The sequence below is a fragment of the Heteronotia binoei genome, chromosome 5 (genome assembly GCF_032191835.1).
Source record: "Heteronotia binoei isolate CCM8104 ecotype False Entrance Well chromosome 5, APGP_CSIRO_Hbin_v1, whole genome shotgun sequence".
NCBI lineage: Eukaryota > Metazoa > Chordata > Lepidosauria > Squamata > Gekkonidae > Heteronotia > Heteronotia binoei.
The window spans coordinates 130,174,756-130,318,934 of record NC_083227.1 but is presented as its reverse complement, the minus strand read 5'-3'; the positions used below and the strand labels follow the sequence as shown (position 1 = coordinate 130,318,934).

Sequence of the window (144,179 nt, the reverse complement as noted above, 5' to 3'; positions counted from 1 at the left end):
ACACATGGGGCATTCGTGCTTGAACTGGCAAGCCTTCCTGTTACACACTCCCAAGGAGCCAAATTCCCAGCAGAGCAAGCGGGGTTGAACCGCCTGACCCACTGAACCGCAGGGAGAGCTGGATGAAGCCGATGCCACTGACCTACATACCAGGTGACCGCTATCAGATACAAGACAGCCCTCATCCGATACAAGACAGCCCTCATCCGAAACTCCTGATCATATTGCAACCAGGAAGGGCCACTAAATGCCGTGTATCCCTTATAAATTATATCTAAATATTGAAAAAGGGCAGCTGCCCGCCACGGCTGCGCCCAGGCAATAACCCCAGCATAAATACAAAACCCCTGCAGCCAATTCGCCCAGGTCCTGTCTACTTTCCATTTCTTCAATTTCTCCTTCTCCTTCTCATCCAGCTCCTCCTTATCTTTTTTCTCCAACTCTCGAAAGAGCAAAGAAAAAAATATCCACATACTCCCCTTTCAGAATTTTCTCCCTGGTTGCGGGAAGCAAGTGGTCCCCTAATAGCGAGGCAACAACCCCAAAGGGCAAAGCTGTAAAGGGCACCATCCCATAAGGAAAAGGTCCACCCATAAAAGAACCTGCCATGCCAATATGCCCTGTCCCCGGATAAGCGCAAGGACCACCTTGCCCGTATGGCCAAGCCCAATTCGGAACTGAACCAACTCCCGGGGAAGCAGGCACCCCTGGACTCGCAGCAGAAGTACCTTGCCCAGCTACCAAGGCAGGCCCCCATGTTCCCCATGGCCAAGCCTGCCCAGCCCCAACCTGCCAATTGTCTCCAGACCTACCTACAAATCCAGCAGGAACCAATGGCAAACCGACTCTCGATGTTCCAGCCGCTACCACCACACCTACATCAGGACCGCTGAGGCCAACATCCCTGCCAGGCACAACTCCACCAGACCTACCCTCAAGAATAGACAATCTTGTAAGACTATTAGCCTGCATGCCCTTCTTGGAGGCCCTAACTCCCTCCTGCCCTCCTGGAGAAGGGATACTTGATGCCTGCTCCAAAGCCTGCAACCTACTAATGATATTAGCGTCCACCACTACATCACCCTCCTCATCAGATGAGGATGGCGGGGGTAGTGGCCTCTTAGCAGGCACCTTGGGTGGCCTGGGTGCCGGCTTCTTACCTTTGGGCTTACCTGACCCTTTACCTCCTGCCATTTTTGCAGAAGGAACACAACCACAAAATGGCCTCCCACAAATACCCTCTAAAATGGATGCCTCCCTTTCAAAAAGAAAGGGACTTAAAATGGCCACTCTAGTGCCTTTCCCCCCCCCACACTACTTTCCCTCACAAGGAAAGGGCCCAAAATGGCCATCCACCAAAGCAAAAACTGTGAGATATTTCACACTAAACCCAGCTTTGAAGGAACACTGGTGGCGACTCTGGAATTCCTTATAGATCTCCAACCCCAATCTCACCTAGTGTAAACCCTGCTTAGCTTTCAAGATCAGACCAGCCTGGGTTATGGTGGGCTATGTCCCTCGAGGCCTCCACAATGGCAGCCACCCCTCTCAATAAAGGGGCCCAAAAAGGCAGACTCCACTCCCCCCTTTCACCTAGGGAAGCAACCCACTCCCTTTGAACCAGGGCTCAAGCCAGACCTGGGACCCAAGCAAGGAAGAAGCAAGGAAGCAGGCCAACCACCCCGGGCTCCAACGATCCAGGCCCCAAGCACAGCACCCCAGCCCCAGGCAAACTCAGCCAAAAAAGCTTCAACATCCTCTGAAAACCGCTGATGATGCCGCCGCCACCGCGGAACCTCCCGACACAGCCTCAGGCACGCTGAAAGGGAACCTCCCAATGCCCAGCCTCACGGCGCAACCCAGGGAGCCTGCCGATCTTCCCAGGACTGACAGGAGGGCGTGGGGAGCTAGCCGTTAAGTCGGCCAAACTCCGCCCCCAACATTGCGCGCCCAAATGGCCGAGCTCTGACTCTTCCCTCCCAGAGAGGCAAACCAGGCTAAAGCAGCCTAACAGCTACGCTGCAGGCTGCAAGCCCCAAATTCTTACACAATGTAGAGGATGCTTCCTATTTGGTCTCTGCATCCACTTCAAGCCCCCACAGTTGCTGCTGCAAACATAGTAAAATTATGCTACAAGAGACTAAAAGATGAAATAAACCCCTTAATGCTGTATGACTCATATTACAAACTCACTAAGATGAAGCAGATTTATTGTATGTGGCCAGTGGCTGTCACAGTGCGACGTTAAGCACAGTATCATAAACAGTGGTCAAACAGAAATAAAGAATGGTCTAAACTTATTCTTAACTTTAAGCACTACTTTGAAAATGGCTGCTGCCATACAGTGCATGACCTGTGTACATTCTCTAAAAACCCACTCACATGTTTCTGAGTTTTATTGTACTTGTTATGAAGGAAGTAAATACTGGACAAACTCCAGAATAATGTTGATTTAACATACAGATACGTAAGGAAGGGGATGCAATAGTTTATACTAATGGGTTGCACTAATATGTGTTGTGATTTCTCTCCGTGTGTTCTGAAAAGTAACTTTAAAAATCTATTATTAAAAGTTTTTAGTTATATATTTATGCCCTGACATGGATAGCCCAGACTAGCTCAATTTCATCAGATTTTAGGAATGCCAGCCACCAAGTGGGGGCCTGGAGAATCACCCAGAATTATAGCTCAGACTACAGAGATCAGTTCCTCTGGAGAAAATGGATGCTTTTAGAGAGCGGACTCTATGACATTATACCTCTCTGAGGTTGTGCTGGGCTTCAACTGCAATCATAAAGATTGATTGATTGATTGATTGATTCGCCTCTGCGGTTCCTGTCCTCCCAAGGTTCTATCCTCAAATCTCCAAGAGTTTCCAAACCTGGATCTGGCAACCGTATCAGATCTCAGAAATTAAGGAGAATTGGCCCTGATTGATATTTGGATTGGAGATCACCAAGGAAGTCCAGGGTCATTATGCGGAGGCAGGTAATGGCAAACTACTTCTGAACATCTCTTGCCTTGAAACACCAATGAGGTCTCCATAAGTCAGCTGTGAATTGGTGGCAAAAAAAAAAAGTTATGTAAAGCAATTACCAGTGGCTTTCAGTTCATCTAAAAATCCAGATATACTGCACTCAGTTGTATACTGCTTGATTTTAAAAATATTCTAAAATAATTTTTCATTTACTTAAGCTTAAATAAAGCAGGATACATGGATGGTTTATCATTAGTTCTGGCTATAGTTCTGTTCAGATTTGATTTTTTTAAAATACTGACTTAAACAGCTACAAATTATATTGAAATTTCAAATTGTCCTTCACATATCTCTCAGTGTCAACCACAAAAAATGTCTCCGAGCAGAAGCAGAATTTCAGTTGTATTACTGTTCCGTTCCAAGTTTTTGGACTGCTTTTCCATGCTGAAATCCACCAAGCTCCCTCAAAACTCATATAATTTTATTTCCAAATCATGCCATCATCCAAAATTATGCAATATCTTGCCAATTTTCATCAGCATCTCCTAAAATTACTTCCCCCCCCCCGCCCTATTTCCACATGTGTCACCTCCAATTTGCAAATTAAATTGTTCTGCCAGGACAAATGTCAGAATTTAATAGAAGTAATTCCTTTTGCTGCGGATTATTACAAACAGGAGATGTATAAATACCTCACAACTCACAAAATGGAAGGACAGACTCAAAAGGAGCAAACAGCTTGTTCCCTCAAAAGCTGCATTAGTGGCACGCAGCAGGATAGATAGTTATTTAAAAGATTAATATTCACATCTGCAGACTATGAAGCTGTCATTATCAGACCGTTTTTCCCCCCTGTGGTATCTCCATTTCTCTGTTGACTCTAAGCAGTTCTCCATTTCTCAACTGCTAGGCATGTTTTCATTGTTCTGCAGAAACGTACACACACATCTCTAGTAATCACCACTTCATATAAATTGAGGCCATTAAGCTAATCTCCTGCTCATCATGAAGCCCTTTCCAGTTTGATGGCCTTTATTGTTGTTATATGGTATCATCAAGCATATTATGTATTTTTAATCAGATTCGTTATTTTTGTTAAACTTCCTGCACTAAAATGGAGGATCAGACAAAGGGTGGGGAAAAGCTATGATGAACGCTGGATAATGTCCTTCCTGACATTCCAGATGTCTTAGGGCCAAATTAGATGTGACAGTGAACAGATCACCTGCTATTTTTAAACTTTAAATTGCAGCCATGTGATCATTCAGATCAGGGTTCTGGCAAAGGGAGAATGTTACCTCTGTGCTGTTTTTGCAGGCTGAATCTCCCTCTGCTTTAGGGCTCCTGTTATTATGGATGTCTGTATTTTTTTCTCCCGTGCTGCCACGAAAGCAAAATGATGGAAGGAAAAGGATTAAGCCCATTCTCCTTCCCTTCCACCATGGCAAGGCCTTAAACCAAATTGGGGCCCCACATGGCTGCAATTAAAGGTTGAAAACAAAAGCCATTCACAGATCTCCAGCCATCATGTCTAGTTTGGCCCTCACTACATAATCCTTTTGTTTTTACAATTATTACATTCCGTTTGAATGGGAAATATTTGTGTCACAAGCAGAAATCCAACAAATGACATTGGGGGAAGCTTCACCCGTTGAACCTCTTCCTACCATACAACTGTTAAAGGTAAACAAGCCTTGCCAAGAAAAGTTAACATTAATGTCACCAGCCACAAACTGCAAAGACATTGCCTGTCTTCATAAAGTTCCAATATTCCAAAATGAGTGGGTTTTCTGCTTAACAGGGCAGATGGTCCAGATTTCAGTTTCTCCCATTGCAGTGAAGGAAACCTGTACTGCGGTATATTGCCCTGCTTCCCAAGCTTTTAAAGGGCCAGCAGTTCTATTTCATATATTATAATTTGATTGCCTTTTCTCTTGGGTTTGTGCTAAGCCAGTCACCCCTGAGAAGGAGATAACTGATTTTGTCACTGCTAGTTCCAAATACCATGAGAATTTCTGGTTTCTTACATAGCCTGAGAGGCTTTAAATTCACTGTACTAATCACTTTAAAGAAAATCTCTCACAAGACCAGAACCATCAAGAAAGTCATTTTGCACTCATAATCTACATTATAGGATGTTCAGCGTTCAATGCTAGCCAACTAATATTATGCACTATAGAGTACTTTGGATATAGAATGGCACTGCAGAGACATAATGTTGCTCCCAGTGACAGAAGCATTTCCAGGAAATCGGGATTGCAAAGCAATGTTATCAAATGATTATAGCTGTTCCTCTCCTCATGAATGAGCAGTGGGTTGAAGCTGATACCTGAGGGTCCCAATTTCCAGCATCCTGAAGGGAATGAACAAAAACATAGGAAATCTACTTTGACTGCCCTTGTGCCACAGAATTCAAAAGGAAGATGCTATGGAGATCTTATCTTGGCTGATCTGCAATCATTAGTTCATTCTTTGAGGGCTAGGCTGCAGTTGCTTTCTAGGTCACATCAGCTATTAAATCTGAGTGTAGGGGGAAATTGTGCAGCATATCCAAAAACCATTTGAAGTTTCCTCACAGGATTTAAAGTAGTCCCTAAGAAGAGGATGGAAATATTTGAAATAAATCTTATGACACGGGACAGAAATCAACTTTATTTTACAGTCTCATCAGGGGAATTGGTGTAATGAAGTTTTAGGTTCCTTTATCTTAGCAGAAACAATTCTAACTTTCTTTGTAGTTTGAGGACATCATATCACTGGAAAAGGAGGTTAGGAATGGAGTTGTTGTTGCAATGGAATGAAATAAGCAATGGGGTCTTCCAGAAATCTGTTTTAGGACTAATATTAATTTCATTAACTTACAAATGATATGGAAATGGGGGTTAGCAGCCAAGTGGATGGGGTGTGGAATGGTATACTATAGCCTGACCTCACTATATCTCAGAAGCTAAGCAGGGTTGGTACTTGGATGGGAGACCACCAAGGAAGACTTTTATAATATAGTGGGTCCAATGCAAGGAGGAAGTGAGGTGGTAGTGATCATTGCTCTTTTATTATGCAGAGCATAGTATAGAACTGCACTAAAAGACTTAGGAACTGGGCCAATGGGGCCAACTTATATATACTTCAAGGTTCCCGCACTGACATGCCATTGGACAATTCAAACCAGGAAGGGGCCAGCGATTGGAGCAGGGCAGCAGGTATTTGGATCTTGCTGCCCATTGTTCCTGAGTCCCCAAGCTCAGTCCTTATGGCTCCAATGAGCCAGGAAGGAACATCCATAATAGTCTTCACACTGGTCCTCATGCATAACTTTGAAGAAAATGGCAAACCACGTCTGCTTAATCACTCGTCTTGAAAGGCTTTTGCTGTGGTGGCCATAAGTCAACTGTGACTTGCTGGCACTTTACATACACACACATTAAATTTGCAATAGCATCGAATTATTCATGATGGTAAAACAAAAGCAGATTATGAAGAATTCCAAGAGGATCTGTGCAGAATTGATCAGTGGGCAAAATAGTGGCAAATACAGTGGCTGTTGTGATGGGCATTGGGGTTAAAAAGTCCTAACTTTATACATACTATAATGGGATCTGCCTTGGCAGATCATACCTGGCAGATCTTGGGATCATGGTAGACAGTTTAATTAGAGCACTGGCTCAGTATGTGGCAACTGTGAAAAGGGCAATTTTATGTTTAGGATTATAGGGAAAGATATCGAAAATAAAATAGCCAGTATCATAATGCCTTTTTGTACATTTTAGTTTAGAATACTGTGCACCACTCTGGTCACCCTATTAAAATGGTATTGGAGAACTGGAAAGGCACAGAAGAAGACAGTCAGTGCAACAGTCAGATGTGCATTTATATCCAACATTTCCATGGATGCCTGTCGGATTGAAAGTGCACATCCAGACAACAACATCTGGGAATGGTCTGTGAGTCATGGGCAACTTGTTCTGCCCTGAGAGTTCTTTTACTTGACAACACATAAAGTCCGGTCCTAAATGCTTGATGACAGGCCACAGGCCAGATTTTCCCTGTCTGATCACTCCAGCATCATCAAGTCACAACTTCTGTCCCCTGGTTTGGCACAATTTTAAAAAATCTTAGCAATACGTATATAACTACATAATCTGCAAAAGGCGGCAGGAGCACCAGAGACACATTCTGAGCAACCACAAATATTTTTTCAAGGTTTTTTTTTTAGGTTGAGATTTGTGAGTAACACAATCAATGTTTCATCCACATTCCTAGAAAATAGTCCCTAAATGGGTGAGCCAACCAGTGGCATTGTTTATGTGCATGCATGAAGGCCAGACCATCTGATTGGTCAATGACAGGACAGGCACTTGGTAAAGTGGATTAGGGTCAGGATGTCTGATCGGGCAACTGCATTTCAAGTAAGGGTGGACAAAAACAGGAGTGCCTCACTGCCGGGTTAAATAGTGCGTCTGACTGCAGCCCAAGTTTATTAAATTTAAATTAAATTAAATTAAAAGGCAGACGCTTGTTTCTTCGCTCCTAAAAACGCTCCTAAAACGCTAAGTTGTTTTCAATCTTCTAACTTTTATCTTGCCTTGTTATAATTGTTTTTAAATAGTCTCATCTTATCACCTCACTTTTAATTTTGGTGCAGCTGTTTCGTCTCTCCCAAGCTCTGGCTGTTTAATCAGTTAATAAGCTTCTCCTTTTGTTTTCTGACACAGAAGCTGCTGCAGCTAACGAATGACAGCTGATGTTTTATAAAGTTTTACGAAGTTTTACATTGTCCCTTAAAGACAGGGTTTTTCTTTCCCTTTTTTTTAGAGTCTTTTAACTTGAACTGTGAATTTAACTGAAGGTTGAAATTAAGTCAACTCCTGTAAAGCAACATGGCGGAGTGCAGTCGACTACAGCGTTGGTTCTGACAAATTTGGCTTTTAAAGACATTTCACGATATTCTTAGCAGATGTTGTGGCTTTTATCTGTAATTTTTAAGATATCAACTGTTTGGTATTTGTTTTATTTATTTATTATCAGAACAGTGCCAATTACCATCCAACAGAACCCCCTTAATGGCATCGGGCAAGCGGCCAAGAGAAATGGAGGAGGAATCTGCTTCTTTGCCAGTTTGCAAACAGCTTAGGATAGAGGACTTTTTTACCTTAGACAACAAGTCCAAATCTGCTCTGCCGTCATTTGCTGTTGAAACATCAAATCGCTTTTCCCCTCTAGAGGACATGTTGGAGCCAGCAGAAAAGGAGGAACTGACTAGTGAACTGACTAATGGAGGAGAAGATGGAAGAGAAGCTTGTCCTGTGGGCCAGCCCTTTTGCAACACTAATGAAGCTCTGAACGATAACATACCTTGCCAACTAAGTGACAAACAATCAAATAGGCATGCGGAGGGGCTGGAGTTGCTAGCACAGCAAACAACCCTGGTGGCAGAAGCCTTACAGACAATTTTTACTTACTTACGAGAAATAGTATCCTTGATAAAGGAGAGGGGTGGAGATTATGCAAAAGAAAATAAAGAACAGGCACAGGAGGGGAATAAAGCAAACGTTGTCAAGAAAAGAGGTCCAATAGGTACTGGGATTAAAGCTACTTCGACAGCAAAGAAACCAAAGGTTGTTAAAGAAAATTTATTTTCATTGGTATACAATCCAAAAAGTATTGTTGTAAATATTTTCCCATTGCAAGGGAGATTTATCGATTGGAGCGCCAAATGGAAAGCAAAAGGACATTTAGCCAACTTACTTGGGATAGCTCCCCCTTTGGTTGACCTCATACAGATGGAAAGGCTGCCAGGTCCTATAAGATTTGAACGCTTTTTGCTTCATTTTAATACAGACAAAATTCCCTCGTACTTGTTTGCTTATGCCAACAGATATGCGGCGCTAGGGATTAGATTACAAAGACATTTTAAAAATGCTATAATTTCGAAAATAGTTGCAAAAACAAAAGATGTTGGTTCTAAGAAGGACTATAAAAAACAGTCGCTGGTGGCAGAACTGGAATCTACCAACACTGTATTGATCTTAGATCAACCAACTCCTTCTAATTTACCCCCTCCTTTGCTGGAATCAGCTCTGAAGCCCTCTATTACCTCCATTAACTTAGACAAAGAGGCACCCCTAACAGGAGATATTGGGATCGGACAGAAAAATCTGGATTCCAGTTGGCCAGAGGAGGAACTCGAGAAACAACTGCTTGCAAAATTTACATTGTTACAAGACTGTGAGCAAGAGTCCTTGATAGACCGTTTTGAACAATTGACATCTACCCTGAAGGGTCTCAGAGGTTCTACTGATTGTAGGGAGATGGAAATAGAGGGAAGTACTAATGCCTGTGAGCTGAGGAAGAGTGAAGGTGAAGGGACCCATTCTGCAGAGGAGGCCCATCATTTCCCATTAGAACCAACTATAATAATTAACAAAGGAAAGCATAATTCCAACCTGATTGTGGCAGCTGATGACCCTGAAATATGCGAAATAAGGGATGTCCCCCACGCACCTGATGGAGGAAAATGCAAATGACTGTCCTCAACGCAAGACATGGGGATCACCAACAAACCTGTTGAAATTTTGTCATGGAACGTGGTGGGATGGCTAAGATGTCTTCATTCGTACATAGAGGTTCCTTTTTTCCAGAGAGACTTTGATATTATTTTATTGCAGGAAACGTGGATGGCAGAAACTCTTTTGCTGGACGGTTATTCCTCCTATAGTTTACCAGCAGTTCCAGGAAAAGGTCCAGGGAGGTTAAGAGGAGGCTTGGGCATTTTTATTTCCAATGCTCTTAAGGTTCAATGTGTGTTGAAACCCTCGCTGTCCCATTTAGCTATGGCTATATTGGTGAGATGGGATAGGGGAATCCTGATTATTATAAATGTATACCTCCCACCTCTAACAAAACAGACATCTATAGAAGAAAACTGGGCATCACTAGACCAATTTATAATAAATCTTTCCCTGGAACACCCGGAAGCTCAAATCTTACTGGCAGGGGATTTCAATGCCCGTATGGGAATGAATGATGCCTTCTTAACAAATAAATTTAATTCCCTACTAAATGAGCAGAAACAAGGCCAGTATGGACTTCCCTTCACAAGAGATTTTAAAGATTGTAAGGCAAACTTTGCCGGCCTATGTTTAGCTAAATTAGCAGGAAGAAGAGAGTTCCATATCCTAAATGGGGCATTCTATGGCGATCATCCGGGCGAATATACTTTTATGTCTGGGAATAGAATGAGCACTATTGATTATATGTTGGTATGCAATTCTCTATTACCTCTGATTAAAAATTTCCAAGTACTCCCATACTTGGAGGGTGACCATCTACCTCTATGTCTGCAGATAGCTCTCCCATTAAATCCTAACCAAAATGAGGTATGTTATACAACAAGGATAGGAATTATGGGGAAAAGAGTAAGGTGGGGTGGGGAATTGGATAAAAAAGTGAAAGAAATCTTAACTCCAGAAAATTTGCAGAAGCATGTGTTAGTGTTCACAGCTTTAGATGAAAACCAAGACCCGTTAATAGTTTACCAAGATATGATCCAGGAGATTTACTCTATTATGACTGTGCCAGCAGGGAATAGATTACATCAGCATTATAGGAAAACAAAACGTTGGTTTGATTCTGAATGTGCCCAAGCAAAAAAAGAACTAAATCGTTTGTATCATCTTGCTATGAGAAGTAGCATAGAAAAAAGGGTAGAGACACAAAGTGCCCTAGTGAGCCATAAAAAAACCTATAAAGGCATTATTCAAAGGAAGAAGAAAGAGTATACTCGGAAACTATGGGAGGAACTTATACAGGCTGTAAAACTAAAAAATTCTGCGCTTTTTTGGAAATTAACAAAGATTGGGGGGTTTAAGATAGCCTCTCCCCTGGACATGTTTATTCCGGCGGAAACATGGACTGTTTTCTTTCAGAATTTATATGATGACAATGTCCAACCCTCTTTTCCAGGTAACATAGAGAACTTCCCTCAGTGGCCACCAGTTAGTACGCAAGAAATAAAAGCCCATATAATGCAACTGGAAAATAGGAAGGCTCCAGGTATAGATGGCATACCAGCTGAGATGCTTAAAGAGAATGTAAATTGGTGGGCACAATTTCTGGCATCTTTTTTCACTTATGTTGATCAAACAGGCCGAATCCCAAAGCAGTGGGGGACAGCTATAGTTGTCCCTATTTTTAAAAAAGGCAATCGAAATAATCCCGCCAATTATAGGCCCATAAGTCTTTTAAATATAATAAGTAAGATCTATACAAGACATCTTTTAGAAAAACTAGAAATATGGATGGAACAAGAAGAAATTATTCCCCTGGAACAGGCTGGATTTAGGAAAGAAAGGTCGACAATCGAGCACTGCCTGATATTGCAACAGCTAATTGGGAAGTACTCTGCCAGAGGTACAACTGCTCTATATGCTGCTTTTATTGATTTAAAGGCAGCATTTGATTCCATTTCAAGGCAACGATTGTGGCAAAAACTAGCGGCTTCTAATATTGATAAAAGGCTGCTATTTCTTATTCGTGGACTCCATGAAGAATCATTTCTTAGAGTGAGATGTAATATGCAGGGATTACTTACAGAACCAATAAAAACTCAGAAGGGTGTAAGACAGGGTTGCCTTTTGGCCCCCATCCTATTTAACTACTATATCAGTGATATGGTGGAACATATGACTGATACTAAATTTCACCCCCCAAAGCTGGCTCTTCGCCATCTTCCAGTACTGCTATATGCAGACGATGTGGTACTGTTATCTAGAACACCTATTGGGTTGCGGAGAGCCTTAGACAGCTTTGTTAAGTACTGTGAAAATGAACGGTTGGTAATAAACTTTGAAAAAACAAAAGTGATGGCATTTGGCAAAAAAGCCAAGAAGAGGTATTGGACTATGAAAGGGAAGAAAATAGAACAAGTAACAAAATTTACTTATTTGGGAATGGTAATTCAGAATACAGGTGCCTATACTGAACATTGTAATATGAGGGTGGAGAAAGCTGAGAAAACAATGTACGCTATCCTGAGATTTTTTCGCTCTAAGGGGGCCTTCTATGTTCCGGCAGCACTGAAACTGTTCCAATACAAAGTGTTAACACAATTGCTCTATGGTATTAACCTGGGCATTTCGGCTAAAAAACTGAAGGCTCTCGAGAAAGTGCAATCTAAATTTCTTCGTAACGTTTTGCAGCTTCCGCCAGGTGTGTCAAATGCCCTTTTGCGTTTAGAAACTGGGCAAATGAGAATTGAGGCCAGAATTATGTTATCTTCGGCATGTCAATGGCTAAGGATCCATAAAAACAAAAAAGGCCTCTTCCCTTTAATAACTCAAGACCCCTATAGGCCAAGGTGGCTGCAATTGGTCAGAAGCAACTTAGAAAGTATAGGATTCTCACTTGAAAACCTCTTGGCGCAGAGCTATGCCAAAGCAAAAAGTATTATCAAACAAAGAATCTGCGATATAGAGAGACAAAGGGATCTAGAACAGGCCCCCTCTTTTTTAGCAGCTACTGAGACCAAATATGTTATGAGGACGGCCAAGTACTTTTTTTATTTGGAGGTACCAGCCCACAGAAGAGCCTTTACGTTGGCTCGATGCGCAGCCATGCCCTCAAAGGTGCTAGAAGGGAAATATAGAAAAGTCCCGTATGAAGACCGACGCTGTCCTTGTGCTATGGGAGAGGTGGAGTCGATGACTCATATGTTTTTTCGATGCCCTTTCCACCAGGTACAGAGGGATAGGTTTGTTTCCCCGTTTGTAGTTAAACCAATGGCAGACGCGGACGAGGCATGTTTGGAGAAACTTTTGGTAGATGCAAGTCCAACTATCTCTAGACAGATAGCCAAATTTTGCCATTATCTTGTGAAGTTCCATACTAAGAAACAAGAAACTGCATGTCTTGTATGATCTCTTGGAATTTTAGTTTATAAATGTTTTTTATACTCTGATTTAAAGGATTTATATAAATTGGAACTGACTTGAATTTTAAAATTGGTTCAATTATATTTTAGTTATCTTGGATTGTATAGGTGGGGAAATGTTTATGTATTTTATTGTATTTTATGTTTTTTTTTAGGAGGGTATTTTATACTATCTTAGGTATTTTAGGAGGGTTTTATATGATGTGTTATAGTTTTTATATTGGTCTATGACTGTAATAAAGTTCATTCATTCATTCATGTTATTTGTAGTCTGCTTTCTCACTGAGACTCAAGGCAAGCTACAGTGTAAGTCAAGATGGGTAGCCACGTTAGTTTGTCTGTAGCAGTAGAAAACAACAAGAGTCAAGTAACACCTTAAAAGATTAACAAAATCTGTGGCAGGGTATGAGCTTTCATGAGAAGAAGAAGAAGATGATGAAGTAGAAGATGATGATGATGATATTGGATTTGTATCTTGCCCTTTACTTCGAATCTCAGTCTCAGAGCAGCTCACCATCTCCTTTCCCTTCCTCGCCCACAACAGACACCCTGTGAGGTGGGTGGGGCTGAGGGAGATCTCCCAGAAGCTGTCCTTTCAAGGACAGCTCTGTGATAGCTATGGCTGACCCAAGGCCATTCCAGCAGCTACAAGTGGAGGAGTGGGGAATCAAACCCGGTTCTCCCAGATAAGAGTCCGCTCACTTAATCACTATACCAAGCAGTATCTGAAGATGTGAGCAGTGACTCACAAAGGTCATATTCTGCCACAATTTATTGTCTTTTAAGACACTACTGGACTCTTGCTCTTTTCTACTGCAATGTAAGACATACAGTTAACAGGCTAGGACAACCAATAAGTAGTGCAATTGCATTTGGATTGCAGAAGTGTGAAAACAAGCAGAAATCTGATACTGAGTTGAAACAAAACATAAGTATTTAAACATGACATGTTAAACAGTGCAGAAATGACCTATCAGAAATGTACCTACAGCAACAGACAGTACACAGTAGTATAGTCTGCAGTCCCTTATCTATTTTCCAAAGCATCTTTCTGAGCCATTTCATTACAGTATAGCCCTATTACTTGCGTAAAAAAAGGCCCTCCAGAATAATTTGGTTTTGGCTAATTTGCAGAAAACAAGGAGAGTGGGAACCTTCCTAACCTCACCAGGCAGGCCATTCCATAAAGTGTGGCCCACAAATGGGAATGCAGGTGTATGGGCAGTTTTATATTTTGCCTTTTGCAGGGTGGCACCTGCAGAAGGAAAAAAAGAAAGGTCCCCTGTGCAAGCACCAGTCATTTCTGACCCTTGGGTGACGTTGCTTTCACGTTTTCACGGCAGACCTTTTACGTGGTGGTTTGCCATTGCCTTCCCAGTCATCTACACTTTCCCCCCAGCAAGTTGGGTACTCTATTTACCGAGCTCAGAAGGCTGAGTCAACCTCGAGCTGGCTACCTGAAAACCCAGCTTCCACCGGGGATCCAACTCAGGTCATGAGCAAAGCTTAGGACTGCAATGCTGCAGCTTTAACACTCTGCGCCACAGGGCACCTGTAGAAAGTTCTGCTCAAATGAATGAAGTTGCCATGGTGGAGCATAGGGAGAAAGGAATCCAGCACAGATGTTAGTGTACTGCACACACCAAACACAATGTGGTTGCTGGGTACAAAAACTGCTCTATGATGGACATAGTCAGATGCATGATAATTGACTCAGGTCTTCCCTACAGATCCTAGGGAGAAGCTGAAATGACCACAGTTTACTTGCAAAACAGACTGCCAACTGAAACAAAGGCAAAGCTGACCCCTGTCATTACAGTAGACCAGTTTCTCATTTGCAGGGTCGTGACCCTACACCGGGCCACGCATGTCTCAATGCCAGGTCGTAGGGCCTCCCGTCAGTGTCCTATTGGCCACTGGAGGTCAGGGGGCCCAGCCGTGCTTGCGTGGGAGCCACCCGACATCCTGCTGGTCGGCAGAGGTCTGGGGGCCCAGCCGCACTTGCACAGGGCCTCCTGTTGATGTCCCACTGGCCGGCAGAGGTCAGGGGGCCCAACCACACTTGTACGGGGCCTCCCGACATCCTGCCGGCTGGCAGAGGTCAGCGGGCCCAGCTGCACTTGTGCAGGGGCCTCTCAACTTTCCGTTGACTGCCATTTCATGTTTTTCCAGGCTGAGAGCATTTTATATTTTTAGTTTACTGCTGTGTGATCCTTCTGCTTTTTCTTGATGTTTTATTTTTAAAATTGCATTGCAAAATCCCACTATTCTCCTACCTTTCCTAAACAAAATATTGCAAGAGTATTAAGCATGTTTGTACTTTAAGTTAAGAAATAATATCTTTGTGTTTGCCTGTGTCCTTTATAAAGTCTATGTCTCCTCTATCTGGCATTACATTTTAGGACATACATGGCTCAGCCCCACAAAGTCCCATTTATGACAGATCTGGCCCTCCTAACAAATGAGTTTGACACCCCTGAATGATGTATCATTTGTATGCTGATGAGACCGAGATATGTTTCTCCTTTGCATCTAAATTAGCATGAGGCTATGGATATTCCAAATAAGTATCTGATTCTGTAACTGGTTAGATAAGGGCCAATAAGGTGAAACTCAGTCCAAATAAGATGGAGGTTATGTTAGTAGGTGAAAAGACTTATGTGGAAGTTAGCCTAATATGAATTTTGATTCCAGTGGCACGTTTTAGACCAGCCGTGGCCAAACAGTGGCTTGGGAGCTGTATGTGGCTATTTCACATATATTATGTGGAGATGAGAGAAAATGTGTTTCCTGCATAATTGTGGCATAATCGTGCAGCGAACGGCCTGGATCCAAGTTCACATCATTAGCAACATTTACATCCAGGGGCCGCGGACCAATGGCAACATGAGGCGTGCGTTTTTTCTGGAGCTGAACTTATCCACAACTTCAAAGGTAGAACTGTGGCTGGTGGCTGACTGACAGGGCCACTTGACTGCAGCTTATTTTGAGGAAATATGTTGTGTTTGGCTCCATGTGGGACTGGGAGATATCCTGGAATTCTAACTGGTCTCCAAACTTACAGAGATCAGTTCCCCAGGAGGAAATGGCAGCTTCAGATAACAGACTCTGTGGCATCGCACCCAGCTGGATGCCTTCCTCTCCCCTAAGTCTGCCCTACCCAGGTACCATCCCCAAATCTCCAGTACTTTCCAAAGCTGGAGTTGGCAACCCTAACACAGTGCAGTGTTACTCCAATCAAAGTCAACTGGTTTTGATGAGCTTAGAATAGGAGAAACCCTGCATAGGATTTCACTGTCAGTTTTAAGCAATTCTCTGTGCATTTTAAGAACTATCCCTGTACCGACTAACAACACTTACTAAGCTCAAAATTTCCAGTGAATGCATATACAATTTGTGGAACAGTATACTCCTGCTTTCCTCTATATGTGTGTTAAGTAATCTGCATTATGTTCAACACACAGCTGAATGTGTGATTGAAACCACAAATTTATCCAGGTACTAGTTTCATTTGTGAAGTGAACACATGGTGGCTCTTTTTTACAAAAAGATGTTCACAAAAGATGTTTGAGTGTTCACTGTAACATGAACAGGCAGATTTGGGGGAGTGCCCTGGAAGTGACATCACAGGAAGAGGTGGAGTTTTGGTTCAGTGTGCCCCGGAAGTGACATCACTTGGCCCTTTACCTGGAAGTGACACCACAGGAAATGACCTCATTTCCTGTCTCCCGGCTCCACCGCCAAAGTCTCCTGACTCCACCCCCAAATTTTAGTGGGCCACGAAGGAGAAGTGTAAAAATAACCAGGCCACAGGGAAAAGGTTTGGGAAACCCTACAGTAGACACAAAGATGAACAATGGACATTTATTCTGACCTATGTTGATGACCTGCTATGAAAATAAAAATGAATGTGCTGAGATAATATGGCAACTAAAAAAGGAAGTAGACGTCAAATACCTAGGCAATGCTAACTTTTAACTGGAAATTCAGATTGAACAGGAGCCAGATGGAAATCATCTTCTTAGTCAAAAGCAGAAGATGCTGGAACTGCTGCTAAGCCTGAGTCTGGAAGGTGTTACTCCAATGCCCACACCAATGGAATCAGGCTTCTATAAAGAAAAGATACCTGATGAATCACTGCCAGACAACAATAACTACAGAGCTGCCATAGGCAAGCTTCTATACTTAATGATGACAAGACCTGAAATTGCAACAACTATAAGTATATTATCCAGAAGGGTTAGCACACCCACCACAGAGGATTGGACTGGCTTTAAAAAGATGATGAGGTACTTAAAGGATGCTGCACACTTTTAACTGAGACTGCCAGCAACTAACAATCTCACTCTGTTGGGATGAGCTGCTGCAGACTAGGCTGGAGAAAGATCAGTCCTAAGTTCCACTAGCAGTTATGTATTTTTCTATGGAGTTGATGCTATAGGTTGGGCAAATCATAAAAAACACTGTTGCCCACTTATCTACTGAAGCACAATTTGTATCCACTTCTGAAGCATGCAGAGAATTAGAGTGGTTTATAAAGTTATTGGAGGATTCTGGTATTAAAGAACCTTTGCCAGTTCAAATACTGCTAGAGGACAACCAGAGGTGTATTGCCTTCTCCTCTTTCAGAAAAGAACAGTGTGCTGACAAACAGGGCCAGCTCACCCACTAGGAAAACCAGGTGGTTGCCTAGGGTGCTGGCAGGGTGAGAGAGTCGAATTTGGCCTCCCCCCGTAGGCAAATGCCTAGTTTGCCTGCTCCCCAGCCTCCTCCTCTCTCCCTCCCCCACCAGGTCTATTTCAACGCCTGGAACCAGCGGTCAAGCGCCGTGCTCTGTGCTATCTAAAGGTGTGCCCCCTCTGCTGATCAGCTGATCTGTGGGTTAAACCATGTGGCACGCTCACTGTCAGTGCCTTGGCAGGCCAGCAGCAGTGGGAAGGACCACGAAGCCTGAAAGGGCAGCTGCAGCACTGCCTCCCCCGCCCCACTTCCTTCCCATCCAGGAAGTGGGGAGGAGGCAGCGGTGGCGTGGGTGGGGGGGGGTGGCAGGCCGCAAATCTGTCTAGGGTACTATGTGCCCAAGGGCCAGTGCTGCTGACAAAGCACATTGGAATTAGGAACAAGTATGTAAGGGTCCTGCAGGGACAAGGAGTTGTCAAGCAATATTACATTCCCACTGCGAAAATGACAATGGACATATTTACCAAACTGCCACCAAGAAACAAATATCAGGACCTGTGGGACAACCTAAACATTGTGAACCTCAATGGCATACAGAGTCGAGAGGAAGTGCTGCACTGAGTGACCCAGCATGTAAGGACATTGGGGGATAGTATATCAATCTGTGCGTATAGATGTTATCTCTTTGGATGAGAAGCCTCTCTTTGTCTTAAACTGGGAGCTGCTCTCTCTTCCTCTCCACAGCCTTCCATGGAGACACATGTCTCTGCATATCTCTCCTGTAGAAGATGATGATGATGATGGTGATGATGATGATGATGATGATATTGGATTTATATCCCACCCTCCACTCTGAATCTCAGAGCGGCACACAATCTCCTTTACCTTCCTCCCTCAGAACAGACACCGTGTTAGGTGAGTGGGGCTGAGAGGACTCTCACAGCAGCTGCTCTTTCAAGGACAACCTCTGCCAGAGCTATGGCTGAACCAAGGCCATTCCAACAGGTGCAAGTAGAGGAGTGGGGAATCAAACCCGGTTCTTCCAGATAAGAGTCCGCACACTTAACCACTACACCAAACTGGCTCCCTTAGATACAGTGATGCATTGTATCTCTCTTAGACACTGTAGGTACAGTGCCCTCATACTCCCACACACATGCTGCCAGACAAGCTGGCCATTTGTGATAGGAAAAGTACTCTTTGGATTAGTCTTCTTTCTCTTCTGCAACCTGAATGTGAACTGGATCTACTTGAGTAAATGTAAGTTTAGCTTTCTTGCAATATACTTCTTGGGAGATTTATTTACTGCACTCAGTATCATGTTTCTGTGACTGGGCAAAACTCTGCTATAGTAGCCAAATATCTCAACGCTATTTTCTTCAGGGGAACTGATCTCTGTGTTGTAATTCCTGGAAGTCGCCAGATCCCACTGGAGGCTAGCAACGCCAATCTTGCAGAGAGCCTCTTTTTCAAACACTGAGCATCCACAAGCAATTATGCACAAGAGGCAATGACAATTCATCCGAATTATGGGGGCTGAGTTTAGTCTCTGCAGCTATTTCATACAAAATGTCTTCATTCAGCTCAAAGATCCAACTTTTCACAGTGTGATTCAAAAGTGAGTTCATGTTTCTGGCTTGTTGCTCCCCAAGGACAAGCCTCACAGCTTCTATTAGGCATGACTTGACAAGATCCTCTTCTGACTGTATGGAGCTTTCTTACACTCAGTCATACAGAAAGCAGCACAGTTGGAGGCTGGAAGAACAGGTTCTTTTGCCTGAGAGAAGTGTCCAGTTGAATCCACCTGGGAAAATTACAGAATATGCTCCCGCTTTTGAAAGAATTCAGTATCTTCTGTGAATGCTATATGACTTAGTTTGCAGTCGCCCTTTGATTTGTTGGGTTTCAGACTGTCTCCACAAAGGGCTTTGTTGCAAAGAATGTGTTGAGGCTTTTCAAAGGACTTGTCAACAATATTTGTGAAGTCCCATTGTAAAAATATTTCTTTGTACAACTGTTTCTTTCCTGAAGCCATAAATGTTATGTCTGGTGCCTGTAGTTACATACTCCTCTCCACCTCTGACCCCCTTCCTTGGTTTCAGGTTGTGTTCCTAGTGCCAGCTGTGGGTTGGAAAATACCTGGAAACTTTGGGGGATGAGGCCTGGGGAGGGTGGTATTTGGAGAGGGAAGGGGCCTCCACAGGATATAATGTTGTAGCCCAACGGCCAAAGCAGTCATATTCTCCAGGGGAACTGATTTTGATCCTCCGAAGATCAATTATGATACCAAGAGATCTCTATAGACTTGCCAGTCCCCAGGTCCCAGCAGGGGATCCCCCCAGTTTTGCAGGCTCCAGCAGGACCCAAAGCTGCATTGAGAGGGGTGAGCAGCAAAGTCATGTGACTCTTCCCAGTGAGTGTGTGAGAGATTAAGACAGCACAGCCCCTGCATGCATAAAGAGTGAACTGGAACCTGATTATGGGATGGAGGAAAACTAGAGTAGACTTCTCTCTCCTATACTCTCATTGTCCTGTTAGTCTGAAGAAGCTGGTGGAATTACAGTAGTCTGTAACATTCAGCAGCTCCTGTGAGTAAATTGCCCCAGTGAGATCACAAAGGTGTTGGCTTGCAAACTCTATTTTGGCTGCTCTGTGTGCGTGCGTGTGTGTGTTCACTTTCATTTAGTGGAAGTGCGGCTGCTGGGGAATGAGGAAATGAAGACTATTCAGGGGAACTGCAATGTTGTATTTTTATTTATTTTAGGGAATGGGGAAGTCTCCAGGCTCCACCCCCAAAGTCCCAAGGTATTTTATGAATTGGACCTGACAACCCCAGCAATGTTCCCTCTAAGCTGCAGAGTCTTGTGAGCAAAAAATCTACTTTGTGAGCTACTGGTATTAAAGTTTGTGAGTGACTGGTATTAAAGTTTGTGAGCGACTAGCATTAAAGTTGTGAGCTACTGCATAATTTATTGTGCTCTGGGGTCATCCTTCCTGAGCTAAGACAAAAATGTGTGAGCTGGAAGCTAAAAATCAGTGAGTTAGCTCACATTAACTCAGCTTAGAGGGAACACTGAAACCTAGATCTTCAGATGCTGCGATGCCCATGATAACTTTCTCCAGGGTTTAAAACAAATCCATGAGTAAGGCCTGTGAGTGCTTTAGGCTCTGTTTGTCTTCTTAGCACAGTGCAAAAAAGAAGGAATCTATTGCCTTATATATACATACTGGGTCCTAAAATGTCCTTGCAACAAGATAGTAAATGGCCATATCATAGAAACAACAGTCCCAGCAACACTACCAGGTAGCAGCCCATTGGGGAAAGAGCTTGGTTGCCCAACAGGCCTATTCACAGTAGGGGTGGGGGGGGGGACCCTAACAAAACAATGTTTCCTGATGATGAAAAGCTGCAATGAAAAAATGTTTATTGAAGATCATAATAATGGCAAACACAATTAGTAGCTTACAAATAACAATGTATGAGAACTGTAAGTAAATTTGTTACCCTTCAAAAAAAACACAGCCTAATTACCTCCAAGTTAAGAATTCTGGATGTTGGCTCAGCTCAAGTTAGATTGCATGCATACGGGCAAAATGCACTGGAGAGATAATATTTAGTAGCTTCAGTACCAAGAATGCTTAGTCTTGTTCTCCTGACAAAAGATGAAAAAGTTAACAGCAGGATTTTTCCTCCTGTTTAGCCAATTGAAAAGTTGAAATGCATGCAGTGGTATTGACACCTCTGTGTAATGCTTTCAGGAGGGGCTATGGCTTAGTGGACAAGCCTCTGCTTTGCATGCAGAAGGTCCCAGGTTCAACTCCCAGCATCTCCAGTTAAAAGGACCTAGTTGTTGGTGATGTGAAAACCTCCTGAGGCCCTGGAAAGCTGCTGCCAGCTTGAGAAGACAGTAATGACCTTGATGGACCAATGATCTGAATCAGCATAAGGCAGCTTCATATGTATGTGTTCTTGTATAATACAGCATCTGAAACACAATTCATGCTGAAAGTTAACTCAGTATCTGGCATTAGAACCAGTTGGGAAAAACATACCCTCCAAACCTGTGTAAAAATGGTAATTCTAGTGAACATTATTACACTAATCCCCAGTTAGAAACTAGCTTTCAAATTTATGCAAATATTAAAAGGCATTTTGAAGGAAAAGGCTTTAAGTCACAGCAGCTGCTCTTCATGGTTTTGTTCCATTAGTATATAGTGACCTCCAGTGTCTGATTTTAGATGGCAATTTCAAGGCTAAATTTTCTTACCCTTGTCTTAGTGTCAATCATTCTTTTGCTACCACTTACAAACAAGAGAATGAAGAGGATTAGATCGATTACCTTCTAATTGAGTTATATGCATCATTCATTTATCTGCTGTTAATTCTAATTGCTATATGCCCCCAAAACTGTATAGGCATGACAGAGCAAAACATTAAAATTGACACCTGAGGAAAATGAAGGGGAAATACTTGAGGAATTGCCCTCCTTGGAAGACATGCCTCCTTGGATGTCATGCACAAAAATTAAATCCCAAACATGAAAACTATGTGGCTGTCAAATTAAAAAAAAAATTAATTGAAGCAACAGGTACTGCTTTGGCTTGATCTAAGAAATCAGGCTAACATATTAAATTGGAAGCTAATACCATCACCACTATTGACAACTTCGGATAAATATAAATGTAAGATTATGCTCCTGTACACCTCATTTGCTTTAGTGGTTAAAATCAAACTGTATGGCTCTTTAGGTGACTTCACTTTAGGTGAATGGGAGCTACAAAATATGTTTCAGTCACAATATTTGGTGGTTCATAATAAATACATAATTCACAAAGTGGAGTATCCAGGACCAGGAGTGATATTACCCCAATGTGTTCTAAACCTCATGTACCATCAGTGAAATATCTCTGATTGAATATGAGGTTCAAAGTACAGTCTTATTGGGACATCATTCCGTGTCTTGTCTCATTGGGCATTGCCATGGTTTCAGTCCCGAAGGTGCTCCATTTTCTTGTTAATGTTGGAAATATGTATCTGTTTTGTATGTCCTTTGAAATGTTCTAAAGTTGCAGTCATTTTAGGGTTAACATTGTGTCTGATTCCCTATTGTCTGCATGAATTAGGAAGAAGATATTGACTGCTGTCAATCAAGGTCTAGAAGTGGGAAAACCTGTTTTGTTTGTTTGGTCAGTTAGGTGACTTCCTTTGTTCAGGCAGAGAGTTGAAGAAGAAGGAAGTTGTCTCCATTAAGCATATGATCTTCTAGTGTAAGCATGTAGTTCTATAGTGTTTGTTATTTTCACCTCCCAGTACCCTTTTCCTGTAGAAATAAATATGTTTTTGCTTTTTCATGTTAAATGCCTCTCAATGATTATTTGATCCAGTGATCCATCGCACTGTTTGAGATAAATAGATTTTTTTTTCATGTTTCCGGTTCTGGCAGAGCAAGGTGGCAGTGTCCCAAGCAGTTAGGAAGCAGTGTTGGCAGAAGGTTCTTGGGAAGGGTGCTGGGGTTTTTTGGAACTCCCGGTTCCCTCCCTGCTTACCTTTGCTCCAGCCAACCTCGGGCTCCATTAGGCGAAAAAGCTCTAGCCTCTGGTACCAGAGGGGAAGGTGGAAGGCTATTGGGGAAAAAAAACAGTAAGAAAACCCAACTGATAAAAATAAATAAAAACTGATAAAGAAGGATTTTATTTCCCAGAAGAACGGTGGAATGCAGCAAGTTGGTTGAAATTTTTGAAGGCGATGGAATAGCTTTATATCGGAGCTGAGGAGAATGGAGAAGTACTGAGAAACACAGATGTAAGGAGGAAGGGAAGGGGGAGCGGCTGTGTGAATGGCAGAGTGCATGACGCAGCAAAGTCCAATATTTTTTTTTCCCCCTCCCTTTGGTTACTGCTTTCTCTTGCCTATTTGGAGACACTGTGAGAGACTTTGAGAGATATCAAGTAGCTGAGGTCTAAACAAGAAGACCAATATATAGCGCTGTGTGTTTGTTTTTGTTTTCCTTTTTTGATTTTTTTTTGGTTGACGGCTGTTCCGGGTGGACAACAAAGAAATGCATGGCGAGAAGGGTGTTTAAAGATAAGAAATGGTGATGACGACACTGGACAGGGAGGCAGCAGTGGTAGTAGCAGCAGCAGTACCAGTGGCAGCACAGGCAGCTCAAAAGTCTGTTGGGGGGGGGGGTTGGTTCCCACATTAAGATACACTGTGTTTGCCCAATAAGGAGTCAGGACTTTAAAAAAAAAAAGGCAACTTAAGAACAGGGAGAAAAAAGACAGAGACTGAGATTATAACAAGTTTGAAGGCTGCAAAGAAGAACATCCAGGACTTAGAGATTGTTAAGGACATTAAGAAGTTGGTAAGGAAAGAAGAAGGTAAGAAGGAAAGAAGGAAAGAAGAAGACCAGAAGAAGCCAGAAGAACAGAAGTGGGGGAGAGAAAAAGTTTTGTTTTTTAGTTAAAAGGACTCTTTGTTGCGGGGGTGGGGTGGAAGAGTGTGTGTCTAGACAGAACAAAATAGAGTGAAAGTAGGGTAGAAGAACAGTAAGAGGGAAACTGGTTAAGGTGAAGTAAATAGATTTAACGTATAAGTGGAGCACTGAACTGATGAGAAAGTGAGGGAAAGCAGGTTGTATGAGTGTGTGTGTGGGAGTGGTTAATGTGTAGTAATAAGAGGGAAAAAAATAATAAATAAAGGGGCTTGATTGATTTAAAGAAAATAGGATAATCAATGTAAGGTATTAGTCTGGTAGGAGTGAATAAGCAATTAAATAATAGTACAAGTTCAGAGGAAATTTCATTTATAAAATATATAAAATTAATTATAAAATTAGTACCAAGAGGTTTCATATTTTTTTTGTTGGATTCATTGTGATATTAATCAACTGAATATATAACTGATTGACAAGTGGTTTTGGAGGGAAGAGGTGGAAGTTATCTAAGAAATATAATAGGTTTTGTGACTGCTGTAAAGAAAATAGAGTGTGGTTGTATACTAAGATTATTGTGGTTGAATAATAGAGAAAACATTAAGGATGACTCAACAGATAAGGGCAAAATTCTCCCCAGGACAACCCAAAACAGTAGGGATGGCATTGTCTCAAGATTCTTTTAAGGAATTTCAAGCAAGCTTTATGGGAGCATTAAATCAAATGCAAAAGAGTTTAAGCGAGCAGATAGGAGAATTAGCAACTAAATTAGAAGGTGTAGATAGCCGATTGAAAGACACAAAAAAGACACTACTAATCTGATTAAAAACACAAAGTCAATTGAAGACAAACTAATGCTAACAGACCAACGTATTGAAAGAATAGAGTCTCAACAATAGGAACTTGAGATCAGGGCCACTAGGGTAGAAATGGATAAGGCGGATTACATTCTAAGATTTCTAAATATCCCTGAAGGGAAAAATGAAGATTTAGTGGACTTATTGGGGGAGGCTTTGGCACCAATACTAAACATGGAAAAGAAAGAGATGGAGAAGGAAATTGATTTTGTATATAGGATAAATTTGCTATATGCAAAAAAGAATGCCCTTCCCCGTGAAGTTCACCTTAAATTTATGTGGAAAAAGGATTAAAGAGATTGTATGGAGAGAGACTAGAGACCAACCCATTAAAATTAAAGGGCAAAATATCAAAATAATGAGAGAAATCCCATGGGTAATAAGGCAAAAAAGAACTGACTATAAGACTATCTAGCATTGCTGCTGCAGGAGAAGGCAATTGCGTATAAATGGCTTATTCCCAGAAGGATTGCTCTTCACATTCCAGAATACAAGGTATAAAATCGATTCAGTCATGAAACTAGAAGATTTTTTTTAAAACCAAGCAAAAAACTGGGTTATGTTGAAGGAATATAAGAACTCAAAAGAACCTCCAGGACAGGAAGATAAAGGATATCTGAAGAAACCTTCTGATATTTCATTTGAATCAGAGGAGGAACTCAGAGGAGAAGCGAACCAAGTAGAAACCAGACTACAAAGGAAAAAGAAAAACCAGCAGTCAGAGTCTAGAGGAGCACAGTACTAAAGAATGGTTAATCAAATGAAAATTGTATCAATAAACATTAATGGCTTAAATTGCCCACAGAAGAGGAGAGTGCTGATGCAATTGAGAAGGTTAAAATCAGATATTATCTGTCTTCAAGAGACACATATGAAAAGAAAAGACCAGCACCTTTTAGAAGACAAAAAACTAGGAAAAGCCTTTATTACATATGAGTCTGAAAAAAAAGAAAAGGGGTCTGATAACATATGTCAGAGGAAACATCCAAGCCAAACGTCTTCTTTTTTTTCAGAAGAGGCCAGATTCCAAGGTATCGAAATAGTCAGAGAGAACCAAAAGTTTTTATTAGTAAATACATATGCTCCAAACGAAAAACAAGAGGTCTTTTTCAAAGATTTGCATCAAGTTTTATTAGGGTATGAATATGACAATATCTGCATCATAGGGGAAATTAATAGTCAAAAGACTATCCTTTTTTTCACATAGGCATGGCTCATGGTCATGTATTGACATGTGTTGGATGTCAGCTGGATTAATGAGAGACTTCGAAGAAATTGAGATATTAACCAACAAGTTCGTGGATCATAATCCAATGATGTTAGGATCGAAAGGAGGAAGAAAGGAATATAGATGGAAGATGAACCCTGTGATAACAGCGAACAAGCAGTTTGTGGAATATGCAGAGCGAGAAATGAAATAGTTTTTTGAAATTAATAGTCAAAATGGAATGTCCCCAAAAATAGTTTGGGAAACAAGTAAAGCTTTTTATAGGGGCTTGGTTATAAAACACAATGCCATCCAAAACCGGGAGAAAAGCAAGAAAATGAAAGAACTGACAAACATGTTGGATCATAAAGAAAAACAATTAAAGGAGAAAAGACAGGTTGCTTACCTGTAACTGTAGATCTTCGAGTGGTCATCTGTGCATTCACACTCATGGGATAGTGCGCCTGCGCCGATCCCCGAATCGGTACCTGAAAAAGCCCTGGATTTTTCCGCGCTCGGCGCCAATGGGCATGCGCAGGCGTCCCAGTGCGCATGCCCACCGGCGCCAGCGCGGGGATCCCGCCAGTTCCTTCCTGACCGCTGGAAGCTCCTACTGGAGGGAGACCGTCAGCAGTGGGGAAGGAGGGCGGGTAGTGTGAATGCACAGATGACCACTCGAAGATCTACAGTTACAGGTAAGCAACCTGTCTCTCTTCTTCGTGGTCTCTGTGCTTCACACTCATGGGAGATTAGCAAGCAAAGCATACCTGGAGGCGGGAGGACGGTCAACCAGAAGAAACAGCTTGCAGCACCGCAGCTCCCAACCGAGTCCTCTGCTGAGCATGCACATCCAGCACGTAATGCTTCATGAAGGCATGCGGAGAAGACCAGGTAGCCACCTTACAGACATTGGAAAGGGACACACCCTTCAGGAATGCCACCGACGTGGCCATCGCCCTTGTGGAGTGTCCACGAACAGGTCCAGGCAAAGGCTTCTTCGCCAACAAATAACACAGTTTAATTGTCTCAGCCAGCCACTTCGAAAGTCTCTGAGACGAAATTTTGGACCCTAACTTGGGGGCAGAGTAGGAGACAAAAAGCTGGTTGTCTTTACGAAAACCCCGTGAATGATTCAAATAAAACAGGAGGGCACGCTTAACGTCTAACGCATGCAACCTGCGTTCCTCATCCAAGGAAGGGCTAGGGTAAAACGTGGGTAACCAAACTTCTAAATTAAGGTGGAACTGGGAAACCACCTTAGGAAGAAAAGCGATGTCTGGAGCTAAAGAAACCCCAGCTTCCCTAAAGGCAAGGTAGGGGTAGTCACAACGCATCGCCGTGAGCTCCCCCGCACGGCGTGCTGAAGTGATGGCAACTAAAAATGCAGTCTTCCAAGACAAAAGTTGTAAGGAACATGTTGCCATGGGTTCAAAGGGACGACGAGTCAACTTGTCCAGAACCAAAGTCAAGTCCCACAATTGTGGAGGGGATCTAGAAGGGGGGTGAAGGCGGAACAGCCCCTTCATGAACCTTTTGGAATGAGGGTGAGCGAAAACAGAGTAACCCTCCACTGAACCATGAAAGGCAGAAATAGCTGCCAAATAAACCTTGATGGAGGAGAATACCAGCCCCTCATCCACCAAAGCTAAAAGAAACTCAAAAATTGCTGAAAGCCCAACAGAGTCAGGCGACAGGGGGGAGTCAGCCACAAAGTTATTAAACTTCTTCCACTTCCTTTCGTAGGAGGCACGGGTGGAAGGCTTCCTGCTGCTTAGGAGGACTTGCTGGACCCTGGTGGAAAAACCTAGTGGTCGATGAACCACGCTGTCAGTTTCAGGGGTGGCACGTTGTGGTGGAGTACGTGCCCGCCCTGGGCCGACAACAGGTCCGGTTCTGCCGGGAACTGGTAAAAGACCCCCCTCGATTGCTGGAGCAGGATCGAGAACCAGCTCTGACGGGGCCACCAAGGAGTCACTAGGATGCAACGTGGCTTCTCCTGCACTAGCTTGTGGACTACCCTCGTCAGCAGAGGTAGGGGTGGGAACATGTAAAGGAACCAGCCCCCCCCCCACGGAAGTAGGAGTCCGTCTCCCAGCGAGGCTGGATCCGCACCTCCCCTGGCACAGAACAAGGGGCACTTCTTGTTCTCCACTGTGGCGAAAACATCTAGTTGTGGGTACCCCCAGAACTGGAACGCCGGCTCTAGGAACCGCCATTGCAGTTCCCATTCATGTGGAGAAACTCCACCCCTGCTGAGAGAGTCCGCCTGCGTGTTGAGGACCCCCGGCAGATGTGTCGCCTTCACAAAAATGTCCCACTGGAGGCACTCCGTCCAGAGATCCATCGCCAGCGAGCATAGCCTGCGAGACACTGTTCCTCCCTGTCTGTTTATATAGCACAGGGCAGTGGTATTGTCCGTAAGCAGTGCCACAGTCCTCCCCACTAGCAGTGGACGGAAAGAGCGAAGGGCAAAGTGAACCGCCAGCAGTTCTAGGTAATTTATATGGCACCGACTCAGTTTTGGTGGCCATTGACCTCCCACACATAGATCTTCTAGGTGAGCTCCCCACCCCCACAGGGAAGCATCGGTAGCGACAGTCACGGTAGGGGTTGGAAGATGGAAGGGAGCCCCTTGGCAGATGTTGCTCTCTGATCCCCACCACAGCAGAGACTGGAGAGTCCCAGGTGGGATGGTGAACCTCTTTCGAGGTGAGTCTATGAGAGGGCGAAAGTGGCGTAAGAACCACAGTTGAAGACCTCTCATGCGCAGTCTTGCGAAACGTAGCACGCTTGTCGTCGCAGCCATCAACCCCAGCATCCGCTGGAGCTGCTGGGCCGTGCCCCACTGCCGCCTCTGAAGAAGCTGTACCAGATCGATGATATCCTTTGCTCTCTGCAAAGGAAGGAATGCTCAGTGTTGATCTGTGTCCAACAGAGCCCCTATGAATTGAACTGTCTTTGACGGAGTAAGATGGGATTTCTCCACGTTGACCTGCAACCCCAGGGTGTCAAGAAGACGCAGAGTGATGGCAATGTGTGTTGTCAATTTCTCTCTCGACTTCGCCACAAGAAGCCAGTCGTCAATGTATGGGAAGACAACGACTCCCTGAAGACAAAGGTGGGCAGCCACCACACTCATCAGCTTCGTGAACACCCGAGGAGCGGTAGACAGTCCAAACGGCAGGGCCCTGAACTGGAAGTGCCGAGCACCCACTGCAAACCTTAGGAAACGCCTAAACACAGGATGAATGCTGACATGGAAGTAAGCATCCTTGAGGTCCAAGGTCGCCATCCAGTCTCCCTGATTGATGAGGGGCAGGATTGTTTGCAGCGTGGCCATTCTGAACTTCTGGTACAGAATAAATTTGTTCAGACTCCGAAGATCCATGATAGGCCTCAAGCCCCTGTCCCGTTTGGGGACCAGGAAGTAGCGAGAGTAGAAGCCTCCTGTCCTGGCCTCCAAAGGAACTACCTCTATGGCTTGTTTCTGTAGGAGGTTGGTCACCTCCGCCAGCAGAGGTGGGGAAGGGGGAGTGGTAATAACCACGGACTGGTTCGGGGTCTGAACAAACTCTATTTTGTAGCCCTCTTTCACGATGGACAGAGCCCACCTGTCTGTCGAGATCAACTCCCAGGCAGGCAGGAAAGGGCGTAGGCGGATGGATGAGATGCCAGTGGGGATAACGATGCGTGCTTGCAGGAAGTCAAACCCCCTGCTTCTGGGGGCGAGCACCCTTGGACTTGCTAGTCAGCTGGGTTCCGTAACGACTCCTGTTGTTGCCAGGGTAGGAGGGTCGTTCAGTCTGCGAAGGACGTGGACGCCATTGTTCAGGTGAGAACTTTTGATAGGGTTTCCTCGACCAGGGCTTAGGCCATTGCTTGGACCTGGTAGCCTTGGGGGGAGCCTGGACACCCAGATTGCGAGAGGTTTTGACACTCTTGTCGAACTCCTGCAGCGCCGTGTCAGTCGTGGTGCTGAAGAGCCCATCACCCTCAAAGGGCAAGTCCTCAATGAAAGACCTAGTGTCCTGATGTAAAGCCGTCGACCGCAACCAGGAGTGGCGACGGATGCAGACTGCGGAGGTGATGGCCCTAGCTGACGCCTCCACCATATGTTTTGCTGCAGTCAGTTGCTGTCTGGCTACAGCAAGACCCTCTTTTTGCAGATTTTTTGCAGCGGCTTTCTTGTCCTCACTCAGTGAGGAAAGGAAGGGGGAGAGTTGTTCCCACATGGCATACTGGTATCTAGCCATGCAGGCTGCATAGTTAGATACCTTGATGCCCAGTGCTCCCGCTGAATAAACCTTGCGGCCCATCCCGTCGATCTTCTTCCCCTCCTTATCGGGTGGGGAGGAATGAACCTTCCGCGCCTTAGAAGAGGAGGAGACGACCACTGAGTTCGGCTTTGGATGGGTAAAAAGGAACTCAGCTCCTGCCTCTTGGACCTTATACATGTGGTCCAGCCGCTTGTATGAAACCGGTGTTGAAGATGGTCTCTTCCAAGGCTCCTTAACTGCCTGGAGAATCACCTTGGTGACTGGTAAGGCGACAGCTGTGGACGTGTTCCTCTGCATGATATCGAACACGTTGTCGTCCACGATGGGTTCTGGTTGCGTCACAGGCAAATTAAGGGTGGCTGCAATCCTTCTTACAAGGTCCCCATATGACTTTAGATCTTCCGACGGCGAAATCGGAAGATCCTCGGCCGTCTGGGAGACCGGCGAAGGCTCCACATCTTGGTCCTCGCTGTCCGATGCCGACGATGAAGACTCTCGGTGGGCAGAGTGCTCCGACAGCATCGGTGTTAGCTCTCTCGGCGGAGATTGGGCCGGTGGCGATGGTCGTCGATGGACATCGAGTGGAACCATGCGTCGTTCCGGGGGAATCGACACCGATGGCTTTCGGGATCGATGCGATACCCTTGACATCGAGAAGAACTCCAATTCCTGCTCCCATTCTGGGTACTCTTCTGGGTACCAGTGGTAAGATTGGTACCGGGAGTAAGGAGGTTGCCACCTGCGCTGTTCCCACGGTGGTATCGGGAACCGGCGAGGTGCTTGGTAGGGCTCCACCTCCCTTCTTTCTCGAGACCTCATCCGGATCGGCTCGATGATCGGTGCCGAAGCGTCCAATTCTGATGTCGATCCGCTCGGGGTACGCCGACGGGAGCCCGATGACGAGGACCGCTGGGTTAGGTCGATCTCATGGGCCTGCTCCAATGTCGACTGGCGTGGTTGGGTCGAAGGGCTGTGGCGCGGAGAAGCCAGGATCTTTTTTGGCGGTGCGAGAGTCACCGGTGTCGATGCATCGGCCGACGGGGAAGGAGTGCGGGGTCGCTTCCGCTTTTCCTTCGCCTTCGCCTTCTTAGGAGCTCGGGTCCCCGAGTCCTCTCGGCGTTTTTTAGCAGGCGTGTCCACCGAACCCTCATGGGGACGTTTTGTGGGGCCGCGCTCTTCCGGCAGCTCCGTCAGAGTCAGTGGAGCAGCATCAGCTGATGCATGCTCTTGTGCCGGGGTGTCCGTCGGCTTCGGTGTCGAAACGGTCGCCATCGATTTTTGCGGGCGAAGCGCCGATTCGGTCAGAGCCGCCGATAGCCAAGCCGCACGGTTCTTCCTCATCTGCTTAGAAAAGCGAAGGCAGTGCGGGCAAGCTTCTACGCGGTGTGCCTCTCCCAAGCACAGCAGACACAAAAAATGACCGTCTGGAGGGGCAATCTTCTTCCCGCAAGCACGACAGCGCTTGAAAAACCCCCAGCGACTGTCCATAGACAATTAGTTGCAAAAAACCGCTCAGAGTCGTCTGAGGGGAAAAACTGGGGGAAAAGGAAGGACGGAGCACCCCGAAGGGTAAACCGACCAACAATAGGGAAAAACCTCTCTCTCTTTTTTTTTTAACAACTAACTAACTAACTACTATCTAACTATCTACACTAAGAAAATAAGAAACGGGCTAAGAAAACGAGAAGAAAGGCAAAGCCAAAACTCTCACCGACCGGGGAACAGGAAAGGTAAACCTCTCAGCGCAGCGGTCAGAAAGGAACTGGCGGGATCCCCGCGCTGGCACCGGTGGGCATGCGCACTGGGACGCCTGCGCATGCCCATTGGCGCCGAGCGCGGAAAAATCCTGGGCTTTTTCAGGTACCGATTCGGGGATCGGCGCAGGCGCACTATCCCATGAGTGTGAAGCACAGAGACCACGAAGAAGATCCTAACATGGTAGAGATCAAAAATCAAATAAGAATGTTACAACATAAAATACATGTGATATATTTGGACGAAATGGAGAAGAAAATGAGATTTGCATGGCAACATTTTTTTTTTGAAAAGGCAAATAAACCTGGAAGGTGGTTAGTGTATAAAATCAGGAAAGAGCAGGAAAAAAGATTGATAAATGTTTTGAAAGATAAGGAAGGGAAACAGAAATATCTTTCACATGAAATTAAGCAAATTGTCAAGGATTATTATACACAGTTATATAGTAGAACTGAGATTGATGAGTCTAAACAAAAAAGAATATCTGTCAACTAGGGGTCTACCACCATTAAAAGAAGAATAGAAAAAATTGCTAAATAGTCCAAGAACAATGCATGAAATTGAGGAAGCATGGAGTAAACAAAAAAAGAATAAATCAGGCCCTGATGGCCTTCCTGCAGAATACTACATTGCTTTTAAATAATGTCTTTCACTCCCATTCAAACATCTGATGGAATATATATGGGCAAAAGCAGATCTACCAGAGACATGGCAACATGCAAACATAGTTCTTATTTCTAAAGAGAATACTGACTTGGAAGAAATTAAGAATTACAGGCCCATATCCCTCTTTAATGTAGATTATAAAATCTATGCAGCCATTTTAGCAACAAGATTAAAAAAGATCTTGATAGATATAATACACCAAGACCAATTGGGATTCCTCCCTAAAAGACAAATGAGGAACAATATGAGAATCATTTTAAATGCCTTAGAATACTATGAGACCAATCCAGACAAGCAGGTGGTGCTGGTTTTACTTGATGCGGAAAAAGCTTTCAACAACTTAAATTGGAATTTTATGATAGAGCAGCTAAAAATAATGGATTGTGGAGAGGAGTTTATAAGAATGATTCAGACCATATATAGTAAACAAAAAACCAAAATTATACAGAACGGTGAATGCACTGAGATAAATCTATTAAAAGGTACAAGACAAGGATGCCCTCTATCCCCTTTGTTATTTATATTGTCATTAGAGCCCTTAACTTAATGATTAGGAAGAATAATGGTATCAAAGGATTTAAAGTGAAAGGGGAGGAATACAAAATACAAGCTTATGCAGATGATGTTATATTGATTTTGCTAAACCCATTGGAATCTATTGACAAAGTCTTAATTGATTTAAAAGAGTATGGCCAACTGGCAGGCCTGAAAGTAAATAAGCAAAAATCTAAAATGTTAACTAAAAATATGACAGACTCAATGATGAAACAGTTAACAGAAAAGGCTGGTTCCAATGTGAAAAGAAGATTAAATATTTGGGAATTCATTTAACCAATAAATGTAGCACTATTTATGAAAACATTTGAGGCTTTTAAAGGAGATAGAAATAACTCTGAAAAAGCGGGGAATTTACAGCTGTCTTTTATGGGACGTATCGCAGTAGTCAAAATGGTTATTCTCCCCAAAAACATGTTTTTATTTCAGACTATAAATATAGTGTTAAGAAAAGATTTTTTTGCAAGATTAAACAAAATAATTATGTTTTTTTATATGGCAAGACATGAAACCTAGGATAAAACGTAAAATTTTGTGGGATAAAAAGGAAAATGGTGGACTGGCCCTGCCAGACTGGAAAACATATTATATGGCCAATGCAATGGTTTGGTTAAGTGAATGGATGAGATTGGAGAACAAAAGAATTTTAGCAATAGAGGGACATGATCTTAAAGTAGGATGGCATGCTCATATGTGGTACATTAGTAAAGGGCATAAGTATTTTAGTAATCATTTGATACGTAAGTCACTGCTGGTTTGTTGGGGAAAAGTAAAAAAGAAAATATATAGTAAGGTCCAAGATGGCTTTCTCCCAACAAAGCTTCTATACAACCACAATTGTTTACAATGTCAAATATTGTAAGATATCAAGAGTTATTAAATGAAGATGATACGTTAAAAACGGTTGAAAAGTTAGGGAACCAAGGCATAAAAACAGATTGGTGGTTAACAATGCAGATTAAAGCAAAATTTAACAAAGACAAATTAATTGGTTTTAATAAAGGGAATTTTGATTTCAACAAATTGTTAATGAGTAAGGAGGATAAACTAATAAAAAAATTATAATTATCTGATGCAACTGAAATTGGAGGACGACAACTGTGAAAGAAGTAATGATAAAATGGTCACAAAACATGGGGGGAATATAGATTTAGAGCAATGGGCACAATTATGGCCGATCAACTGTAAGATTACTAAAGCGGTAAATTTTAGAGAAAATGTATTTAAGATGTTTCACAGGTGGTATATTACACCAGTTCAGCTAGCTAAGATATATCCAGGATTATCACCAAAGTGTTGGAAATGTGATGAAAAAATAGGCACATTCTACCATCTATGGTGGACATGCAGAAGGGCAAAAAAATATTGGATCAAAGTTTATGAACTCCTTCAAGGAATGTTGAAAACGAAAATCCAGTTTAAACCCAAACTTGTTTTATTAAGTCTGGTTAAGAAAGACGTTGTTAAGGAAGATGTTCACCTGGTAATACAAATTCTCATCGCCGCGAGAATGTTATATGCACAATATTGGAGACTAGAGAAAACGCCAAATAAGGGAGAATTAATAGATAAGGTTTTACAAGCTGCAGAAGCAGAAATACTTATGGCAATGGGAAATAAAAAAAATGGCTAATCAAAGATGGGGGAAACTGTATGAGTGCATACAAAATAGAGTTAAAGATGAGAAATGCAAGTAAAGGGTTAAAATGTGTAAGAAATATTTAATAGAGGAGAAATATATGGAAAAGGAAGGGCTGGATTGCAAGAACAGCAAGTATCGTAGGAAGTTATGAAACAATCCACCTTTGCTCTCTGTTTTAATAATTTTGTGGTTCACTGTACTTTGTTGTGTTTGTTTATTTTTACCTGAATTTGATTTAGGATACAATAACAAGATGTATGGTATAAAGATGTAATGTAATTGAAGAATTTACAATCAATAAATTGTTTTTTGTTGGGAAAAAAAAGAAAGAAAAGAAATAGATTTTCAAACAGAATTCCCTAACAAAATTGGTAGCAGGGGATGGTTTTTGCCATCAAGCTGGTAGTTTATAGCATGGACTGTTTTTTGAACTCTAAATGATTTTTTAATCTGGATCACCTTTGAGAGCATTTAGAAAGCAAGCTGCAATGCTGTGCAGTCAAGTCTTATTTTTAAAACGACGTCCTTTTTTTCTCTGGCCATTACTGAGAGCATTCTGACTTAAATGAGCTTCGAATTCAGATTGTCTCGATCTGGAAACGCTGCTACTTTTGTCTAAAAGCCTTAAATGTGCTAGAAAGGAAATTTTTGGAGCGTTTTAACCCTTTTTCTGTGAATTATGTCAGAGACCTTGGAAGAGCCTTGCTGCAACCACGCCCACACATTCAGCCGCCTTTTCTCTCAGTGAGGAAGGAAGAATTTTTAACCCTGTCCTGCCTGATTGCTGTGAAAAATGTCGAACCCAGAGAGAGGAACCACTGGACCTTCTGTTTCCACATCTGCAGGAGCAGCAGGAGCCACTGGATCTTCTGTTTCCACGTCTTCAGGAACAGTCACTGCAAATCTTGGTTTTGGTACCGTGAGTAACCTACGAGTAATAGGATTTAGTACCCTGAAGTTAACTAAGAATAATTTCTCATTCTGGCTCTTGCTCTTAACGCAAAGACTTGAGATTTATGGAGCTGAAAGAGTTTTGTCTGAAAATCCCCCTGAGAAGCAAGAAAAATCAAATTTTAAACGGCTAGATGGTTTTGCAAAAACTCTCATTTTAGAGTCTATTGAGGCATATGAAATTTCTGAATTGCACACTCTTAAAACTGCAAAAGAAATGTGACTTAATATATCTCCTTCACATATACTGCTATGCCTCCGCCCTTTCTCATTTGCCTGTCCCTTTTAAATGTTGTATCTCTGAATCCTAGTATTACAGTTGTGAGAGTCATCACACCAAGTTTCAGTAAGGCCTATTATGTCATAGTCTCCTTCTTGTATTAGGACTTCCAGTTCCTCCTGTTTGTTTCCCATACTCTGTGTGTTAGTGTAGAGACATCTGAGTCCATATTTTATGCATCCTGAGGGTTTAGTTTCTGTACATACCTGCAAGTTAACATTACCTAGTGTATGCACCACTCTCTGCAAAGCTTCAGTGTTCTTATCCCCAATTTCTGGCATCATACGAGGCTTTGAATTATTGTCTTGCTTCCCCCCTACAATTTAGTTTAAAGCCCTCCTTATAAGGTTAGCAAAGCTGTTACTAAACACACTTTTTCCTTCCATCGTAAGGTGCAAACCATCTCCTGATAGAAGACCACCATCTTGAAAGCGTAAGCCATGGTACAGAAATCCAAATCTTTCCTGATAACACCATCAACATAGCCAGTTGTTTATTTGAAGTATTCTTCTTTCTTATCCTAAGCTACGGCCTTCAACTAGAAGAACTGACGAGAACACAACCTGTGCTCCCAGCTCTTTCACCTCCTGACCCAGAGCCACATAGTCTTTTCTAATACATTCAGGGCTGTGACTTGGTCTCCAGACCCCTCACCATCTTTGTTGCCCTCCTCTGGACATGTTCTATCTTGTCTATATTCTTCTTAAATTGTGGTGCCCAAAACTGAACACAATACTCTAGGTGAAGTCTAACCAGAGCACAGTGTAATGAAACCATCACTTCATGTGATCTAGACACTATACTTCAGCAGCAGTAGCAGCAGCAGCAGCAAAAAAAAAAAATGCTTTCTATCATCTTCATTTAGCTCAAAAGTTGGCTCCCTTCCTTGACATGGCTGATTGGGCCACATGGACCCATGCCACAGTTATCTTAAGGTTAACCTTTTGTAATGCATTCTACATAGGTCTACTGTCAAAGGCAACCCAGAAACTCCAGCTGGGCAGAACTCAGCAGTTCAGTTATTGAGAACTATGCATATTACACCAGTTCTGCAGTTGTTCTGTTGGTTACCATTAGTTTTGTAGATTTAATTCAAAGTACTATCACAAAGTTTTTCCTGACCTAGGACCCACATGTCTTAAGGACAGCCTCACCCAGTACACCTCATTGCAGCAGTGGCACTCACCTGAGAAGTCTGCTGACAGTCCCACCCTGCAAAAGGGTTAGATCAGCAGCTGTCTGTACTTAAAGTATTCTCTGTTATGGTTCCACTTTGAGGAATGGCCTGCCTGAAGTGGTCAGAAAGGCTCCCACATATTCTGCAGAATGATAAAATGGAATTGTTAAAGAGGGCATTTTTAATAAAGAATAATAGAATCATAGAGTTGGGTAATCTAATCCAACCCCGAAGGAACTGCCTATGCTCTGCTTCCTTCTCCTTTACATTTCCCCCCAGCAAGCTGGGTACTCATTTTACCGACCTTGGAAGGATGGAAGGCTGTGTCAACCTTGGGCTGGCTACCTGAATCCAGCTTCCAGCGGAATCAACCTCAGGTCGTGAGCAGAGAGTTCAGACCACAGTACTGCAGTACTGCTGGTTTACCACTCTGCGCCATGGGGCGTAGAGGACAAGTTAAATACACACTTAACTCTCTTCCTCTGAAATCTCTGGGCTTTGAAAGTACATACTTTGGCTGGTTAGTATGTATATTGTTTTGTTACCTGAAATAGAGGATGTATTAGATATTAAACTGATAAGAACAGGCTGACTTCATGGAGAATATTTGCACAGCCAAAATACAGAGAATCGTTCACACTTATTCCGAATTGAAATGTACACAAATGATACTGGTCATTAACGTGTATTGTAATATTGCTTCCCCTTTAAGATCTGTATCAAAGGCCTGTCTTTTGACTTTTAAAGATCTGGTAATTTTGGCTGTAAGTATTTATATTGTCACGATGCTTGTAACAAAATGGTGGCGGGTAAGGAGATATATATGAGATGTGAAGACATTCACTCCCCCCCCCCCCGCCTCAAGGGGAGCTGATCTCTGCCATCTGTAAAGCAGTTGTAATTCTGAGTTATCTCCAGCCCTTACCTGGAGATTGGCAAGTGGTTCCCCAGGAGGAAATGACTAGTTTGGAGGGTGGAGTCTATGGCATTGTACCTGAGAGCCATTGTAACAGACAGACAGCTTTATGTAGTGGTTAAGTGTACGGACTCTAATCTGGGAGGACCGAGTGATTCCCCACTCCTGCACATGCACCTGGTGATGTGACCTTGGGTCAGCCACAAGTTCTCTCAGGGCTGTTCTGCTCAAGAGCAGTTTTGGGAGAGCTCTCTTAGCCCCACCTACCCTACAGGATGTCTGTTGTGGGGAGAAGGCAAAGGAGATTTGTAAGCCACTCTGAGACTCCTTTGGCTGGTGAAGGGCAGGGTATAAATCCAATCTTTTCTCTTCTTCTGTCTGAGATCTCACCCCTCCTGAAAACCTACCCTTTCCAGTCTCCACCCCTCAAATCGCAAGTAATTTCTCAGCCTGGAGTTGCCAACTGCTATGTCACGCTGGCTGTCATAAGTGGGGCTGCTGTTGAACAGGAGCAAGCAGCCAGGCCTAGTTAAGTCATGCCAGTCAAAAGAATAATTATGAGGGGTGCATGAAGAAATTATGATGGTCACACAGATGATGAAACTCAGCATTCCTTTTCTTTGCAGTGCATTGTTGCTGCCTTTTCCTATCATGTTCAGCCTTGTGACATTTAGCATCAGTGTGAGCTTGTGGTTTAATCTGTTTTTGCCTGGCCTGGTTGTGTTATGGTTTACCATAGAGCAGGGGTGTCAAACATGCAGTTTGGGGGCCAAATCAGGCCCCTGAGCAACTGGCTGTCATCTGCTTCCTTCTCCCTATATCTTGCTTCCTTCTACATAACAGCTTGCTTTGCAAGGCTTGCTCAATTGCACAGGAGCTACAGAACATAACCTCTGTTTTCTCCATTGACTGAAGCTCCTCCCTTGGGGAAGGCAGGAAAGAGCCAGAGCTTCCTTTGCCCAGTTCCCTGGATCCCATGAGAGAAATACAAATAAAGCACCTTTAAGCCCAATGAGTGCTAACATTTTAAGCATGTTTTAAGTTTTTAAATATATATGTTTGTTTGTGTTCTTTATAAAGTTTATATCTCTGCTACCTACTCTTAAATAGATACACACATGGCCCGGCCTGACATGGCTCGGCCCAACCAGACGTGGCCTGGCCCAACATGATCTCTTTTATGTCAAATCCGGCCCTTGTAACAAATCAGTTCGACACCCCCCCTGCCATAGAGTATGCACCTCAAGATGGCCATTTTCTGTAAGAAAACTGATCTGACTTCAGCTTTTCATCTTCTCCCATGACATTTTATGATACACATGGCCCAGTCCAACAAGGTCTCATTTATGTCAGATCCAGCCCTCATGACAAACAAGTTTGACACTCCTGCCATGAGTCAGCTGCAACTTGATGGCAACCTCCCTCCCCCCCAAAAAACCTATGGATTCTATGGGTACTATGACTGCCAAAATTTAACTAATATTGCAATCTTGTGTGTGCAAAGTGCCATTAAGTTGCAGGCAACTTATAGCAGCCCCTAAGGGATTTCAAGGCAAGAGAGAAACAGGTGGTTTGCCATTGCCTGCCTCAGAATAGCAACCCTAGACTTCCTTGGTGGTCTCTTCTAACCAAGTATTAACCAGGGCCAACCTGTCTCAGCTTCCAAGATCTGACAAAAATGGAATTTATTTCTGAGTAACCATGTACAGAATCGGACTGTACATTTCTTGAACCTTGGTACGCTAATTTAATTAGTATACCATAGGCGTAAAGTATGAGGGGGCTAGGGGGCTGCAGCCCCCCCCTGGGATTTTCCCACCCAGGGCTAAGCCCCCGCTGGGCAATCATCACAGGACTTGGGGCTTCAAAGGCATGAATGGGGTGATAAAGGCTGTGTGTGATTTTCCCTCTGAGTTTCAAAGTCAGTGAATGACTTTATGAATGACTTAATGACTTAAAACCCAAGTTCAGCTCCTTAGAAATGCTAATTGAGCTTCCAGCAATTGTCAAGATAATAGTGACACTCCTTTGCCCTCCACTTTTAATGCACCAACAGTCAGACTGCATGCTCTCTTTGGTGAAGTGTTCCCTCTAAGCTGAGTTAGCGTGAGCTAGCTCACAGATTTTTAGCCTCCAGCTCACACATTTTTGTCTTAGCTCAGTAAAAATGGCCCTAGAGCACAATAATTTATGCAGTAGCTCACAACTTTAATGCCAGTAGCTCACAAAGTAGAGTTTTTGCTCACAAGACTCTGCAGCTTACAGGGAACATTGTTGGTGGATTCAAAATACTTGCTTGGTTCCAATTTACATTTTGGGGGAAAGTGAGATTGAGTGTGGCCATGAAGATCAGAGACCTTTAAGAACAAAATTTGAGGCCAGTGGAACCTTTAAAAACCAACCAAGTTTTATTCTGGGCATCAGCATTTGTGTGCATGTACACTGCTTCATTTAGATTCACACCAATTTATTTTATCTGACATGAGCCTTTTTTTTGCTATTAATCATTGATCTTATTTATTGTTTTGCTGCTGTTGGTTTTATCATGTGAGTCATCCTGAGCCCATTCTGTGGGTAGGGCAGGATATGTTGAATACATGAAATGAAATGAAAGTTTGATTTCTGAGTATAAGTGAAAAATGAATGATTTAGGGGAGGGACGGTGGCTCAGTGGTAGAGCATCTGCTTGGTAAGCAGAAGGTCCCAGGTTCAATCCCCGGCATCTCCAACTAAAAAGGGTCCAGGCAAGTAGGCATGAAAAACCTCAGCTTGAGACCCTGGAGAGCCGCTGCCAATCTGAGTAGACAATACCGACTATGATGGACTGAGAGTCTGATTCAGTATAAGGCAGCTTCGAATGTATGTTCAATGTTCAATTTAGGTGTCAGGTCTCGGTATCAGCAGCAGCAAAAAACTGCAGCATATACTGAACCCAACATATAGTTGGTGACAGCCAGTTTGGTGCAGTAGTTAAGTGCGCAGACTCTTATCTGGGAGAACTGGGTTTGATTCCCAACTCCTCCACTTGCAGCTGCTGGAATGGCCTTGGGTCAATCATCACTTTTGTAGTTGTCCTTGAAAGGGCAGCTGCTGTAAGAGCTCTCTTAGCCCAACCTACCTTACAGGGTGTCTGTTTTGCAGGGGAGAAGGTAAAGGAGATTGTGCTTCAGGGTAATCAGAAAACAGCGGGGGGGGAGGGAAATGTTCCCCTAAAGCTTTTCTGTATTGCCTTTTACCGTCAAATTTGTGACCATTAGTTTGTCCTATGCACATGATATGTATATTTGCAGATCTTAAAGTGACTATTCTAAAAGTGAATTTCAAAAACAGGTCACAGCAAGAGACCTCTGAGATACCACTATAACCCCTGGCCAACTCCCACCTTTTTCTGGGTTTGGCCCGGTCCATGGGCATTGTTGGGGGGAGGGGTGCTCTCTAAATTTATGGGGAGGGAGCTTCTCCATAAATTCATAGGTATTGATAATGGAGGTCCCTCCCTGTGATGTCACTGGATCAAGTGTCTCTGGCTGGGCCCTAGCCCACCCCCCCTCCCCCCCGGAAATTGAAAAGTCTATGCCCCTGATATAGAACACAACTGCATTTACTTGTTTTATCTCAGTCTATTTTATTTTTTAAAACTGTGTATCCAAGAACTCTTTACAATCTTATTAGTCTTAAAACATATCTATACAATATATTTACAAATACAACTTCTTAGCATTTATTGCCTCTCTACAGAAAAATAAAATAATTTAGAATTTGAACAAAAGGATGTATCACTGAATTTTTATGTCTGCACTATATTTCTCAAACACTATACATTTTGAGCAATGCAATATTCAGATAGTTACAATTTTTACAAGACTGACAGGTTACCCCTTTAACTGTTAAACCAAACCAGTAAGTGGCATGACAGTGGAACAGAATGGTCATATTCAAACAGTGCTATTTTAAAATCAAAATTTCACATCGTATACCGATGTTTCAAATAAACCAACTGGTATTACATTGCAACTTGTATTACTTGCCCTGTGGGGTAATGAAAGAAAAAATCTTGTAAGCTTTAGGGGCAAATGCAGCAGTTTGGTAAGCTCCCTAAATAATAGAACGTACAAATAGTGCAAAAAAGAAAAAAGAAAATTCCCCTTGCGTTGTTGCGCAATGCTACAAAGCATCACAGTCATATATAAGAATCCAGTTGAACCAAGTGGACTGAAAATTAGCTTTCCTCAAGCCAATTTAAACACAAAATTTAAACAAAGTAAGCAGTTAATTCAAACACTTTAAAAAACTGAAGCAGCAAAAATAGCTTCATTTCTGAATTTTTTTTGTATAAATATATCAACATATCTCCAAACACACATCTGCTTTGGGCTGTGAATGAAAGGAGCCTGTCCACACGAATGTCTCCTTTTCAAAAGCTAACCACGCAGAACCACTACCATCTTTCTCCAAGCTGCTCTTCCAAACTCCCACAAGGTCAAAAAGCAAGTTAGTGATTTGCCATGAGAGCAATTGAATGGGAAGCCCAGGGGAAACACAGTATTTGCCAGCGGCAGTTTACCTTTGCTCTTGTGCTAAATACCCCCAATTGCTTTTTGAACTCAAGAGAAATTTAAAGTCCATTTTGCAGAGTATTGTGATGGAAGTTTGTGTGTTAAACAACTGAACGGTGAGATAGAAAGTTGACAAAATAAAGTAAATAACCTGAAAAAGAAGGCCTGCAAACCATCTAAATGTACATGTGCACAACGCACACACAAGCAGACCTTTAGATACAGCTTCTAGGATTATACTAGAAGTAAACTCCATCCAAGAATATTTGCAGAACTTAAACCTATGATATCATAAATAAATGTTCTGAGGAAACTTATAAAAATACTGACAGGACAACCAAACTTGATGCCACCATTAAATTACCTTCTCTCATCAGCATTTAAGAGTCAATGCACAATTCTGTTCAGAAATGAAAGACAGAAATTGACTATACACTATCTTTGTTTGGTGTTTGAACTAACAAGCAAGCCGCGGATCAATAAAAGTAAAAGTTATTTAATTTTATTTTAAAAATCCAGCCATCTATAACGCTATTAAGAGGTAACGGTGCACTGTTAACATTGAGTCCTGCAGCGTTCTTTTAACGAACTGAAGAGGAACCAAAGGATTTTCTACCTCTTTTTCATGCAAAAATATACAAATCACCATACATAAATGGCTGATGAGAACTGGGCCCATGGTGTAAGGATTAGACACTAATCATAATGCCACCAGAATAAAGATCCGAGAACTCTTTAGAATTATCTTACAAAAATAGCTACATTAAAATCTGTTAGATCTAAAGTTATATTTTTCAAGCCCTGTTAAAAGGCAATCTTTGAAAGGATCTGGCTCAGTTGCTCAGAATTGGCACAGTAAAAAACATTAAAAATGCACACACAATGTAAGGTACTTTGAAAGCACTTTAAGGAGCTATTGCAGCTGGTCTGTTGTGTAGCAATTATTAATATTGCATAGCTGAAAAATGAGGTCACTTGACTTGCATTAGCTTGCAAGTTTACACATGGAAGGAGTGACAGACACTGTTTGATAGTAAGTGGATCTTGGCCAAGAACGAAGCCATTCAGAAGAGTCCTGACTGTTTATGAACAGTCAGCACATTAAGTGGCTTTTGTGATTTTTCCAAAGACTATAAGAAAATACAGGTGCTGTTTTAGAAAAAGAGCAAAGACACTCACAGCACATCTAACAACCACTTTGCAGCAGTCCAGAGTATAAGCCAAGTTAGCTCAAAAATGCACTACCTGTCAAAGCTGCAATAGGACTGGCATATAGCTTTGATGGCCAGGGAAAACAAGCAGATCATTCGCCATCTATGTGCATTCGTGAAGACACCTACATTATCAAATGAGGTGTGTGGTCTATGAATACATTGATTCCAAGGGCACTATTAATGGGTTTGATGTCTCATATGTAATGGCTTTGAGTGCCAGTCTACACATTACACATTGTCCACCTAGAGTTCAGTGAAAACACTGATTCTGCATCTATTAACTCTGAAAGCTAGAACCAATGACCATATGGACTCTAGGCATAACACGAGAGCCTCCACGCCATCAGACACTCCTGCATGTACTCCTGTTTGTATCGAGTCAAGATTTCAGGTAAAATGAGTATTAAGAGGCAGATTTCAGAGGAAGTGAAATGGTCTGTACCATATCCAACCACCTTTTGCAATGTCCCTTGCTGCACATATCAATTAACACATTAGAAAGAATGAGATAGCATAGCATATCCCTTTTATTGATGGGCTGAAGCTTAGAATGAAGCTCTGTCACTTCATTCAGCCTTTTCATTTTACTCTTTGTGTAGACCATGCCTCATACATGGAGACTGGATGTAGGGTCTCCACAAAAGATTTCCCCCCTCCACCCCCGCCGGAAGCAAGTCATTGTAAGAACTGCCATTTTTCTCTGAAAAAGACAGCAGACAAGCATCAGACTCAAATATAATTTAAAGGGAACATGTCATTTCTGTATGTCCATGCTTAGAGAGTATGTTTTGAACTGTGATATATGTGTCTCAGTACAACAGGTATCATAAGAAACAGCACTGATATTTTAAATCAATCATTGCTTTTAAAAAATTCAAATTAATGGATATAAGCCCTTCACATCACTTGTTAAAAGCAACCAGATAGATTTTCTTTCTCATTGGAAAAGAAACAGAAAACCTCTTTTGCAAATATGGGGAATGAGGGCAAGAGAAGGAATGGGACACTTTTCATTGTTTCCCTCAATTTTTGTTGTTGTTGGATTTATCAATGCAAAAGTGATAACATTAAAACTTTTTGGTGAACAAAGATTCCAGTTTGATCATTGTTTCCAATAGAAAAGACAATGTAAAGTTCCTAGACATGTATGTAGAGATGTGGAATTTTTATTAAAAAAACACACACATTAAGAACCCTTTCCTTTTAAAACAAAAGTTCAAGTAGTTTCTTTATACATATGCAAGAACACAAACAGGGGGCAGGGGGAAGGTAGCTGCTAAAGCAAGTTGTAAGAAAAACATCCATATGGTGGAAACATCAAGATACCTACAAGCTTTTACTATGCTCTTGGGCAGCTACTGATGTTCAGCCAAATATGAGTAAGGCATATGAGAGGGTAGATGGATTCTGTTGGTTCAATTCAATTTGCATTTACCACATTATTTTCTGGACAGTCTGCTGGCCATCTAGCTGAAGTCCTATTTGCTCAGAAGCTGCTAAACTTTGGCACATGATGATTACATCAGCACGACTCAGGGCTTAGAAGACTTGGCACATGATGCTGTTTTCAGAGCCTGGTGAGAACCTCAAATCTGCCACAGGATTCAGGTGCTTCTTGGGGGGGGGGGGGTGGAGAAAATGTTATATATGTGTACTAACATTTAATGACAAATGAAGATATGTTATTGCAATAAATTGTTTAAAAAAATGAATTCAGGTGCTTCTGGAACTGGTGGCAAATGCAGTAGATATTTCAGAACATGCTCTCATGGTCCCTAATGCCTCTGAAAAACAGATGGACTTTGGATTTTCTGAACTGCTAGTAGTAGGCAAGAGGCACAAAATTATGACTCCCCTCCCTCTTTAAAACATCAGCTTTGAGCAGAATTCATTTTGAAATGGATATAAACCCCTTCTGAGCCCAGCATTCTTATGGAGTGATTGGTCTTTGGGAAGCTGAAGTATGCTTTTGGCCCAGCAAAAGACACTTCCTGGCCTATCTGAACCTATATACAAAACAGCTATTACTAATGCAGTTCTGTGACTAGGATGAAAAGTCACTCGATGTACACTTTCAGTGCCCTAGTTCATACATTTACAGTAGTCAGTTTGTGTACACAGGACAAACACAAGACAAACACAATGAACTGTAAAAGCCAGAGCTCCCAATCTATTTCTTCCAGGTCCTTTTGATCAGTGTTTTAAAAATTCCAGTCTCATTAGTAGATTTCTCTAGCAGATGTGATAAGTAAATAGGAAATGTGTTCTAGAATGTGTAAGTGTGTATGCAGACTTCAGTAGTGAAGTATTCCAATATAACATTTCTCCCAGTCATATATTATAGAGAAACATTTTCTTTCACTTTGGGAATTCAGTTCAGACTAAACTGAACTGAATCCCAGCTGTACATAAAACAGCTGATTGCACCAATAAAAATAAGCAATGCCATATTTCAAGAATATGTTCAACAGCAGGGCGTTTACATGACTGCACTGCCCATCACTGGGCAAAGGCTGATAGTCTTTGCATACACCTGTCTGGCGAAGAGACAGGTATCTGTATCTTCCAAAAGCCACCAAGCTGGACAGGCATTCATTTCTCTTCCCTGCACTCACTTCAGCATGTGTCACAATGGCTTGTGGATCACAGCAACGCCTGCAAGACAATAAAATATACATTGACAAAAGGCATTCAATACAGCTTTGGGAATCTATTAATTTAAATACTTTTGTGCTGCCTCTCCTGCTAACCATGGTGACTTAAGGTGGCTTGCAAAAGCTCTATCTGTTGCTGGATGGCCACCCCGACTCCGCCCTAGAGAGCTTGGACAGGGCTCTGGAGGCTTTAAAATTGCTAAACTACAACCTATACAATGCCTACCTTTTTAACTGTTCTGTTTTTAATTAATTTCTAATTGTTTTGGTTTTTGTAATTTATTGTTGCGACCTGCCCTGAGCTCACTTGTGGGAAGGGCAGAATATAAATCAAAGGTGGGGTAGAAATCTAGGGAATGTAAGTCGGCGGGGACTTAACCCACAAAATGTAATCAAGAACCAAAAAGGTAAGTTAGAAATCAAGTAAAGGGCCAATTGCTAAAAACATATATATCCTAAATGTAATCAAAAATACATTGGCCTATAAATGTTTTTAATCATTTGACAAATGCATGTATTTTTGATTACACTGATATATATGTTTTACGCAATTGTCCCTTTACTTGATTTCTAAGTTACTTTTTTGGTTCTTGATTGGCTTCAAAATTCTAACCTGAAGACAGAAAATAATTTACATTTAAACATCCCCAGATAACCACAGTGGGGTAAAATAAGAACAGCCATGACCTGTCCTCCAGGAATTAACTTGTCTTATAAAGCAACTGCCAAATGCTCACCTAGAAGAACACCTTAGAATGCTTACAGAAAGACAGCATAGATAGGAGATATGAACCCCCACCACTCCTCAGGAAGGACAGAGCCACTACCAAAAAATGATCACACCTGGGCTTTGGCTAGCAGGAAGGATTCAAGCAGGAAGCATTACCCCTAGGAGGGCAAGAGGGGTGAACAGGTGCATAAGCTCTTGTCTGCATTGTGACTTGTGGAATGTCCCAGATGAACTGCTGATTCCATTCTTGGCACAGGCAGCAGCAACACAGCAGACAAAAATGCTACTTACTTGGCTTGGATTCTAGGAACAAGCTCCACATGTGCTAGATATGATATTTACTCAAATGCAAGACTGTTTATTTTTTATAGTATGCCATCAAAAAAGGGGATGGGACTTGCATACAGATTACACATATCCCATAATATTGTGTAACATTTTTTAGGGGTCATCTTAAATTTAGGGTCAGCTTCCTTTCAAGCAGTTCTAGAGGAAGAGGAAGCACGCTCTAAAGGGGGAAGACTGTCTACACTGCATGGAACTCATCCACAGGATCCAAGCCCTAACTTTTACACCATGAATTTTAGTGATGGACACCTATAAGATTTCTGCTCATCACTCAGCAGCATGTGAAAGGCAAAGGATCTCCTCACAAGTGAGGCTTCACTCATTGGAACTGTCATTAAGGAGTAACTCTACCAACAGCCACAGCTTTGTACTTATCACAGAACCATAAGAAGTTACCTGCTCACATTTTGTTCTGATTTGGTTCAATTTAGTGCTTACCGGCATAACTTCTTCCAGTGCTCATATTAGTGGGTAATAATGTCCATTTATCAGTGACTGGATTATAATATTCTACTGATGCCAAATTGCATGAACCATCATCTCCTCCAACCACATAGAGAAGCCCGTTGACTGCACACACTCCTATGGATGAAAACAGGCTATTTTAAACCTAGGCAGCTCAAGAATCCAGGCTAGATGCACTAAGGAAACTCAATGTATGACAGCGGCAAAAATTACATGGCTAATTTTTATAATTTATTAGGATGACCTGATATACTTTCGTTATTGTTGCGGATTTCAGAATAGGTGGACAAGGCTGAAGGGACAGGAAGGGGGAGCAATAGAAGAAGAGGGAGCTAGAACTAGGCAGCCGCACAAAGAACAACAACAAAAAAAGTCTCCCTGGCAGTGGAAAACCTTGCAAATAAATGATTTTGAAGTAAAAAATCTGCACTAAAGCTCAATGTTTTCCATGTAATCATAAAAGCTAAAAACATATAATTAAGAAGAAAGGCAAGATTCCCTGGAAATCACATTATATGCTATATTCTACAGTAGGTATGGCTATGGAACACGAAAGTGGTGGTTCGTTGGTTTGCCTGAATTGGTGGTTGAGTTTGTGTTCTTAAAAAATTTTCTGAACAAACTGTAGTTTGTTGATTTGTTTGGTTCGGGAGGGCTAGAATGCACTGGTGTGCTGCGAATGTGCCCGGGGTGATGACATCACCCAGAAATGACACTATTGTGCTGGGCGTGTTTGCCAGGTTGATGTGCCTGGCATGGTAGTGTCACTTCCGTGTGATGTCTGTGAGCGAGAGACCCCCATTTTCACTTATATACGGACATCGTGATCACCCATTTGGTTGCCAGGGTGCCTGGAGTTCCAACTCACACACATCTGCTCTGAGACGTGGGTTTTACCTGCCATTTTCTAAGGGACTTATGTGGATACGAAAAGCCTCGCTTTACAGCAGCACTCCCTATCTCTGAAAGGGTGCTAACTAGAAGTACAGATGAGCTCCCTGCCGCTCTGTGTGTGCACAATCTCGGCCGTCACAGTGGAAGAAGTCGCGCCGCCAGGAGCTGTCCAGTTAAACAGTTTCCAGCCGTTTCCATGAAAATCATGTTCCAAGGCTAACATCACTAGCGACCATTTTCCTGCACTGCCAGACTCCATCACTGAGAAACGAGAGGCTCACGTATCCAACAGTTGCTTTAAACATCTGAATAAGGCAAATGCACTTATCTTAAGTGTGGATCCTGCCGGACTGCCCAAGCTTTTGTCAAACGGAACTCTAGACAAAGGATGGTGCCAGCCATAGGACTAAGAAGAGGAAGACCAGCCTTAACTCAGAGCCAGCACTATTGTGTAGATGGGGTGTCACCTTAGATATCAATTTGGCTCTCTATTGTCACTTTTAGATAAATTTGTATAATCCCCTCCACCCATGCCTTGCCCAAACCATCACTTTGGAGTCTCCCCTTTTTCTGAGGTAATACATCATGTGATGCCGCATCATGTCCCATCTGACCCCGTGTCACAATCCTCTGGACCTCCTACCCCCTAAGGGCTCAAGGTAGACTTTATAACCTCTGACCCAACACCCCACAAGTGTGCATCTGACAGTACCCCTACCCTGCTGTTTAGATATGCCCCAATACCTGATCAGGTGTGGTTCCCCCCCCCTCCCCTCCACATCCTTTTTGTCGCCATTGGAGGCTTCCCTGAAGACTACGATAGGTAAATATCACCCTGTTCGTCTATCATTGAGTTACCCTTCTATCAATTTCATATCTGTTTTCTTAGGCCTGTATGTGTGTTGTATGATTTTATACTCTTGTATGCTTGTCTTTATTTTATAATAAACCCCTTGATTATTAGACAATATCTCCTTGTTATTGAGTGGCTTCCAAAGGAGAAACTTCTGTATACATAGATTCTGATCTCGCTAAAGCCTAATTGCCCAGCCTCTAATTCCCCAAAACCTAATTTTAGGGCAATTCAAGTAACATGTCATCACATCGGAATGTTGGGGTGCACAAGGAGGATCCCCTGCCAATAACGACACAGACAACTGCCCAAAAAACCAAGCTGTTTTGTTTTGTGAGTTGTGCATAGCAAGAGTACCCAAACTGATTCACAACGAACCTTGAATTGGCTATTTTAGGCGCAAACTGCGATTCGTACTTCAATTCATGCCCATTCCTATTCTAGAGTTCTTGTTGCCAGTACAAGTACACATACGTAAAACACATAGGTTCATATTTGCTATTCAGACACTTATTTCTGTCTTTTTTACAGATCTCTTCAAAGCTGCCTGTCTTCATTTTTAAGGCAGAGATCTCTAAACGCTCCTTAAAACATTGAGACATCATTAATAGCAACTACCTGCATTTCTTCTACACATGTTCATGTCAGCCACTTGTTTCCAAGTATTTGTTCCAGGATCATATACTTCCACGCTCTTCCTTACTAGAGGACCATCATGGCCCCCTGTTGCATACAACTGCCCGCTGAGGACACCAACACCTGCAAAGTACAGCACACCATTAATGAAGCCTTTTCTGTACAGGCCATTCCCATTTGACAATGTCAGACAATGCCCTCGCCATGTATTACAGTTACACATTAAGAGAAATCCTCTTGCCAGCTCAACCTTTTGAGCTGATACACTGAGACAAGTGCTAACACAGGGGTGGCCAAACTGCAGCTCAGGAGCCACACACAACTCTTTCACACATACTGTGTGGCTCGCAGAGGCTGAGGAGGAACTTAATGCAAGCTAACTCTCAAGTAAGTGTGCATAACATCAGGATCTCAGTCAGCCTCTGAGTGCTATTTCTGCTATGTGTGAAATGGAGAAGGAAGGGGAAATAGGAAGGCTTACACACTCTTCTCCTCCACCACAGAGGTCAACCAGAGACCTGGAGGCAGGGAAAGAAAATGCAAGCACCAAGGGAGAAAAGGAAGCATGTAGGAGAGGGAAGCCACCAGCCATGCTGCCAAGTCCAGCTGGACATGCACTCAGGATTCCTGCCCTTCCCTGCTGGATGGACAGAGTAACCCAAATGCAGCCACCACCAAGAAGGGCAATGAGATTGATAGCAGTGAGTGAGAGAAGGAATATGAGAGGGCAAGCACCATTGGTAGCCCTTAGCTCAGAGAGCAATGACGGTGGGAGGACTGAGGGGTGATGGCTGCCCTCCCCGCCTCTGCGAGATGCACTGATAGAAGAGGCTTGCCTCCCTCCCTTAGCTGGCTGGCTGGTGCAGGCCTGGTAGCTGGGGGCTGTGGATGGTAGAGTGACATTGTCCCCTGAGCACAAGGGAACTGCTGCATCCCTGGGCTTTAGAAGTAAGTGGGTTAACCAGTCTCCCGCCAGGTTCTGGGCAGCTGCAAAAGTGGCAGTGAAGTTGTGTTGTCCCTTGGTTCACCTATAATAACAAGTCCCACCTTTTCTCAGGTGCCTACCCCCCCCACCCCCCATCAGCGTGTCACTAGAAGGAGGGATGGAATTAAAGGGGGTGGTGAGGGGTTTCCCTCTTAATTTTATAGATGCTGTAGGAGCTGTATTTACTAACCTTGGTGTCAAGGCAAAAAAGAGATGCATAATGATGCAAACAGCCGTCAGTGATTTATATGGTACATGTGTGTTTTCTTCTCCCACTGGTGCAAAAAAATAATTCCCGAACCTTTCCCTCTGCTGGTCTTAGTTATGTTAGTCCCAGCTTTTGTTTTTTTTTTTTAAAGTCTCCTTCTAGCTTGGTTGTGTTGTACCACCCATGTACTAATCCAACATTTTAACCATTATACCACACTTGCTATTTTGCTGACTTTTGAAGGCACAAGCATCCAGCAACTCTCTTCCTTGCAGGACTCTCAGCACTGCTACTAGAATTACAAAAGCTTTGCCTGTTATCCAGCTATGAATAGCGGAATTACTGGCTTGAAGTATCTGGCCAGAAGGTGTGTGTAAGGTAGTGTTATTCTTTGTTTATGTTTGCACTGTGATTTTGGTGTGCTATTTCTGATTTTATAATTGTAAGTCACTGAGTCCTGCTATGCTGAAGAAAAATATTTCAAATAAATAGTCTGCATTTAATATTGGTCTCATGTCAATATTTAACAAATATATACTACTAAATGCAGCCACCTGTGCAACGTTCCCTTCAATCTAACTCCAAGACGACTTGGTGTTGGTGCAGATACATGAATTCAGGTTTACAGCATGCATGAATCTCCACAAGAATGACAGTCAGAAAGGGAAACCACAGAAAGATATTTTCTAGTGACCTGAAGCCTATTGATTCCCGAAATAAATTTATACTGTTCAGAGACTTAGGGATGGCAAATGCTGAATTATGCACAAAGGTGAAGAGATGGGGGTTTGCACTGCAGAATACCTGCACCACTACGCCGAGTACTCATATCTGACACATAGGTCCACTCATTTGTAGCTGGGTTATACTGCTCCACAGTACTAAGGCACTGGCGTGATGCTCCATCATAACCACCAACAGCGTACAGTTTCCCTAGAAGAAATGAATATGTTGCATTGCGCATCAACAGCAATACTTAAAAAGAGAATGCATATAGAAAGGTTGTACTTTACAATAAATATTTCGTGATGGTTGCTGTGCATCACAAGAAAACTGGAAAAACTTCACCTGACTTGACCATTACCAGTATAGATGCACAGATCAAAAACAAATGCAGAAGCTTTTACTAAGTGACAAATTTTCAAGAAGCACTAATTAATAGAAACTGTCACTCTTGTTTTTTCCCCTTACAAAGGGGGAATGCAAACTTATCTCCCATTTATTCCATTTCTTAAAAGAACTCACTATATCCAATGAAGTTTTCATGTTGCCACAGGACATCACCTGCCTGCATTGAGACATGCACGCACACCCCTTGGCACTAAGGAAACAGCCATACTAAGAAATATTTGGTGAAATCTGAACAATTACTTGGCTGAGCAAGTGTTTACTTATCTAGGATTCCTCTGTAGACACAAAGACATGGAATTTTAAGAGCACTGAGAGCACTTCATTTACAGAATGAAGCAGAAGTACCCAAGTTCCTGAAGTGGAGAGACAAGTAGAACATTTCCTCCCCCCCCCACCCAAGAAAGTGAAAGATTCATTTCACACTAGATGGAGGTGTTTCTTGTTTCCTTCATGCTGCTGCAGCAAATAAAGCTGCTCATCATGTAAAATGCTGAATCACAGCTCACATCATCAGGTTTCAGTGAACCTAGAGTCTAGGGCCACAGCAATGCTTATATCACTTATGATTTATGTTCCCCAAATGCTCCTATTGTGGTGATCTCCATAAATATATTTTTGTTTTGAATCCAGTGGTTTCAGGGGCACAGCATATTAGTCTACAAATACTGTTCAATATTTATGAGGCACTGCGTGGTGCAGATTAGGATTCATACCTGCACAGACACCCTGATCGCTGTTCAGCCATACAGTGAAACATATTAGCATGACAAAGAAGAGAACACTCAAACGTGACAAGTAAGTCTGCAAAAGCATACCTCAGTAATCAACGAGCGTAACCAACTGCAGCTCAAAGAAGAAATTTCTTTACAGAGCACTTAGTTCCACCTGACAGTTTTTAAGAAGCTGAGCTTCGTTTACTGTTTTTCAGGTGCAATTTTACACCCAATAAAGCTCCTGTGCCCAAAATAGCAATTTGTTGTTCTTACCTTCCACGACTCCAACTCCAACACTGCTCCTTCTTGTATTCATGGGTGCCACAAAGAACCACTCGTTTGTTTTATAGTTGTAGGCCTCCACAGATGCCAACCCTATTTTCAAAATGACATCAGAAAGGGTTTTCTGGTTCAATAGTTTAGAAGAGTGAAGTGTCCTCTGTGTCACAGGCACCATCTTGTCTTAATGGCCCCTTCCCTTCCAAGGAAAAACCAAAACCCAAGCTGACAAGTCTGTAGCCAGGAAGCTATCTGGACACTAGAGGCATCCTGGCAAGGCCTGTGGCCAGTGCTAATAGACTTATGATGTGAATCTACATTGGGGAATTACATCACAGTTCTCCTCTCAGTTCTTCCCAGAGCAATGGATTCTAAAAGCAACACTTTAAAAAGAAGACTGGCTTCTAAAGAAAGATGGCATTCTACTAAAAGATAGCCTCTGCAGTGCTAAGGTATCCTTTGAGCAAATTACATCTGTTGCACACACCTTCCAAAGAGATTGCAGTTACATTAAGCCAGGATACAACTGTACAGACTGCCTGTTTTTTTACAAAACAGAAAAGTCTGAAATTCAGTGGCAGGAGTTTAATGAAGACCCAAAGCCTTAGTAAAGTGTTTCAGGGATCAGGACTGCTTTTGTCCTTGCTCAGGAACCTACCTGTACTTCCATCAAATCCTCCAACAGCATACAGAAGCTCACTTAGCACAGCAGCCCCTAAAGTGCTCCGTCTTTCTTGCATGCTGGCTATTGACGTCCACTGGTCTTTCACGCCATCGTATACATCTACTGTTCGGACTCGTAACGAGCCATTAAAACCTCCCACGGCATACACTTTGCCTGCCATGAAAACCACTCCTGTTAAAAAACAAATGGAGAGAGATTTTAGGCCAGTTTTGCCCAGAGTCCTGATCACATTATTTAGGTGGACTTCATTAGTTAAAGCATACTGAACACCACCAAGAAATGTTCTAGCATGGAAATGGCTTCCTATGGAAGCTGTAATGCTTACCACATTGATGAGCTCCATCACAAAGGAAATTTTAATGCCAGGAAAGCACATTCCTGAAGGCTGCTGCCATCATTTCTTCTAATCCATGAGGGGAAAGCAAGCTTTCAAAGGGGATGGCCTGCACATAGGGTCACCACAATGCAAAAAGCCACAAAGTAATGTGGAACCTACGTGATGAGCAGAAGCATTTCACAGCAGGGCTTCTGGGGCAGGGATCATATATTGTGCTTATGGAAATACAGATTTGCCACTCAGTAAGGAGATGCATGCGATAACAGCTTCCACTTTAAATTTGCAACATGTACAAAATGTTTGGTTGTTGCATTCATATTGTACATTTTAAGGTGTATTCTGAAAACATCTTAGGTGTCCACACAAAAAAACAAATTTATAAAATGGCCTTCAGTGGCTACTGAAGATGTCTAAAAGCCAAATTCTAACCATTTCTATTGTTTTCCATTATGTGGCCTAAATGTAATATTTCAGAAAACAGACCATTTAAAATGCACCCCAAACAACATATATTTGAGATTCTGACTTAGGCCATCAAAGAAAGAAAAAGTTACCTGCTCTACACCTTCGAGAAGGAAGCTCAGCTACCTGATCCCATCTTTCCTCTTCAAAGTCGTAACACTCCACACTCCGAATGGCTTTGGGTGCTTGCCCACCCACTACAATCATGACCTTGGTTGAAATGGGAGGAAAAAATTACAGGGTAAAGGAAACTGGAGTACAAATGACAGCAAGTAGACATTTGAAAAACAGAATCCTTGATCTCCAAAAGCTAGCAGACCACACAACAAAATCAGGACCACCCATGAAAACCGAGCATTATCTTTAGAAGCACAAGAAATGGGCATCTGCGTAACATTACCTAAAGGTTGCTGCATAAAACACTGATTGCAGCCTTTGGGCACAAACTAGGCACTCTAGCTTTCACAAGTTATCCAGCATGTTTTGCAAAAGTAATTAGTTCAGATCCCAAAAGAGCTACATTTTCACTCAAAATCCGCGATAACATCCTAGAAGCATATGAAACTTCTAAGAACAATAGGAGCACTGGTGGTGCTTAATATCAGGAGATACTTGTCTTAACACAGGGAGATTAGAATGTAACAAAAATAATGAGGGAGGGAAAAAACAATTCAACAAGGTCTCATGTTCACTTATTTTCATGTGAATGTAAAACCTGCCTTTGAATTGCTAGGGCCACAAAAGCTGACATTGTCCAACACTACAGAGCTTCTTTACAGCATGGCTGATCTAAATATTCACTGAGTTAGTTCCTCAGGGCAGACACTGTTACATAAAGTTCTGAAGACATTTGGGATTTCTAAGCGGGGATGTAATGGTAAATGCTAACAAGCTTTAGAGTACTCACTTTTTGCTTCCTTTGAACTATTCAGGCAACACAATGCCTCCAACAATGCAAATATCATGGCAGAGAGAAATTCATAGCACACAGAATAATTTCAGTGGGTTCTGAAAAACTCTGTGGTTGTTCTGCTCTTAAAAAGATTGACCTTAGATCCTATGGGTCTGTCCAATTACCACCCGGTTTCTAATCTTACATTTCTGGGTAAGGTAACAGAGAGCAGTGGCTGAACAGCTCCAGAAATTTCTCGATGACACATCACTGTTGGATCCATTCCAATCTGGTTTCCACCCTGGCAATGAGGCGGAGATGATATTGGTCCCCCTCATGGACAATTTCCCCAGGCAGCTGGATCAACACAGGTCGACATTGGTTATTGCTTGATCTTATGACAGCGTTCAACACAGTTGATCACCACCTGCTGACTCACCGCTTTGCCGATGCTGGGATTCATGGGGTAGCCCTGCAATGGCTTACCTCATTTCTCCAGGATCAGGGAAAGAGGGTAGCACTGGGAGGGTCAGTGTCTACAAGGTAACCAGTAGAATGCGGGGTCCCTCAGGGGGCACTCCTCTCCCTGAAATTATTTAACATCTACATACACCTCCTTACCCAGTTAGTGTGGAGTTTGGGGCTAGGGTGTCATCAATATCCCATTGACACCCAGCTATGGGCGGCCAACAACATGCGATTCCTGTAAATTCAGCTGAGGTTTTGGAGGTCACGGTTGGGTGGTTAAAGCAGAGTAGGCTGAAACTGAATCTTGGCAAAATGGAGGTTCTTTGGCGGGTGGGGGGCAGTGTTGGGCTCCCAACTCCCAGCTCTTGATGGTGTGCCCCTACCATCAAGAGATTGAGCATGATCCTGTATGCCACCTTGTCTATGGAGGCCCAGAGCATGAAAGTTGCCAAGCTGATGTTTCTCTAACTGTGCCAGGTTAAACAACTGGCTCCCTACCTGTCTCTCCCCGACCTAGCCATGGAAATCTACAAAACAATCACCTCCAGGATAGACTATTTTAATTCACTTTATGCAGGCCTACCCTTGTGTTTGACCAAGATGCTCCAACTGAGCTAGAATGCGGCCATGCAGGTCCTTACAGGGACCGCTTGGATTGCACACATTCAACTTGTGGTATACAAGCTGCACTGGCTTCCAGTGGAGCACCAGATTCAGTTCAAGCTTCTGTTTTTAACCTTTAAGGTCCTTAGCAGACAGGGACCCACATATATTTGGGACCATCTCTCCCAATATGCCCCCGGAAGAGCATTACGCTCTAGCAATAAGAACCTTCTGGTGGTCCCCAGCCCTAGAGAGGCCCAACTGCCTTCAACTGGGGCTAGAGCCTTCTTGGTCCTGACCCCACCTGGTGGAACTCTGCCTGAGAACATCCACACCTTGCAAGATGTTACCTTTCCTTAGGACTTGCAAGGCAGAGATATTCTGCTAGGCATTTGGTTTAGGACAGCAATAGTCTGGCACTCTCATACCTCCCCCACCTCCCTCCTTGTTCATCCATATGCGCATTACCCAGGGGTTGGTGGATACTAAAAAAAATGTTCTGCCATCTGGATGTCATGTTGATTTATTGTTGATGTTCTTTGTATTTTAACCCTTTCATTTATTGTATATGTTCCCAATGTAAGCCACCCTAAGCCATATTTTTTAAGAAAGGTGGCCAACAAATTGACTCAATCAAATAAATAAATGCAGTCTAAAATATTGCTCCCAGGAGGGCTCCAGCAGGAAGAGGAAGACAAGGTATTTGTACTCTGCATGCAGATATCCTTCTGTCTATGGAAATGTCCTGGTGGATCCAAGCCAGCAGGTGCCAGAATTTTGCAACCACAGAAAGTATTCTAAGTAATGCCATATCAAAACTATTAGTTGGCTAACAAATCTAATCTTCTACGCATCAGTTCAAACATTCCATAACATGAAAGCCTCACACACCCGTCCATCTACAGAAGGGGCTGGCCAAACTTGCCTAAAGTAAGAGCCACATAAAAGAAACATCAGATGCTTGCAGGGGTCATTTCATTAAAAAAGAGGTGCCAGAGCTCATTAGCACAACTTATTTACATAACTCATTTGCATATGACACACACACCTAACGTTACAGAAGATGTACTAAATTATATCAGCTCAGCATCTACCTTAAAATGCTTCTTGAATTATAATTGTTATAATAAAACCTTACTTCCATCATGCTTTTTAAAATTAGTTTCTTCTACGTGGCCCCAGTGGCATGATGAAGATTTCCATCTGTCTGCTTTATATGTTTTGGTTATTTTCCCATTTTTTGTGGAGAAAATATTAGAAAGTTTGTCAAATCTTAGAGTTCAGCAAAATTCTTACAGGGGGTTTGAACAATGGAGCTAAGAAGAGCACAAAAAAATTTAGAGGGTCCAGAGCACCACTCCTGCTCAAGGGAGGGAGGGGAGGAAGGAAGGAAGGGAGGGAGAGAGATGTGGAAAGAAAGCAACTTTAACTTTAAATGCATTCTCCAAGCTGTCAGCTGGCTTGGCAAGGTTATTTAAAGAGTCAAATGCCTTCTCCAAGCTGGAGGATGGGGTGGTGGGGGCTTCAAGAGCCACGCAATATGCGTGAAAGAGCTACATGTGGCTCCTGAGCCACAATTTGGCCAACCTGATCTACAGCATCTATATGACTTTGACACAGTTCAGACACTTCACAAGCTCAAAAATCCTCTTGCCATGATAGAAGAGCATATAAAGTCCCTCTTCCAGCAAGCTCATACACAGAGTACAATGAGGGTGGTCCAGACAGCTACCTTCACACAGATTTACATTTCTCTCACACACCTCAGGAAGAAGAGGAAATATGAAATTTAGTACTCTACGGACAGACATACTTGGAGATCATCCACCTTACTGCATTACATTAGGAGCATCATGCAAGGGCATACATGTGCCCACTCTTCAACTACAGAAGAAATTTCCCAGCCCAGATGAGCATCTAAGCTGGACTGCCAAAGAGACGGCATACCTGTACATTACGACTCACGCATGTTCAAGCCTTGCAGCTATTCCAAGACAAAATGAAAGCAGAAGGACCAGAGCTGTCAGGCGCACATGCATATCTGATGCAGATGTTCTATGGGCAGTGGTGCAAAGAAATATGGAGAGCACTCTGCTACATATATGTGTTTCGATGTTTGGCAAATGTGTGAACTGAGCCTGGCCTTCCCTTTTTCAATAAGGCCTAGCTTACCTTTGGCAGACTGACTGGTGTCCTTGGCTTTGTTCTGGGATTCTTTATCAGTTGCCTTTGATCCAGAGGAAGTAAGTGATATTTCATGGCCTCAATAAGGAAGTCTTTACATGTATTATTATTCTTGATTAAAGCTTCTTCCTCAACTGTCTGAAAAAATCAAGGAAAAAAATCATTACAGCTGGCTTTCACTAGTGAAAATAAGTTGTTAGCCTCTTAAAAGTGCTACCTATGAACTTAACGCTATGAATGTTTTCTGATGTGGCAGAACGACCCTTGGCACTTACCGTGAGGGGTCCTTCTCCTAAGAGGACAGGAGGACATCTTGGGTGTTTCCCACCGTCCAATCAGGGAGGCAGGAATCTTAAAAAACTTCCCCTTCCTGTGGATGTGGGAACCACCCTCCTTCCAGTTCGGGTGACTCCGAGAAGCAGTAAAGAACTCTTGCAACCATCGCTGCTATGAAAAAAGGTGAGCTAACTGGTGGTCGGTACAAAAACTTGGCATGAGCCTCCCAAACCAACTGAAATAAACTCGTATAGAAACTGAGAAAAAACATGTAAACTACAGGTAGCCTGTGTTAAAGAGTAATCAACAGCTGTAGGTGAGACTACAGGAGAAGAAGTTAGATCCAGATACATAGCTGCTGCCCAGGGTAGGACGATAGAAGAAGGGGAGGGCAAGATGTCCTCCTGTCCTCTTAGGAGAAGGACCCCTCACGGTAAGTGCCAAGGGTCGTTCTCCCTAAGAGGCGGAGGACATCTTGGGTGCTCCCATAGCAGTATGTCATACAGGGTGGGATAGTCCTACTCAGGCAGCACGTGTTGCAGGATTCGTCTGCCAAAGTTGCGTCCGCCGACACATATGCGTTCAACTTATAGTGTCGGATGAAAGTGGAGATAGATGCCCACGTAGCTGCCTTGCACACCTCCTCTATGGAGGCATTCCTGTTGAAGGCAGCATTGGTGGCCGCACTCCTGGTTGAGTGTGCAGTGATCCCTGGTGGTACTTGAAGGTTTAACGCCTTATACGCCTCCGATATACACTGCTTGATGGCGTAGCTAATTGCTGATTTGGACATCTTCTGTCCCAGTCTAGGAGCCGCTATATTAATGAACATGAAGTCTAATTTTCGGATAGATTCAGTTTTGTAAGATAGACCTTAATTGCTCTTCGCACGTCTAAGGTATGCCATGTGCGCTCCTTGGGATGCTTGGGATCCGGACAGAAGGATGGTAAGTTGATCTCTTGACTCTGATGGAATCTAGAAGAGACCTTCGGTTGGAAGGTAGGGTCCGGATAGAGGACCACCTTGTCCTTGTGGAACACACACACAGTTCCCTCTTAACCGATAAGGCCCCGATTTCTGAAACTCTTCTGGCCGATGTTATTGCCACCAGAAAGATGGTCTTCATACGCATGAACTTTAGGAATACAGAACTTAAGGGCTCGAAAGGAGGACCTGTTAGGGCCGAGAGTACCAGGTTCAATCTCCAGGTAGGAAACCGATGTACTTGTGGTGGAGAACTCATGGAGGCTCCTCTAAGGAAGCGTCGAATATGGGGGTGAGATGAGAGGTCCACGCCGTCCACCTGCTGGAGAACTGAGGATAAGGCTGCCACCTGACGTTTGAGGGTAGCTGGCTTCAATCCAGAATGGAGACCGTCCTGAAGGAACTGTAGGATCTTGGGGACAGAAGGATGCAACGGGTCCACGGCTTTTCTCCGACACCATCTGTGGAAGGCTTTCCAGGACATGTCGTAGATCCGCGTTGTGGAGCTTTTTCTGGATGCTAGGATGGTGATCGTCACGTCACTTGCATAACCAAGATCTAGGAGAGAGCGCCGTTCAACCTCCAAGCGGTCAACCTCAGCCAGTCTGTATGAGGATGCCACACCGGCCCCTGTAACAGCATGTCTGGACAGATTGGTAAGTGAAGCGGCTCCGCTACTGACATCTGTTGGATTGATGAGAACCAGTGATGTCGCGGCCACCAGGAAGCAACCAGAATGACGTTGGCCCTTAGCAGCCTGATCCTTCTGAGCAACCTCGGAATGATCGGGATTGGGGGAAAGGCGTATAGAAGGCCTTGCGGCCAGGGAGAAGTTAATGCGTCCGTGGCCTCCGCTTGGTAGTGGTAGTACCTCGTGTAGAATCGAGGAAGCTGGTGGTTCTGAGAAGACGCAAAGAGGTCCAACACCGGCGGGCTGAAGCGTTAAGAAAAGCTTCTTGTTGGGAGACCACTCTCCCGATTGAATGCTCTCCCGGCTGAGCCAGTCCGCCTTGATATTGCAAGTCCCCTTGATATGCTCCGCCCTTATGGACTTTAGATGTCTCTCCGCCCATTCGAACAGTTTCACGGCCTCCTTGCGAAGGGAAGTCGACCTGGACCCCCCTTGATTGTTTAAATAGGCCTTGGCAGCGATATTGTCCGTTCGCACGGAGTTCCAGAAGGTTGATGGGAAGACTCGCCTCCTCGGGTGTCCACTGGCCCTGGGTAGGTATCTCGTTGAGGGTCGCCCCCCAACCTGAAAGTCTGGCGTCCGAAAGGAGCTGTATTTCCTTCTCTACGAGGAACGTTCTCCCCTGACGCAGGTTGTGGTCCTTTGTCCACCACAGGAGACTCTCCTTGACCTTCTTGGGAACAGACAACGACATAGGGCGCTTCTCCATGATCTGGATCTGATAAGGGCGCAAAAACATCTGAAGTTGTCTGGTGTGAAAAGCGACCCCATTGAAGCGCCTCCAGATTTGAGACTAGAAGACCCATAAGTCGTGCCAGGGTCTGGAGAGATGACAATGGTTCCCGCACTAACTGGAGCACCAATGCCTTGGTCCTCAGTATCTTGTCTTCTGGGAGGAAAACAGAATTCATCCTTGTGTCGATGACCATACCCAGATGTTGTAGCCTCTGGGACGGTTGTAAATGACTCTTGGGAATGTTGATTATGAACCCGTGTTGTTGAAGACAGGATATGGTGTGTATAACGTCCTGCTCCGCACTCTCCCTCGACGAGGATCTTATCAGCAGGTCGTCGAGGAAGGGGTGCACATGTATCCCTCTCTGTCTGAGGATTGCAATCAGGTTCACCAACACCTTGGTGAACACCCGTGGTGCCGTCGCCAGGCCGAAGGGTAAGGCTCTGAATTGGTAGTGAGTCCCATTTACGCAAAAAACGAAGAAACTTGCGATGTGCTGGGAGGATTGGAATGTGCAGATATGCCTCTGTTAGGCCCAGAGAAGACATGTAGTCCTGATGGTGCAGGGACTCCGTTATAGATTTGATGGACTCCATCCTGAAGTGACGGAGGTTGATATGTCTGTTTAAAAAATTTCAGGTCTAGAATCGCTCTCCAGCCCCCGTTTTTCTTGGGCACCGTGAAGAAGATGGAATAGACGCCTTGACCTCTCTGCAATGGAGGAACAGGTTCTATCGTTGCAATTTGCAGCAAATGTTGAATTGCTTTGAGGGTGATGCTTTTTTGTTCTGGGTTTGAGCGAAGAGGAGAAGGACCCCAAGTAACAAACAGGAGGTGCCCTTTTGAATTCTATGGGGTAACCCCATGAAACAATTTCCAACGTCCTTGAGGCCGCCCACGCCTGCTGGAAGTGTAGTAGACGGCCCCCCACTGGAATAGAATTCCAGTCATGCTTTGTTGGGCTTGGGGCCCTTCTCAAATTTGTCGGACCTATCGGGCTGATTCCTCTGGAATCGTGAATTGGAGAAGCCCTTTTGGAAACTCTGTTTGGACTGTCCCCAGGTTGTTCTTCTGAAGTCCTGTTTTATATTGGGATTTATATTGGGATTTGGTTTGGAGAAGCTGGAGGAGGCACGAAAGGAACCAGACCCGAAGCTTCTCTTATCGGAGCGGCGCAGATACTTGGGCATGGCCTTTTTCTTATCCCGTGTTTCCACCAGGATCTTATCCAGGGTGTTTCCAAATAGCTTTTCTCCCTGGAATGGGTATGCTGACACGATGGACTTTGAGTGCACGTCTGCCGGCCAAGCCCGGAGCCATAACCCCCGCCTTGCTACAGTGCTTGATGCCATTGCTCTAGTGAAGAAACTGAGGGCATCCAATGAGGCATCCGCTGAAAATTCGGAGGCCCTAAGGAGTCTGCTGGTACCTTCCAGGACCTGTTTATCCACGTCCGGCAGTAGCTGAGTAAGCCGTCTTATCCAGACGATCGCTGCTCTGGAAACTATAGAGGTGGCCGCAGCTGCCTTGATGGCCAGAGCCGTAGCTTCGTGGCTCCTCTTCAAGGCCAAGTCTATCTTTTTGTCCCAGTTGTCTCGCACCTAGCCATGGCCATCCTCAGCTAACAGACTGTAAGGCTGTTAGGCTAACAGACTGTAAGGCTGCGATTGGTGCATCCACCAATGGTACTTGCAGCATATCGTTAGCAAAGGCAGGTAATTCATAGAGCTTCTTGATAGAATTGGGTACCTGTCTGTTGGTACTAGGTTTGGCCCACTCAGATTTCAACTGACGCTCAAAGAACTCAGGGAAGGGAAAAACCTTTTCAGAGGATCTGAATCTGGGGAAAAACTCCGTATTTCCCTTGGGTTTGTTTCTGGGGTTGGCTAGTGGGTGGGGAGACTCCTGCTCCTCGGGTGATGCTTGTAAGTCTAGAGCAGACAGCACCTTGGCTAAAAGAGGTTGGAACTCTTCTGCCTTGAAAAAACCGTGATGAGGGTTCCGGAACTGCAACGTCCTCTATCTCCTCATCAGATAAGAATTCGCCCTCCTCCCGATCTCCCCCATAGGAATCATGAGAGTGGGTCTCAGAAATGGATCTTTCGCTCTCCATCTGGTCACAGAGCAGAGGTTTCTTTGAAGCCCTATGGTGGCTGGAGCTACCTCTGGACCTCTTTGGAGAAGGTGATCTGGAGGGGGAACTGGACCTGGGGGATCTGGGTCTCCTATGGCCAGATGCCCTGACTGCTGCCCCCACCGTCTGCTTTATTGATTCAAGAAACTCAGTAAAAAAGGAGGGCCCCATAAAGGGTACGTTACCCAAGCCCGACTGGGGCTGGCAGGTCTGCGTGGCTTCCAGCGCAGGTTGGATCACATCTGCAACTGAGTCTCCCGCCAGGAGGTTGGCATCGGGACGTTCCTGCGTCTGGAAGCTGCATGGCTGAGGTCTGTCCCCGTTTCGCGCCTTTTTGCGCTCCCCAAGATGGCCGCTGCCAGTGGGGAAGAGCCCTGACGAGGAAGCCTCCTCCGTGGCTGGGGAAGACCAGCGCCGCCTGCGTTCGCCTTTGGGTTTTCTCGCCCCTACAGGGCACGTTGCCGGTAGCCGAGGCAAGCTTAGAAGTCATGCCGGCTCCGGAGGCGGGCCTCTCGGTTCCGCGCCAGGCGTCAGGAACCAGGTCGTCGTCCATGAACGCGTCTCTTGACCGACGCGTCATTTTCCCTCTCCTCTGCGGCTTGAATGCTGTGCGCTCGGCCGCGGCTTGAGTTTAAACAGCCGCGCCGCTTCTGAAGCGCTGAAGAAAGTGGGGGGGGGAAAGGAGGCAGAGAAGCTGAGAGGGACTGAAGGACGGATTGAGAAGGCAGAAAAAGATCTGAGGTAGAATATCAGGAGATGAACAACAAGGTAGAAACTGAGGGGAAAGAAAAAGTATCTTTTTTTTTTTTTTAAGAGATAGGCAAGTAATGAGAAAGGGTAGGAACCTAGCCTAAACGCTGCTACTCCCTGTCGAGGCAGGAAATAAACTGGAAGGAGGGTGGTTCCCACATCCACAGGAAGGGGAAGTTTTTTAAGATTCCTGCCTCCCTGATTGGACGGTGGGAAACACCCAAGATGTCCTCCGCCTCTTAGGGAGAATTCATAAATCCTGTGTCACTTTGTCCAGTTCTGGTATCCGAAGAAGTGAGCAGTGACTCACAAAAGCTCATACCCTACCACAATTTTTGTTAGCCTTTAAGGTGCTACTGGAATCTTACTCTTTTTTACTGCTACCGACAGACAAACATGGCTACCCATCTTGATTTGTATTTGGACATATGGACATATGAAGCTGCCTTATACTGAATCAGACCCTTGGTCCATCAAAGTCAGTACTGTCTACTCAGACTGGCAGCAGCTCTCCAGAGTCTCAAGCTGAGGTTTTTCACACCTATTTGCCTGGACCCTTTTTGGGAGATGCCAGGGATTGAACCTGGGACCTTCTGCTTCCCAAGCAGATGCTCTACCACTGAGCCACCGTCCCTCCTCCACCATTTAAACTGGTCAGTGATGCATGCAGTAGGACACAGTAGTTTGGCATAGTCAAACATTTTATTGTGTACAAGCACAGCAATCCCATGATAAAATGCTTATGACAACTGTACTTCTTAAATATTAACACAAGGCCCATAATATGTATGCCAAAAGATAATTCAGTTCCGAACTTTACAATGTTGGAAACATGCAGTTTTGGGAAGTATATTCATATGCAGAAGTGCATGAATGTACAGCAACACATTTTATTTATTAAAAACAGTTTTATTATGCCTCTCAGCCAAATAAATCAGGCTAACAACAAAACAATGTTTAAGCATCACAAGAATAAAAAGGATACAAAGTCAATTAAAATATCCATTAATAAAAATAATACAATATAGATAGTAATAGTACAAATGGCTCCAACAGCAGGATGGGAGAGGGATTTAAAAAAAAATTAAACAAAACTAGTCACCAAAGCTTGAGTGAATCAAAACAGCTCGACCTAATAGCTAAGGCTTGAAAGGCTGGATGCTATCTATGGGGTACAAATCTCATAGTAACTGGCCTCCTACAGAAAAAGCCCTCTCTGGTAACTGCCTTCCTCACTCTGAAGTGGGGAGGGTACACTAAGCAAGGTCTCTGTAGAAGATTCTAATGTTCCACAGTATGGTTGCACTCTTGGAGAGTCAAAGATGTGGGCACCCATCAAGAGCAATGGGAAACAGAGCTCCACAAATGTACACAGTACTTTCCTGCTCAAAGTCAGTACTGAAAAAGCCCTTATTCTGCATGCACTGCCTTCCACATGAACTATGGATTGTATCCATATTAAATTTTCTGCTCACGTAAGACACTTCTATCAGTGGAACAGAACATTCCCTCCTCCCCCCTCCCCCAATGCAGACCATTAATTTCCCCCGAACACTGATCCTGGGGGAGAGGAGACCCCTAGAAATAACATGAGAGGCAAATTGGGCTGTCTTCAGGAAGAACAGGGAAATGAAGGAAATTACCATACCCCTTCCGCAAGCAGAATGTTCCGTCTAGATCCAGCCCTATGACTAGAATGAACTTGAGCTGACAGTTCCAAACACTGCACTTTGGCTGATCAATAAGTGCATGGGCTTCAAAAACAAAGGCCATGGGGTTTCTATGTCAGCAGTTGCAAAGCTTATTTCCCATTTTAAACTCTGAGGATTCAAAACAAAAAAACGAGTTGAGCAGAGGGGGGGAAGTGGCACAGAAACTATGGAAATAAATGCTCAGGGGGGGAAAAATCACTATGCACACAGCAGGGGCGTAGCTAGGGCTTTGGGGGCCTGGGGCCCAAGATTTATGTGGGCCCCCCTATGTGTGTGCACGCTGCCAGAAACAGGATATGATGTCACTTCCGGTGATGTCACTTCCGCAAGATGGCCACCACAGATAAGAATTCACTTACCGAGTTGTAAACTCAGAAGGCATTTAAAGTTTAAATCCCTTCTGAGTTCACTTGACATGACTTGGCAAGTAAACCCAGCAAGTTTTCCAAATGTGTGCCCAAGTCCCAATATAATACCAATATTGGTATTTGGGAAAAATAATGTTTTTCATATCCTGAATTGGAAAAATTTTTGCATGTTTTTCATATCCTGAATTGGAAAAATTTTTGCATGCCCCTTGAGTGAGGTGAGACACTTGATGCTTAAGAATAGGCAATAAGCACATTTGCAAGCTTCATACAAGCTTGTATGTGAGGCACATAGTCGTGGCATTGTTGCCTGGAGTTGCCTTTGCCATGGCAACCCAAAACAGCACTGGAGAGCTCCCAGGACTACCTTCATGAGACTCTGCTAGCATGTGATACTTTAAAAAAAGGATTAAGTTGTTTTGTGAATTCCACATCACTCTCTAGGACAGTGGTCCCCAACCTTCTTGGTACCGGGGACTGGCATCAGGGCTGACTCACCCACCACTGCCCCAGGGCTGGCAGAGTGGGAGCACAAAATTTGCCTCCACCCCCCGTGCCGCAGTCTCGTCACCTGCCCACCCCCCCGTGACGAGGCTTGGATTCCCCCCTCCCGCCACCATCTTCCCTCTCTCCCCAGCACTGCAATGCAGCATGGTGCTCTGTCATTGTCACCCTCCCTCCCATCGTGCCGAGCCAAGCAGCGCCGAAACTGGACCTTACCAGCTTCGCTGCAGCCACGTCGTCTAACACTTTGGAGTTCGCGCGAGAGAAGACCTCCTTCCCTCCTTCCTGGAACTGGAAGTGAGGGGGGAGAAGTCTTCTCTTGCGCGAACTTCAAAGTGTTAAATGGCACGGCCGCAGCGAAGCGTTTTGCGGTGCTAAAATGTTTCCGGGCAGGAAGAGCGAGCGAGCGCGAGGAGAAAAGGCGGCGCAGGGAAGCTGCCTGCCTCACTTGACTTGCGGGGCTCTCGCGGGGAGGACGGCCGAGCACGAGGGGCCCTTCTGCATCGCCCGGCGAACTTCGCGCCAACTTGCAGCCGGCGGCAGGTGAGCGGGGACCCCCCCTTGGCAATGCGGGGCCCCCCCAGACCTGGGGCGACCTGCCCCCCCGCCCCCCCTCCCTACACCACTGGCATACAGATACTACATGCACAAGGATTTGGGTCATGACCAACCTTCATAAACTGAGAGAACTTTTCTTCAGGGATCAACTCCTATTCATCCCCCCCCCCCCCCGATGCATCAGTGAAACAAGCTCTAAAAAGTGTGACTCCTAAATATATATTTCCAAGATTCCTACATCATTAGGACACGGCTGCTTCTCCCACTAGCAGTTACATTTAAGTTCTGCCCAGCTGAGCTTTCAGATCAATCGAGGGTTCAAAAACCGTCTGCCTGGCTCAACAGCATGCATACCGACTAGAGTTATATACCGTTTAACCATGCATGGTTGTCAACAGATGGCAAGCCACAATGAAAATAACCAGCAACTGATGTAATACATACATTTTAATCCTATAGAGTTTTGAAGCTCACTAACCTGTACAAGGTAATCTCTGGGCAAGAGAGGGAGACGAACATGCTCCATCAGCTTTGCCATGTGTTCCAAGCGGGACTCTTTTTCATAATTTATCCAAGAAATGACAGATTCAAACACCTGAGCAGAGTGAGAAGACAGCTAAGTGGAGCAATATGAACACAACATAGCAAACCGAAGTTTAGTACTAGCCATGGCAGTGGTATGCAAAAGATTTAAAGAGCCAGGAAAAGAAGACATAAAGGTGACTTTAAAAGAATCAAATTAGTATATCTATGTTGTATATTTTTAGATGCAAACATATATTATTTCAATCAGTATTTTATAGCTTCACATTCCATACAAACTTTAAAAACACAACTGGGGCATATTCTGCCCACCTCAAACAAAAAAACTGCTTCTAATTAGTTATGGTTTTCTCCAGCGATTCATTATACCACTTAATGAGCACAGTTAAATGCCACTCCTTTTCTGTAGCACAGGACTCAAAGAAGTAAACTCATAGACAATAAAACATAAGAATATGATCACTCGAAAGAAATACTAAGCAACTAAGCACCAGACTCATTCCAGTCCAGCTGGCCACAAGACAGAAACTGTGCTGATTGCCCTGACAGATGATCTCCGTAGACAGCTGGATTGAGGCAGATTGGTGCTGCCGTTGTTACTAGATCTCACAGCAGTGTTTGAAACAGCTGATCATAATCTTTTGATGTGGGAGTTCATGGGATAGCCTTTCAATGGCTTTTCGCATTTCTCCTTGATTGGGGACAGAGAGTGGCACAGGGCAAGCAGGTCCCCCCTTGTTATGTGGGGTGCCTCAGGGGGTGCTCCTTTCTCCAGTGTTATTTAATATCTATATGCGCCCCCTTGCCCAGCTGGCAAGGAGTTTCAGGCTGGGGTGTCATCAATATGCCAATGACACAGCTGTATCTGTTATTGGGCAGGCAGTCGGCCACTGTCCTGAACTTGGCTGAGGATTTGAAAGCCATGGAGGGATGGCTGCAGGTGAGCTGGTTGAAGCTGAATCCATAAAAGACTGAGGTTCTGTGGCTGCAAGGGGCTGGATTGGGACTGGAGTACAGGCTTCCAACTCTTGACAGGGTGCCACTGATACCAACGCCATCTGTTAAGAGTCTGTACATGACTCTGGGTACCTCCCTGTCAATGGAGGCCCAAGGTCATGCATATAGCCAAATTGGCATTTTTTAATCTTCACCAAGCTCAGCAATTGACTCCTTTCTTGTCACTCTTCGACAAGTAATCTACACAACAGACACTAGACTAGACTACTGTAACTCACTCTATGCTGGCCTGCCCTTGAGACTGACCCAAACTCCAGCGGGTCCAGAACACAGCAGCATGAGTCCTGATGGAAACACCTTGGACAGCACATATACAACCAGTGCTGCGCCAGCTATACTGGCTCCCAGTGGAGTACTGAGTCAACTTCAGGATTCTGGTTTTGACTTTTAAGGCCTTAAGCAGTTTGGGACCAACGTATCTGCAGGACCATCTCCTCTGGTATGCCCCTGGAAGAGCACTGTGCTCTACTAACAGCAATTTGCTGGTGATCCCCGGCACTAGGGAGGTCTGGCTGTCCTCAACCAGGGCCAGGGTTTTTCAGGCCTGGCCCCGATGCGGTGGAATTCTCTGCCAAATGACATCAGGGCCCTGAGGGATATCATGCAATTCTGCAGGGCAGAGATGTTCCACCAGGCCTTTGGTTGAGGGCAGCAACGGTTTACCTTGGCTGGCTCCTTTCTCCCTTTATCTGCCCCCTCAGACACTTTGTAAGTAGTCCAGAATGTGTACAATATAACACACAGGACGCCATCTGTGATTGTTTTGAGAAATTTTAATGCTAACAACATTGTGCTGTTTTTGGTTTATATACTGTTTTTACCATATATTATGTACATTGCTCAGAGTCCAGCTTGCTGGGATTGGGCGATTAATCAGTTCTAATAAATAATAATAACATCGGTCTTAAATGTTGTTCCTCACCAATATCACCAACTACCCAACTACTTTCAATTTCTTTTGACAAGGAATGCTATGTACAGAGCTCTGGGGTGAAAATATGTCATCCATGATTACAAGGTTTATTCATGATGTTTTCAAGAGCAAAGGCGTTCTGCTTACTGAGCAAGCATTGGGATGCAGGAGTCAGCTGGGACTTAAACAGTGATCACACTTGTTCACATAAACACTCCACTGCTTTTTAAAAACTGCACCATCTGACCAGTGTAAATTAGTGATGGGACATTAAATTTAAAGTGGCATCAACTGCTTTCTAATCAAGCTTGTAGCATTTTCTGCAAGAGGTTAATTAATTGCTCATTTAACTGTGTTTTAAATCATACACTTTGACCTTTATGCCTTCTCGTATCTCCTGCTTAATTAGTGGCTGGTTAAGGTGTGATCTTTTTCCTGATAGACAAATGGCTTAGCTGTTTTAGGTGGGCCATTGTTTAATCTGTATTACATCTTCCAAGGATGTAGAAGTCAAAACCAGCCATATACTTCATTTATCTCATATGCATGTTACTTTCCACTGAAAGGAAAGGAAACCTTTAAAATGGAGAAAAGGAAGATGTCATAAGCCACTTTGGATCCCCAGAGTGGAGAAAACTGGGGTATAAATAAAGTAAATATTTTGTCTAATGTCTTTGATTTCCTCTTCTTCCTACCTTAAATGTCCCACATTGCCATCCTAATCAGAGTTATTCTAAGCCCACTGAACTTAGATGGGCATTTTCTGTTTAATTATAACGGCCAAGGGCCTTTTTTCAATTTAACCTTTGATCTGATTTAAAAAAAACCCCTTTGTAGCAAAAAAAAAATTGAAAATGGAAAGCTTTAGAAGTGTACTCTAAGTGTACTCAGCAGTAAGTTTGGCAAGTCTGGTTGAAAAAAACTTCAGGGCAGGGATGACCCATCATGGTTTTCCAGAACATGCCCATGCCATAAAATGCACATGTAAGTAATTATGTGCAGAGATACTCTACAATGGCTTTTCTTACTGAAGCACTTTCTAGGCAGCAGGGACCTATGGTATAAAGCAGCACTCTTCCAAATGACAATAATTAGGATTGGTTACTTTGGGTAATCATATGTACAGAATTTATTTGACTTGGCTTTAAATACTTACAAAGTACTGAGTGGCTCAGCATTGGATTTTTGAGCCTCTTGAGCCATGATGGTACCAGCACACAAGTCTCCTAGTGAACAAGTCACCTGTTCCATTTTTACTTATTTCTCAAAACATCCCTCTTCCACAGGCTGTCTTTTTATGAAAATGGAGCTTGCAGTAGAACCTTGGGGGGGGGGGGGGGGGAAGAGCATGAGTTCCTCATTACTCCAGCTGGGCACCCTCTGCTTTAGAGGGTCAGCCTTTGTTTTGCCTTCCAGGGCCTGTGCTGCTAGACTTGACATCGTACACAATACACAGACCCCACCCCATGGTTATCTATAATTCTCAAAACAATTGTTTCCACGTTACAGATGGGGCAGTAAAACATACCTTTTCCTCTGACGAAACTGTGAGCTTGTCACTAGATATCAGACTGCAAACTTGGTCCAAGCTAAGGCTGAGAAACTCTTCGCCAAGCATCACCTCAGGAAAGTGCTGCTCTGTTCAAAGCAATCAGAAGTTAAGGAATGAGAGATTATAATGAAATTCATGATTTAAAAACCAGCAAAAAAATTAGGAGCAGTCAACCATGATTGTGAGATCAATGAATAAAAGAATTGTCTGCCTGACAGGAGGAAGTAAGTGCCTGCGCTAAATTAACTAGATAAATAGGGCTTCCCCACCATGTCATGAGAATCTTTCAATTTTACAAAACACATGGTCAAAACTAATAAAGGCTCATAGATGTGGGGCTGCCTTCTTCCCTGCCCCCACCAAACTCTAGTAGTTTACAAATCCCTCTTTCCATCTGCTAGTCACTAGACTGAACCTCCCACCTACCCAACCCAGTTTGGTGTAATGGTGAGTGATGGTTTAGGACTGTGTAGAGATGGACTGAAAGAAGAAGAGAGGTATGAGAGAGAACCAAACAGGAACATTATTTGCTGCCACTGTCATTTTGTTTCTTTTGTAAATGCTGCAGTTATTTCTATACTGTAGGTTTTAGAAACATTCTATCTGTATCTGCCAGCAGATGGCACTCAAAAATGGGCACAAATCTTTCCAGAACCATGAATGATACCATGGCATACTGATCACCCAAGTCTTTGTACAAATCAACATATATGTGAGAATACTGCAATCCTCATGAAATATTCATAATTTTATAGGGTTAGAAACTTACTTATCCACCACTTTATATCAAACAATCAATAATTAATTCTTGTCATGGACCAGCAGAATAAAATGTACATTACCCATTGCTAACAAACCCATGCTGTTTGCTTCAAGGTTCTAACTAGAGGCAATTTTGCATTAGGTGATCTCCTACACTCTTCCTAGTTTTCCCTCTTGCTCTCGCTTTAACAAGCAGATGTTTGTCTCAACACAGTTAATGTACAGCCAAAGAATTTTGATAGCATTTTTGAACAGCATTTCATTAACATTACATAGGAAGCTGTACTAAAAGGGCCCCACAAAACCAATAAAACAACAAATGCAGGTCTTGTAATTACCCAAAAGCCAAATACAAACTGAATGCAAGACTTGTCAAGTTAAAGATTAAACTACCCTAACAAAACAAAACAAAAAACATCCAATCTTTAAGCACCAGCCATTTGTCCCAAACCAAATTTTCTTCTGCTGGGCATGTGCCAAACAAGTGATTGAAAAGGTTTTATCAGGATTTGAAGATCATTTGAGTCACACCCAGCCTTTTGTGCCAGATGGTACTCTTCATTTGCTGTATTCTAAGCCGCACTTTGAGGTCACAGAAAAGGTGGCTTGAGTGTGGGTCTGAACTGTCAGAGAAAGAAAGTTACAAGCAATTTTCTGCTTGCCTGCTGGGACTGCTTTACCATGTAAAAACAAATGCACGCGGTAAATGGTGAACTCCAGACAAGCATGATGAAATTTGAAAGAAATCTTTAGAACAATTAGTAAGAGATGAAAATCAAATTTACCTCTGTCTTGAGTATCTATTCTCCCATTCCTACCTTCCACCTTATATTTTCTAACCTGCCTTTCTTCCAGTAGTTTTTTTTTTAAAAGGTACTGGGGCAGGGAAAGTTAAGATGATCACCGGGAAAAGTAAGATGGGTTTGGTAAACAGGATCGGATAAGGCTGTTTTAAAGGTAAAGGTAGTCCCCTGTGCAAGCACCAGTCGTTTCCAACTCTGGGGTGACATTTCATCACGATGTTTTCACAGCAGACTTTTTACGGGATGGTTTGCCATTGCCTTCCCCAGTCATCTACACTTCCCCCACACAGCAAGCTGGGTACTCATTTTACTGACCTCGGAAGGATGGAAGGCTGAGTCAACCTTGAGCCAGCTTCCTGAACCCAGCTTCCATCAGGTCGTGAGCAGAGAGCTTGGACTGCAGTACTGCAGCTTTACTCCACCACGGGGAGCATTATTTTTGAGAAACGATTTTTTTTAATAAAAAGAGAACTGGGCACAATACCAGTAATACATTAAAATCACTATACAGTGTCTGTGCCTTGTTCATCAGGATACTACCAAAGGCAGCATGTAAAGAATATTACAAGTGAGAATCTGCAAGGATTTGTGGGGAGCATCTCATGTGCCCCTCCCTCCGCTATTTCTTCTTTCTCTTCCATGACAGCCCCTATCACTTCTCCCCTTTCCTTGCTTTCTTCTTTCATTCCTACCCAACAGCCAATCTAACTTTGGTTGCCCCTTTGTTTTCAGCTCCCTCCCGCAACAGCCTCTGCCTAGGAAAACTATAGCACAGCTGTGTGGTGCCATCTGCATGGTAGGGAATCCTCAAGGACTTACAGAGGCACATCATTTATCCCCCTCCCCACCTACCAAGGCTAGGTATGTCATGCAAATCAGATAGTATCAAATCACCCAGTGGTTGCTGTCAAGATCTGGCTCTGACGAGTCCTCCCTCAAAGGCCAAAATAAGCCTGGAAAGAGGCCTTCCCCCTCCCCCCTGCCTTTTACTGTGGTTGCCTAGCAACGATCACTGAGGGAATCCTTTTTTAAAGTTACAGATGTTCCTTTTATCATTTGGGGATTTTTTTTAAAAAAACACATTTTGTTGTTGAGGTTTTTGTTTGTTTTTAAGATTCAGATGCTTCTGCAAACCTGGAGCATTTTTCAAGTTTGTAGAATGATCTGTCTTGTTCATTCATAGCTCCAATCACCAGATTTCAACATCCTCAGAATTGGCTAATTTCACTTTTAGAATATAAGACAGTTGTTCTATAAACACACACAAAAAGTATTCATACTTGCATACTGCTACAGTTAAAGCAAGCAATTAGTTTTAAAGCATCACATTCTTCAAGCTTCTGTTCTTTCAATTCTTTGCAACTTCATCAAGTTATTTCATTTCCCCTCCTCTCTCATTCTTTGCTTATGCTGAAGCACAAAAGTCTCCCCCAGACACTTATGTCTCTGTATTTTGCTGCTGTGATCACCTGCATAGGCATTGGCCTGTTGCAGTAGTTCAGTGCAAGTATGCACATCTGCAAAGGCCCGGATTCCAAGGCAATTTGTGGGATGAAGCTGAGATTGAAGAAAATCGCAACAGTTTTGTCGGACATCCATTAACTGCAGTAGGCTGGCTGCTGGCAACAATACCTGAAAGACAAAGGAAAGCAGGAGTCACCAGTTGAGATGGTAGATTTTGTTCCCCACAAAATAACCCATTGCAACTGGCTACACTATTCTTTAAAGAGAGACAACAAAACAGGCACTGGTGTTACTGTTTCTAAAGCATCACTGCAGAATTAGTATGCAATTGTTTTTTGGATATTTCTCCTCCACTTTTCCACCAAGAAGAATAAAAATGCCATCAGGAGCAGAACAATAGTACATCAAAATAAATTCAGCTAAATCAGATTTTGCTGGAAAGCAGGCAATAGCTAGTATTTCCAAAAAATGACAATAGATTGCTGTTTCTTTTTGTACATTTTGATCTTTTCCTGTACTCAATAAACCACTGCTCATAATCCCACAATGTTTTGGTTTTACTAAATTTAGCCCATCATCCCAATTACCCTTTTCCCCAATGTAACATGCAACCCTTTGTGGTATAGAGACAATGTGGGGCAAGGGTAAAAGTGTTGGACTAGGAAGACTGGATGGACTTGAGCCAGTCACTTTCTCTCAGGCCAGCCTACCTCAGAGGGTTATGGTGAGAATAAAACGGAGGTGGAAATACGTCATCGTGTATGTCATCTTGAGCTCCTTGGAGGTAGGGCAGGATAAAAATGTAACAGATACAGAGAAAAACAGGTTTCCTACCTGTAACTGATGATCTTCGAGTGGTCATCTGTGCATTCACACTGATGGGAGTAGGTGCCGGCGCCGATCTCCGTCGGTAAACTTCAAAGCTACAGATTTCCGCGCCACCGTCCCAGTGCGCATGCCCAGCAGCCCCACTGCGCATGCGCACCAGGACGGCAGCGGACATCCCGCCAGTTCCTTCTGGCCGCCGCGGTAGCCCCCAGGAGGGACCGTTCGCAGCGGGGAAGGCGGGCGGGTAGTGTGAATGCACAGATGACCACTCGAAGATCATCAGTTACAGGTAGGAAACCTGTTTATCTTCTTCGTGGTCTCTGTGCATCACACTGATGGGAGATTAACAAGCTCAAGGCCTACCTGGCGGAGGGTGCAACGGTCCATCAGGAAGAAACCGACTGCAGTACTGCCCGGCCCACAGAAGAAGCTTGTCGACACCGCAAGTCCAGGGCATAGTGCGCCACGAAGGTGTGTGCCGAGGACCACGTGGCGGCCCTGCAGATGTCCTGCAGTGGAACTCCCTTCATAAACGCCTCCGAGGTAGCAATCGCCCGTGTCGAGTGGGCCCGCAGGGGACCCGGGAGAGGCGTCTTCCGAAGTAGATAGCACAGGCGTATGGTCCCTGTGATCCATTTCGACAAGCGTTGCGAAGATATGCGCTGTCCCATGGAGGATGCAGCATAGGACACAAAAAGTCTCGGGTCCTTACGCGAGGGCCCTGTACGATGCAGATAGAAGGAAAGGGCCCTCTTCACATCAAGTGCATGGAGACGGCGTTCGGAGTCATTAGCCGGCGAGGGAAAATAGACCGGCAGAAAAATGTCTGTGTTAAGGTGAAAGGGTGAGATCACCTTAGGCAAGAAGGTGATGTCAGGTCTCAGCAACACCCCCTCAGCAGAGAAATTCAGGTACGGGGAATCGCACCTCAAGGCCGCCAACTCTCCCACCCGCCTGGCGGAGGTGATTGCCACCAGGAAGGCCGTCTTCCACGCCAAGAGGTGAGCCGAGCAGGTAGCCATCGGTTCAAAGGGCTTGCCCGACAAAGCCTTCAGGACCAAGGGAAGGTCCCAAGCTGGGGTAGGCGTCCGCACCGCTGGGTACAGCCGTGCCATACCCCTAAGGAACCTCTTAACATCAGGATGAGTGAAGGGCGAGTGGCCATCAATCCTCACATGTTCAGATGAGATGGCAGCTAGGTAGACCCGCACCGAAGACGGTGCGAGACCTTTGTCCAGTAGTGAAAGGAGAAAATCAAGTATTACCGGCAACCCTGCAGACCTAGGATCTGCCGAACGGTCCAGTGCGAAGTCTGCAAACTTGGCCCACTTGAAGGCGTAGGATCGCCTCGTCGAGGATTTCCTGCAGTTCAGCAGTACGGACTGCACCCTGTCCGAGAATCCAGAGGCTCCAAGCGCCACGCTGTAAGACGCAGATGGGGGACGTCGTGGTGAAAGATCCGCCCTTGATGTGAGAGCAGGAGGTTCTGGACCTATGGAAACTGGTAGTAGACCCCGTTTGACAGGCGCAGGGCCAGGGGGAACCACTGCTGCCTGGGCCACCACGGCGTCACCAGCACCCCTCGCGGGCGTTCCCACAGGAGCTTCTGCACCATCTTGGTCAGGAGTGGGATGGGGGGGGAAAGGTACACTGAGTGGTACCTCCACGGCACCAGCAGGCCATCCCCCAACGCCAGGGGATCCACACCGCCCCTGCAACAGAACAGGGCGCACTTCTTGTTGTGCCGGGTGGCAAAAACGTCCAGTTCCGGGGTCCCCCAGCTCAGGAAGACCGGTCTCAGAAAGTCCCAGTTGAGTTCCCACTCGTGAAGTGGGGCACCCCCCCGGCTGAGGAAGTCCGCCTGTACGTTCCGGTCTCCCGGAAGGTGGGTTGCCAGCAAGAAGATCCCCAGGGAGCTGCACAGCTCCCAGATTGAAATAGCTAGGTAACACAGTCTGCGGGATACCGTCCCGCCTTGCCTGTTGATATACGCCATTGCTGTTGTATTGTCCGTCATCACTGCGACCGACCTGCCCTTCAGTAGCGGCATGAACGAGCGGATGGCATGGAAGATGGCCAGCAATTCTAGGAAGTTTATGTGCTGGCGCGCTTGGAGACTTGGCCAGCGGTCTCCCACACACAGGCCCCCCAGGTGGGCCCCCCAGCCCCACAGAGAGGCATCCGTGGTGAGGATGAGGTCCGGCTCCGGTCTATGGAAGGGTGCCCCCTCCATCAAGCGACTTTTCAGCCCCCACCAATCGAGGGACGACAGCACCTCCCTCGGCACCGTTAGCAGTCTGGAAGGCGCCTCGATATTGCAGCGGAAGCTCCTGAGGAACCAGAGCTGCAGGGGACGCATGTGCAGCCGTGCAAAGGTGATGACGGATGTTGTCACCGCCATCAGTCCCAGGAGACGCTGCAGCCACCGAGCCGAGACCGTCAGGTTCCGTAGAAGAGCCGAGACCATCATGACTATGGCGTCTGCCCGGTCTGGAGGGAGAAACGCTCTGCAGACTCGAGTGTCTATGATTGCCCCTATAAACTGCACCCGTTGGGATGGGTGCAAATGGGACTTCTTCTCGTTGATCTGCAGTCCCAGATCCCTCACCAAGTCCAGGGTGATGGAGATGTGCCGCAACAGTTCCGCTCTTGATTGTGCCACCAGCAGCCAATCGTCTATGTACGGGAAAAGTACAATGCCTCGCAAGCGTAGGTGGGCAGCTATGACCACCATGGTCTTGGTAAACACCCTCGGGGCCGTACATAGCCCAAAGGGGAGCGCACGGTATTGGAAGTGGTCGCCTCCCACTGTGAAACGCAGGAACTTCCGATGACGAGGACGGATGGAGATGTGGAAGTATGCGTCCTTCAGATCTAACGTCGCCATCCAGTCCCCTTGCCCTAGAAGAGGAAGAATGTGGGGGAGCGAGGTCATCCGGAACTTGTCGCACCTCACAAAGACGTTCAAAGCTCTCAGGTCCATGATAGGCCGGAGGCCCCCATCCCGCTTGGGGACCGCAAAATAGCGGGAGTAGAAGCCTTGGCCCCTCTGGTTCTCTGGGACCGGCTCGATCGCCTGCTTGTGGAGGAGGGAGTGGACTTCGTCCCGAAGGGTCTGCGATGGTGCGGTGGAGACGAACGTCGGGGTAGGAGGGGAATGGTAGAACTCTATTCCATAACCCCGCCGGATTATGGATAAAACCCAAAGGTCCGAGGTAATAAGGGACCAGGCAGGAAAGAACTTGGAGAGGCGGGTAGCCTGGTGGTCCCTTAGGTTGCTTGCAAGAGGGGAGTCAAAGACCCTGCTTGTGCTGCTTCGCACCTTTCTGGCGGGAAGTTTGGGTGGAAGGCGGGGAGTACTTTGGCTTGCCTTGGTAGGGTGGCCTCGTAAACGACGTCTGTTTCGTACGCCATTGTCTATCTGGAGACTTGGAGAAAGACTTCTTCTGCCAAGTCTTAGGCCACTGCTTCTTGGTCTGGGTGCGCGACCCAGAGACCCCCAGGTTTCTTGATGTCTTGATACTCTTATCAAGTTCCTGGAGGACTGAGTCCATGGTTGAACTGAACAGGCCAGTGCCGTCGAACGGAAGATCTTCTACATACGCCTGCGTATCCGGTTGAAGCGCTGTAGACCTCAGCCAGGAATGCCTTCTCAGGGATACGGCGGTAGTTAGAGCCTTAGCACATGTGTCCCCAGAATGCTTTGCGGCGTTTAGCTGCTGCTTAGCTAAAATCATGCCCTCCCTCTGAAGTTTCTTGAGGGCCACCTTGCTCTGCTCCGGGATGGAGCCCAGAATGGTGGAGACTTGGTCCCATAGCGCGTATTGATACCTGCCGAAGCAGGCCGCGTAGTTTGCTATTTTCATGCCCAGAGAGCCATTAGAATAAAGTCTCCTGCCCAGGGCATCCAACTTCCTGCCCTCCTTGTCGGGTGGCGTGGAATGCGTCTTCTTAGCCTTCGACGAAGAAGACACTACCACCGAGTTCGGCTTTGGGTGGACGTACAGGAACTCAGCTGAGGCCTCTTGGATTCTGTACATATGATCCAGCCTGCGAGAGGAGACAGGCGTGGATGCAGGCTTGTCCCAGGAGGACTTAGCGGTCTGCAACATGACATTCGTGAGGGGTAGGGCCACTGCCGTAGAAGTGTCCTGCTGTACAATGTCAAAGACCGTGTCTGTCACTACCGGCTGAGGCTGGATCGTGGGTAGTGAGAGTGTTTGGGCCATTCTTTTGATGAGGTCCCCGTAGGATTTTAGATCCTCTGAAGGAGAGATGGGCTGTTCCTCCGAAGTCTTCACCGGTGGGGACGGTTCACCCCGAGAAGAAGCCTCTCTTTCCGGGGAGGAACCATCAAACGACCGAGGCGAGGACTCCAGGGAGTCAGAAAGCTCCGGCGTATGCCGAAGGGTCGGGGCTCGCTGCACAGCATCGGCCTTCAGGGGAGGGGTGCGTTGCTCTCGCTCCTCTTGGCGCGTTGGCTTTTCCTCTTCTGGAGGCTTCGATGCCGATGCCGACGGGGTATTCCGTTGGGTCCGATAGGAGGTTCGGGACCGATACGATGTAGCCGAGGTCTGGTCCCAGTCCTTCTGTCGTTGAGTGAGCCAAGGGAAAGGTGGGTAGGCCCCGTACAGGTATTGCCACTGCCTCTGGTCCCAGGGAATCTGCGTGGCGGAAAGGCGAGGCGAGCGATCTTCCTCCCGGTAGCGAGGAGAGCGGCTACTGGAGGATCGGTCCCGATGCTGGTCTCGATGCCGAACGGAAGGACTTCGAGCCCGGGATGTTGACCGGTGCCGTGGACTTTCTTCGGTACCGGTGCGCTGCGCTGGCTCGATCTCCGAATCCGATGAGATCACTAATTGGGTCGACATCGACGCCAGTTGGGAGCTCTGCCTGCGAATCGGTGAGGCGAAGAGCTTCAGGGGCGGAACGACCGGCGCGGTCGGGTCCGATGGGGATGCAGGGGATGACTGAGACGCCGACTGACTAAGGTGCGATTTCTCAGACTTCTTATGCTTCTTCCCCTTCTCCGAAGGCATCCCTTTGTCCTCTTTCTGCCTCTTAGCTGGCACTGAGGACTCGGAAGTCACCGCCGAGCCCGAGTGCTTCCGCGAGCGATCAGCATCGATAGGCTGATCGGTATCGGTGGGCTTCGGTGTCGACTGGTCCGTCTGACCTGTCGGAGGCTCAGCCTGGTCGGCGCGGGGAGAAAGCGCGCGTTCCATGAGGGCCGCTGCGAGACGCGCCGCTCTGTTCCTTCTCGTCTGCCGTGAAAACTTGGCACAGTGCTGACAGGAATCAGTCTTATGCCTCTCTCCCAGGCACAGCAAGCACAAAGAGTGTCCGTCAGGTGGGGCGATTTTGCTCCCGCACGAGGAGCAGCGGTGAAAAAAACCCCACCGCCTTTCCATGCGAAGAGAGGCAAATGGCGGACGCGAAAAAAGGGGAGAGGGGAATTCCCCCCCGAAGGGCGGGAAAAAACACGCCCCACTCTCCCAAAATAAGCCTAACACTAACTACTAAGAACTACTAAGAACTAACTAACTATATAACTAACTATATACACCATCCGTAAGAGAAAACGCAAGTTCACCGACCGTAGCGAAGGAGATCAACCGATCAACGCGGCGGTCAGAAGAGAACTGGCGGGATGTCCGCTGCCGTCCTGGTGCGCATGCGCAGTGGGGCTGCTGGGCATGCGCACTGGGACGCTGGCGCGGAAATCCGTAGCTTTGAAGTTTACCGACGGAGATCGGCGCCGGCGCCTACTCCCATCAGTGTGATGCACAGAGACCACGAAGAAGATCTACTGCTTCAAGTGTGCAGTTCTCTCCAGAACTCATATTATGAAATAATTTTGTAGATATGCTAAATAGTCATTGCATATTAATTCTACTCATTCAAATGTCATACTATAATGGTCATTTTCTATAACTGAACATGGAATCACTGCAGCCTTCTGGCCTGGGATATGAACACAGCATGGCTGTAACAACCAGCCACCTCAGAAGCATTGCTCTTAATAAGCTCCACTAATATATTAACGGGGGGGAAAGTAGACATACTGCACACCCAATTCATCAATAAACTGTTTTCTGTTAAAGACAGCAAGGTCTTCATATACCTGAAGAACAAAAGTAAAATCTGCATGTGCCATGTTGGCAGTATAGAGCCCCTATCACCCCAATGTACCAAGAAAAGGCCTTGAGAAGAATGGCCTCAGGTGCTGACAGGGGCTTTGCAGTTAGAGCGCTCCTTTCACATTCTTGTTAAATAAAAAGTTAAAAGGCCTGACAGGAAAAAAAAAGTTTATTGTCCTCTAATGGTCTTCCCTTCCAGATTGCATGATTGATCAGCATTCATTTTGCTTTTTCCACCATGAAAAACTATGGTTTTTTTCTGCTGGAAATGACTTAGAGAAACATGACAAAAATAGTCGTAATACAGTGTGTGGGCCAAGGAGTAAATGTGTTTGACCGCTGCCTTAACTTGCTGCATCCCAAGAGAACAGTAATAAAAGTGCAACATGCCCTAGGGTACTTTCACTGTACTATTCTAACTAGGGTACATTGACTGTACTATTCCAACAAGAAAAAACCAACCCAGCTGGGTCACATGGGAATATTACAAATAAGTAACTTTCTCGGAGAGCGTTGCAACCCCAACAGGCAACAATAAAATGCAGAAAATTAATTAAGCAATGGGTTTCCAGAGCTAGAACAGATCCCTATAACAGATTAACTGAAGCTAATAAAGATTGTTCCTTTTACATCAAGTGTCTATGAACTATGTTAATGTCTTACAAAATGGACTCCAAACTTTAAGTGCAACTTAACACCACTGCTTAGAACAAGCAGGAATTCACAGTGGTGGCACCTCATTCCAGGTGACATATTATAAGAAATGCAATGTGAGAGAGCTTTAAGACTTCATCTCCTATAACTGCCACAAAATCCAACACACCTCTTTAAGGCTGCTAAAAGACATAAAGAGCTGCCACAGACCACTGTCTACAGTAGCTGGTAGCAATTCTCCAGGTTTTCTCCCTATTCTGCTATCTAAAAGATGCTAAGAATCAAACCTGAGGACTCAGGCATGCAAAGTAGGCACTCAGGGGTGGAAAGACCCAGAAGCTGCTATGTCTCATATTATTCCCCTCAAAGGAATAGAGAATTCCTGTAAATGACATAAGCTATTACAAGTAAAGTCTGAACCAGTCAAAATAATATTATATTTCAATAGCTATAATATTAAACATTACTTTGAATTCTGTTGTTTTCATCCCTCATAATTCCTATCAAACTCTTCCAGATGACTGAGCATGCTTAAATTAAATTAAACTATTTCATTTAAATTTTACACTTCCAAATTGCAGGGTGACACTTAAATTATGTAAGAAAACAGGTTTTATTGCTGGTGTTTGATTAATTCTTACAGTGACTATCCATTTTGATTCAAATATGAATTTATGTATCAATGTGGTGGCCACTTGTTTTAAATGAAAGCATAAATTATTATACAAAGAGGTTCCAAAAATGTGACGTTTGTAGGGTCTAACTGTAACATCAGGGGAAGGGCCATGGGTCTATGGCAGAACACACACTGCATACAGAAATTCCCACATTCAATCCCTGACATCCCCAACTGGGAAAAAAAACCTCCTCTGCCATCACTTCTCAGAATAGACAATACCTGGAATAAGGCCGCTTCATGTGCTCAGTATCAACTTTGGCATTAGTTTATAGCATACTCAAAATACTGTCAAAAATGAACAACATATTTCAAAAGTATTTTGCTGTACAGAATGATAAAGCATTGTCTTAGATTCCAAGAAAATCCATAAAGAACTTTAATTTTGATGGCCAGGTAAGCTTTTAAAGCTCTCCTTACCTGAACATTCTCTTCTGTGACTTCTATCTCAGCTGTATAGATGTAATCAATCAGTTTACTTAATGTCACCCCATCAACATCTTTGATTTCAATCTTCTTTGCTTTGCTTTCAGTCATATCTCCTAAAATAAAGCAACAAAACATCCATACTTCAAATTTTTCTTCTCCCCTTATCTCTTTTTGCACTACCTTCAGAATGACCTAAACAAACCCAATTTTGTCAAGTCTAAGAAATACTCCCAAGTCATGTCAGTGCCATCTTAAAAACTACTTCTAAGGCCTATTTGGCAAGGCTTTTCTGCCTCACGGCTTGTTATAGCTCAGAACTGAGCAGAAATTAGAACCACTTACCACAAAGAACTGAACATGAAATATACTACATTTTAAGTGTGTATGATAACAAGAGATCCAGGTGTGTGTATGTGTGTGTGTGTGTGTGTGTATATTATATATATATATATATATATATATATATATATATATATATATATATATATATATATATATATATATATATATATACCGTATTTTTCGCTCCATAAGACGCACCTGAGCATAAGACGCACCTAGTTTTTAGAGCTGTTTGTGTGAATTTAGAGGCATTTGTGTGAATTTTTTGCAGTATTCGCTCCTTAAGACGCACACACTTTTCCCTCCACTTTTTGGGGGGGGAAAAGTGGAAAGGGGTTGGGTTCTCTTTTCTGTATTCTTAAAAGGAGCAGAAGTGAAGAGGTGACTAACTTGCACTCTTTCAATAGGATCTTTCTTTGATGAAACCTTCACCACAGAGAAGGAGCTGAAAATGGTGCTACTCCTAAGATCCAGCACACATATCTTATATAGTAGCATGCTTGTTCTGAACACTGGAAAGTTCTTCAAGCTCTGTATTCTGCAACAGCAGCCTCCAAACCAGGAGGCCTAGATACGGAGCAGTCTGGGGTATGTATGCAAGCCATGTGAAGTGCACAAAAGCCTATGCAGATTGTGTGGGCACTCACAGCATGGGGTAGGAAAGCAGAGATGATAATGTGGGCACCCACCCATTGCCCCCATCCAAACAGGAGTGAGCTATATGGATTGTACACACAAGGTGTCTGCACAGACATATCTTCTCTGTAAATTGTAGTAAGCCACCCTGAGCCCTGCTATGCAGGGAAGGGTGGCCTAATAAATCCAATAAATAAATAAATGACACTGGAACATTGCTGATCAGAGGAAAGGGTGTGTGCAGTCATTTCCTCCATGTGTTTGGCCTATGTAGACCACCTGGAGATCATGTGGAAGCACTCATGCCCACTCGCCCTCTCTACAAAGTGAGTGCTAACATGTTAATAATGTCTGCATAGGTCTAGGGTATCCTTTAGTATACTGTTATGTTTTTATTTGAGGGGAGGATGGTTCATATTTTTCTGCACATGAAAAAATGGAGCTCAGCATCATAAGGGAAGTTGCAAATTCATATCATACTGAGTTTTGTTTTAAACAATTTTATTGATAACATATGGTAACAATTTCCATTAATAACTTCTTTTCATCTATCCCATATGCTTCTTTCTAATCACCTCTCCCCCCGTTACTTGACCCCCGCCAGTGTTATTTACTCAAAATACTAACATTAAAAGGTACCCTTAATTACTAAGAACTAAAATTACTATTCTTCTTTCTTCTAAAGTTTAATCATTATCAAAAATTGTCCAAAATCCTTTTACTTTCCACTTGTCTTCTACATAACTTCTAAATTTTTTCCACTCCCTTTTAAAATCTTCTAAATCATAGTCTCTTAAAGTTCTTGTTAATTTGTCCATCTCACTCCATGTCATAACTTTTACAATCCAATCCCATTTTTTCTGGTATTTTTTCTTGCTTCCATAACTGCGCATATAGTGTCCTAGCAGCTGAAAGCAAGTACCAAATTATAGTTCTATCTTCTTTTGGAAATTTTTCCATTTGTAATCCCAACAGAAAAGTCTCTGCAGCTTTCTTTAATTCATATCCCAAGATCCTAGAAATTTCTTGTTGGATCATATGCCAATACTTTTTTCCTCTTTCACAAGTCCACCACATATGGTAGAAAGAACCTTCATGTTTTTTGCATTTCCAACATCTGTCTGGCATCTTGTTATTCATCTTTGCAGATTTTTTAGGAGTCATATACCATCTATACATCATTTTAAAACAGTTCCCTTTAATACTCTGACATGTTGAAAGTTTCATAGAGTTCTTCCATGAATATTCCCATGTATCCATCTGTATTTCTTTATTTACATTTATTGCCCATTTAATCATTTGAGATTTCGCTACTTCATCTTCTGTAGACCATTTTAAAAGTAACTTATACGTTTTTGAAATTAATTTTTCATTATCTCCAAGCAGAACTTTTTCCATTTCTGTTTGCTCTCATCTTATTCCTTCAGTTTTAATATCATTTTCCACCAAACTCTTTATTTGTTGCATTTGAAATCAATCGTATTTGTTATTCAACTCCACAGCAGTTTTCAATTCTATTTTGCCACTTTGAATTTTCAATAGTTGATTGTACGACAGCCATTTTTCCTCATCTGTCTCAGCTGTTATTTTTATCACTTCTGCTGGCACTATCCACAATGGTTTTCTTTCATCACCATATTTCTTATAATTCATCCAGGTATTCAACAAATTATTTCTTATATAATGGTGAGAGAAAAAACTATCCATCTTTTTCTTCCCATAATACATATAAGTGTGCCAGCTGAATTTATTTCCATGACCTTCCAACACTAATAGTTTTTTATTTAACAGCGTCACCCAATCTTTTATCCACACTAAACAAACTGCTTCATGATATAATCTTAAATCTGGTAATTGGAATCCTCCTCTTTCGTTAGCATCTATTAAAACTTTCATTTTAATCCTTGGTTTCTTCCCAGCCCATACAAATTCCGAAATCTTCCTTTGTCATTTGTTAAATTGTTTACTTTCTTTCACAATCGGAATAGTTTGAAACAAATACATTATTCTCGGCAAAATATTCATCTTGATTGCAGCTATTCTTTCAAGTAATGACAAGTTAAGCTTATTCCATTGTATCATATCTTCCTCCATTTTATGCCATAGCTTTTCATAGTTATTTTTGAACAAGTCAATATTCTTCATTGTTATTTCCACACCCAAATATTTTACTTTAGAGGTAACTTCACATCCTGTTAGTCTCTGCAATTTCTTGTTTATTTACTTGCATATTTTTACATAAAAATTTTGATTTTTCTTTATTAACATAAAATCCCGCCAGTTCTCCATATTCTTGTATTTTAGCTAACAACAAAGGTGTTACTTGTGTAGGATTTTCATTTATAAACATTATATCATCTGCAAATGCTCTATATTTGTAAATAAATCCTTTAACTCTCAATCATCTTGTATTTGCATTAATAAAATTTCAAGAGTCATTATAAACAACGAAGGTGAAAGCGGACAACCTTGTCTTGTACCTTTGCTGATTATCATTTCATCTGTAAGATCTGCATCTATACATAACTTTGCACGTTGTTCAGTATATATTGCCTTTACCATTCTTATAAAGTTTTCCCCCGTGCAGCCCTTGCACGGGTTACCTTTGACTCTGACATTACAAAAACAGCAAAAAATTTGATATCACCAAATTAAATTTCAACTATCAGGTTTGATATATTAGAACTTGCCCTTTCAAATGAGCCTAATTTCGCCGTCCTCCAACCTTCCCAGGCTCAGATATTAATTTTTTTTAAATTTAGCCTCCCAGTAATGGCCACTGATATTTTTCTATGATGATACAATCCTAGAGTAGGTCCACTTCTTCTCCAATAGTTACTTCCTGCTTTGCTTGCCCCAAGTCACGTTCTCACTGGTAACAAAGTCTCACGATACTTGACGTATTTCCTGCGTTGACTGTAGAAACTGCAGATCTCTGACGATGGTGCTTTCACTCCATGACCACAGGTAGACAAAACAATAAATTCCTTTCCAATTTTTAACACTGTCCTTAATTTAACAAAATCCAAAATTCACCCGTTCTCCTCTTTTTCTTCCAAGCTTTCAAACTTTCTCTTTCCCACCTTCTAATATTATTTTGTTTGCTTTAAAATAGTCCCGGAATGTTAGATAGCAATCAGTACCTTTTCTAAGGTTATCCAGATCAACACTGGTCTTGTATAGCATCAGATGTTTAGCAGTCTCAAAGAAGATTAGGATCTTGTCAAGCTTATGTCAAATAAATGACTCTGTAAGCTTCTGCAGATGATGAATATGCAACTCTTCTCCAGGGATCCCTCAAAGCCTCAAAGGAGCCCCCCCCCACGGGACTCCCTTTAAGCCAAGGTAAATCACCTCAAAGTTTCCTGTGCATATCTTGGACTAATCTCTCACTGAGAAAAGTAGGCAGAAGACAAAAATGTGCCCTTTACTACACCAAACAGAAGCTCCAGTCTGCCCCCCTTAGAGAGGCAGGTCAGCTCAGCATTCTCCAAATCCCGGAAGTCCCCATATCATACTGAGTTTTATATTGTATGTTCTGCCACTAACCTGAGCACTTCCTAAGATACTGAGCTTTGCTCAATCTTGCGTTAGGGTCATTTGAATGAGAACATTCTAAAGACGATGTTTTGCAGGAAAGCAGATTATGGACTTGAAAGTGCTCCCCCCCAACCCTCCCCCACACATTGCATTTTTCTCACTATAAGTAATCATGGTTATTCTGTAGCTTTCCTCAGCCTTTATACATGATGTTGTGCTTTCTTCATGTCTAGAGAGCACGATCGATGTCACGACTTAATGACAGCCGTCCACCTTTCCCCTTAACTACTGGAAGTCCCATCCTTTGATTCTGAAGCCTGCAAGATATGCTGGCAGCATATTTTCCAGATGCTGGATGGCAAGAATAGAATCCTGCTTGCATGCCACAAACTGCTACAGAATGGATTACGTAACGTTGATAAGCCACTCTATTTGTAATACATATATAACTAGATCTCGGACAAAAGTACAACAGAATGCCGCATTTCGTTACTTTCATTTTTCATGAAGCCCATATGTGTTAAAATGGACAGTGTTAACACCCCAGTTTCGCTGAACATCTGATTTTTCAGGTATTATGGATGTCTCCTAAGCAGTGTGAATAACACGATCACGGTACATTTATAAGTACCCACTCTCCACCTTATATTCATTCAAAAGTTTACCTTGAGAAAGGGAGGGAGAAAGAAACTGTCTTTCTATTCCACTACCATGGCTCCAATCCAAATTGGGCTCCCTTGTGGCTGCTCTTAAATGAAACTAAAGACATCAAGAGATTTGATCTCTGATATCTCGTCTCTAGTCTACTTAAGCCCCTGGAGACTTCTGAAGGTCCTTTATTTTGCAGCCAAGAGCTTCTATGTGGTACAGTATGATGGGTGCCAGCAAGGGATGTGTATACTATCTGTAAAAGAAATGAATAATAATCAAAATCCTGCACCACAAAAGAATTCTATCCCAGCTATAGTTTATGTGCAGATATTTGGCCTTGTGTAATTTAATTTGTTTCTGCTAAGCCTGGCAGGGACAAAGTATCGAGCAGGATGTGGAACTTCTGCACTTACAGATATATTGCTTGAGCCAAATTCCCATCCTATGGTTGGCTTCTCAGGATTTATTAGGCATTGCCAACATAATCTCAAGCCTAAATTCATAGTTTTAAGATACCAGAAGTTTCTCCATAAACAAAAAATGAAATCTGAGATTCTACAGATTCTGAGTTTTGTATTCAATATTGATTTCTACATGGAAATCCTCATGGAAGGAGTTGGCCTCTCCCTACCTTCCCTCAATAGTCTCCTGCTTGTCCTGAAAATGTTCTCTGAGGGTCAAGAGAGCCTCATTAACAAAATGTGCCCCAATATGAGATATTGCATTGAAGTGCCAAAGACATCTCATCCAATTCCCCCATCTTTATTGCAGCCCTTTATACTGTGGTGCAGACTGTTCAGGAAGGTCCTCAAACCATAACAGAAAAATTTCAAAACAAGTAGCGAGTGGTTGAGAGAAGGAATCAAATCAAACCTGCTCAATCATATCTTTCCACAAGTTTTTCCTCTGGATCCAGCTCAGGGTAAATGTATAACAGAAGGGATACATGGGCCTTTTGTACTGAAGTATAGCAGCTACAACTGCATTCTTGTTCATTGAAAAAAATCTTTAATCTTATCCAAAACTCCATGGGTTGCTATAACTCATGGAGGCAGCAGCTTGAGGGTGGGCGTCTAAGATCACACAGCATTTATTTTTGCTGGCTGTATGAGAGAGAATATCAGGCAAGGCTCCCCGAGTTATTTGTATATGTGAAGCATTCCTACATTAGCTAAGCAGCTGTACATTGGGCAATCTGAGTACAAAACCTTCTTAATTCTAGTCTTCATTACGTCACTGTCAATCCCTGGCACCTCTCGGTCCATGGGTGGAGGGTCGTGATGCTCCAGGGCTTGATTTTTCTCCAGAAAAGCTGACATGGCCTCAGATCTTCATAAGAGTAGTGGGGTTCAGACTCACCATGGTCCCTTCCTCTCACCCCTAAGCTCCATCCCCCAAGATTTATCTCTATGCAACCTAGGAAGGTGGATAGAGACTTGGGACCTTCCTCCCCAGCCAGTCAATCTATTCCCTTTTAAATCCAGTGCCTTCAGCCCACCCTCCACCCCTATGACCAATTGCCTCTGTTTCTCACAGGATGGAGGCCAATGGGCCAACCTGTAGACCATCATCGCAGCTGATTCCCACGCCTTCTTCCCATCTTAGACCTTGGCATCAGGCGGAATGGGTAGCCCATCGAACCATATAACCCTTAGCGGCCCCTCCCTCTCAGGGTGGGTACTGCAGGCAAGAAGGTGGACCCACTCTTCCCATCCCACCAGGTTGCCTCCCCAAACACATTGTTTCCCAAATGGCCTCTCCTGGGCTGGACACCTCCTGGCTCTCTCTCACAACAGTGGCGTCAAATCAAATATAAATCAAATAAATGAAATGAAAGTGGCGCACCTGCTGTGCTTCTAGACCTGGTCCTCAGAGCTCCCTTCTTCCCCCATGCCCAAAACCTGGGAAATGGCTTGTGGTGGTGTCCTGGCCCTTGAGGTCATGACTGGAGCTCGGTCTAAGACCAGAGGCAAAAGCAGGGGGCTCACAACTAAATAAACACTGAACTAGCCCAGCCCAAAAACTAAACTTCAGGGCCAATCTTTTCTTCCACATTCCCTTTCCTCCCTTAGATGGCAGTGTTGGGGGCAATTTTCCACCACTCAGATATAACAGGGATCTTCAACCCCTGCTCTGTGGACCAGTACTGGTCCACGGCCTGTTAGCAACCGGGCTGTGAGTTATATCATTATTTCATTATATATTACAATGCAGTAGTAATAAATAATAAGACAATGGATTTATATCCTGCTGTCCACACTGAATCTCAGAGTCGCTCATGATCTCCTTTATCCTCCTACCCCACAACAGACACTCTGTGAGGTGGGTGGGGCTGAGAGGGCTCTCCCAGAAGCTGCCCTTTCAACGACAACTCTGCGAGAGCTATCGCTAACTCAAGGCCATTCCAGCAGGTGCATGTAAAGGAGTGGGGAATCAAACCCGGTTCTCCCAGATAAGAGTCTGCACACTTAACTACCACACCAAAATAAAGTGCACAATTGTATCATCCCAGAATCATTGCTGCCCCCCCCCCCCCCTCAGTCCACTGAAAAATTGTCTTCCACAAAACCGGTCCCCAGTGCCAAAAAGGTTGGGGACCATGGAACTATAACCACAAGTTAAAAAATGAATAGGTCATGTTGCATTAATGCAAGACTTAATGAAATGTTCCACTCTACAACTACACAAGTTTTAACTGCAAAAGTATTTGTCAAAGTAAGAGATTTAATATCAGCTTCTTTCAACATTAACTGCAGCAACGTCTGTTTTGCAATTGCACCAAAAATTACACCAAGATACAAACTTCAATTCAAGTAAACTCTGAATGCTAACAAATGACATAACATTTTTGTTATTGTTTTAAGGGTACACTAAAAAGTATATAAACGTTCTATCTAGAATGGTTTCTCTGCAGCCACATTATGAAACTTACAGTTTTGAAATTGCAGTAATAATCAAGTTAGAAATTAGAATACAAGTAACCTGCTTTTAAAGAATGAAGATTTCAGATATAAAACTATCACTTCTACAGTTTTCTCTATTTTGTAACTCTTTGAGTTTCTCATCAATAGTTTCCTCTTCCATTTTGGCTTCTTCTCTCGGTCTTTTTTTAGCATTTGCAAGATGTTTAATTTGTCCCTCAAGTTTCTTCTTTTCTTCTGAATTTCTTCTTGTTGCTTATGGTGTTTAGGCTCCAAGTGCTCTGTGTAGCGTGCATGAGCTTGCCTGACTGACTGCAACAGATTCCTATCAATTACAACCGATTCAAGACCTCCACAGTTCAAGACAGCATCGTAAACCTGACATTGACAGACAACAGTTTCTCCATGCAAGTTCTCAATTAACATTGACTTATTAACTGAAAATCCACTTTCCAACAGAAGCATTACCATGAGACAGGATAAGGCACATTTTGACAACAGTCCATAGGTCTGGGAAACTTTTGTTGGACATCAAAATACCACTGTAAAATGTATCCAGTCCAACTTCATCATTTTGTTCTGTGACATATGCTTGAAATTGAGCCTTGAACTCATTGTGGGCAGCTGTGGTTAAAGTATATCGTTGCTTTGATTTTTCCGCTGCTGTGTCATTGATCTGATTTGCTGCATGTAGAGCTTCAAGAACAGCCTCTATTCTGGTGATTCCAAGATTTGGCTTGTATAAAATGATAGTAGGATCTAATGCTGATAGGCCACGCACCATCTTGAACTTCAAAGGACTTCTCTCAATCAACTTTTCAACAACAGCTACTACCATGTTTCGACACCCTAGGCAAAACTCGGTCACTTTACGTTCACTCAGTTTAGTTTCAACAACTTCTTTGCCAATGTCAACCTTGCTTCTGTCAAGCAAGTTCTCAGACAATTTCATGTCAATTGTTAACAACTGGGAACCTGAAGACACTTTTTGCAGCATTTCCAAATTTATTTATTTATATTTGAACTTATATCCCGCCCTTCTCACCGAAGTGTCTCAGGGCGGCTCATTATGCAACGACTCATTAACTTCTTGATTAGCTTATAAAGTTCTTCATACAAAAAAGGTGCCAATGGTTTTTGGTTTTGAAACCTTTGTAGAAATGGTTTACAATCTCCAGCAATCATTTTCATGAAAGCCATGTTGCACTTCATGAGTGGATCTTGCATTGCGGCTTTTATACAAATTGCAGGTTTACTGTGGGGGAGTTTTGCTTCTTCCATATACTTCTTGATGTTGTCAAAAACAGTCATAGCTCTATCAAGGCACTTAACATTCTCCAACCACCTAATGGAGCAAAACTTCAGAGGAAATAGTGTGCTTCCAGTCAAAGCAGTGTATGATGCCCTCCAGGCCTCAGATTCAGTGGGAGCTCACAGGAGCACAGCTCCTGCACCTTTCTGAGAGTTCCACCTCCTCCTTCTGAGAGTTCCACCTCCTTGTGCATTGAATAGTATGTGCAGCTGCATAACAACCCCTGGATGAGCTCCACCACCTTTTTTTCTACAAAACAATCCGATGCCCTCCTAGCAGGGGAATCTTTGAACAGATTACATGTTGCGCAAGACTGAATTCAGGTCCCATTTCACTGCCTGCAACCCTGTTTTAAAAGACCCATGTACAACATGAAGGCTACAAGTTCCAAAGTCAATCCATTATTTTCTTTCTTCTTTACAGTCAACGTTGGTTTTAATTTCTTCTTTTAGTTTTCTCTGAAAAATTTGGTCCATCCATAGATACTTGCAATAATTTTGCACCTGATAAAAAAAGACATGCCTTCTTGAAACTTCTGAAGAAGGTCTTCAGCAGTAGCAGTTTGAAGAAAAACACTGGCTAGATACTGTGTGGAAACTTTATGACAGTAATTAACCCAAAAACGAACCACTAAATCCATCTGTCCCTTTTGAACCACCTTCATCAAAACAGATAACAAATGTTTGGCATTGTTTCAGCTGCTTCAGTAAAAGATCAGAGAAATATGGTGCCAAGCCAAAAGCAACAACATACATTGCTTTTGTTTTTCCAAGATGAAACTGTTGAGCTATCTTGCTATCTGAAAGCATTCGCTTGAATAACTCTCTGATGTTGTAACGGTCCGACCCTTATGACCGAGACCAGGCGGGCCGTTAGAATGGTGGCTCAAACAAAAATCCAAATATCCAGACCCAAAACCGGATCCAGGCTGGATTTATTTTTACACTCTGAGATCCCAGCCCAACCTCAGAGTTTTATCCTCTAAGACCAGGGAAAGCCCAACCACAGCAGATGTGGCCGGGAGTTCCCCAGACAAGGTATTTTTTCTTATTTGGTAGATTAGGTGACCTTCGGGGCGGTCGAGTAAGCTTTTGGCATGTTGCTACAACCCCCCACACAAGGCGACAAGAAAGCTCTTTTTTAAAACCAAAAAAGAGTTTATTTAAAGATAGGCTTAAAAATTATCATTAAGAGCAGTGAGCCAAAACAATAACATTGCAAAATATACTTAACTAAAGGTACCATATGGTTCCAAAGATATCAGGCAACAAAGTCCATTGAATCCACAAACAGAGAGCCCTAGCGTAGAGTCTAGGGTCCCAGAGTCTAGTCCAATCGTCCCGTAGAGGGCTCAGAGCCAAGAAAAAGGTAATCTTTTATTCTTAAGGAGCCCTCGTGGGTAGATTCGAAAAACCCAATCAGAACTCAACTCCACAACATAACATTAATGAGACCCAGATATGGGTGTCAGCCACAGGTGTCTCCCTTCAGTTCCCTGGGCAACAAATCTGCAGGTGCACCAACTCAAGGCCCTCTCTAATGGGCCTGACCTTTAGGTTCTAGGGCTTCCCCCCCCCCAAAAAAAAAAAACATTTAAAAATTTATAAGCAGGCCTCAAGCCGGCCCAAACTTAAAATTAAGAGGAACCATATATAATTTTGGTCCACAGCATTACAGATGTTGTTACAAGAGTTAAATGACATCTTCTTCATCACCAGTTGCAAAGCCCACAGGCACTCTGCTGTCCTGACACAGTCCTTGATTACACAGGCAGCCATACTAGTTTGTGTGGTAGGTAATTCTTTGCCATTTTCATCACTCTGGTCATGTTTTCCAGTTTTCGCAGGGGCTGTCTCTTCACCCTCTCTGGTTTTACTCTCTGAACTTGTACTTGGCTTTGAACCTAAATATATTGCGATGGACTGCTGATTTGATTTAATTTTCAGATTCTTCTGATGTAATGGTCCTTGTGCATGAGACTCCACAGTTCTAATTCCCATATTACTTAGTTCAAAGGTTTTTTAGCATACTTTACAATAACCTTTGCATTTGTCTCCAGCAACTGGTGATAGCCATTGAACAAAGTCAGGATGAAGTTTGAAATCCAGCCACTGCATATTAAAAACTGTTCTCTTAGAAGCCACCTTCGCAATGTGGTTTCAGAAAGAGCCGTACACAGAACCACCCGCCTGACATCAAGATGTTAGCAGATTTGTTTCTGGCAAGTAGAAACTTTCCAAAGCTAGGAAAGTTTCAGTTTCACTTTCTGATTCCAGAAAGTGTAATGAACAGATCAGCAGCAAGAAAGGAGGTGGAGTTTCTGCAAGCTAGAGATGCAAACAACCCTCATTTGCAACCTTTATGCATGGGAGAAGTCAGGAAAGAGGGTGAGAGAGCTGGTACTCTGCAAACTCCAGCAAGAACAAGCAATCACATTTGCAAAATTTACTTTGCATGGTGCAGAGCAGAAAGTGCTAGTTTGTGAAATCCAACAGCAGCAAAACTCATTTGCAACTCTGTACTGGGTTTAGCAGGAGACAAAATGTCCATTCCATATACAAGCATGACCCAAAAACATGTTTATTTTTATATGTAAGTTAAATCCAGTACTAGCAGGTAGGGATGAAAACAGTAAGATGTTTAAAGTTTGTATGTTGCTAAACATTTAAACTAGCCGTGCTTTGCAAATGCAACAGGCAGACCTTCGAAATCATGCAGGTGGAAAGCTCAACAAACACATTAGGCTGGTTGCTGGGGGTGGAGCTGAGAAAAAGGTGGCGCTGAGAAAGGGCATCATTAAGTTTTACTTGTATTCTGCTACTTCTCTATTCCAGTTGCCACAAGAACAGCAGGTGAAAACTCCACTGCTTTAACATATTTTAATCACAATTTCCCTGACTTTCCTTGACTTCAGACCAATTTCCCTGACTTTCCCTGACCAATTTCCATTTCCCTGACTTTCCAGAAAGTGGCAACCCTGTAGTAGGTTTTTAGTGAATCAGGTCAGTTTCCTCACAGTTTACATGGTAGCTGCAGGAAACTTATTTCCCCAAGCACTGTAGAGCCCAGTTCAGATCAAGGCAGTGGCACCAGGAGAAGCTGCAGCAGCACCTCCATGTCATTTTCCTATGTCAAAGTAACTCCATGGGCACTTTCTGCACTTCTTAAAAATGCATCGTGTAGTTTAGCCTTCTAATATGCTTTAAATTAGTATCTCCTTGTGTCTTAAGGGTCACTTCACACAGGACAAGTTTCCTACAGGTCATTCATTGTTTTGTTCATAACTCCTGAATCCCATATGATGTTTGTCACACTTGACAAATTCACACCTGTACTTAACTATGTGTGTATCTCTTCTTATTTGTCTAATAAACTTACCAGGGCAAAAACTTTTGTGGACAACAGTCTACTTCATCAAATATATGAAATGTGTGTACAGCTGGCTTACGGTACAGAGACAAAAAGTCATAAGCAATGGGAAGAAGAAGCCATGCCATCCAAGAGGTACAGACTGTGAGATCTCTTTGCAAAGTCCAAATATATTTGAGCTGCTTCTCATCTTTAGTTAGAATATTTCTATGCTCTAAAGTAGAAACAATTGTAATCTATCTTCTTCCCCCTTTTGTATCTCTGCCCCCATTCCTTTCCTTCCAACCCCTATTTTTCCCCTGTATGAAATTCAATAAAACTTTGAAAACTGAGAATAATTTCTATGCTGCTGCTTCAGAGCTCTGTTCAAAGCAGCTTACAATGTAAAGATACAATACTAAAAACAGAAACAAAATTAAAATTATCCATAAAACAGAGGCAGACCATTAAAAACTGATAGGATAAACCCTGAACTAAAAGCCTATGTAAAAGATGCATTTTAGCCTGTTGTCTGAAATAAAAGTAAAGCAGGCATTAGGCAAGCATAATGGGGGGAGCATATTCAAAAAAAGCAGGGTGCTATTACTGAAAAGGTCCTGTCTCTACCAAAAGGCACAATACCAAACAGCACACTTCTGACTATATATATGTATACTGTATACACACATACACCAATTGCGTGTATAATTCATGCGTATGATGAAAAAGGCTCATGACTTTACGCCATGAAAGCACAAGCCACAAGACCTTTCTATTTTATCTGCAATACAATCTGAGATACCTCACTAGAATCTGTAGCAATTATACCATTTACTGTTTATTGTTTGCAGAAAAAACAGAGCTTACCAGAAAAGCAAATTTTCAATGTTAAAAGCTATCAGCCAATATCTAAGCACATAGTTCAGAAAACTTGCATTTTCTTAACAGGGGGTGGCAATTTTTGACAGTTCCCTGTACCACTGAAGTGATGTCTTTTTACAAAAAAGGTTGATTATGCTGTCTGCCCTACACTTGTGCTACAGATCTGGGTTATGCTCCATGATGCTCCTTATGTTCTCTTTGAATATAATTCATAAAGTTCACTTACAGCAACTCAAGGCCAAATTCGTACCTTTTAACATGAGATGGACTGCTCATGTGAAGAAACCTGTCACAGAGACTGAGTAAATTTGACTGCAATTGTTCAAAACAAAATATCTGCAAGACAACTTAAATTTGCCTGATCTGTGGGATGAACCACTCCATAATAACTGATCATTAGAAATGCTCATGAGCATTTGCTTGTACAGCCATGAATTCTATATTTATTCCTGTTTCAGAGGAACACTTCCATACAACCATAGGCCTCTAATTCCAACTGTAATGGGACGATGATTCGAAGAAAATAGAGCGGTATCTCAAAAGTTGCATCTCCCATCAGTAGCAGCACCAAGCACAACACTGGTACCAAATACATACCTTAAAGGAATAATGATACTTTGCTAGGAGGCACAAGGTTACCTGTAAACATTGCACAGAAATACGGACTGCAGGCTGCTAGGACAATACGATGGGCTTCAATCTCAACATCTTCCGCAACAATCACCACATCGCAGAGAAGCCGCTTGCTGCAGAGACATCAACAATCAGGGTTTTAGAAAGTGTTCTCACACTTCTGACAACATGGTGCTGTCAAGGAAAACAAAATCGCTTATGCAGTTATATAGCTTTAAAAGGGATGTCCTTGTCATCTGTAATTTCTTCTAATGAGGTGGGTAGAAATCTAAAATGTTAACCTCTTACAGAGAAGTGGATGAGAGAAGAAGGAAGTAAAATCCTTCATTGCTGAGACCTTGATATGTAAGATAATTATTCTTTGAAAAGGAAATTTCTTTTGTTGTATAATTAATTATATAAAACCGCACAGTTACTCAAATTCGTTTGAGTACGGCATATCGAGTAAAAGCAAAAGGAAAGGAATATAAAACTCTTATTGGTAGTTTCCATGATATTCAGAATAAAATTGCTGTTTCTAGATCTAAATGCATATGCAAAACAAAATTAGAGAAGGGAGAGAAAAGGTCTAGGAACATTTTGTTATTCTTTGACTAATTCTGGGTTGAAGACAAATGTCATTTTCCACCAGTGGAAAGAGGAAGGATTTTTATTGATCCCCCCCTCCTACCCCAGATCGCTGCCCCATACACACTCCACATGGTTCCTGAGGACCTTCTGCCCCACAACATTTTCAGGAGTTCAGTCTGCTGCAATAGGAGCAGAGAGGCAGGAAAGTTACATCCCACTATCCCATCCAGGCACTCACCTGACCTGCTTAGCTTCTGAAGCGCCACTGGGTTATGTCACTCTGTGTTCACAGGATCAAACTGAAGCTAATACATAAACTTCCTTACACCAAGAAAGACAAAATCCCATAACATGCCAAAAACCACAAACCTTTGCTTTGCAGAAGCTGTTAAGTTCATGGTGGTTATTAATTAAAACGTTCTTTAAAAGACAGATTCTGAAACCCATTCCACTTAGCTTTAACAGACAGCATGCCAGCTACAGGAAATTTCAGGATATGCTCTTGTGAATTTTATTTCAAACAATGAGTAAATTTAAGAACCAAGCATTTAATTAGGCCATTTTAGTGCATATTGAGCTGAAGATATTTTAGTGTATACACTTTAGTGTATACTGAGCTGAAGAAGTGCAAACAGGCCACATGTGCCAGCAGTGGGAGTAAGGAGGATGAAAGGAGTCGGTTGCTTTGGCCCAGAGAAATGTGGTGCTGTGGAGTGCTTCATGGCACTCAGAAGACCCTTGCTGTTTTGGCCACCTCTTGAAAAACAGGTCACAGATGTGAACGGTAGCAACAGCAGTATCACCAAGTTGTGTTTGGATCCCTCTGTGAACCATCGACATGGAGACCTAGCACAAAAGGGACTCGTGCTTCCACTTGACTTAAGACATTGTGAATTGTCCCAGCAACAAATACAGTGACCACTCAGTCAGAGGAAGCTAATCTCCTCCCTTACCATTCCTTCCCTTCCATTCAGACCTGCTCCACCAGGACCATAACTGCCCAGAACATCTTACCATAACCAGCACCTCTGTACTCACCACCTCAGACTATCAGGATTATCCCAGCAGCCAAGCCTTGAGGAGGATGTCAGGCTCTCCGCTTGAACAACCCACCTACTTACTCCAGCCTAACCAAGGGCTACCTGTCCTGCTTCTACCCTTCACCAGGGGGGAAGATGCATCATGCCCATGATGGCAACCTATCAGCCAGACCAGAAACTCTGGACTAAGTTAGCAGGGCATAGGACCTACTATTGTTTATACAACCGTATTCCTACCTCTGTCCCTAACCAACATATGTTCACACTGGTCTCCACTTTTCATAATACCTAATATTGCCTTGGTGAAAAGCAACTAATTCAAGGGTCTCATACAAATGCTACAATTTAATTCTACAACAATTCAACAGCAGCAGCAGATAGCCAAGAGCATAAATCCTCTACAAGCACACAAGTAAAGAGACAACAGAGGCTTACGGGGCAGCTGTAGTCTGGTATGTTTAGAAAAGCATTGCGCACAATGCAAGCCATTAGCTTCCACTGAGAAAGCTGCTCTGTCACTCTCTCTCCCCCATTATCCCCTACCTCACACAAAAGGAATAATCTAATATTGTACCAACCCAATGCCTCTTATATATAGCCAAACCACCAAGTGCTCAGGCACACAAAAAACTCTACAGAGACTTCCTCATGAATTGTGCCAACAGAAATAGAAGCTCTTTACTTCAACAGAATGAGGAATTTGTAGGATGCGAGGGAGCCAGTCAGAGTCTGCTTGGGAGGGCGACCACTTTAAATTTCTCCCCAGTCACCTTCCCTCAGTCACACTCACAGAAATCCTGTCAGACTTCTCAAAATTAGGCACCAGACTGTTTTAAAATTCTAAACCACAAAAATATTTATTAGATAACAAAAAGACAAGGAAGAGGGATCAAAATAATATTGATTAGAACTAGTCAATAACAAAGAATTGGCAGGCATATGTTTGGCAGATAATCAATTACTATTCACAGAAATTTTATCAGGCTGAGGTAAAATATAACTTATTTAACACTGGCAGGAGATTTTGAAAACAGGCAAGCTTCAGAATTCCACTTAATTCTTTTACAGGCAGGCAGTGCCCTCTGGGCACTCAGAATGCTGTTAGTTCAGTTGTTTAGCCCTAGGCTTTGGCTACTCCAAAATCATAAAAATAACAACTTTCTTGCACACACATAGAGAACTCCTGACTGGTGCCAGTTTATTCTCCCTCACGGACACTCCACTAGCTAACTTCCAGGACTCATACACCTGAGGTCTATTTCCAGCACCTCACTACTGATGCGTCTCGGCCCCACAGCTAGTTTTCTGGTCTGAGTCTTGGGTAACCCTGCTGACCACCAGAAACCAGTTCTCCTTTTACTATGTCTTTGTGTGATCTTAGTTTGTACACAGGAGACTGCCTGAAGTGCTGGCAGATCTCCCTCAGAGAGTCTCCTTCACAGAAGGTACCTGGTTTTTGCCCCAGTTTGGTGTAGTGGTTAAGTGTGCGGACTCTTATCTGGGAGAACCGGTTTTGATTCCCCACTCCTCCACTTGCACCTGCTGGAATGGCCTTGGGTCAGCCATAGCTCTGGCAGAGGTTGTCCTTGAAAGGGCAGCTGCCGTGAGAGCCCTCCAGCCCCACCCACCTCACAGGGTGTCTGTTGTGGGGGAGGAAGGTAAAGGAGATTGTGAGCCGCTCTGAGACTCTTCAGAGTGGAGGGCGGGATATAAATCCAATATCTTCTTCTTCTTCTTCTTCCCCTTCTGGCTTCAAACTCTCTCTTTCTGACAGAGACTACACACAGCTCTGTCTCCCACAAGAAGATCAGCCTCACTGGGTGTTCTCAGCCCCTAGTCCAGTTGCTCTCACACAACTGACCGGCCTCAGCCCAAAGTCATCACTTCAGACTCCTTCTCTGACCTCTCTCGAAGACTCCCCAGCTAGCACTCCAATCCTGAGATGTTTTTGCTGCTAAGCAAACCTCATTTTGTTACTTTTTCATTACAAGAGCAACATTCCAGCCAATCGCTGTAAGCCTGTTCCCCCAGCTACTCAGGCTGTTCCTGAGTCTGTCAAAGATTCACTTTCCCACACAGAACTCTGGTGCCCTTTAGATCAGGAGTGTCAAACATGCAGTTCAGGGGCTGAATCAGGCCCCTGAGCAACTGGCTGGCCTCTGCTTCCTTCTCCCTCTTGCTTCCTTCTGCATTGCTGCTTGCTTTGCAAGGCTTACTCAGTTGCACAGGAGCTACAGAGCAAAACCTCTATTTTCTCCACTGGCTGAGGCTCCTCCCTTGGGGAGGAATAGCTTGCTTTGCCAGGCTCTCTCAATTGCACAGCAGAGTTACTGAGCCAAGCCTCTCTTCCTTCTATTGGCTGAGGCTCCCCCCCCCCAGTCTCCTGGGGAAGGAAGGAAAGAGCCAGAGCTTCCTTTGCCCAGTTCCCTGGATCCCATGAGAGAAATACAAAGAAAGCACCTTTAAGACCAATGAATGCTAACATTTTAAGCAGGTTTTAAGTTTTTTAATATATATATTTGTGTCTGTCTGTGTTCTTTATAAAATTTATATCTCTGCTACCTAATCTTAAATAGATGGACACATGGCCCAGCCCAACAAGGTCTCATTTATGTCAGATCCAGCCCTCATAACAAATGAGTTTGACACCCCTGCTTTAGATATTACAGCAGCAGCACTGGAACCACTATTCTATGTGATGACCCCACAGAACTGCTGTAATATTTAGAGTCCTATCATCATTTGGGTGGAGCAAACTGCACAAGTCCTTTCCAGGCTAAGATCCTACAGAAAGGAGTATAGCCATTTGATGGCAACAATAATGCTCAATGGGTCCCATCCATGTGGCAGCAACATACAAGCAATGCAATGAGATGAACCCACAGTGGCTTCCATACCATTACTATACCATCTAAAGAGATTTTGGGCTAGACTAACCAAGAAGTAACACTACAACTATCTCCGCAGAATGCTATACTTTGGTCAGGGCCTAGCTTCAGTGTGCACAAGTCAAATTTCTAATGCTACTCCGTGGTGTACAGGGGTCCCCAAACTTTTTTAGTCTCCATGCATCTCTGGTCAGTGCAATCACAAAATGAGCTCTACAGGAGGCAGAGCAAACTACAACATATCAAGAAGTAAGGTTATGCATAACTCGGATAGTAAGTCTTCAGCATTGCAGGAAGAAGCTCTGTTCAACTGGATGCCTTTTCAAATCACTGCATTGTTTAAAGATGTTTTCTTGCATGCGTAGAGACCTAAAGCCTATGCAAAAGGGAAGGAAAAAGTGCCGCTTCTCTTAGCTATCTCTTTCTCTCATGAGCCTAGCCATTTTTAACCTGCACTATTACTTCCAACAATGACAGCTGAAGCAGAAGAGCTGGAGATATCTCCTTGCACATCTGCATAGTAAAAGAGAGATTCTGACCAGATTTTGACAGGAACATAAATAGATAGATAGATAGATAGATGATAGATGAATTTATTGTCATTGTTCTCAACAAAAAGAGAGCAACGAAATGAGGTGCTCTTCCACAAACATACCAACACATCAAACACACATATTCATAAACCATTTAAATACATCTGAAACCATTAAACCATTAAAACCATTAAAACCATTTAAATACATTTAATGCTTTTGGTAAAGTGAACAAAATTTGATGCAGTGATGTTATTGTCAACTTCCACCTGAATTATATTAAAGAAAACATTCAAATTGGGAATATCTGATGACTTCTACTGAAATTCCAAAAAGGTACATCTAGCACTTCAGCTATGATGCTCCACTGTGTTTAAACAGCATCAAACACACACACCAGTGTTTTTAGAATATAATTCAATTATTTGCACAGGTAGAGTACTTTAGATAAGGCCACTGTAAACTCAAAAGCTATATACCAGAGATGGTCAAACTGCAGCTCGGGAGCCACAAGTGGCTCTTTCACACATACTGTGTGGCTCTTGAAGCCCCCGCTGCCCTGTCGGCTGGCTTGGAGAAGGCATTTATCTCTCTAAATCACTTTACCAAGCCAAGCCAGTCAATGGCTTGGAGAATGCATTTAAAATTAAAGCTGCTTTCTTTCCATCTGCCTCCTCTCTCCCTCCCATATCTGATGTTCACGTCTTGTGGCTCTCAAAACATCTAACATTTATTCTATGCGGCTCTTACATTAAACGAGTTTGGCCACCCCTGCTATATACTGTGGTCAGGGCCAAGCCCTGCACACTTTCTAAAACCATTTGGCAGGAGCTAGTGGGCACCACACTGGGGACCTCTTGCTGTGGTAGGTAAACAGCCCTCTGGGACTTTGGTGTGGTTTTGCCTCTTTTCCTGAGTCACAAAGCAGGCAGCACTACAATGTGGGAAAGACAAGCATGAGGGTAGGTCTGACTATGCCATAGCCAAGGCAAGAGGCACTCCTGTTCAGCGCAGATTTCCACTCCCTCCTTAATATTCCCTTTTGAAGTCAAGACAGGCAGATAACTAGTTTTCATTGTGCATAGATTAAAATAATTCCATTCTGTCAAGGTTAAGATTCACAGGATCACAGTGTAAACTAGCTCCCAGCTCATACACATTGATCACACTCCTTGTGGCTGGAAACTTTTAAAAAATCTTACAAAGAACATTTAATACCTGGAGGAGCAATTCCGCTGCCAATCAAAGTAGGTCTATTTTTGTTTGGTTTTTTGCTTGTTTTTAAACAAATGCAGGAACTCTCACAAAAGAAAAAAAAATCTTCTCTCCACAGCAGTGTAACCATACTGATGGTATGAACCCACACATTTTCAAAGCATGGCAGGTGTTAACTAACTGATGTTGTGGAAGCATTCACAAGCTCACTAAAGTTGAGGTGGGTATATATCCATAAATGCAACATTTAGGTGGATACAGTCAATCCCTTGTTTGGCAATGCAATTTTGATGTTTTTAATGACAAGGCCTCCACAGAGAGACTCCTCTTTCTTCAAGAAAAAATACAATTTTTTTTTTACTTGATGCAGAAGCAGGGAAAATTTTTCCTATCCAGATACATAATGTATTCTTGCTTTCTGAGATGTCTGTATAAAAAGATTTTATGTGGAGGTTAGCATGTACACATTTTGTACAATCCAGACAGACTTGTGCATGTGTATATAAACACATGCACTATGATATGAAATCACAACACACTGCTCAGCATCTTTTTAATATGTTTCCAGACCAGACCCTGTCAGTGCATCTATGGTAAGGGCAAGTATCTTTTCAATAAGCAGTTCTAGCATTTCAGAATTGGCAGCCAGAAGATGAGCTGAAAGCACCTTCACTGCTACAGTTTTGCAAGGCTTGCTAAGCTGTCCTTTTTTACAGGGTTTTGGTGGAGTTCTTTTAGAAGCATCCTGCTGCTTCACTGTCAGTCATTCTGTTGGCATCTCAATTTCTTTATGATGTTTTTACCTTGATTTGACTGTCATGTTTATATCTGCATTCGACCACAAGCCTCTGTAACCCCGGCAGGGTATAAATTCAAAAATAAATAAATATGAATGGAGCAACACTTCCTGATGCCTAAACACAAAACACTCCTCACTTCTATTACTACAAAAATGTTATAGGAAACTAACCATTATACATTTGGCAGAAGGCATTATGGTGTGTCTTGAAAGCTAACATGAACATTTCAATTGGTACATAGGAGGGCTTGACAAACAGCATTGAGTGGCACCCTGGCAATTTCTTTCTCTCTGCAATTAGGTGTAGGTGTAATATTCCATTATTGGTTTTTGAATAGGTTTCCCATGTTGGAAACCTTGATTATGTGGCAATTTGTGTCAAGTTAAAAGAAAAGAAAGAAAAGTACATTGAAGTCATTTTGTTTGAGGACAGCTTATCTTAATGACAAAAAAAAAATTCTGAAGCAACTAGTAGGAGTAAGGGGGTTTAAACTTGTTTTGAGCCAAGAGGCAACAGTCATACACAAAGGGCAGAAAATACAAAAGTCTCCAAACTGATAATAGTACTTTTTCTTTCTATTAAGTGACCTGTAAGCCACTGTGATCTGAAACAAAGCATTCATCCAGTGTGGTACAGTGGTTATGAGTGCCAGACTAGAATCTAGGAGGCCCAGTTTTGAATCCCCACTCTGCTGTGGAAACTCCTGGGTGACCTTAGGCCAGTCACCTCAGCCTAACCCTCCTTACAGGGGGTGTTGTGAGGATGAAATCAAAGAGAACAGAGAAAAGTAAGCTGCTTTGGTGTCTCCTAACTAGGCTAAATAAAATATATGTTGCTTGAACAGAACCTCCAAAATGGCTCACAACAATTTAACAAACATAAAACACAGCATGCATAATGAATTTGAACTGTCAACAGCAGAAAAAAAGAAAAATCAGATGGAACCAAGAAGAGGTCAAAAATCTCTCAAAATGTTAAGCCAGCCAAAAACAAAACCTAATGCAATGCAAAGGGAGTCAGTAAAAACATTCCACATAACCTGACTCAAAAAGCCCTCAGGAACTAGAAGTACTCAGAGCAGAATTCTGGCTCAGTTGAAGTATTTCCTTTGCAAGTTCCTTGTAAGTTCCCATGGTTGGCCTCTATGTTATAACAGTAAAGTTCTTCAGCAAGGGGTTCAATCTGAACCACAGAAATTTTCTCTACACCAAATGAAGGGGCAATACAGATGTGGAAAATACTCATGTGATGTGGACCTTTAAACACTACTGGAACAATCATGCCTCAAAAGCAAGTGCTTTGATCGACCTTTGTTTCTATTTTTAAGTAAACTTAAAGCTTAAAAACGAACCAGTTCCAACTAACAAATGTGTGATTTGTGCAAGGTGATGCAAACATAACTCAAAAAGTACCTCCTTAATTCATTCATAACTTTGAATGCCTTTCCCATATGACAAGGATTGATGGTCACAGTTCGCTGATCCTTATCTTCAGCTGCCTCAGGTGGTTCAGGGCACCTCTTGATGCTGGAAACAAGAAGAAAAGCTGTGAACATTTATCAGGTTTACTTTATTCTCTCAAGATCTGGAAAAAGATTGACAAAATATGACAGAACAAGCCATACAAAATCACTATCTCAATCATACTGCCTATCTCAAAAGTTCACAGGGCCTTATCTGGCATAAGCAGCTGTCCATACCACATTTGCGAACTGTAATTAAATACACTTTTTAGGCTATGCCAGAGTACATGCCTTCGATATAATTATGTGAAATATGTGCTAGGAATACAGGAATAAGTTTGCTGCTGAACTGAGATCAGTATTTGCAAATAGTGGATGCAGGTTTGTAAAATCTACATGAGACCCACACATATCATTCTACCTACTTCAAAAAAATTAAGAAAAAATTATATTGTCTTAGATTTAAAATGCAACAGCGTAACCACACTGGGTTTACAACTGATCTATTTACAGCAGCCTAAAAGTATTCCTTTGTCAATTCAGGGGCCCCAGCAACCAAGCTAGAGAACAAACTTACTTTTTTTATTATTACACAAGAATGAGCCTTTGAAGTCCAGTAACTCCCCTGATCCCTCCCTCTTTACTCCTCTCCCCCAACACACCACTCAGACATTGAAGAATTCTCAATTCGAAATAGGACATACTTTGATGTAACTTCTGAACCACTAACTCTGGTTTATTTCATGCTTACAGATCAGGGTTGCAATCAGGATTAACACAATGGTTTGGAATCCTGGTTTGTGGGTAAGAAACAAACAATACTTTCGGGGTTCGAAGCAATGACAAACTACAGTTTGTATAAACAAAAAATTACTCAATAGCCAAGCTGGGCTTGAGGGAAGGGAGGGGGGAAGCATAAGAGCTGGGGGACTTCCAGTACTCATTCTCATAACAAATCACAGGTTCGCTGATACACCTGAATACAGCTTCTACTATGTGCTCAAAAAGCAGCCCATGCGTTTTCCTTAGCCAGTATTTCAGGGCTGTGTGAACTACGGTTTGGTTAAAGCCTAAATCCAAAGTGCATCTAGTTACTCAGATTGAAAATATTTCCTTAATCCAAAAGACTGGTTATAGATCTTAAGGTAATACTTAGCCCAGAAACAAACATAAAACCCTGCTAAACCAGTTCCCTCACTAAGCAAAAAATATATTGAGTTGAAACACCAACTCAGCTATATGTAAACAATTCCTCAAAGGAGAATGCTAACTGCGCCATTTGCTAAAGAGACAAGCCTCATTTAAATACACCAGTCAAAAAGAGAAGAATTTACCCATATGGACACATTCTTATCTGACTGTTACAGTTAAATGGGTCACCTTGCTTGCAATGGTAATATTATTGTATCAGGATCTGTGGACTGCAGGTGTAGCAGCTGTAGGGCTCTACACAGGGAACTTCAGGTTTCCACTGGCCTTCAACAAGCAACAGATCTCTGGTGTGGTAATGCTGCAGATGGAAGCAAGGTGATCCAGCTTACACAAGTCATTTTGTAGAAAATGGCAGACAGGTAAGTGTTTCATCAATCAATATATTTAATTTTCAATGTGGCCCCATCCATAGACATTTAAATCCAGGGACATAAGAGAAGCCATGCTGGATCAGGCCAATGGCCCACGCAGTCCAACACCCTGTGTCACACAGTGACCAAAAACCCAAGTGCCGTCAGGAGGTCCACCAGTGTTTATGGGACCGGAACCATAAACAGGAAAGACAGAGCTTTCAAAAACCCTGAGAAATGCCCCTGGTTTAAAGACAAATATGAAATTTTAGAAACACTCATATTTAGAACAGAACTAGCAGAATATTCAGATATTGAGTAACCATAATACTGAAAACACTGAACCAGTTATCAGTGTATCATTGTGTACATTATAGCACAGTCATGGTGGATAACATTCAGCATGTTTAAACAACATGCTTGAAAATTTATTGAATAGGTTTGCAGTATAACCAAAATTATCATTCTCTAATACTGCAGATTTTATTACAAAAAACTCCTCAGACTATGCATCTTGACAGAGTAAAACCTTGCCCTAAAAAAAAAAAATCCACTCATTTCAAAACAGAAATATTCTATAGGAGTGTTTCTTACTTTAGCAATCCTGAAAATTCCAATTTTTATTGGAAAATGTTTAAGTGCATGGGGAAAAAAACAAGTTTCCTCCAAATTTCCCAGTTTTCTTCCAGACTTCCACATCATTATCCCCTGTACCTTTGACTCTTTCCCTTCCTCCATCCAGTGCAAGGTTTTAATTTTCCCATAGGAATAAATGGCACACATTTACTTATGTAAGTAATGATTTCTAGAAACCATTAAAGCAAAAACTAAACCTATTTGCTAGTTCCCTGAGCCATTAAACACCAAGCTTGCATGGTCCTCTTCCATATTCACTCTTAAGTACACTGTCAAACACAGAGGCCTGCAGTCTTGTCAAGACACTTTGGGATCACCAGTACAACCCATGGCAATCGGAACCAGTTCAATATCCAAGCAGCCATGTGGGTCACCAAACTAAAGAGGGTACTCACACAGATTGGTAGCAAATGGTGTGACTTGCAGCTGAAAAGAAGAAGTCCCAGTAAAGGGATTCTGAGGAAACAGAGCACACTGGAGTTCAATAGCAAGTGACATTTTTAGAAACTAAGCTCGGGCAGTAGCAGATCTCATCATATTTCTGATGAAAAATCATGGGCATCTGCTGAATCAGTTTGGCCCTCCAATTCATTTGATGCCCCTGCTCTAAAGTATGATGGAAGAGTGTCACAAAAGAGTGGGCATTTGGTTTTTAGAGAAAGATAATCAGCTTTCATTCAGCATTGCTAATGCTTTGAAAACGTCAAACCTTCATTTATTTCTTACTGTGCACTTTTTCCTTCTGTTGCCAATCTGATTATTCACAGAACCGCAAAAATACCAAATGTACCTTGCCTTGCAAGGGTTTCATTAAAGTCAATGCACAAAACATTTCCCCTTGACCCAATCTCCCTACTTAATAGTAGCAATTTGAAAACAAACATGCTGGGCTCCATTTACACACTACTAGCATACAAACCTGCCTGTTTCAAAAAGCCTACCACTTTTTAACACTGCAAAACCTAAGGAACAGCCAAACCAATTTTCAGCCTTGGCTGATGCAAAAGGTACAACAACATCATCCAGAGAGGCAGACTAGAAAAGCAAAACCAGAACGGTACATCATGTAGAGATGCCCCAATCAGCCTTCTCTGCAGGTGTGTGCTTTGGGCTCACAGCAGCCTTTAATTAATTGTTTCTCTCACCACACTATGGTGCTTTGGCACACAATTTGGACATTACTGTATTGTTCATTTCACAAATGCAAAATGCTTTGAACTTGAAACTTTTTTTTTTTACAAGGTGATGGCTGTTGCTAATTGAGTACTCCCTACGTCTCCAATCAGTGACAAGTTTCAGGACAGCAATCCCTAGTTGGTTGCCTTTTGTATGAGACAGCATGTGGTCTGGTGGAAGAAAGTGGCATCAAGTCACAACTGACCTTTGGCGACCTCACCAGGTTTTCAAGGCAAGAGACATTCAGAGATGGTTTCCCATTGCCTGCCTCCACTTCATGACCCTGGTATTGCTTGGAGGTCTCCCATCCAAATACTAGCCAAGGCTGGCCCTGCTTAGCTTCCAAGATCTGATGGGACTGGGCTAACCTCGGCTATCCAGGTCAGGGCTCTGAGGCAGTACTGGAGAGTGGAGACAATATTCTGCTTTTCTAATATTTGTTTTATTTACATATTTAAAGGAAGAGCATTGGGGGGGGCAAAAAAGCACTCCTCTACAGCAGCAAATCCATTATCCCACCTCAGAGTGATTCTACACTCCCAAGAGATTTCACCCTTTAGCCAACTCACAACAGTCTATTTCTCTCCTCTTGCCTTTCAAACCTGCACTGTCTTCATACAGACATAAACTTATTCCCTCTGGGTTCACAGAGTTATCAGGATACCATCTAACAACAATTTGTGCCCATTAAGGAAACATCAGCTGGCTACTGGCCACTAATCTAACCAAAGAATGATCACTCAATAGCAATGACATAATTATTGTAGAACAAGCTCATGATCCCTAGACGCACGCAATTTTTTTTCTGCAAACCCATAAATACATGCGTCGTTCTTGTTACTGCTTTACATGGTACAGAGTATGTTGTGCCCAGTTAGTTTTACTGTTTGTCTGACGAAAATTTTACCATCTTTATTGATAAGGTTAAGGTTTGTTCAGGAGAAGTAAAAGCTTAGTTGAGAAAGGATGGGAACACGCCACATACTTTAGACCAAATGACATATTATGCCAAGAATGGGAGGGAGCTCCTAATTTTATCAAAGAATGATCACAGAAAGTAGATAAACCCTTTCCCACTGCCATTTTCCCAGTATGAAGTAAAACAGTTCCATAATAGCTATCAGCTCTGCAAGGGGGGGGGGGGGAAATCCAGTGTCATTCTCGTATGTCCCTCAGAAACTAAATCGCATCTTAAAGATAAGATTTATATCAGGAAAATACCACAGGGAAGGGAAATAATAAAATTGCCTTAGATTTTTTAACCCTTCCCCAACCAAATTAACAGATCATCTCACTGCTACACACACACACACACACATATATATATATATATATATATATATATATATATATATATATATATATATATATATATATATATATATATATATATATATATATATATTATTATTATTATTATTATTTTTATTTTTGGGGGGGGGGGGTATTGAAAGATCAGTCACAGATATCCTGGCATAATGCTCACTGTTGTAGCCTTGTGGACTAAAAGCTTGACTCCTGGATCCAAAGCAACGTTTTTTGTGGCTGATAAAAACAGGGTCAGTTCAGATTTGGCCTTGTTTGGCAAAAACAGATATTTTGGGAAAAAGCCACCCAGGCAATGGTGAATTTGAAATGGTGGCATTTATCATGCTTATATCGTACACAAATTAACTTTTTCTTTGATAATAATTAAATGTAATAAAATGCATATGTGGCCAAGTGAAAACATTAAAACGAATAAAGCATAACTCATAAAGTGAATTTCCAGTACAAGGATTCTGGGCCATTCTGTTCATAATGAGGACGGATGATGATGTCTGATGAGACGTAATTTCCAAAACTTCCAAAAACATACCAACAAGGCTAACTATAATTCTGAAAAGTTTTAATAATATTAATTCTTTATCCTTCCAAATACTTATTGTGTTGATTTCTTTATATGAGATTATCGCAAAATGATATTTGCAGAAAAACAACAAACAAACCCGAGCTTTTGCAATGCGCAGATCAATCATGCAGCAGTAACAGCATTACAAGTAGGGACTGATGGTGTGATTCGTCAGTGTAAAAGAATAAAAAAACTTCAAAGCACAGCAAGGCTGAAACAGAGCTATCAGACTGATGTTGCTGGTGTTGCTCAGCACAGACGGGGGTCGCACTCGTTGCTTGGTCATTTGAAGTAAATTTCAGCTACCCTATGTAACTGAAAGGAAGGCTAGTTTTTCCCTGCACACGTGCTGTCAAGAAAAAGAGGAGGCAGTCTTAAATTCATGTACAAGTTACAGTTATATACAGTAACTTTTCAAAAAAAAAACTGTCTACAAGTTTTAGGGGAATCATCTTACATTCATCGTTGTCATCCTTTCAGGTTAATACAATAACTCAATTCTGGTCCAGAGCACGATCACATAATGGAATTTCCACACTTCTGAAGGTAGTATTGGGTTTGTTAAGCAGAGGTAACTTTTTCTAGAAAACAGTGAAGAACCTATTGTTCTTGGAGTGTTATAATACAGGAAGACATTGTATTGACAGTCACAAGCATATACAATATTGGATAGGCACGGTCCAGGAAGTTTGGCAAAACGATTTCTTGAGAGTCAAAAGAAAACACAAATCAATCCCAGGAACCGTTTCTCAACATTTAGGGTGGCGGGAGCAGAAAAAGGATTCTGCTTCCAAACAGAAGGAGCTATCTTTAAAAATGATCTGAATCTGCTCTCAAGAGTGTTCATCAATTGACAGTCACAAAGAGGGAAACAAACCTCTTTTTTTCCACAGGGATGATTATTATTATTATTACAGGACTAGACATGTCAATTCTACTCTCTACAAACCCATAAGTATAGCTGTTGTTGCTATCCACAGCCCAGAGCATATTGTGGCTGCTCAGCTTCTCATTTGTATCAGACCCAAGTTGTTCAAGTGCTGAAACAGATGGCAGTCAAGGATGGCTTTCTTGTTCAAAAAGGTTTTGACCTCATCCTGGCTCACAACAGAGGGTGAACTGTTGTCAGGCAAAGTCTGGCATAGTGAAGCACCTATCAGATTTTACAGAAACAGATAGCACTTTACCTGTCATCAGTTCAGTAGTTCCTGTCTTCGGCCTTAGTTGCTATACTTAACCCTGTTAGCATTCAAACGCATAAGCAGGTATACCGAGTTGGTTTCTTGCAAAGCGTAGTGAAACAGGATGCAGCAGTCCAATGAACTGATGTCATTTGAAGCAGGTTATTACAAAGACAGCCTGAAGAGTATGAGAAAAGTGAGGCATGGGTATGACATTTAAAGTGACTCTGTCAATACAGCTGCCTAGTGACTGGCCCCCATTTCTGAAGAGCTGATGAAAAATCAGAGCACACCATTCAAATTCCTTGATATGATAGCTGCAATTACTTCTTGTACCACATGTGGAAAGCTAGTTATTTCCAATGTCAGTCATTCTGACACAAGTAATGTTGCTCCTCTGACCATGAAGAAAGAAACTCAAAAGCAGTTCCCAATGAAATGCTGCTTCTTACAGGCTGCTGATGGAGAATTTTGATCAGAACCAACAGTTCTGATGTTACAGTCCCTGAGATTTCATTTGTTCTGCAGACTCCCACTGAGCAAGTGTGGCTGGCCTCTGGTACTGGGAAGAACTTCAGATTAATACTGAATTGGAATTGAAGGAGGAGCAATTTCATGGAAATGTTCATCAGAAGTGAAAAGAATCCTACTTCTCAGTAATTCCAGGGATCATTGTGAAAGGACTGAGAAACAATCAGATCTTTAGAATTATTAACAAGAAGCACTGCTGATACCCAGGAAGACACCCCTGTACTTATTCCCAAGCCATGCACCCCTGGAATGTGATATTGCAATGTAACCCTAGAATATTAATTGGATACAGCAATGCCCATTTGAATTGGAATGGTCTTTCTTGCACATAAGGGAGACAAATCCAGTTCCTTCTTGACCCCAAAGCAGGTCTGTAATGTGATTCTGGTTCACAAGCCAGAACAACATGATGCCAGCTGAAAGGTTGAGAAGCGTCTATCTTTCTGCTCCTGGGAATGAAAAAGGTTCAGGCTCAGAAAGTGACAAATGTGGGCACTGCCATAAAAATTCCTCCACTCTTTTGGCAACCTTTTAAAAGTCCTGTTATCGAAGCATAAGGAAATAAGAATGACCCAAGAAACCTTCAACACAAATAAATGGCTTGTATCTGGTAATCCTCAGGACAAGATGGCAGAAACACGAAGGTTAAAGGTTAGGTACTTCTCTTGTTGTGAATGTGTGGTATAACCTGTAAACTGATCTCACAATTCTGACTTTTAACAAAGTTTCTATTTTTCTTTAATTAATTGCTAAGACCATCAAAGTCAGCCAGTCCCCTGACCACTTGATGGATGCCCATCCATGTTTGACACTAAGAGAGAAATCTATCACTTTTGGGGAGCTTCAAAGGAACCAGTTTTGGGAAAAACAAGGCCATAAAGTCATTTGGCCAGTGTAATTAAAATGCCTATGTTGGGGGTATGGATCTATGATGCGAATGGTCTCTGATTGGATATTACACATATGACACCCTGATTTTCAATTGGTGTGACACTCTGTCCCCTCATTGGGTAGTGGAATTGAGTGATGTGACGTAATTTACCCTAGAAAACAGACAACCCAACCTGTCAGGTTTAGCGCAGCGAGAGCGCAGCGGAGCGCAGTGTAGGGTTCGGGGATCCTGAGTGCAGAAGAAGAAAAAGGAAGGAAAAAGGGAATCCCTTCATCCTCTCCTTCCTCCACCCCCTTCCTACCCTCACCCCCCCTTCCTCTCAAGAGAAATTTCCCTCCAGAGGCCTTGCATTTCCTCTGACTGAGCCTACCCTGCAAGATCTAGGTATTGTATCACCCTCCCCCATCCTGCTTATTCAGCTAACCTCTTTGTAATTCCTCTTGTATGCTTGAAATTGTTTGATTGAGATGTAACTATTTAAAACCCTATGCTATAATAAAATCCATTATTAACCAAAAGGATTTTCAGTGGTCTATCTCCGTAGACAAAGACATAGATCCCATATACCTCACCTCTCGTAGGCCTACCATTTTGAGCTAAGAAATATTAATATTCCCCAATAAAAAGTTGTTTGAGGTGTAACACTGCCAGTTTACAGCCAGAGCCGGATTAACAATTAGGCCAAATAGGCACTGGCCTATGGGCCCCCACACCTTTAGGGGTCCTGAGCTGGCTTCCCCCTCCCCCCCCCCCGTTTTCCCCCTGCTTGCTTGCAGCCCTCCCAGCCAGAAACTGAGCCACTCTCTGCCTGAGCTGCCAAGTTTGCCTCTCTCTGCCTCTCCCACACACACACATTTGCAGGACTCCTCTTTTACTTCAGAACTTGTAATCAGTGGCTCTAGAATTATTCAACCATTGTAAAAGCCAACATTTCTCAAATTAGAAATTAAAATTACTGCACTCAGAAATTATTTTAGTTGATTTGATTTCTTCCACTATTAAAAATACTCAAAACTCCCTGGATAAACTGCGCATTCTTACCTACTATTATGCTTCTAAAAAAACCATAAGAGAGAGAAATGGTTAAGTAAAACATGTTTTAAGCAAATTAACACCATCGGACATCAAGAAACTCAACAAAAACAGTGAAGTCCTTTTTGTTATATGTACAACAGAAATACTGGTCCATTCTGACTTGCAAAAAATCCTGTACAGTTCATGTCACATTAGAAGGATGCAGAGGATTGGAATAACGCTACCGACTGATTTCTAGATAACAGACCACCAATAAATTTTTATTTTGGGCTCAGCTTTGTTTCTGGTCAGCATATATAGGTAATGTACAAATCTTGGCTCCAGCCCCCTCTCTGGAAAAAACTGGTTTAATATATCTTAATCCCATTCATTTACCTACTATTTGCAATAGACAAAACCAGAAAATGCAAAGCAGAGGCACTTTCCAAGCAAGCTTTCTACTACACCAATAACTTGAACTCAATGAAATTACTCACTAGGGAGAGATCTGTAGCCAGAAAGCTTCCCTTAAAAAGCAATGAAGCCTCTCCTTGATTAACTAACACCAAGCAGCACAAAGCAGCAATGCTCACCACCCTGCCTTTCCATGTCTAGTTGTATGTTACAAGGTAGGATGAAGCAAACTATTTGCCTAGAGGAAATGTGCCAGTTTTTTCTAAGTTCCTCACAGGACCAAGGTTGGTATGAACATAAGCTTGTCCTGTCATAGGTGCCACTGTCTAACATATACTAAGGACAGTTCCCACACCTTGGAAAACTGGGAGTATTTGGTAATTCAAGTGATCTAGGCCTTGTAAACACTTCCTGTTCTTTCCTCTCTCTGCCACACCCACTGGCAGGATCAGACCCTACCAAGAAGCTTCTTTTTTGCTTATGCCAGCACAGATCTCGGGCAGCATTGTAGCTAAAATACCGAGCTATGAAATAGGAAATCCTTGGTTTGAACTGATAGGCAAGCCACTTTCTCTCAGTTCAGCTGCTTTGTCCCTGGCCCTACAATGCACAATTTGAAGTCTACCTTTCAGAGATTCTGCAAAGGCAAACAACAAGAATGCTGCTGAAGTGTTCTGAACACTCTGCAGAACTACATACATGTTAACTATTACCATATTATTTATGCTATGTTACAAGCACTGCACAAAAAAAACCCAAGAGTCCTGGTCTCAGGCTCCAAAGTGCGGATGTATAAAGTACTGGGAATTTTTAAAGCTTTCTTTCCATCTCCTGGTTACTACCTGAAAGTAAAAGAATGCATCATTTCAGTCATCCCACCTCTATTTCCAATCCGTTTCCTGCCTGCACTGTCATTAATTTCTCACAAACTAGAGCAACAAGAAAAACCTGGTATGTTTACTCAGAAATACAACTCCTTCATAAGTATTCTAAGGATCTTAGCCTATACTTACAAGTGTCCCATGGCACAGCACACATGCTAAATCTCCATTGTTCTTTAACTACAAACACAGAAACTCTGACAGTTCAGACCAGCAGAAAGCCTGAAGCTCTCAAAATATTTCTGTCTCCAAGCTTTAAATCTGCTGTGGGTTTTCTTACTCTCTCCCTTCCAGCACTTTTTACAAAGCTGGAGCGCGGTAGCACCTTTAAGACTAAAAAAAGCTTTATTCAGAATGTAAGCTTTCGTGTGCATGTACATTTAAAAAAAAAAACATTTTTTACAGTTTTAGTTTTCACAAATTCCGTTTTCATCATTCATAGGATTTTAAGCGATGGGCTTTGTGAAAGCTCTCTCTTATTAAATGTGATCCCTGATCCCAAACCTCTCTCTCACACAAAATTAACAACTTTTCTTTCTGCTGAGGAAACAATCCAGAGAGAAGAAACTCCATTCTTCCCAGATTCCTACATTCCAGCATGCAATCAAGACTACTAGCACTCAAGGAATGACACCACTGACTGGGAGCAGCCACAATTCTGCAACTATGTTCCTGCAATAAAAGTGTATACATTTCCTAGTATGTTGTGGATGGAATGAAATACCCTGGCATGATTCCACAATAATCCCTAGCTGAAACTCTGTTCACTCAATCAAGTCCTTATCCCTCTCTGACCAAAGAATACAGAAGAAGCGAGCTCATTCTCCAACGCCCACATTTTGCAAAGTGCCCTGCCCTGAGCTACAAAGTTGAGCCAGCAAGCCTTTCCTCCCCATGGTATGATCCATATAGGGATAACCGACAGGTCTTTTCCACTGAATCACCACCAGACCACCAGGTGGGAGGGCAACAATTATGTGGAAAGGCAGGTTAGCTATCCAGGCCCTGGTAAGATCCAGTTTGGACAAATGCGCTTCATGCAAGACTATCTTAGAAGAGTGTTAGGAAGTGAAGCAAAATAGTGCAGCCACACTACTAGCCAGAGTTTACAAAACAGAGCATACAATTCCATCTCATCTATGGTGACTGCCTATTTATGTATATACCCAATTCAACACACTTGTGCCAACCTTCGAAGTACCAAGTAGTCTGGAGGAAGAATCAAGGATCATCTCCTACCAGATATCCCTGGCAAGTCCCTCAGGTGTGGGACACTGTCATATGTCCCTGTGCCACCAAGACAAGGCTGGCAGTGTAGTGACTGGGGTCACTTATTCTGAAATTTTAGTTTGCAACTTTTAGACCCTGGGGTTAGTGCTTGCAGCAGCCTAGTCCTCAGCTGGAATCACTGAGGCTGGCAGGCCACCTGTAGGCTATTAATAGATCATTTGGATTCTCCTTAATGATTTCTGTCAAACCAGATTGTTTCCATCTAGCCAAGTGTAATTGCATGTGTCAAACTTGTGATTAGTTAGAGGAATCATGTGAATTGAATTATGGTCTATGGTTCCCATATAAGTTAAAAGAGGGGAAGTTTTTCTCCCTATTATGTTTTGGCTAAGGCTGAAGATAAAGTTTAGGCTTATCTTTGGAAAATGTGTTTTTGTTTGGGAACCTTGGTTTGTACTGACTGGATTGAAAAGCTGTTATGCCTTAGGGCTAATGTAAACTGACCTACCTTCTAGATTGTATTTTAAACTGTACTGACGACTGGTGGAACCACCAAGGTAATTTAATTAAAAGATCTTGCACCTTAATAAATTCTGAGGAAAGACCTTTTGAACTGGTCTGCTTGTCAGGGCTCTGCAGAAGCTTTCAATTGTCTTGGACCCTACCTGAATAGAGTTTAATTTTGGGACTTTAAACCTGGGCAAAGGAGCCTGTATATAAATATATCTTAGGAGAAGCAGAGTGGGCTGCTGGTCGTCTTCTTATAACGAGAACCAACCTAGTGGCAGCCGACTGTAAAAGTGTGCCTCGCCTGTCAGGACCCCCAAGGCAGTCTCCCGCTGGGAAGCCAGGGGAGACCTGGAGGAATGTCAGGCTGGGCACTACAGGCTGGGACATGTGGCAAACCCTTTTCAGAGGTGGTGCTAGCAATGTGGGATGCCCTCACTTGGAAGACATGTTCATCTTCACCATTATCTACAGTTCTACAAGATGTTTAGGAAATGCCTTAACTTTTTTTTTTAAGATGGCCACATATAGTTTCTCTGCCCTCACCTTCTTTTTCTGTTTTTAATATCTGTAATATTTTTTATTGTTGAGGTCTGATTGCCAGGGTTATTCATTTTAAATGATGTTGCAATATGTTGTTACTGATACCAAATGTTTTAAACTGGGTGGAAAAGATAGGTCCCACTGATTTTAATGGAAACTATTCCACATAAACTCTGCAGACTTAAAAGTTATACTGGAAGCAGAACTCCTTCAAATCACCTGCCTAACCAATGATTACCACTACCTATAATTCTGTCTTGTGTTTCTACTTCTTCCATGCAAAGCTTTAAAGTTCCTCCCCCCCATCCCCCCTATTACTTTGGTTCACAATGTGAAAAGGAAGTGTTCAGCATATCCTGTTTTCAAGACAGCAAAACGGCTGGGAGTTTGTTTTAGTCACTGCTTCAAACAGTTCAAGCTAACACAATGAAGTCGCAAGCCACTCAAGGAAAAGGGAAAACACATTACTACCCTTGTCTAACAGGAAACACAGATGTGACCTCCAACCTCAATGCATATGTTAAGATGATAAAATCACCTTAGTCTTGCATCACATAAATGGTAAGTGAACAATGCAATCCAAAAGACAAGACTCCTTTACAGTGTATCAGCACTATTATCAGTTTGTCTAGTCATCTGTCATAAGTTTCAGGTCACTGATTTCCCCCCTTTTTTTCTTGCTTTAAAGAATGCATATGTAATATCCTCGCAATGGATCTGTACATTTATTCAGAGTGTAAACTGAATAAAATTAAGCTGGTCTTAAAGGTGCACTTGACTCCTATTTTGTTCTACTACTTCAGACCAACACGGCTGCCTACTTGGATGGATCTGTAAATGTTTTACATTCTTGTTAGTTTCTGTGCCCTGGAAACTGCCAGCATGAGGCAATTAAGATTTAAAAGATCTGCAATAAGCCACCAGAAATAGAATCTAAGAGACAGTGGAAATTGTACTTTGTAAAGTTTTAGCACATGCCAGTTCACCACTGAACTGCAAATGCAGATTCACATTCTTTGTACAGCTAAGTATAACAGATTTCTATTAAATTGACAGGGATTATCATTGGAGAACAGTACACAGCGTGACTGACCACTGCAATAGCCTGATTATATCAAATCCCACCATAAATTACCCTGACACATGGTTATCCATGTTTAATTCCATCATGATGGACCACAGCAATGTGCTCTATGTGGGGAAGCTTTTACAGACTGTTTACAAGTTTCAGCTGGTGCAAAATGTCACAATGAAGTTGCTTGCAAGTACACATTTATTATGCCAGTTTTAAAGAGTTTCCTTGGTTTCCAATGTTCTTCCATGCACAGCTCAACAGGCTAGTTACAACCTTATATGGTCTCAGGCACAGGTATCTTAAAGACTGTCCTCTCCCAGCAGATCTTCATCAGAAGCCCTGCCATTAAGATCATTGTCATAGGCCTGATCTGTGTGCCTCTACTGGCTGGAATTCTTAGGGCAGGTTCCACAACCAGTCCCACCCCCAAGGCACATCAACTATGGAACTTCTCCATTAAAGCTCACCTTTGCACTTACTGCAGAAGACAGACAGATATAGCTGAGAGTGAACAAAACAGCATTACAATAAAATGAGTGTGAGCCACTTTGGAACATTTTGACAAAAAGGCAGAAAACAAGTATTTTAAACAAAAATAAATACTGCACAATCATAGCATAAGGATAACAGGAGAACATCAGGAAGCCACAAGCAACTCGTATGAAGCCCCTACCTGACTGTCTAAATACTGAAATATTCCCAACCAAGAATCCCAAAATAATTCAGTCAGCAGCTGCAGCCATGAAAATCCCAGGTGCAAGAATAATTTCTGGCACCCTACACCAGGAAAGCAGATTGCGTGAATCAACCCTGTGTTACTTTAGTCAAATTCTAATACGTTTCTATAGCAACCTTTGGGGCTACTCCCACACATATACTTCCTGCGGTTACTAGATTCATTAAGCCCATAACAAGTTAGCCTTTCACCTATGTTAAGTGCTGTGCAAGGAACCCAAAAGGCATGCGTCTGTGGATTAGAAAGTGAATTTCGCCACAACCAGGGTACGGTAGTGGGAAGGAAAGTCCACACCAGCCTCAGCGGTCCTGAATTTAACCACTGCTCTTGTATTGTAATGCCTGGCTGGTCACACTGCCTAGTGCTCTCAAGTGCCTCAGCTCACCATCTTCCTGATAAGTTTTTGAAAACTCGAAAATAAGCTTTTCAGGAGTTAAAAGCCTCGCCCCGGCAAGAAAGCAGCATTTTCTCAAACGGCTGGCTTTTCAAATAAAAGTTCCATTTAAGCTACAAACAAATACAAGGAGCCCCGGGTCAGATGCCTGCCAAAGGGTTTCAATTATAAAAACACGGAAAGAGAGAAACGGAAGGAGGGAGGGAGAGACTTTTAAGCAGAGGCAATCGGAGACAGGAAGTAGAGGGGTGATCTGTAGAAGTGATGAGAATGGGGTTTCCCTGGTGGTGAACGAGCCCTTGAAAAGCCGTACGGAACACAGGAGCATGACAGCCTTCCGGGGGGGTGGGGGGGGGGCTTTCTCGGACAGTAACTGCGAGAGATACGTAAATAATAATCCGTGTCGCCGGAAAGATTACAGTTAACTTCGGAGTGATGGTAATGAATCAGGCAAAGCTGTCTCCGCCACCAGCGGTAAGCTCGTAATGCCCTGCCATCCCCTCTACGCAAACACAAAGGCGCCGGCACTCTTCCAGTCGCCTACCAAACACACACACACTTCGCGATCAACACAAACCTTTCGTCGTCCATTGTCCGCAGCCGGAGTAGAGCTTGAACTCTGCATGTACCCTCGTCTCCAGTCCTCAGGCAATGCCGCTTCTCCCACCGTTCGCCCGGAGATGTGTACAGCAAGCTGGGAGAATTAATCAGCGCCTGTGATTCAGCATGGCTGCAATCGGATCCCCCTTTCGATTCGCAGCGCTGCTTCCTCTCAGTCCTTTCTAAAGCAACAGCAGCGGCTTAACGTAGCAGCAGCACGCTCCTTACCCAGAGCTCCCCGCTGCCGCTCTTGCTCCAGCCTCGGCAGCCCACTCCCTTCTCTCTCCTCCTCCTCTCGCTCCAAGCTTGCTACTCTGTCTCCTGGCAACAGCAGCTGTGGGCATAGGTACATTGCACCGCCCCAGCTGCTGCGTTTGCACAGTGCATCCTCCACACACGCACCAACAGGGATTTAGCGAAAACCGCGAGGAAGGGGAATAACCACACTTGCTCCTAGAACTGGCAGCTTCCCAAATATTTATGTGCATTGCATTTGCATCACCTATTTTAGGGTTGCCAATCCCCAGGTGGGGGCAGGGGATCCCCCGGTTTGGAGACCCTCCCCCCCTTCAGGGTCATCAGAAAGGGGGGGAGGGAAATGTCTGCTGGGAACTCTATTATTCCCTATGGAGATTTATTCCCATAGAAAATAATGGAGAATTGATCTGCAGGTATCTGGGGCTCGGGGGGGGGGGCTGCTTTTTGGAGTAGAGGCACCAAATTTTTAGTATAGCATCTAGTGGCTGAGCCAGGTAGCCTTAACCAGGGCAGCAGCACACAGCACGTTCAGCATGGCAGGTGCAAGGCTCCATTCCCTGCGAATGTCTGCAGCAGCCTCCGTTTGCAAGGCAGAGAGGACAGCTGGCTGCCTCCCACTGACTAACGAGCCTACTACCTACATCCAATGTAGGGTTGCCAATCCCCAGGTGGGGGCAGGGGATCCCCCGGTTTGGAGGCCCTCCCCTGCTTCAGGGTCGTCAGAAAGCGGGGGGAGGGGAGGGAAATGTCTGCTGGGAACTCTGTTATTCCCTATGGAGATTTATTCCCATAGAAAATCATGGAGACTTGATCCGCAGGTATCTGGGGCTCAGGGGGGGGGCTGTTTTTTGGGGTAGAGGCACCAAATTTTCAGTATAGCATCTAGTGCCTCTCCCCAAAATACCCCCAAGTTTCAAAAAGATTGGACCAGGGGGTCCAATTCTATGAGTTCCAAAAGGTGCCCTAGCCTTCATTATTTTCTATGGAAGGAAGGAATTGAAAAGGTGTGCCGTTCCTTTAAATGTGATAGCCAGAACTCCCTTTGGAGTTCAGTTATGCTTGTCACAGCCTTGATCTTGGCTCCACCCCTAATATCTCTTGGCTCCACCCCCAAAGTCCCCAGATATTTCTTGAATTGGACTTGGCAACCCTACCTATTTGGATTCCTATCCCATTCATGTCCAAGGGTTCAGGGGAGATAGCACTATTCTTAATACATACATTTTAAAAAAAAAAGTTATATTTCTCTTCTTCACTGCTACCACAATAACAGCATGAGAACAATGGTCTTCAACCCATAAATGGGGAGGGAGCTGCTGCAAATGTAAAGGCATAGGGACCAAGGACACCAGAACTCCTCCTTCTCTTTGCAGTCATATTGACAGAAGCAAGATGGTGAGGCCCAATCACTCATTGGTGAAAATTTATTTTTATACCAGGTTCAGAGACACCCTTTGCCCTGCATCACTCTGCATGTGCAAATTAGGTGCAGACCTCCTCTGCAGGACCGAGCTCATAACTCTGGCTCTGCTGCTCTAATGGCACATTAGTGTGATGTCATGTGACTTCCTGTCACATGGTAGTTGTTCATTGTCACCCAGGCTAGCAAGGATTAAAGGTAGGTGCCTGCTCTGGAAAGGCTGAAGGGCACTGTGTTAGAACAAAAATACTGCAAGTGTTGTTAGGAAAATGGTACTCAGATGGAGAGACAGGGTCTGGCCTGAAGGAGTAGTATATTTTGTAAACTGCCTTGATCTCAGTGAGAATGGAGGGCTATAAAATATACATAAATACCACAGAAAATAGTGAGTACCCCCATCTAATTTTGTTTAAAACAGCCTTTCCTGAGAGATGACAGCTTCCATTTAAAGAATAAGAAAACTGGCTTTTTAAAAAAAATGTGGCAATGAGCCGACAGAAGCAACAATATTCCAAACTTCACACACTTCTCCTAGTCCAACTCTGTGTCCCCAAGCCTTTCCTCAACTAGTAGGGTGTATACAGTTACCCAGAGCCTTTACAGAGTGGGACTACTTTCTATGGCTGCAGCCTACTGTGCTACCTCAAATTTTGTTCCTTGGGTTTATTATTTATCCAGTTGTGCTTCTTCTGAAGTGTTGGCTGGACACTCACACTGCAATATGGCTAAAAGTAATAAAAACATCTTGGAAATATTCCTAAATATGCAGTATCCACCATCATTACATTCCTATATGTATCTGCTAGGAATCATAGATTCAGGTGGGTAACTATGTTCGTCTGAAGCAGCAGAACAAAGTTTGAGCCCAGTGGCACCCTTAAGACCAACAAAGTTTTACCTATATGTTATGGCTGAGTGTAATGTACTCGGAGACGAGATGTGTTGAAGGCAACATGCTTTATTTGCTAGTACATCACAACAAGACGGGGCAACGCGGGCCGGGACCCGCTTTATATACACTCTACCCGGAATGGCCCCTTAGCTGGCCCAGACCTATCCTGGCCCGTCAAACTTCCTGCCACTGGTCCTGATTGGCGGGTCGCTTTCGCGCGCTGTGTCTAGTGACCAGGGGATTCCCCCTGGTCACCTCTGTTGCGTGTCGTGCGGTGCTTAACTGAAGCACGATACACTACACTCCTCCCCCCCTAGTTCAAGTCACATAATCCTGCAAGTAAGCAGGGGGCTGGCGTTCCCGGGTTGATCGCCTTGGGGTCGCCTGGGGCACTGGGGCGGCCCCCTCGGAGGTGCTTCCCTCTTGGCGATCTTCTTCCTGCGGTTGGCGGACCGCCTCCCGCGGCGGGTCCGGGTCAACCGGTTCCGGGGAATTGTACGACGGCAGGGTCGGCGCTGGTAGGGCCGTGTCCAGTGGTTCCGTTGTTTGCTCGCTCCCGCTCGCTGCTTCCTCGGCTCCTGTTGGCACATCCTGTACGGTGCGGCCCCACAGCTGGTCGATGTGTCTCCGGAGGATCTGGCCCCCCTCCGTCGACACCTCGTACGATCAGGACCCTGTTACCCGCAGTACCCGGCCGGCTACCCACTCCGGACCACTCGTGAAGTTCTTTGCCCAAACCGGATCGCCCGGAAAGAACCCCCGCGTTGCTTCCCTGACTTCGGGGGAATTGCAGACGTCGGTCGCCCGGTCTGGGTGTAACCTGTCCAGCCTGGTTATCAGCTTCCTCCCCATGAGTAGTTCAGCAGGGCTCGACCCCGTTGTGGGGTTGGGGGTAATCCTGTTATGGAACAGGAAGGCTGCCAGGCGGTGGTCCCAGTCCCCCTGCACTATGCGACCCAGGGCCTCTTTGGTGGTCCTCACCATGCGTTCAGCCTGGCCGTTGGTGGCCAGATGGAAGGGGGCGGATCTAATGTGCTGGATAAGGTACCGACTGGTAAACTCCCGGAATTCCCGGGATGTGAATGCCGTCCCGTTGTCAGTGACCAGGGTGTCTGGAATCCCGTGTGTACAAAAAACCCTCCGCAAAGCCCTGACTGCCGCTGCGGTGGAGGTGGATGCCACTGGGATCACCTCTAACCATTTAGTGTAGGCATCAACCAGGACGAAGAATATTTGGCCCTGGTATGGCCCAGCAAAATCTAAATGTAGGCGGGACCATGGCCGCCGATTGGACTCTCAGCGGTGGGCAGGGGCGCTAGGCAGATCGGGCTGGGACTCCTGGCACGGTTGGCACCTTCTCACCCACACCTCGATCTCCTCGTCCATGCCTGACCACAATACGTAGCTGCGGGCCAGGGCTTTCATTCGCACAATTCCTGGGTGGGTTTCGTGGAGTGCGTTTAAAACTTGTTTGCGCATGGGGGGGACCACCACCCTGCTGCCCCAGAGTAAGCACCCCTTGTGCGTGGATAGTTCGTCCCTGCGTGCCACGAACGGCCTGAACTCCGTGTCTACCCTGCCTGTAGGCCACCTCCTCCCCACCCAGTCCCGAACCCGTGCAAGGATGCGGTCCCTGCCTGTGGCCCGAGCCACCTCAGCAGCATGGAGCGGCTGCTCAGAGAGGGACTCAATGAGCATCACCTGGTGTGCCGGGGCGGGATCCGGATCCATTGAGGGGAGCGGCAGGCAGCTGAGGGCATCAGCGTGCCCCCATGGCTTTGCCTGGGCGGTGCACCAGGGTGTAGGAGTAAGAGTTGAGGAATTGGTTCCATCTCAACACACGCTGGGACAGGATTTGTGGGGTCTGGCGGTCGGGGGCGAGGAGGCCCAGGAGTGGCTTATGGTCGGTTGCTATGGTGAAGCGCCTGCCATACAAGTAATCATTGAATTTGTGCACTCCCGCCACGATCGCCAAGGCCTCCTTATCAATTTGAGCGTAGTTCTACTCCGCCGGGGTTAGAGTCCATGAGTAGTATGCGACCGGCACCTCCCTCCCGTCCAGGAGTTGGTGCCCCAGGACTGCCCCCACCCCATAGGGGGAGGCGTCGCAAGCCAGAATCAGCGGCAGGGCTTCATCGAAGTGATGGAGCACCGCATTTGAGACTAGGAGGTCTGCACGTGTTCCACCCCCACCAACTGGATCCCCAGAGGTTGGAATCAGGCCAGCCCCAATAAGGTGGTAAGTTGACGCTTGACCACCAGAATATCTAGGGGCCCCTTAAAGTTCCCTCTTTCTACTTGCACCCAGGCCCATCCCACAATGTGTACCGGGTTCTTTTGAAAATCCCTCAGTACGAAGTCCGCCGGCCTCATTTGGAGGCGGCGGCGGGGACATAGCCTCTTAAGGGTTTCCTCCGAAATAATGGAGATGGAGGAACCCGAGTCCACTTCCATAACACAAGGGGTGCCCTCGATGAGGACCGACATTTTGACCTTGTCCGGGGCTGAGAGGGGCAAGTTTAATACCTGCAGGCTGGTGGATGCCGTCATGTGAGCATCCGTAGAGTCGTGATGCGCTGACGGTTGCTGGTGGTTGTTCTTGGCCCGGCAAGCACGAGCGATGTGGCCTGTCCTTCCGCAGCTGCGGCAGTCCATGTTGCGGTATGGACAGTCCTTTCTCTCGTGGGAGTCGCCGCAGCTGGCACACCTGGTGGTGGGGGCCCTCTCCGTCGCTCGTTGCCTCGTGGGGGCTCTTGGGTCTGTTCTTTGTGGCCGTTGGAACTGGAAGGCTTCTTCCTCCTCTCGGTCCCCCGGCGCCATTTCTTCTTGGTGGACGGCTTCTCCACATGGGTGGCTGTATGCTCTGGTGGCCCTTTCGAAGGCTGTCGCCTCGTTGAAGGCTTGTTGGAGGGTAAGCTCTTACTTGGCGAAAAGCTTCTGCTGCAGCCTTTCGTCCCGGAGGCCCCAGACGAACCGGTCCCTCAGGGCCTCCTCCCGTTTGTCAAACTCGCAGTTCCTCGCGATTTGGCGGAGAGCGGCCAGGTAGACTGCCGCCGTCTCTCCGGACTTCTGATCCCTCTTGTGGAAGAGGAATCTGCAGGCCACTATGGAGGGTTGGGGCGGGAAGTGCCCTGTGGGGAGTCTGACGACCTCCCCATATGTCCTCTCGGTGAGCTTCGCTGGTGCCGAGAGACCTCGGGCGATCTCGAAGGTCGCCTCTCCACAGACGCTCAACAGGACGTCCCTCATTCTGTTGTCATCTGTAATTAAGTTGGCTCGCAAGTAGCAGTCGACTTGCTCAGTATATGTTTCCCACCTCTCGGGGTGGTCCGGTTTGAACTCGGGAAGATGGCCCGTCATTATACTAGTGTTCGCCATGGTGGCGGCTGGCGTCTCGGTTCTTGCTGTTCAGCGCCTTCCTCGTCTTCGGCCAGGTCAGGTTCCCCTCAGGGATGTCTTCCTACCTAGATCCCACCTTCGTCGCCAGTGTAATGTACTCGGAGACGAGATGTGTTGAAGGCAACATGCTTTATTTGCTGGTACATCACAACAAGACGGGGCAACGCAGGCCGGGACCCGCTTTATATACACTCTACCCGGAACGGCCCCTTAGCTGGCCCAGACCTATCCTGGCCCGTCAAACTTCCCGCCACTGGTCCTGATTGGCGGGTCGCTTTCGCGCGCTGTGTCTAGTGACCAGGGGATTCCCCCTGGTCACCTCTGTTGCGTGTCGCGCGGTGCTTAACTGAAGCACGGTACACTACACTGAGGATCTCTTGTTTCACTGTATCTGAAGAAGTATGCATGCACACAACTCATACCTTGAATAAAACTTTTTTGATGCTACTGGACTCAAATTTTGTTCTGCTGCTAGGAATCATGTCTCCCTGAACTCAGGGAATTGCATGAAAACATATTTAGGATTATATTTCTGGTGGAATTTAGCTTACCAGTGCCAACAAACTGCAAAACTACTAGTGATGGACTTGATAGCCAAGTTAAGTCATAGAATCAGTGCCAGGAATCAAGCCCAGAAATTGGTAAACATATGGACTTGTTTGCCAGAAGTATATTGCTAAAGAATGACCTAAAACTCCTCCTCCTGGCATCTTCCCTTGATATTGTCCATTGTTGACTAACGTACCTGCAGGGCCTCCTCTCCTGCTATGTTCTCCCACAATAGCTGCACTAGTCTGAGCAAAGTCTTCTAAACATGCAACCCTGCAGATAGGTAAAACTGACAATTGCCTGTTTATATACATTCTCTGTGCTGGCTTCCACATTATGGAATGGCCTACCTGTAGCTCTCAAGAAGGCCCCCTATGCTTCTATCATTTCACATAGGGTTGCCACTTCCAGGTTGGGAAATACCTGGCGATTTGGAGTGTGGAACCTGAGGAAGTTGGGGTTTGAAGAGGGGAGATACTTCAAAGAGGTATAATGCCACCTTCCAAAGTGGCCATTTTCTCCAGGTGAACTGATCTCTGTCGCCTGAAGATCAGTTGTAACCCAGGAGCTCTCCAGCCACCACCAGGAGGCTGGTAACACTAGTTTCACAGAATACGCAAAACAAAAACGTTCAGGATGGCATTCTTATACAGTAAATCAGAATTACAGTATAATGGATCAACAGGAGGTTGCTTCTGTAAGGGCAATATTAAAGTATATTGCAATGTGATGGTAACGTTAGAATTTTAGTTACCATCCCAGACCTTTAGTTACTCCCAGATCTTCCCTATTTTGGACGATTTACCTGAATTCTTTTATTAGAAATCCTGGCTGTTTTAATTGTTTTTATAACCCTCCTGCTCTTTGATTGAACGGAGTGGAGTTTAGATTTTGTAATCTGCCTGGAGTCTCAGTGAGAAAGGCAGACTACAAATGAAGTTGTTAATAATGTAATAAACATGCACTGCTCTACTACACATTGGATCTCAAGAGCTACTGCAAGGTAATACCGAGATGCTGTGAACTCTCTGGTTCAAATGTGACCTCAATCATTAACTGACAAAATGGTTCTAAGGAATTCTCCCTGCCAGCTCCCCATTTGAATTAATCCTCCATCTGCAAGGAGCAGGTTTTGGGTCCTTCTACATTCATCCTTCTCATGGGTACTAATTTCATTCCCCAGACACTCATTGTGACAGATTTTCACTAATTATACTTCAGGAAATTTTATCCAGATCTTTTCCTGCCAGTTTTAGCACACTTTTATTGATATATTTGAAAATGCTTAGCCATGTGGGTTCCACCACTACCTATAATTTACACAGCTATATTCCATCCATCGAGAAATATTCTATTCTGTAGAAATGCGTGCCAGTCTATTAAAATTTAGTTCTTCATTCTGACTGTAGCTTCCTCTTCCTATGCTTCCATCAGAAATTCAAGACAAATATTACCACTGCTTACTAGCTTAAATACAATCCTAGCATGTGCTTATTGAACTTACCGATCACAAAAAAGGGCCTCTGTGTGTGTTAGACTGATCCACCAGTGGCACTCCAGAGAAGCATGAAAGTATTCTTTGTATCCTCCAAACTTCCTTGATGAAACCTGAACCAGTGGGAAATTTTGCTAGAATGCCCATGCCTTACTCCCCCTTACTAATGATGCAAGATTTGGATTACAATACAAAACAGACCTACCTGGAAACTCAGTTGAAATCAGTAGGACTAACTTCCTGGAAAGTGTTTTTAGGATCAATGTGGTTAGGCTGTTAATTATCCCCCACCCCTTCTTCCAATTATGAGGCAGGAAAAATGGATCTGTTGGGCAAAGGGCTTGTTAATGCCACATAATAAAAGCTCACAATTTCTGCTAGAATATTTTGCATCTCCCTGTCAGAACTTGTAACTTTTATTGCTTTGCTTTGACCAAACTGACTCCATGTTGTAACTTAGAGAACCTGACAGCGGTCATTGACCCGAGCAGCTCTGCTATGCCAAATATTTAGGGTAGTAAGGCAGGCGGCAGAGAGTCTCTGCTTAACATCCACAGGTGCCCTTTGAAGCCAGGCCGTTTGGCCTTCGCAACAGGGGAGCATCCTCCCTTTTCTGATAACGAAGGCTGGGAAGAAGAGACAACCATTTGAGACCGTGTGAATTATTGTTTTATTGTGCTTTGCTGTGGGCATAAAATGTAACCAACTGCCCAGAGTCGCCATTACTGTTATTTCGTTACTATAGTACTGTAGTTCTTCAATAAAGATCCTAACTTGTAACAAGTATTGGACTCGTCTGAAGTTCATCCAAGTTCTGACATTATAACAGTAATCCTTTGTTCTGGACTCATCTGTATTGGCAACCTGGCCCGATGGCGGCACTGGCTCCAGATAACGGAGAGCCCAGCATCCCACCCAACAAAGAACCCCTCGACCCAAAAGTGTCCGGAGCGAGGAGGAAGATTAAAGTCCCCGCGCCGTTTTCCGTTGACGCCTTAGCTCCACGAACCTGGAGCCCGAGGAAGTCTACGGCCGCTATGGAGGCCGCGGAACAACGCTACTGAATTCTCGCCACGGGCGGGGGAGAAGGGGACGAGGACGAGCCCAGAGACGAGGGGCTCGGCACCTACGGAGGAGGGGACCCGATCCGAACCCTACGCAACGAATTGTTCGATTGGGTGAGAGAGATCCACGACGAGGTTCACGCATCCAGAACCCTGATGGCGGAGGAGATGCAGCAGAACCTGGGAGCGATCCGCGACCAAATACGCACGCTCCAGGGGGTCGTGGCCGCGGGGCAGATCCCAGGAGGAGGACCGGCGGGCCCTCCCGCAGGCGCGCCGGTCGGCCCTCCAGCAGGCCCTCCGGCGGGTCCTCCTGCGGGTCCCCCGGCTGGACCACCCGCGGGACCGCCGGCCGACCCTCCGGCGGGTCCCCCGGCCGGGCCGCCCGCGGGACCGCCGGCCGGCCCTCCGGTGGGGCCCCCGGCTCCACCACCCGATGGGCCGGTTGTACCGGTGGCTCCAGCCCCTGCCGTCCCAGCCAGGGGAGACGGAGGGGGACACCGGGAGCTGAAGATCACCTTCGATGGAGACGGAGACGCGGTGGAGTACTTCACGATCCAGTGCAACACGTTTTTCACGCACTGGGGAGCGGGTTACCCCACGGAAGCAAGCCGCGTAGACCACATCGCCTCCAAACTGAGGGGACCGACTCAGAAATGGTACGTGGGGCTTTACACGGGGCGGAAGCCCGAACTAGCCACCGTGGCAGAATTCCTACAGGCGATGCTCCGACAGTACGGAGATCCCCTGAGGGAGGAGAAAGCCATCGCGGCTCTGCAAAGAATAGAACAAGGCAACCGCACCACCCGCGAGTACGCTACCGAGTTCATGGGCCACTGCGCGGCAGCCAGGGGCTGGAATGAAGTGATGAAGTACACCGCGTTCAAGAACGGTATGAACGCGAACATCTTAGATCGGTGCTACCACCAGGGAAGACCAGACACCCTGGTAGGATGGATCCAACTGGCTGGAGAAGTAGAGACCGACCTCCAGCATGTCGGGATGCGGCGCCAACAGCAAGGCAAGAAGGGGGGAAAGTCGACCCCCTCCCCGAGTAAGACGGAGGGGAAGCGAGGCCCCACAACTTCAACCCCTTCGACCGCGGCGCGAAAGTGCTTCAGGTGCGGGGACCCAAATCACCTGGCCGCAAACTGCCCGGTGAGGCCAACACCGACTCCAACGCCGCCCAAACCGGCGCCCGCCACGCTGAAGAAGAAAGGCGGGCGCGAGAAGGAGCCCAGTCGGGGCACCGTCGCCACGTCCTTGGCGATTGACGAGGATGTTACCACCATTGAAGAATCCAGTGAGGAGTCCTGGGACCAAGAGTCGGCGGGAAACGACAACGACCTGCTTTAACCAGTGCCGCGAGGCAGGTCGACAAAACGCCAGCACTACTAACGGTGAGAGTTACCGGGGGGCTATTATTCATGGCGGTCACCCTTTTGAACCCCAACTTAAAAAGATTCATGCACGCCCGGGCCCTGATTGACTCCGGGTGTACCAGAGACATTATCACCCCGCGCTTGGTGGAAGCGCTCGGGTTAGCCATGTCCCCCCTTCCCCACCCCATCCAATTCGAACAAATGGACGGGTCGCCTATGAGGGGGGAACCATGCACCCTAGAGACCCAGGCAACCCCTGTGGGAACTGAGGAGCACTGGGGTATAGAAACTTTTGTCATAGCCCCATCCTGCTCTTTCGATGTGGTTGTGGGGTCGGGATGGCTAGCCAAACACCAACCGGACATCCGATGGGCAGAGCAAATCGTGCGGTTCCCGGACTGGCGGTGTGAGCACCACCACTGGAAGCCTGAGTGGGGCCCGAAGGCACCCCCCCAGAATGAGAGACTCTGCCTCACCCTCGAGGAGATAGGGTCAATCCCCAAAGAATACAGGGACTTGAGGAAAGCATTTAGTGAGCGGGAAGCAGACGAGCTCCCCCCGCATCGCCCTACGGACTGTGCTATCGAACTGATCCCGGGGCAGACACTACCGAAGGCAAAACTGTATTTGATGGGTTGGGCAGAGAAAGCGGAACTGAGGAAACATCTCTCTTTAGTTTCGGCCATTTGAAATTTGGACCGACCACAAGAACCTGGAGGCCCTCACAGGCCGCCGTAAACTGACTGCCAAACAAATCCGATGGGCGGGGTTCTTCGCTAAATTCGACTTCGTGCTGAAACATATCCCGGGCACTAAGAACTTTTTGGCTGATGCGCTATCACGCATGCCCCAGCACGAAAGTCAGAGAGAGGAAGTAATTGATTCTCTCATCCCTCCCTCAGCAGTCACGGGGGGGGGGGTCACTACCCGTTCAGGGAAAAAGACTGGTGCCCCGGAGTTGCCGCAAAAGGAACGCTTTGCATCAGAGGCAGACTTAGAAGGAGCAGAACGCCCCGAAGGGCTCGAGCAAGGGGAGGGGGACTTTGGTGCCACAAAGGGAAAATCTACGTGCCCAGGTCCATGAGAAAGGAGGTCTTAGAACAGAGTCACTCTAACCGCCTAGCCGGCCACTTTGGGTACGTAAAGACCCTCAACCTCATCACCCGACAATTCTGGTGGCCGAAACTAAAGAGAGATGTTTCTGAATTCGTACTCGCATGCCCTACTTGCATCATGTCCAAACGCAGAGGGGGAAAGCCTCCCGGCCACCTCGTCCCCCTCCCCACGGCCAGCCGCCCATGGGCCGTTGTGTCGATGGATTTTATAGTAGAACTTCCCCCGTCTCAAGGGAAGACAGTGATACTGGTAGTGGTTGACACTTTTTCAAAACAAGCCCACTTCATCCCCTGCAAGAAATTGCCCACCGCCAAAAAATTGGCCCAACTTTTCTTCAACCACGTGGTCCGCCTACAATCATTCCCCGAGAAGGTCATTAGCGACCGCGGGCCACAGTTCGTTGCCAACTTCTGGCGGGAGTTTTGCAAGCTAGCTGGCATCGAGCAGGGCCTTAGCTCCGCTTACCACCCGCAAACGGACGGACAAACGGAGAGGGTGAACGGGCTTCTCGAACAGTATTTGAGGTGTTACATTAATTACCAGCAAACAAATTGGGTGGAACTCCTACCATTCGCCGAGTATGGTTACAATAACAGCCTCCATAGTTCCACCAAAACCTCCCCTTTTCAAATAGTCAATGGCTACGAGGGGAAGCCCTTCCCAAACCTCCCCTTCCCAGCAGGACCTAAAGAACCCACTTCTTGCCAGCAGTGGTGGGAGGGGATAAAACAAGGGTGGGAAGTGATTCAAGAAAACCTGGAGGAGGCGAAAAGAGAGTACAAATGGCACTTTGACAAAAAACATGCCCCGCAATGGGAGCTAAAGGAGGGCGAGACAGTGTTCCTATCCACCAAGAACTTGCCGCTTCCCCAGGGGTGCCGCAAACTTGCTCTAAAGTATCTGGGTCCATTTAAAATAAAGAAGGTTATCAACAAAGTGACTGTGGAACTAGAGTTACCCAAATCCCTGAGTAAGATCCACCCTGTTTTTCATTGCAGCCTTCTTCGCAGGGATCCTGGAGCTACGCAGTTTCATCCTCGCCCCCCGGAGCCGCCTCCGACATTAGTGAAGGGTCAGAGTCACCATGAGGTGTTAGAAATACTGGACTCTAAAGTTCAGCGGGGGGCGCTGTACTATCTGATCAGATGGAAGTACTTTCCACCTAGCTGTGATGAGTGGGTGAAAGCTAGTGATGTATCTGCACCGCAATTGCTCAAAAAATTTCACCTACTGTACCCACACAAGCCCAAGCCGAAGAGCTTAGGGGGGGCAGTATGTCAGAACTTGTAACTTTTATTGCTTTGCTTTGACCAAACTGACTCCATGTTGTAACTTAGAGAACCTGACAGCGGTCATTGACCCGAGCAGCTCTGCTATGCCAAATATTTAGGGTAGTAAGGCAGGCGGCAGAGAGTCTCTGCTTAACATCCACAGGTGCCCTTTGAAGCCAGGCCGTTTGGCCTTCGCAACAGGGGAGCATCCTCCCTTTTCTGATAACGAAGGCTGGGAAGAAGAGACAACCATTTGAGACCGTGTGAATTATTGTTTTATTGTGCTTTGCTGTGGGCATAAAATGTAACCAACTGCCCAGAGTCGCCATTACTGTTATTTCGTTACTATAGTACTGTAGTTCTTCAATAAAGATCCTAACTTGTAACAAGTATTGGACTCGTCTGAAGTTCATCCAAGTTCTGACACTCCCTTTCCTCGAGAAGCTCATGGTGCTGTATATCCCATCTCCTCCATTTTATCCTTACAAGAAGTCCATGTGACTGATTGAAGATCAACATGAAAGTTTCACAACAGAATGATTAGGGCCCATCGCTCCCAAATTGTAGTCCAAATTGTAGTCCACAATCTAAACATACAATATATTTACTATTAATATGAACAAGACTGCATCAAAGTTCCTGCTGAACAGAGAAAAAACTAGATTGAAAAATATTTTAACTGAAGATATATTATCCTAGGAATGTATTGACCTAAAAACTGTCAAATCCAGACTCCAAGAGGAAACCAGGGCTTTTAAAAGCAACATGGAGGAATTACAGATGCATCTTTTCCTACCACTCCAATACTATGATGGTAAATGCCATACTTGACAAAAATCCCACCTGCATCTCCTAGAGCACTGACCTGCAACCAAGTGAGTTATGAGTTACCGTAGAGCCACTTTTTTGCTGCTGCTGCCTATACACATATGCAGAGAATAAGGTGTGAGTTCTCCATTCTGTCTTTGTACACATGCGTAGAGAGCAGTAGCTGAGGCAAGTCAACAGTGGAAAGATTCCTTCATGCCTGATCCTGGGCTCATTCCTTGGTACAGAATACCTCCCACTGCTCAACTTGTGTTCCTGTCCCTCTCTTGGCTTGCTGCTCACAAACCTAGCCTTGACAGTGGGGAAATATCATAATTGCCTGTGGGGACATAAGTCTGTCATGTGATTTCCTATTATATGCTTGCAACTCAATGGGTCTGAGGGCTGGAAAGGTTGAAAACCACTATCATGGAGGTTATATCAGCATCATCAGAGCCTGGTCAGGTTAATTAAGGCTTTACAGAATGTTTCTTAGATTTCAAAAATAAATTTACACAGAACTATTTCCTCCCCCCAGAACTTTTGTTATTCAAAGAAACTTGCACTGAAAATTATAATGGATAAAAACCCAAATCTTCAGGCCTGCACTGCCAGCATATAAAGGGTGGGTCACTGAGGTCCCATCTATTTTGGTGCCCAGTAGCTGAAGTCAATATATCCCAGGCATTTCTTAATTACATTATTCTGCTACTGGATTTGGGTATTCACATCATTTCGGAAAGGTTCATACTCAATGCTACAATCAGAACAAGTTACCTTCTTGTTCTTCTACCTGAATATTTATTCAATCAGTTCAGTAATTCTCTAACTCTAGAATGCAATCTCTAGAAGTTTCCTGCTACCCACAATACACCACTTTGTTGTGTACTGCCACACACAGGACTGCACACTTAAAGGTTACAACATGTGATTCTGCCCAGGACAACATGTGCTTCTGCCCCACTCTTCAGCAAAAGGTTATCTGCCTTCCAAGCAGACAGAGAACTAAGCAAGCACCTTCATGCTCTCTTCTTATCTGATCACCCAACCAATCAGATGAGAATAAGTCCTTTATTTTCTTTCTACTCCAAGTGCTGTAACCAGTGAAACAGTGGCAAACTTTTTGTATCTGGCTTCAAAAAGGAGAGAGATGTATTAGGGTTCTAGTTCTCCTGTTTTGCTTCCCTTAATCTGTTATGGCAATAAAGGTTGTGATGGTGATGATCTGATCACCCAGAGTCACAACAAGAATTCGAATGGCGTACATTTTGCTTTCTCTGCATACCAAAGTCATTGAAGTAGCTTTTGCATAACTTAAGCAGAAAAGCAACTTAATTTATGAAGTTTATAATTTTAGCATCCTTTCTCCAAAGAGCTCTGCAAATACATAGTTCTCACTTTATTCCACTGCAGGTTTAGTTAGGTTGCAAGATTGTGATTGGCTCCAAGTCATACAATGAGCTTCATATCTTGAGTGGGAAATGTGAAACGAGCTTGCCCGTTGCAAACCCAGCCCAGCTGCTACTCAGCCAAATACCATTGTGATATATGGAGCCCTGGTAGTGATATACAGAGCCCTGTGGTGGCCTCTTTCAGGGCTTTGGGCCACGACAGATATGGGGACACACACAAATATACAGGGGAGGGGGAAAGCAGCATCTGTTTCAGCTGCTAGGTGTGTGGGAAGACAGCAAGGGGAGGGGGGAGACCTCAAGGGGAGTGAATGAATGTCATGGGTGGGGAATAGTGGAGTGCCAAGGGTATGGGGGTAGTTGAGAGGAAGAGGTGGGGGGGGTGAATGCCTTCACTTGGGTGGGGGTGTGCGAAGACCGCAAGGTCTTCTAGCGCCCATTGTATTTTTCCTCACAGCGGGCCTTATTCCTACTCCAAAAATAAAAGGCTATTTGGTAGAATATGCAGAGTAGCTGTATTCACATTCTTGGCCAGTTATGAATTCTCAGGGTTCTATGATGCACCTTAACTTCATTTTCCCCAACCAGCTAATGCTCTTATTTTAGTGACCTACCACACAGGGTTGTCTGCAGGCGAGCAGAGAACTTGGTACACTAAAATCCTTAAGTACTAAATTCTGCATGGAGTTCAACACCAACTGAAATTCCATATTTTTTTTATTTCAAACACCCACATTTTCATGAACAATAGCTGCAACCCTGTACATACAGTTAAGAGGAAAAATTATTTCCATAACAGTACAGTACAATATTATTCCATAACAGCACAGGGCTAGAGTGTTAGACTAGGATCTGGGAGACCCAGGTTCAAACCCCCACTCTGCCGTGGAAGCACGCTAATGATATTTGCTAGTCACACACACTTAGCCTAACCTGCCTCACAGGGCTATTCTCGGGGATAAAATGGAGAACAACGTAAGCCATTATGGGTTTCCACAGAGGAAATAGGAGTATAATTGGAGTAAATATACATTGTCAAAATATTAAGGCTCTACTGTACCGTTTTGTTTGGTAATGATGCAAACATATTTGTACCCATACAGCAGATAACATAAGAACCATACTGAATCAGAGACCAGCACCCTGCCTCACACTGTGGCCAACCAGTTACTTTGGAAGGCCAACAACAGGGCACAGAGGCTGTGACCTTCTGAATGTTGCCTCCTGGCAGGGTATTCAAGAGTTTATTGCCTCTGATTGCAAGGGGTTCCCTTGAGTCACTGTGGCTAGAAGCTAATGACAAGACGTATCTTCTATGAATCTGTCTAATCCTCTTTTATAAAGCTGTTTCCTTTCCTTTTATTTATTAGCTTATTTGACGAATGGTCTTAAGCTCAAGATAAAACAAGACAGTAAATATATAACAAATTACAAATAATTTAAAACCAAGCAAGGAAAAGAACCAATAATCATGATCAGAAAACATAATTAAAAACAGAATGCCTACTACTAATATAAAATTCCATAAAACTCTTTAACATTATAAAATTAGTCTTTAAAATCTCAGTACATAATAACAGCACAACAAATTTCAGAGGCATTTTAGAGAAAACACTATCAACAGATATTTTGCCACTGAGTAAGTTATTTCAGGGTCCACATCTGCCAGCAGTAGGGTTGTCACCCAGGATTCCACAGGAAGTTGATGTTTATGTAAGTTCGAAGTAATCCAAAAGGATCTGGGCACGGTCCACTGATGACAGAATAATATAAAGTGATCTGGTCTATCAATGGTCATTTTGTAGAAAAATAGGTGGTGCTCATCCAGGGATTGTTATGCAACTGCACATATTATTAAATGGATAAGGAGATAGAACTATCAGGAGGAGGTGGAACTCTCGAAAAGGTTCAGGAGCTGTGCTCCTGTGAGCTCCCACTGAATCTGAGGCCTGGTCTCTATTACACCTAATGCACAGTCACACAGTCGGGAGTATGGAATTTTAGCAAAACGCCCCCTTAACTTGGCAGTTGGAAAAACATTCAGCCTAGCTAGCGTAAAAACATATCTAATTCTAGGGACTGTAAGAAAGCTCAAATAGGAAGAAATTTTCTTAGGGGACACAATCCCTGTTGTGGAATTAGAACAGAAGGTGAAGCAGACCCCCATGAACATTGGGAGTCATATAAAAGGCTTTCAATCTCAGTTTAAAAGCAGCCTTCCAAGTTCTAAGAGCCCCGTGACACAGAGTGTTAAAGCTGCAGTTCTGCAGTCCTAAGCTCTGCTCACGACTTGAGTTCAATCCCCAGTGGAAGCTGGGTTTTCAGGTAGCGGGCTCGACTTTGACTCAGCCTTCCATCCTTCTGAGGTCGGTAAGTACCCAGCTTGCTGGGGGGGAGCGCAGATGACTGGGGAAGGCAATGGCAAATCACCCCGTAAAAAGTCTGCCGTGAAATCATTGTGAAAGCAACGTCACCCCAGAGTCGGAAATGACTGGTTCTTGCACAGGGGACCTTTCCTTTCCTTCCAAGCTCTAGACTCAAAAGAGCACTGTGCAAATTCCTAAGTGCAGTCCCTGCACTGGGGACTCCTGCAATTAGATGCAAGAAAAACAGGATGCTTACCTGTAACTAAGGATCTTCGAGTGGTCATCTGTGCAATCACACACATGGGTCTTGCCACAGGCACAAATCCATACCTCGGAGTCTCCAATAGCTCGCCCAGAGCGCTTTTTTGGCGCACTTTCCACTCACTCTGGGGAGCAGGCATCGACTGCGCATGCCTGGAGCGAGCAGGAGGCGCCATTCCCACTCAGTTTCTTCCAGCCGCTACTGACAGTCTAGAGGTAAATTCAAATCTGAAAAAGCCGGCAGAAGGGAAGGCTGGGTGGGCGTGTGTGACAGCACAGATGACCACTCGAAGATCATTAGTTACAGGTAAGCAACCTGTTTATCTTCTTCGTGGTCTCTATGCAGTCCCACACATGGGTGACTAGCAATCTGTTTATGCTTATGGACAACACTACATTCTCTAGCAGTGAAGTCCACATTTTAATCATTTGTTGTGTAAAGAAGTATTTCCTCTTGTCTGTCTTTAATCTACTGCCCATCAACTTCATTGGATGCCCATGAGTTCTAGTATTTCGGGGGAGAAAGAAAAAGTTCTGTCCACCATCTGTAACCCTTGCATAATTTTATAAACCTCTACTGAAAAAGAGTTGGTTTTTATACCCTGCTTTTCTCTACTTTAGTGTGTCTCAAAGCAGCTTACAATTCCCTTCACTTCCTCTCCTAACAGGCACCTTGTGAGGTAGGTGGGGCTGAGTTGAGAGAACTGTGACTGGCCCAAGGTCACCCAGCAGGCTTTATGTAGAAGAGTGGGGAATCAAACCCGGTTCTCTAGATTAGAGTCCACCACTCTTAACTACTGCACTATGCTGTTTCTCTTATTGTGTTGCCCCTTTGGCTGTTTCTTTTCTAAACTGAAAAGTCTCAGACTTCAGACTTGCTCATAGGAAAGATATTCCAATGCCTCATCATCATCTGTACTTTTTCTAGCTTTGCAATGTCCTTTTTGTGATAATGACTGGAGCTGCACTCTGTTCTCCAAATGAGACCATACCATAGATCTATACATACCGGTAGATCTACTAACCAGTATATTGACTGTTTTATTTTCAATCCCTTTCCTAATAACCCCCAGCATTGAGTCTGCCTTGTTCACTGCTGCAGCATACTGGGTAGATGTTTTCATTGAGCTTTCCACCATGACAAGATTTCTTACCCCTCTTGGACTCATCAGCAAGTTCAGATCTTATTAGCATATACTTAAAGGTGGGTTTTTTTCCCAACATCCATCACCTTGCATTTACCAACACTGAACTTCACTTGTGACAGTTGCCTACTCACCCAATTTGCGCAGACATTCTCTTGGAGCTTTTCAGTCAGCTGGCTTTCACCATCCTTAATAATTCTTTGCCATCTGTAAACATGGTCACACTATACTGCTCACACACCCCCGCCCTTCCAGATCATTTATGAACAAATTAAACAGGATAGTAACAGTCCTCGTGAGGCCCCACTGCTAACTTCCCTCCATTGTGAGAACTGTTTACTCGTACTCTCTGCTGCCTGTCATTTAACCAATTTTTAATCCATAAAAGGACCTGTCATATTATCCTATGCCTGCTAAAATTACTCAGGAATCTTTGGTGAGGTACCCGGTCAAAAGCCTTTTGAAAGTTCAAGTATACAAATGCCTACTGGCTCATCATTATCTACACATTTGTTCACATTCTCAAACAACTCAGAAAGATTGCAGAAGACATGCTGATTTTCCCTCAACAGACTTTCCCCCCTCAGTGTCTATCAATTCTATCCTTTGACTGAAGTTTCTCATTTTCCTGGGACAAACACTAGGCTAACTGGCCTGTAATTTCCCTTTACTACTTTCATTTTCTGGTACAGTGGCTAATTTTAGCAACAAGCTACATAAATCAACCATCTCATGTTTGAGTTCCCCAAGAACCCTCAGGTGTCTGCCCCAAAATGTTTTCCTAATTTGATTGTGTCCTCTTTATACAACCTCCCTGTCCTGCCTATAGAAATGCACTTCAGCTTGGTTTGGGATTTCTAGCATTGGCATAGATTAACCTATAATGTGTTTTTCTCTCCAACAACCCTCACATCCCTCAGCACCTTTTTCATCCTGCTCTCACTCCGAAGTTCTGTTGCGCTTCTACCAATATTATGCTGAGTGTTTAAACTCTTGTCCCTTTGGACAGCTTTCCACCTGGGATTCGTTTAAAAGCTGGTCGGCCACATTTTTTATATTAGGGTGAGACTATCACTTGGATTAAGAATTTCACGCAACGTAAATTTTCTAAACTTGTACTCTGTTGCTTTCAAGGGCTCAGCTACAAAGACATATTCTGACTATAATCAGTATTAGTTATGCATTCAACAATACAGAAGGATAGAAAATACTGCTTTTTCACTTTTTACAGTAAGAGCCGCTGAACCCAGCTCATCAGAGTAGTTGTTACTGAAAGGTGGTTACAGCCTGTACACACACACAGGCCATCTGTGATTTCCCTTTCTTGAAGTACTTGAGTTTTGAAAATTATGTCACCCCCTACTGGATAATGGCACAACCTTTAATACCCTAACATTTTACACTTAAACAGTTATTATACAACTGTTAAAACAAATCGGTAATAATCCTACATGTTAATGAGACTGGAAATTCTGCTATTGTAAACTGGGGGGGAAAAGCTAAAATTGTGTTGACAGAAATGCATGAAGTTATCCAAAAAGATTTCCAGGCTGCAACTAAGAATGTTATACCTACATTAAGATGGGTAAGAGCAAGTCTGTCTGTAGAAGAAGAAAAGAACAAGAGTCCAGTAGCATCTTAAAGACTAACAAAAATTTGTGGCAGGGTATGAACTTTTTGGGTTTTTTTGCTCTGAAGAAGTGAGCAGTGACTCATGAGAGGTCATACCCTGCTACAAATTTTGTTACTTTAAGGTGCTACTGGGCTCTTGCTCTTTTCTATAACTACATTAGATTAACAATGGTATCCCTACTCCAACTTCGTTGTTCTGTATTTCAGATGAAAAACATTTATACTGCACTGAAGAATCTGAGTAAAACCAATTAATGCAGGTGAGTTCCATTGCAGGGCTAGGTCTCTGTAATAATTACTGCTTCCTTTAACAGACAATAAAAGTAACAATCTTAATGCACCACCTCCAACCCACACCCCATACTTGCACCATTGCTTTGGGAATTCCTTCTTTGAACAGTCTGTTTGGGAGTCAGGTTCAGTACATTATATTTAACAGCACTGGTGTCACTGAACTTCACGCAAGGGAGTGCCTTTCTCAGTTATTTATTTAGGATACTTATATGCTGCCTGTAGAGTCCTGCTTAATTCACTGCTTAAGTGCATACCAGTATTAATTTTAAGCCACATGGGTGCATATTTACAAAAGAAGTTACCTACATGAAAAGTCATGTTCATTTAGCGTAACACTTTCACAAGCATACCATAAGCACCTGGTTCTAGCTTCCATTTGTGTGGCTTTCAAGATTCAGTATTCATTGTCACAGATTTACTGTGAAGTGATTTGTTACACGTAAGACTCCTTAGTTGAAATGCACTGATTTATGAAATTACTGGATTTTTAATAACTTGAAGTCTTTGAAAGTATTTAATATTTTGCATGATGGCTGGTTCATATCAACAATTAACTGTAAGTACAAATAAGTTAGTGATAAAAGTATCAGATACACTGATATATAGTAAGTTGATTGAGTAAGCCACCCTCAGGTATTAAAATCAGATCAAGTCTGCATGTAAAGACGAGCCTATGTTATATGCCATATGAATAGATAAGTGCATTTGTCTTCTTCGTTTTACGAACATACACATTACGGTGAATACTATTCAGCCTATTTTGTAACACTTTAAAATGATGCAAGTCTGGAATACTGTAAGTAATTATCCATATGATAGCCAGTATGTTAACAAGTGGGAAATGCAACTTTTGAAATTCACCTTGCAGCATGGTAATATTCATGGATGTTAGGTATATCTACTTCAGGATTTAATTTTCAGGAATAAAATGCCTATTTTTGTGGGTAGTCTGCACTCATGTAATCATATTATCTTGGTCAAGAGTGCCAGATTATGACAGGACATTTTCACTGCAGCCATCCAACTACCGGCAAACTTAAGCAATCCTGACTAGGCAGGACATATACTACTGACATACCTGTGAGACATCAAGCCTAAAGGTAATCCAGAAAGAGTATTCATTTGGGAGATACAGAGAAGCCATTTACCAACACAAATCAACAGATTACTGAATATAAACATGTTTAAGATCCAGAGAATCTTTTCATCAGACATTAAAACCAACTTGAGCCATTCCAATGTGATCTTTTCACAAAGGGATTAATTCTGCTGTAGTGTATAACTTC

The 144,179-nt window shown here is 43.9% G+C and overlaps 1 protein-coding gene across 2 annotated transcripts; it reads right to left on the bottom strand.

Moving 5' to 3' along the window:
• Nucleotides 1–41,907: 41,907 nt before the first annotated feature.
• KLHL3 (kelch like family member 3) lies at nucleotides 41,908–122,418 on the bottom strand. Of its 2 annotated transcripts, none has more exons than XM_060240414.1 (15): nucleotides 122,108–122,352; nucleotides 106,818–106,931; nucleotides 98,366–98,472; nucleotides 84,086–84,207; nucleotides 75,373–75,535; nucleotides 72,315–72,424; nucleotides 68,792–68,908; nucleotides 59,588–59,737; nucleotides 55,545–55,662; nucleotides 54,627–54,824; nucleotides 53,963–54,064; nucleotides 52,650–52,778; nucleotides 50,635–50,775; nucleotides 48,243–48,386; nucleotides 41,908–46,727 (listed from the first exon to the last, which is right to left on the bottom strand). In XM_060240414.1, exons 1-15 carry the CDS (start codon nucleotides 122,119–122,121, stop codon nucleotides 46,699–46,701), a joined length of 1,758 nt encoding a protein of 585 aa, XP_060096397.1. In that variant the 5' UTR covers nucleotides 122,122–122,352; the 3' UTR covers nucleotides 41,908–46,698. The 2 variants fall into 2 exon arrangements, with proteins under 2 accessions (XP_060096397.1, XP_060096396.1); XM_060240413.1 differs by lacking the exon at nucleotides 122,108–122,352 and adding an exon at nucleotides 122,359–122,418 and having other exon boundaries at nucleotides 45,269–46,727.
• Between the last annotated feature and the right edge of the window lie 21,761 nt (nucleotides 122,419–144,179).

Excerpts from the sequence above, each read along its gene's own strand:
- KLHL3 (XM_060240414.1), bottom strand. Across the intron at positions 54,825-55,544 it reads TTCTCGAAGGTGTAGAGCAG|GAGTGGTTTTCATGGCAGGC; the intron begins GTAACTTTTTCT and ends GTTTTTTAACAG. Across the intron at positions 50,776-52,649 it reads TACTCGGCGTAGTGGTGCAG|GTGTTGGTGTCCTCAGCGGG; the intron begins GTATTCTGCAGT and ends TGTACTTTGCAG.